The 143,161-nt window shown below is 34.2% G+C and overlaps 7 protein-coding genes across 17 annotated transcripts; 3 read left to right on the top strand and 4 right to left on the bottom strand.

The window, feature by feature from the left end:
* Positions 1 to 25,214: 25,214 nt before the first annotated feature.
* On the bottom strand, positions 25,215 to 41,678 carry LOC105322203 (epidermal growth factor receptor substrate 15-like 1). Of its 2 annotated transcripts, none has more exons than XM_034458408.2 (21): positions 41,607 to 41,678; positions 40,689 to 40,733; positions 40,426 to 40,515; positions 38,186 to 38,329; positions 37,690 to 37,755; positions 37,368 to 37,451; positions 36,922 to 37,023; positions 36,186 to 36,359; positions 35,782 to 35,939; positions 35,252 to 35,429; positions 34,904 to 34,998; positions 33,694 to 33,865; positions 32,705 to 32,815; positions 31,300 to 31,449; positions 30,336 to 30,473; positions 28,457 to 28,610; positions 28,051 to 28,154; positions 27,074 to 27,190; positions 26,375 to 26,573; positions 26,088 to 26,170; positions 25,215 to 25,792 (listed from the first exon to the last, which is right to left on the bottom strand). In XM_034458408.2, the coding sequence occupies exons 1-21, from the start codon at positions 41,631 to 41,633 to the stop codon at positions 25,766 to 25,768; spliced, it is 2,418 nt and encodes an 805-aa protein (XP_034314299.2). In that variant the 5' UTR covers positions 41,634 to 41,678; the 3' UTR covers positions 25,215 to 25,765. The 2 variants fall into 2 exon arrangements, with proteins under 2 accessions (XP_034314299.2, XP_034314300.2); XM_034458409.2 differs by having other exon boundaries at positions 26,088 to 26,167.
* Positions 41,679 to 41,783: 105 nt separating this feature from the next.
* LOC105322196 (DEP domain-containing protein 1B) lies at positions 41,784 to 52,830 on the bottom strand. The gene is made up of 12 exons (XM_034458407.2): positions 52,687 to 52,830; positions 52,138 to 52,295; positions 50,381 to 50,491; positions 49,472 to 49,687; positions 48,999 to 49,129; positions 48,082 to 48,129; positions 47,755 to 47,892; positions 46,730 to 47,581; positions 45,733 to 45,902; positions 45,321 to 45,497; positions 44,740 to 44,910; positions 41,784 to 44,578 (listed from the first exon to the last, which is right to left on the bottom strand). Exons 1-12 carry the CDS (start codon positions 52,744 to 52,746, stop codon positions 44,345 to 44,347), a joined length of 2,466 nt encoding a protein of 821 aa, XP_034314298.2. The 5' UTR covers positions 52,747 to 52,830; the 3' UTR covers positions 41,784 to 44,344.
* A 212-nt stretch (positions 52,831 to 53,042) lies between these two features.
* Positions 53,043 to 76,586, top strand: LOC105322197 (oxysterol-binding protein-related protein 9). 7 transcript variants are annotated; one of them, XM_034458417.2, is made up of 22 exons: positions 53,043 to 53,202; positions 53,781 to 53,831; positions 55,955 to 56,033; positions 56,127 to 56,203; positions 56,445 to 56,540; positions 57,023 to 57,100; positions 58,809 to 58,859; positions 59,681 to 59,768; positions 60,404 to 60,487; positions 61,790 to 61,828; positions 63,369 to 63,492; positions 64,078 to 64,205; positions 65,863 to 65,892; positions 66,059 to 66,221; positions 66,500 to 66,668; positions 67,088 to 67,172; positions 68,681 to 68,855; positions 70,651 to 70,747; positions 70,971 to 71,093; positions 71,437 to 71,528; positions 71,618 to 71,753; positions 72,944 to 76,586. In XM_034458417.2, exons 1-22 carry the CDS (start codon positions 53,095 to 53,097, stop codon positions 73,046 to 73,048), a joined length of 2,178 nt encoding a protein of 725 aa, XP_034314308.2. In that variant the 5' UTR covers positions 53,043 to 53,094; the 3' UTR covers positions 73,049 to 76,586. The 7 variants fall into 7 exon arrangements, with proteins under 7 accessions (XP_034314308.2, XP_034314307.2, XP_034314310.2 ...); XM_034458416.2 differs by having other exon boundaries at positions 59,681 to 59,780; XM_034458419.2 differs by lacking the exon at positions 61,790 to 61,828.
* LOC105322198 (receptor-type tyrosine-protein phosphatase epsilon) lies at positions 75,229 to 102,545 on the bottom strand. The gene is made up of 26 exons (XM_034458433.2): positions 102,421 to 102,545; positions 100,274 to 100,411; positions 99,245 to 99,526; positions 96,633 to 96,764; positions 96,222 to 96,356; positions 95,793 to 95,927; positions 94,762 to 94,896; positions 92,559 to 92,693; positions 91,988 to 92,102; positions 91,688 to 91,797; positions 91,045 to 91,214; positions 90,040 to 90,127; positions 88,755 to 88,831; positions 88,541 to 88,577; positions 88,184 to 88,281; positions 87,547 to 87,666; positions 85,786 to 85,934; positions 85,309 to 85,444; positions 84,834 to 84,983; positions 84,414 to 84,513; positions 80,393 to 80,466; positions 79,872 to 80,006; positions 78,911 to 79,042; positions 78,580 to 78,731; positions 78,235 to 78,370; positions 75,229 to 77,172 (listed from the first exon to the last, which is right to left on the bottom strand). Exons 1-26 carry the CDS (start codon positions 102,485 to 102,487, stop codon positions 77,113 to 77,115), a joined length of 3,198 nt encoding a protein of 1,065 aa, XP_034314324.2. The 5' UTR covers positions 102,488 to 102,545; the 3' UTR covers positions 75,229 to 77,112.
* A 2,185-nt stretch (positions 102,546 to 104,730) lies between these two features.
* On the top strand, positions 104,731 to 119,382 carry LOC105322199 (D-aspartate oxidase). Of its 4 annotated transcripts, none has more exons than XM_020064823.3 (11): positions 104,731 to 104,790; positions 111,680 to 111,893; positions 112,092 to 112,203; positions 112,434 to 112,513; positions 113,256 to 113,321; positions 113,705 to 113,759; positions 114,166 to 114,267; positions 114,345 to 114,421; positions 116,120 to 116,237; positions 118,431 to 118,523; positions 118,993 to 119,382. In XM_020064823.3, the coding sequence occupies exons 2-11, from the start codon at positions 111,694 to 111,696 to the stop codon at positions 119,104 to 119,106; spliced, it is 1,017 nt and encodes a 338-aa protein (XP_019920382.3). In that variant the 5' UTR covers positions 104,731 to 104,790; positions 111,680 to 111,693; the 3' UTR covers positions 119,107 to 119,382. The 4 variants fall into 4 exon arrangements, with proteins under 4 accessions (XP_019920382.3, XP_065923206.1, XP_011419076.3 ...); XM_066067134.1 differs by lacking the exon at positions 104,731 to 104,790 and adding an exon at positions 111,298 to 111,433 and having other exon boundaries at positions 114,166 to 114,258; XM_011420774.4 differs by lacking the exon at positions 104,731 to 104,790 and adding an exon at positions 111,298 to 111,433.
* Positions 119,383 to 128,518: 9,136 nt separating this feature from the next.
* LOC105346357 (counting factor associated protein D-like) lies at positions 128,519 to 142,404 on the top strand. Its single transcript, XM_066066147.1, has 5 exons — positions 128,519 to 128,624; positions 136,815 to 136,967; positions 137,086 to 137,237; positions 137,646 to 137,886; positions 140,198 to 142,404. The coding sequence occupies exons 1-5, from the start codon at positions 128,579 to 128,581 to the stop codon at positions 140,281 to 140,283; spliced, it is 678 nt and encodes a 225-aa protein (XP_065922219.1). The 5' UTR covers positions 128,519 to 128,578; the 3' UTR covers positions 140,284 to 142,404.
* LOC117684805 (uncharacterized) lies at positions 129,787 to 136,339 on the bottom strand. The gene is made up of 2 exons (XM_066066137.1): positions 136,102 to 136,339; positions 129,787 to 133,791 (listed from the first exon to the last, which is right to left on the bottom strand). The coding sequence occupies exons 1-2, from the start codon at positions 136,134 to 136,136 to the stop codon at positions 131,757 to 131,759; spliced, it is 2,070 nt and encodes a 689-aa protein (XP_065922209.1). The 5' UTR covers positions 136,137 to 136,339; the 3' UTR covers positions 129,787 to 131,756.
* Positions 142,405 to 143,161: the final 757 nt, after the last annotated feature.

Genomic DNA, 143,161 nt, shown 5'->3' with positions numbered 1-143,161 from the left:
AAGAAATTCATGAAATATTTACACAGTCAAACAAATCATAATAATCTATGTGTTATTAAGATTTTTATGCATAGCAAATAAAGTGGTGCAAGCCCCAAAGCGTGCGCAAATAGTGAAATTCCTGCAGTTACGTGGACTAGTAATAAAATTTACTTTTGACAAGTCGAATGTACCAGAGAAGACCCCTTCTTAAAAAACTGACCTTTCTTCTTTGATTAATTACTAGTAAGTAATCTTACTGTTGTTGTCGTGAGGGGACCAGAAAGGTACCCCTTCTGGAAACCATTTTGGGGCCAGGCTTGCAATCCCCCAAAAGCCCCACCTTATCTTATACCTACTATACACTAAAACAAGAAATACTATACAATTATTTAATCCATGAGCATTCAATAGACCAGAATATTACTAGACTTCGTCATAATCGATACTGAATAGCAATCTGTTTCGTTTTAATATTATTAATAATAATAATGGTAAGCTCGAAGACACCATTATTTTTTCACTTGTAACAAATATAAAGACGCCAGAAAAGGTCTGCTTAAAATATTATCTGATTGAATTATTTATAGCGAACAAAACAATCATTTTTTTTGGAACATATAGTTCTTAATTGGTCATCAAAATATATGAATAAATTAATTACCATGGCTACTGATGATTTCCACTACATATCTTCTGAACTCGGACACTTCCACTGGTTTGTTTTTCACATCCAAACCTTCTTGTAAAATTCTCCATTGGAAAGCATTTGAGTAATTTTGTTTGCGTAGTAGTTGGCGTCCATTATTACCTTATCCGGTTCTTTGATAACAATTGTACAGTCATCTGATAAGGATTTCATACTTGTTTTTCCTTTGTCAAATTACTTTTTTGTTTTCCTTTTCCGTTATTTTCAAGAGGAATATATATATATATATATATATATATATATATATATATATATATATATATATATATATATATATATTCCTATGCCAATTTTCCGCCAAAAAAGGTATAATACAGATAGATAGATAAATATATAGAAACTTTTAGCTCAGGTAAGCTAGAAGTGGAAAAAAATAACTTTTTTTTTATAATACCTCAAGTATGCATAGTAGGCATTGATGATCTCAATGCAGTCGTCCCTTCGAATGCGATTTTCCTCTAAAATATAAGTTCATCAAATTTACAGCGAACAGCTGAGTAAATATTATGTTATAAAACGGTGACCTTAAAAAGAAAAAAGAATCATTGAAAGACAGTCGTAATCTTTAAGGAAGAAGTCTTCTCGTAATCAGACATACTTCTAAGTTCTTATGTTAAGAAATTCATGAAATATTTACACAGTCAAACAAATCATAATAATCTATGTGTTATTAAGATTTTTATGCATAGCAAATAAAGTGGTGCAAGCCCCAAAGCGTGCGCAAATAGTGAAATTCCTGCAGTTACGTGGACTAGTAATAAAATTTACTCTTGAGAAGTCGAATGTACCAGAGAAGACTCCTTCTTAAAAAACTGACCTTTCTTCTTTGATTAATTACTAGTAAGTAATCTTACTGTTGTTGTCGTGTGGGGATAGAAAAGGCACTCCTTCTGGAAACCATTTTGGGGCCAGGCTTGCAATCCCCCAAAAGCCCCTCCTTATCTTATACCTACTATACACTAAAACAAGAAATACTATACAATTATTTAATCCATGAGCATTCAATAGACCAGAATATTACTAGACTTCGTCATAATCGGTACTGAATAGCAATCTGTTTCGTTTTAATATTATTAATAATAATAATGGTAAGCTCGAAGACACCATTATTTTTTCACTTGTAACAAATATAAAGACGCCAGAAAAGGTCTGCTTAAAATATTATCTGATTGAATTATTTATAGCGAACAAAACAATCATTTTTTTGGAACATATAGTTCTAAATTGGTCATCAAAATATATGAATAAATTAATTACCATGGCTTCTGATAATATCAACAACACATCTTCTGAGCTCGGACACTTCCACTGGTTTGTTTTTCACATCCAAACCTTCTTGTAAAATTCTCCATTGGAAAGCATTTGAGTAAATTTGTTTGCGTAGTAGTTGGCGTCCATTATTACTACAGCGCCTCCCTTATCCGGTTCTTTGATAACAATTGTACAGTCATCTGATATGGATTTCATACTTGTTCTTCTTCTTTTTACAAGTCGAATGTACCAGAGAAGACTCCTTCTTAAAAAAACTGACCTTTTTTCTTTGATTAATTACTAGTAAGTAATCTTACTGTTGTTGTCGTGAGTGGACAAGAAAGGCACCCCTTCTCGAAACCATTTTGGGGCCAGGCTTGCAATCCCCCAAAAGCCCCTCCTTTCCTTATTTTATACTTATTATACACTACAACAAGAAATAATATACAATTATTTAATCCATGAGCATTCAATAGACCAGAATATTACTAGACTTCGTCATAATCGGTACTGAATAGCAATCTGTTTCGTTTTAATATTATTAATAATAATAATGGTAAGCTCGAAGACACCATTATTTTTTCACTTGTAACAAATATAAAGACGCCAGAAAAGGTCTGCTTAAAATATTATCTGATTGAATTATTTATAGCGAACAAAACAATCATTTTCTTGGAACATATAGTTCTAAATTGGTCATCAAAATATGTTAATAAATTAATTACCATGGCTTCTGATAATCCTAGCGACACATCTCCTTAGCTCGAAAACTTCAACTTTTTTCTTTGTCACATCCAAACCTTCTAAAATAATTCAATAGAAATTATATTACATACATAAACATTTTACACATTTCAAGAATTTGTCTAGACACTTGACCCAGTGGCAGCTTCAATGAGTTCGGCCACAACAGTGTCAGTCTTGGAAAATGTTTTCAGTTTAGGGGCAGAGTACCCACACACAATTACTTTGCACGAGTTCTATCTCTCATTTATAATTTGAATCATTTATTAATAGGTCACTCAGGTGACCTATTGCAATTGGTCTTCGTTAGTCGTCGTGCGTCAACAATTTTACATTTTTAACTTCTTCTTGAAAACTACCAGGCCAATCGTTACCATTTTTGGTCTGAAGCATGTCTATGGTAAGAAGAATCTAAATTGTGAAATGCATGGCTCTACCACTCCTGGGACGCCACGGGTGGGGCCAAATATGCAAAAAAAGCCAAATTTTCAAAATCTTCTTCTCTACTCCCACGCATGTGAGAAAAAACTGGTTGCATGGTTATGATGTCCATGAAGCCCTCTACCATAATTGTGAAATTTATTGCCACTGGGTCAGGGGTTCTGGCTCTAGGGTGGGGCCAATATGGCCATATAGTAAACATGTATTAAATCTTAGAAAATCTTCTTCTCTACTATCATATATATTTGTTAAAAACTAAGTGCATGATAATGATGTCCATGAAGCCCTCAACCTAAATTGTGAAATTCATGACCCCTACGTCAGAGGTTCAGGCTCTAGGGTGGGGCCAATATGGCCATATAGTAAAAATGTATTAAATCTCAGAAAATCTTTTTCTCTACTCCCATATATATTTATTAAAAACTAAATGCATGATAATGATGTCCATGAGGCCCTCTATCAAAATTGTGAAATTCATGACCTCTGGATCAGGGGTTCAGACTCTAGGGTGGGGCAATATGGCCAAGTAGTAAAAATGTATTAATTCTTAGAAAATCTTCTTCTCTACTCCCATATATATTTATTAAAAATTAAATGCATGACTATGATGTCCATGAGGCCCTCTACCAAAAATGTGAAATTAATGACCCCTTTGTTAGGTGTTTAGGCTCTAGGGTGGGGCCAATATGGCCAAATAGTAAAAATGTTTTAAATCTCAAAAAATCTTCTCTTCTCCCACACACGTGGGCAAAAAACTGAATACATGGTTATGATATCCACAATCTCCTTTACCTAAATTGTGAAATTCATGGCCCCTGGGTCAGGTGTTCAGGACATGAACGGGGGTGGGGGGGGGGCGCAATATGGTAATATAGTGTTAATGCAAATAATGTTTAAAAATCTTCTCATCTGTATAAAAAGAACTGACTAATAATTATGTTTACCAGGAAGTCCTCTACTGAAATTTTAATTTTCATCGCAATATGGCAATATAGTGTTAATGCATATAATGTTTAAAAATCTTCTCATCTGTATAAAAAAAACCTGACTAATAATTATGTTTACCAGGAAGACCTCTACTGAAATTTTAATTTTCATGTCCCCTCAAGGATGGGTTTTGACTCTAGGGCAGGGCCAAAATGGATGTATAGATGTTAATGCATATAACGTTAAAAAATTATCTTCTTTACTCCCCTACACCTGAAAGGAAAACTGAATTCATAATTTTATGAACCAGATCTTTTAGTTTTTCACCAAAATTATAGGTTTCACAGTTCTTTTTGAAATGTGGTCGTCATTACAAATTTATAATTTTTCTACCCAGTATGAAACCTAATGTACATATGAGACTCCATGACAAGTTCGTGTATGGGATATATGCTACTCAGGTGACCGTTAAGGCCAATTGGCCTCTTGTTAATTTTAACTTGTAGATGAATATTAGTAATTGATCCCAAAATAGAAATATTACTTCTGATCATATCTCAATAGATCATTTATCAATTATGCAATAAACATCATATATCACACCCTTAGGGTTTACATCACACCTCTTAGTAGACGTTATCTCGTAATCGTATGTGAATATGTAACAAAACTTTAATTTGCACGGAATTTCTTGCAAAGTGTAACACGTTACAATGCGCAGCATTAAATCTTACCTTAAGCTTGACACTTGTTGAAAATGTTAAAATGTTTTCACTGACGTTGACCAAATCTAGTTATACTAGTACACATTCCCTTGTTATTCGAATTTGAAATTGTCAAATTTTCAATTCTGCATCGTCATAACCTACGTGATAGATGACGTCATATTTATCGATTTATCAAAGAGTTGTGCCCCTTGCCCCCCCCCCCCCCCCCCCCACACACACACACAATTATCGTGCACCAGACGCACGTTCGCCTTGGGAACAACAGTAATAACATTTGCGTCATAGGTCACCTGCATGTCAATCGGACCAACGTGTTACTGTGCCCACGACAGCTGCACGAACTGACGAACAATTACTAGTTTTCACATTTTTTAGACATGTACTGAAATATATCTACTGTACTGAAAAAAAATTAAGTATTCAAATGTAAAAAGAACTTGTAGAAAAAAAAAAATATTATTCTGTTTTTGCTGGTTTGGTGATTAGACTAGCGACACAAATAAAGAATGTTTTTAAAACATATTTTATCTTCGAATTTAAAACCATAGGATATTGAAAAATTCTCTGAAATCTAGAAGAATTTTTTGCGCAAAACTCCGATATCAGTCATCTAATTATCAACTGACAATTTTTCTGGCCATTGTAATATTTTTTTCTTAATTTAAAAACAACAAATTTCTTTATAAGGATGTGTTTTGTGCAGTTGATGTAAGTTGAAATAGCGCAAAAATATCATTTTTCTTCTCCTTACACCAAAAAGGTATATTTCTGTTCTAGCGCGCTTGCAAGTAAAAGTGAATTGTTTATGGTATCAACGTATTATTATAATAAAGCGCCGCTCCCGTAGCGATCTCCATAGACGTGTACGTGTACGAATGGACAACGTGTACGAACGGAGGAAATTCGAGTTGAAATCTGCACATATTGCCTCCATATTGTTCAAAGAAAAGATCCGCGTGAAAAAGTTCTACATATCCCAAATATCCTCTGCGGTGCATAAATAGCAACTTGATGGAAAAGGAAGCGTTTCTACGGAAAATTCTTACCCGTAAATCGCATACATCATTTTCATTTAACAATAAAAATCCTTTTAAAAACATTAAAGTAATCAACACATATGCTTACGTAAAAAACTGTACCTATCTGAACGTTTGCTGACATATGACGTCATTTCCTTCCCCGAATTTGTCGACATTTTACGAAAACTGTCGAGCGCAAAAGTTAAGTATGACGTCACAGTGATCTCGGGCTATAATTTCCAGCGATTATTTAGAGGTAGATCAAGCATCTGTACTGGATGTAACTTGTAGGAAGTACTCAGTATCAGTGTTAACGGTGACTCTTTAGCTGGTTAGTTTTGTTTTGATAATTTTTTTCTTAGTAAATACACATGCAAGTTCCATGCTAAATTTACTGTCATATTGATCCAAACAACTATGCATACGTTAGGTAGGTGACAAAAAATTATTAAAAAAGAAAAGAAAAAAGACAAGTCCAATCATTATTAGATCTACAAGCAGCCACGTCATTTTGTAATGAATAAATAAAAGAAAAAAATTAAACTTAAAATATCTACATGCATTTGTAATAGTTGCATATGTGGTCAAACCTTTCAAAAATATTAGATAACACACACTAAAAAAGGGTGAAGGCACATGTCTACAACGCCTTTAAAGCGTACAAAAATTAAAAAGATTAAAAACAAAATTGATGTCACAGAGGAAAATAATTAAAACACAGATAACAACAAGGAACAAAATGAGAAATAACACAGACACACAATTTATTGTTTACTGCATGATTTTAATGATCATTATTAAAAGGTAAAGGAATGATAAAACATAATTGTATTCAGGCGCGGATCCAGACATTTTCCCAGTCCGACAGAGCCTACCAACATATTGATGCATTGTAAAAAAAAAAAAAACAAAAAAAAAAAAACAACCTTATTTCAAGGAAATGTGGATGTCAGCCGCTAATTAAATATCAGCGTTTCCAGTTCTAGCCACGTGGAGGCCTCCACAATAAGAACCTTTTTATTTATTTTTTTTATTTAGTACATGTTTGATTGTGTTCACGTATAAAGGTGCCTCTCATAAAGAGCATATGTAACTTCAGTGCACCCCAGCCATTTTAGCTGCATTTGCAAAGGCATTTCGTACCAACTCCCACTTGGACGTCCCACTTTGTGGATCCATGATTTTTGCAGCCCCAATCCGAATCAAAAATGGACTTTTCAGCTTACAGTAGATCTAGATCTATACAGATCTAAGTAGAACTATAATCTTGATCCGTCAATATTCAAATGATTGGTAGATCTAGATTTAATAAAGCCTCGTACAGAATATATTTTAATCAGCGCCAGTCTGTGTGAATGTGTGTTTGCTGCATGTTTGTGTACGGTAAGTAAATATCGGCAAATGTGCAGAACCTTTCTCAAAGCTATACATAAAACTGATGTCCGTGTAGTTTCCCCTAAACTGCCAGGTTAGCAAGATGACGTCAATATTCAATATAAATTTTACACTCCAAATATTTTTTGCTTGTAAAGTGTGTGAAAAGATATTGCAACTATAAGACTGTAACAAACACAGGGTACTCAAAGGTTAGAATGATTAGTTTTATAAGACGTCACAAACGTTGAACGCTGTAAAATGCAACGTCACAAGCGAGAATCAAAGTTCACGCTTGTGGCTGTTACAGTGGCTCTTCCATTAATTTGAACTTACCCATAGGATAAAACAGAAATTTTGACGTAAAAATCACATTTGCAGACAAGGAAAGAAGTAAAAAATATGTAAATATAAGCATTAAATCATTATTTTTTGAAAGATATAGTCTCATAACTGCAGCGGTGTGTGCATACAAATTAAAGAGGTTCGATCCTCTTATTTTGGGTAGCCATTTTGGGTCACCTCTAGTCTGGAAATTCTGTGTCATATATGAATTCTACTTGTAAATTCCTTTTTTACAATGCCAAATAAACTATATTGAATAAAATAGTGAAGGAAAAATTCCATATTTAGAGAGTGTAGCAAGGGACTATATTTTGTGGCGGAAGGTTTTTAAGAAGAAAATGAACATTTTTAATAACTCAGTTGTTTTAGAGTACCGTAATTTTAGCTTTCTTATTTTCCATGCAGACCAAATTTTCAGATAGTTTATGCATTGGGATATCTTCGTGTTGTTTCAAAAAACATATTTCAACAATATTTCAATATTTCTATCGACACATATTGGCATGTTTAAGTGATATTTCATAAAAGTAAAGAAAAAATCAACTCCAATTTCCCCCTAAAATTAGCTTATTTTATGCCATATCTCAAAATTTACATTATAGACACATACTTTTGGTTTTAGTTTCTGAATATTTAAGTTTCTTTTGACAAGTCTGTCATAATTTCAGAAAAAGTTTGAGACTTTTCAATTATTTAATTGCATGTTGAATCGTTTATGAATAAAAATAGTATTTTTTCAGTGCAAAAAGGTCAAAATATCAATAAGGCGAAGAAATTGCAAACTTTTTCATTATGATAATTTTAATTTTATTAATTCTAAATAATGTAAATTTGTATTTGAAACCATGGTTCATTTCGATAAAAAATTATAGAGGGAAAAGCGATTTATGTGCAATTTGCACTTTCAGTGCAGAAAGGTCATATTAAATATACAGTAGCACCGAAAGGAGCATATAGACCCCAAAATTTTGTTTTGAATTTTGGTTTAGATATGTGTGTAGATGTTAAAAACATACTTTAGAAAAAAAACTTAGAGACTTTTGATCGCAGGATCCAACGTCCTTAAGATATAGTCTCATAACTGCAGCGGTGTGTGCATACAAATTTTTATGCACACACCGCTGCAGTTATGAGACTATATCTTTCAAAAAATAATGATTCAGTGCTTAAGTGTCACTAATCAATTTTGACAGCTTCTATGACATCTCGATCGTGGATCGTGACGTCATATTTTTCCGACTTGTTCAAATAATTACGTCGCATTTATAACTGAATTGGCATTAAAGAATGACAAGACTATAAAATAGGCATCTTGTCAGATCTATACCTGATAGTGATGATTTTTCAATTTTGTTTATACAATCGAATCTGATAACCCCCTTTTTGCAAAATTCGAGGTGGGTCCGGACCCCCTGACCCCCTCTGGATCCGCGCATGGTATTTACATAAAAAAACAAACGGCTTTGTGTTTATCTAAGTATTATAACGTGTAGGGGGTAGACTATCTGTCTGACGTTACTATGGGAGAATCAGACCTCGGAGAACAAAACAGATTGACACGACATATTTCTGGACCAGGCTATGGATGAAACCGAGCACTGTCTCAATTAGAGGTCTTAAACCTGTGACCCAAACCAATGTCTCAAACCAAGTGCCCAAGCACAAGGCCTTCGTGTTACCTGGTGAGTCTTTACCAGGTTACTTCTCAGTAGCAAGGGTATCTGCACTACTACTGGATCTATACAACAGAGAGTCAAACGCCTCGTATACCCCATGCAGTTCCCTATAGAGGATACCAACACCCATTGTAGCCAAGATGCTCAACCGAGGATACCAACACCTCGAAGAGCCCGATACCTACAGATGCCAACACTTCTCTTACCTGAATTCACTATGTGTCTAGCGTTCTCTGCCGTGCTGAAGCTATCGATAGAGGATGCCAACACCCTATCTCCGTGGAGAACGTAACCGCGAACAAAAGTGTTCAACACTGTAACTCGCAGAGTACTCACAGACAAGAGTTTCAAAGAGACATACACATGTCTTAACCACGTAGTCAATCTCTACCATCTCAATATTTTTTGATAAGCTCCAGATAAAACAATGTGACTTCAATATTCTAAGGGCAACTACTCTAATTTTAAAGAATATTTTAAAGGGCAACTACTTCAAATACTATAAGAACTTACGGCATGCGGTTTATGTGTTAAATACTATGAAATGTCGAAGTGAGTAAGCGAAGCGTTGGCCAATGACGGCCATATTGCCTAATATTATTTCTCACCGAACAAATATTATCTGTTACATGGTTTGTATATATTCTGTCCCGAGTTTTTGCTTCCACCACTTTTTAACCGGGTTTTCCAACGGAAAAATCCGGTTATTAAAATGGTGAAAATGGCGGGCGGCTGCCAAAAGGGTACCCTCATTGTACGGATAACTCCTCCTACAGTTTTCAAGATAGGAATTTGTTCTTTTGCAGATCAATTGTACATATATCAGAGGTGTGCATATTGCTAGGATTTTGATTTCCTATAATTTATCGAAAAAATACCAGCTTTTGAACTTAGTCATTTTTTGGCAAAATATTGCATATAGGGTACCCTCATTGTACGGATAACTCCTCCTACAGTTTTCAAGATAGGAAGTTGTTCTTTTGCAGATCAATTGTACATATATCAGAGGTGTGCATATTGCTAGGATTTTGATTTCCGATAATTTATCGAAAAAATACCAGCTTTTGAACTTAGTCATTTTTTGGCAAAATATTGCATATAGGGTACCCTCATTGTACGGATAACTCCTCCTACAGTTTTCAAGATAGGAAGTTGTTCTTTTGCAGATCAATTGTACATATATCAGAGGTGTGCATATTGCTAGGATTTTGATTTCCGATAATTTATCGAAAAAATACCAGCTTTTGAACTTAGTCATTTTTTGGCAAAATATTGCATATAGGGTACCCTCATTGTACGGATAACTTCTCCTACAGTTTTCAAGATAGGAAGTTGTTCTTTTGCAGATCAATTGTACATATATCAGAGGTGTGCATATTGCTAGGATTTTGATTTCCGATAATTTATCGAAAAAATACCAGCTTTTGAACTTAGTCATTTTTTGGCAAAATATTGCATATAGGGTACCCTCATTGTACGGATAACTCCTCCTACAGTTCTCAAGATAGGAAGTTGTTCTTTTGCAGATCAATTGTACATATATCAGAGGTGTGCATATTGCTAGGATTTTGATTTCTGATAATTTATCGAAAAAATACCAGCTTTTGAACTTAGTCATTTTTTGGCAAAATATTGCATATAGGGTACCCTCATTGTACGGATAACTCCTCCTACAGTTCTCAAGATAGGAAGTTGTTCTTTTGCAGATCAATTGTACATATATCAGAGGTGTGCATATTGCTAGGATTTTGATTTCCGATAATTTATGAAAAAAATACTAGCTTTTGAACTTAGTCATTTTTTGGCAAAATGTTGCATATACATGTAGGGTACTCCATTTCACTGGATAAGGGTTGACATGGATTATGGATACAGTTTACATAAAAGAAAACCCGGTTTGCTGTCACATTGACAGCTTTTCACTTGTTGCTTGATGTTTCAATAATAGTTAAAACCTTTGTGCTCAAACTACGTTCATCCACTAATATGAAAAATGTCCAGATTATCTGTTTTGAAACGCCCCCTCTAACGCCTTAGGTTTCAATACACAACCAAAAATTAAAAGTCTACGGAGATTTTGCATTGCATCAGCCATTAATAAGCCTGGATGATAACGTTAAAAAATTGCGCGATGTGTTCCGAGTGTATTCCGAATGGAGAAAAGATGTAAACATTTCCCATTACAAATCCCCGTAAGAAAATTGTTTTCGTTCCTGTCAAATTTTATGAGTGAAAAGGGATAATCTGTCAATGAAGATATCTTGGATATATTCCTTTTCATCGATTTCAGTTGTATTTCTTTCACAGGTATGTGTATTTTTATTAAAAATCATCATAAAGTGATGGAAGCAATAACTTGGGACAGACTATAGTTGACCTAATATGATTTATACATGGTCAGTAAATTCCATAATATGGACTTTTTCTGACCATGTATAAACCATATTAGGTCAACTTTAAACCATGTAACGATTATACCTTCCCGACTGCCTTTGTTTTAATGATAAAAAGTAAATAAAACAATGAAAATCAAGTTTTTATACATAAAACAAATATTTAAAGTCCTCCGCAAATTTAGATTGTTTCATTCTATTGTAATTATATTACAAGTTTCAATATATGAGTACACATGACGTAATAATGCTCTAAAATGACGTCATAATGCTCAAAAGGGGTAATTTCTACTGACTATGTATGGAATATACATAGTCTCCACGTGACTGCTGTAAGCCAATTATTTTCTTACAATTTAGCAGGAGGTGAGATATGGAGAAAGATGAGGCTATCACGTGCAATGTTTAAACCGATGAAAGTGAATTTCAGTCCGAGGGAAAACAAAGTTTTTTAGTGTTTGGCATATAATAGAATTTCATTTAATTGAGAGAGAGAGAGAGAGAGAGAGAGAGAGAGAGAGAGAGAGAGAGATGTTTTATGCAATTTAGAATACATGCGAACGAGGATTTTTAAAGTATAGCCTTTAAGGGGCATGGTCACGATTTTGGTCAAATATTATTTTTCCGATTTTAAGGTAACTCTATTTTCGTAAAATTCTTTGATGAAAGATGAAAAACCGAACTGATTTCAACTTAACGAGGCCGGGTCTAATTTTTTCTGCCCTAGATTTTTTGAATGAAATTTTTTACATTAATTTCTACTGTTATAATTATTATTTGAAGGTAAGGTTTGCGGTTACAGGGAGATAACTCAAACATTTTCATTGTGACGTAACACCAACTACCATTTATTTCAGTTATGACGTCAAAATTTATATGACGTCATAATTGATTACATTTTTTTTATTTCGCGGGTTTTTTTAGTTTCAATGAAAAAATAAGAGGACACAAGCATTTTATCAATTTCCACGAAAACGAAATCCGCATCATATGGTTTTGAATAGTGTTTTTGAAACATCAGATTACACATATTCTAAGATACGTTTTTCCTGAAATCGGTGGACTTGGAAAGGTTTCAAATAAGATGTTTTCGTTTACATAATAGTAGTCCAAAATTAAGACTTTTGTTGCATTTTATTCTATTTTTAGATAGTTTATCAGAAATTAATAAAAGTGAATCATGATATTAATAGTGATATTATTTTCGAAAATTTTAAGCATAAATAACCCCCATAATAGTCACATATAAAATGTACATATTTTCACGAAATTGTTTACATTTCATCAAAATGAAAATTGGAAATCATGAAGTTTGGCCTTTTGTAGTTATAAAACGGAATGGACAAAATTCATTTGAATTTCATGAGAAAAAAGACTTTAGTATAGTAAACAAAATGGTATGTAACTTTGGTACAACCTCTAAAAAATGCAAGCCGCAAACCTTACCTTAAGATAAAAAATAAGACATTTACCACACCGTTTGTTTAAGGGGTCACCTCAAAGTTTGTTAATTTTTAACATAGGACCCAATGGGATTTTGCTTGAAATGTATCAATTTTGCACATTTTTTTAAACTTCTGCCCTAGGGATTTCTTTTTCTGTTCTACATATTAAAGTTATTGCTAAAAGGCATTAAATGGTCAAATAAAAAAAACCTTTTACCTCCTGGTTTGTTCCAGGGGTCTTATGAAAGTTGTTTTTGTATGCCCAATTTGTCAGATAATGGCTATTTTTTATTTGACAAAGACGGAAATGATCATCTTTATAGTAGTATTAAAACATTCAGACATATTTAAGTAATAAATAAATATATAACATCACATATTAAGGGTCATTAATATAAAATACATGGTTACTGTCTTGAAATATATGAATTGAGCTATATTTAGGCGGGTTAAGAAAGCGTGAGAGGGCTAGGCTTGCTGAACCCTCTTCACGTTTTCGACACGAGCCCAAATATAGCATATACTTTGAGATACTTATGTTTATTCTACAATATAAAATCAATTTTACGCCTCAAACGAGCTATTTTCAACAAATTTCGCTGAATATCTGCAGTTAAAACTATCACGCATGGCGTCAACACAGCAACAAGATGACGTCACAATACAAATGAAACGCTGCGCGAAAGCGTGCGTACTCGTTCTGTACTCGGCCCACAGGGGCTTGTGTAGAAAAAAAAACATCGTTAAAAAAGTGGGTACCTCGGAGGAAAAATAACAAGGGAGGACGCCATCTTGGATACCGCCTCACTTCATCAGCTAATTTCTCATTTAAATTGTTAAACTAGAAATATGCGCCCATTCGTATTCCTTCGTAAATGATTTTTCTTTGAGATATAACCTTCACTTTAGTTCTTTTTTACACTAACATTGACAAACTTGTTGATTTCTCGCGTAAACATTCAAAATCGACAACTCACTGGCTTCTGCAAAAGCGAAAGTATGGCACGTGAGATCTTTGTCATACGATTGGTTATGGAAAAAGCCAGGGAGTTGTCGATTTTGGATGTTTACGCGAGAAAAAGATAAAATTTGTTGATGTAGACGTAAATAGAATTAAACTGGAGGTGAGATCTTAAAGAAGAATCATTTATGAAGGAATACGAATCGGCGCATGTGTCTAGTTTAACAATTTAAATGAGAAATTAGCTGATGAAGCGAGGCGGTATCCAAGATGGCGTCCTCCCTTGTTATTTTTCCTCCGAGGTACCCACTTTTATAATGATGTTTCTTTATCTACACAAGCCCCTGTGCTCGGTCTCGTTAATAGACTTAAATTTTATCAATTGTTAGAAAAAAATATACATGTTATCACTCTTTTTTAGATGCCAGATAAATATAAACTAAAGCATATTTTAGCATCAGAAAACCGTATTTTTGTTTGGTTAAAAGTAAAGTTTTTGTAGGCAGAAATTTGTTTATCTTTTTTGATTTTATTGTCAACTTTATCAGAAAACTAAAACTACAAAAATAATTTAAAATTAATTGTTTGGATAAGAAAAACTATATCATTTAGACACGCAGCTGAAAGAAAAGTCAGAAAAAGATTTATTTCCCCTTAGCATCGATAAAATGTATAAAAAATTGGAAATTTAGGATAAAATCAAGCTGCGAAAATATTTAATTTAAACATATTTTATTGAGTAATCAAATGGATTGGGCAACAGGCAAAGCCTATATAAACCCTCTCCAAAATACAAAGTCAAGAAGTGGTGTTATAAAATAATCATAGAATATAGTATGTAGTATAATTTACCAGTTTACAGAGTGATATATTATTGATATATTTGTATACAAGACAAAGGATAATTGGATAATAAATAATAAGCTTGACTTTTGTCATATGATGATAAATTAATTAACTTGTTGTTTAACATATACACAACTGTACACGAACACATTCATTCCTACATTTATAAACCCATCACCTCATTCATTCATACCGACAGACAGACATAGAATATTGGAGTCATGATCCAGCCCATTTGAAAAAAAAAAAAAAAAAAAAAAAAAAAATCAAAAACGCTTAGAAGCTATAATATAACTATGAACATAAGAAACAATTTTACAATTTAAGTTGTATGAAAATTCAGAACTACCATAAAGAATATAGTTAATATGAAAAGGGACACTAATATCATTAAATTGATTAAAAAGTTTAACTCTTTGTTGAGTGTATCTTGGACACTCAAGAAAAAAATGTATATTACCTTCAGATTCAGACCCACAGTTTGTACATTGACTATCAGCAATTAAAAAATCCTTAAATAAATGAGCATTTAAATTGCTAGCTTTATTCCGTAATTGACATAAAATAATATTTTCTTTCCTATTGCCAAAGCTGTAGTGTTTGCATGTTTTGGGTATATTTTGGTTTTTGAGTTTTGACTTAAAAATAGACAAAGATGATGAATGTTTTATTTCTGCATCAAGATTATTCCATAATTTGATTGTAGACGGAATAAAGCTATTGTAATAAGAAGTAGTCCGACATAGTGGCAGAGAGTAAAAATTGCCATTAGACCTAAGATTATATGCATGTTCAGTTGGAAAGTATGGTTGAATTAAGTCTAACAAGTACTGCGGTGCTAAACCATGAATTATTTTGTAGAAAAGAATAAGCTTATGGTTATCCCTTCGAGATTGAAGGGTTTCCCAACCAAGTTCGCTATATAAAATACTTCTAGATGAGTTAACTCTCAACCCTGTTATTATTCTGGCTGCTTCTATTTGCACTTTTTCAAGCAATTCAGAGTTTTCTTTGGTACAGTTTCCCCACACAACATCACCATATTCCAGTATAGGTCTGATAAAAGCCATGTATATTTTAACCAGTGTTTCTCTATCAATTGTATGCTTGAGCAATCTTAATATATTCAACCTTTTGCATGCTTTTTCATAAATACCATTAATATGATTGGACCAACCACCATCGGACTGTAGATGCAAGCCTAAGTGTACATGACTTTTTTTATTGTTTATGATTTCACCATTATATCCAAACAGAATTGCAGGATAGTTTATATTTTTTCTCGTAAAGTCAACATTTACAGTTTTATTTGCATTAAAATCTACAGCCCATGTGTTGGACCAAATTTTTATTATGTCAAGGTCATTAGTAATTGATAAAGTTTGTTGTATGACATCATCATCAATAATAGCAAATAGAGAAGTATCATCTGCAAATAATCTAATATTGTTTGAAATGCCATTAGTAATGTCATTAATGTAAAGTAGGAATAGGAAAGGACCAAGTACTGAACCCTGAGGAACCCCAGCATCTAACATCTGAAATGTAGATGTAAATCCTTCTAATGTTACTCTTTGTTGTCTAAGAGTCAAATAATCTTCTATCCAGCCTAATATGTTACCCCCAAAACCTAGCCCCTTAAGTTTATGGATAAGACCAAGATGCCAAACTCTATCGAATGCTTTAGAAATGTCACAGAAAATAAAACGAATATCTTTTCCTCTATCTAAACTTGATATAATTTTATCATAAATTTCTACTAGTTGGTTTACAGTTGAATCTCCAGGCTGGAACCCTGACTGGAATTTTGTAAGTAGCTCATTGTCTTTAATGTAATTAAACATATATTTGAACAATACTTTTTCCATAATCTTACACAATGAGCTTGTTAAGGAAATAGGTCTATAATTATTAAGACTATCAGCACTACCCTTGTTCTTAAACACAGGTGTAACATTAGCTTGTTTCCAAATATATGGTAGACATTTTTTAGTAAGAGATAGATTGAATAGTTTGGTTAGAGGTTTATATATAGAAGAAGAAGTTGCTTTGAGAATTCTTGGAGAAATACCATCTGGTCCTGGAGGTTTAGTTACATTAAGTATTTTTAATTGGTCAATAACATCTTGCTCAGTTATTATTATATCATTAAATTCAAAATCAGGGGGTCCAGGTCCATGCTCAGGAAGCTCTGGGACATTATTAAGACTTGAAATGCTTGAGAAAAAAGAGTTAAATTCATTGGCCTTGTCAATGGGATGAACAAGTATTCTACCATCCTGACATACAATTGAAGGAGGAGAAGGATTTTGTTTCTTTAGCCGAGTCACAGATTTAGCAATGCGCCACCATTTACCAGGCGGAATAGATTTGTCAACAAGTTGGTTAGCAAGTTTAATTTTATAATTTCTTTGGGCATTGCGGAGTAAGCTTATTATTTCATTACGAATGGATCTAAACTGTTGCCAATGTTGTGGGTTATTGGTGCGTACAGCTTTTTTATGTATTCTTTTTCTTTGTCGCATTCGTTTGCGGATGGCAGTAGTTATATAAGGCTTATCAGAAGGTCGAATAGTAACAGTTTTGGTTGGTACATGCTTTTCAATAAGTTTTGAGTATTTTTCAGTAAAATTATTATATATATCATTAATGTTTTCTGTATTGAATACTTCTTCATCCCAATTGACAAGCGTCAAATCAGCATTTAAGCCCTGGTAGTTAGCAAGGTTATAATTTTTTATCACACGTTTATAAGCTTTTTGTTTTGGGGTCTTAAATGATAAATGAATAGTAACAGGGGAATGTGAACTACATATGGGTTCATCTACAATAACATTTTCAATACAATGCACATCATTAGTAAGGGCAAGATCTATACAAGAATATGAACCACTGTTTACTATAAAGTTAGTTGGTTTGTCAACAACATTGTAAATATTTAAACACTGTAAGAGTGTTTTAAAAGTATTATTACCTGATGCAAGCATATTAACATTAAAATCACCAACCAAAAATAGCTGCGAAAATATCTTGAACCTACCAATAACTCTAATTACTTCCATGTGATTATATTCACATAAAATACATGTAGATAAAACAATCTTACACAAATTTTAAAGAATTCAAAGTTTTACAATAAAGTATGACATCACAGAACACTGGATCTACTTTAATATTTACAATGCTTCAGAAAGGCATTTTTAATTGGCAACCGAAGTTTGAGTGTCATTTGTTGAGTTATAAGCAAGTTACAGAGCTTGAAATTCTTCGCTATGTAAACAAAGCGTTTGTTTACATTTTAAACGTTGAAGTAAAAATTACAATTTTAAACCTAAAACGAATGTATGAAACGTTAAGAATCTATGCTTAAAATAAATATAAAAAGATGGACAAATAAGCTAAAAAAAGATTTTTTACTGGTAAATTGAACCTATTTAAACAAAAACAGGGCAAAAGCCTTGTTTACATGTTAAAGAATTGTGAGCCCTGTATCTTGCTTATAATTCTACGAATGACTCTCAAATTAAATTTGATCATTAGAATTGCATTTCTAAAGCATTGTAAATAATAAAAAATTGAAAATAAAATTTGACCAAAATCGAGACGTTGTTTACTCAGGGTTTGAGTTCTCAAATCCGGATTGTTAAAAAGTTAAATTTAATGAGTAAAATTTAATTGTTTTAAATACAAAATGTATTTATGAAATGAACTATTATTGACATTACAATCGATATTTTTTTTTACTAAATTATGGAATTAGGCTCTGACAAAGTTTGACTTTTAGCAAAGCAGAGGACATTCGGATTAAATTTTTCAGATTTTGTTTTCCACTGAAATATTTTTGATAGTACTATAATATTTAAAGTTAAGATTTTATTTGTTAGTCAACATAATTTTGCATATTTTTCTGTTGGTTTTATCTTGCTTTTTCGTTTAGATAATCGTATGGCTCACACTACAAAAATATTTAAAAATGCTTTAAAATATAAAACACACAACATCTCAAAATTTTGATCATTGACCTCATATAAATTTTATGCCAGGAGAGAAAGGTCATTATACTTAGTTTAATACTATAAACGTTTTAGCATTATCATCATTCAGTTGTTTTGTTATATTGAACAAAAATGGATAGTACTTTGAAAACTGATAGAGGAAATTCGGACTAGAATACCCTAAAAAATTGTGAATGGAAACTTAATTCTTTGTATCTATTTAATGTCACTACCATTCATAAACTGTATTTCATTTGTCAAAGAATTAAGCAATTTGTATCATTTTCACAATTAATTAGAAAATCTCAATCACAGAGTAATTTTTTTATGGATTTTTCTTAAATTTTCAAAAAATATTCAATGGCCATTAACTCAAAAAGTAGGTCATTGACCTACTTATTTGAAAGTGAAGAATAACACTACCATATAAGGTCTATAACACACAGTAGTTGGTTTTTCATTATCATCAGTAAATTTTTTTTTTAATTCTGAGTAAACGTCATCCTTAACGCCTCTACCCGTATTGTACTTACCTTCTAAAGATTAGTTAAGGGGGAAGCCTATAGACGGCATCAAGATGGCTGATTTCTGTTTGAAATTCCATTGTTTTTTTTTTTATTATATCGACTTCATCATTTTAACTAACTCAAAATGGTTAAGGTATCGGACATCCCCAATCCCATCGCAATTCAGTTTTTATTTACTTGATTAATTTAATTAAGAATTGAATTTTTATCTACAAAAAGCAAAAATATCACTTATTCATGATTGATACATACCCAAACAAAAAGTTTTCCTAAGAAATCATATCAAAATCACTTAAAAATCATATCAAACTCACAAATTCATGATTTTGCTCTATGATTTAGACATGATCCATTTAATGAATCATACCCAAATCATAGGTGACAAATAAGGAAGTATGATCCTATTGTGGTTTGTTTCTTGGTTTTGAATCTGCTATGATTTTCTTGTGATTCTGGTATGTGCTATTATCTTAGAAGGCAACAGAGCATGCGTTTGAAATGATTCGTTAACTGCCAGATAAACTGACCACTAAGAATTAAGATTTCTGCATAACAGGAAGTTGAGTTGCAAATTTTGAATGTTCATCTTGGAGCCTAAATGTGATGTACTTGTCAGGAAAATTTGTTATTGTTGGGCATCTAGCTCTATCTTGGCATATTTATAAAGTGAATTTATAGAAGTATTTTGGGGGGATATATTTTTATTCACTTGAGGTAAATAATATTTTATTAGGACTAATTTACAATACACTATCAAGTGATTTATTAAGTGAAGCAAACAACTAATTAAATGCATGGATGTACATGTATCATTAGTTCAGACCGGGAGCTACAGACCTGCAGATAGGTTTTGAAATGCATATGTAATATTTTAATTGTACAATTCATGTAATAATTGCTAGAAGAGTTTGAAATAACAGTATCATTATCATCTAAATAATGGAGGGCTTTAATCCTTTTTCTAATTCAGATTCTATTGGATTAACGATACAGTTCATGTGACTTATATGTATACTATTTTTCATATTTGGTAATTGACAATGTATTTCAAATATTAAAAGAATATAATAGTCTGTTGCAAATTATAAATGAAGTGTTCATTTTTTTCTGTAAGAAATTATTGTATAATAATTATTGGCTTTTAACAGGTCATACAAAGATCACGGTTTTGATACGAGTTGTTAGTTACACAAGATCATACTAGGATTATGGTTTTGATAGGAGTTGTTAGTTACAACAGATAATACCAGGACCATGGTTTTGATACGAGTTGTTAGTTACAACAGATCATACCAGGATCATGGTTTTGATACGAGTTGTTTGGTACAACAGATCATACCAGGATTATGGTTTTGATACGAGTTGTTAGTCACACCGATCATACCAAGATCATGGTTTTGATACGAGTTGTTAGTTACACCAGATCATACCAGGATCATGGTTTTGATACGAGTTGTTAGTTACAACAGATCATACCAGGATCATGGTTTTGATACGAGTTGTTAGTTACAACAGATCATACCAGGATCATGGTTTTGATACGAGTTGTTAGTTACACAAGATCATACCAGGATCATGGTTTTGATACGAGTTGTTAGTTACAACAGATCATACCAGGATCATGGTTTTGATACGAGTTGTTTGGTACAACAGATCATACCAGGATTATGGTTTTGATACGAGTTGTTAGTCACACCGATCATACCAGAATCATGGTTTTGATATGAGTTGTTAGTTACAACAGATCATACCAGGATCATGGTTTTGATACGAGTTGTTAGTTACAACAGATCATACCAGGACCATGGTTTTGATACGAGTTGTTAGTTACAACAGATCATACCAGGATCATGGTTTTGATACGAGTTGTTAGTTACAACAGGTCATACAAAGATCACGAGTTGTTAGTTACACAAGATCATACCAGGATCATGGTTTTGATACGAGTTGTTTGGTACAACAGATCATACCAGGATTATGGTTTTGATACGAGTTGTTAGTCACACCGATCATACCAGGATCATGGTTTTGATACGAGTTGTTAGTTACACCAGATCATACTAGGACCATGGTTTTGATACGAGTTGTTTGTTACAACAGATCATACCAGGACCATGGTTCTGATATGAGTTGTTAGTTACAACAGATCATACCAGGATCATGATTTTGAAACGAGTTGTTAGTTACAACAGATCATACCAGGACCATGGTTTTGATATGAGTTGTTAGTTACACCAGGTCATACCAGGATTATGGTTTTGATATGAGTTGTTTGTTACAACAGATCATACCAGGACCATAGTTTTGATATGAGTTGTTAGTTACAACAGATCATACCAGGATTATGGTTTTGATATGAGTTGTTTGTTACAACAGATCATACCAGGATCATGGTTTTGATATGAGTTGTTAGTTACACCAGGTCATACCAGGACCATGGTTTTGATATGAGTTGTTAGTTACAACAGATCATACCAGGATCATGATTTTGAAACGAGTTGTTAGTTACAACAGATCATACCAGGACCATGGTTTTGATACGAGTTGTTAGTCACAACAGATCATACCAGGATCATGGTTTTGATATGAGTTGTTTGTTACAACAGATCATACTAGGACCATGGTTTTGATATAAGTTGTTATATAGTTACAACAGATCATACCAGGGTCATGGTTTTGATACGAGTTGTTAGTCACAACAGATCATACTAGGACCATGGTTTTCTTGCAATTTGTTTAGTTTAACAGATCATCCGAGAATCATGATCCATTAACTCATTTGCATGTGAAATTTTCCTATACCGAAATCATCTCAAAACCATGATTTACACACAAGTCATTGATATGACCCAGTAGGCTATTTTTTCTGTTTGGGTATATCTTTCATACGGTTTAAGAAAAAAATATGTGTTTAGTGTAACAGATAAAAAATTAGGTTAGGTAGGTAGGGATTTTTTTAAAAACAAAATTATTACAAAATCCTAAGAATGTTTGTTTGTGTTATGTTTAAAAACAGCTAAGTTTTATTGGAATTATATGAAAATCACAATCGGATAAAAACAGACATCTAAAAATGGTAGGATCGGGGCATTTTTGTAGGTTAGGTCGGTTCACCCGAAATACACAATTTTTTTTTAGGCCTAATCAATTTTCTGCTGATTTGAGAGACTTTTTCCTGGTGTAAACATCCATCTTAACTTAAAACTCTCAACTAGAAATAAAACCAGAGGACAAGGGGCCACATCACTCACCTGAGCAAACAAAACCAACGACTCTGACATTTATAAACAACTTAATTTATGAACTTTTTTTAAATTTGGGAATATTTTTGTTCAATTTTGGGAAGTTTACACATACACACAATTTATCGTTTATCCGGTATTTTTCGCAATAACCCTAAATATATTAATCAAAGGCCGGAACGGCCACAAAGGCGTCGAGCTGACATTTTCTTTTAATATATAGAATGATATCAATAATTTGAATTTCTGTACTAATATAATATACCGGTATATAGTCGTTTATCAAATAATATTAGAATAAAAAAGGAAATAAATTACGTTTTGTGCTGTTTCAAAAACAATAATCAGTATATTTCGTTATAAAATAGGTAGTGATGAGTTTATAATACAATAACTCATCGTGGTTACAAAAATCGAAGAAATTTCAAAGTTCATAAAAAATTATTATTTTCTTTCTGCTTTAAAAAGTCTTAGCACATTTCACAGGCTCATAATTTGAATACATTAACAGTGTGTCCCTAATTATAATAATAAAACATACTTTTATTTATTTCAATTCCCGTTTGAAACAAGATTACCTATGCTATGGTTGTTTACAAACAAATCCACAACACGTGCTATCTAAAATGCTCGACCAAACCAACTGCATTATCGTGTTTAAAAAAATTATTATTTTCTTTCTGCTTTAAAAAGTCTTAGCACATTTCACAGGCTCATAATTTGAATACATTAACAGTGTGTCCCTAATTATAATAATAAAACATACTTTTATTTATTTCAATTCCCGTTTGAAACAAGATTACCTATGCTATGGTTGTTTACAAACAAATCCACAACACGTGCTATCTAAAATGCTCGACCAAACCAACTGCATTATCGTGCTTAAAAAAATTATTATTTTCTTTCTGCTTTAAAAAGTCTTAGCACATTTCACAGGCTCATAATTTGAATACATTAACAGTGTGTCCCTAATTATAATAATAAAACATACTTTTATTTATTTCAATTCCCGTTTGAAACAAGATTACCTATGCTATGGTTGTTTACAAACAAATCCACAACACGTGCTATCTAAAAGACTGCATTATCGTGTTTATTAATTGCAACAAAATCTCTAGATAAGTTTATCGCTTACAATTATTTTGGAGACCATGCCCGATAACAAATACATTTACATATCAAATTTTATTTCTATCGGGCACAGTCTCCAATCAAAATGTAAGCGATAAACTTAAATATTATTTTAGAGAATGTTTACATTGCACCTTATTGTATTCATCCGCCATTTCTTGATTAAGCAAATTTATACTAATGCAATGAGTTGTCAATAACCAGGGAGGCAAAGTTGGTTTTTTTGTACATAATTTAGTTGAATAAAAGGAATACAAATCTTGTAATACGTTTAATACTTCAAGGAACTTATTTTTTATGCGCATTAAAAAGGCGGTGCAGTGCATGAATTTTTGGACGATTGCCAATCCAGACGATCGCTAGAAGGCTGCCGAGCATTAGCTCGACGCCTTAAAAATCAAACAAGAAGCTAATGGGCAACATCGCTCACTTTAGTAACAATGGTAAATCTAGACCCTTTGAATCCACCTTCTGCTACTTGCCCATCAGTTTCAGCTTTCTGGCCAAATAATAATTGAGAGGGTTTTTGAAGATTTTTACTATCTATCACTATGTAAAGTTTCGACTACAAGTTATGGACCTATCCAACCCCAGAGATCATGATTAGAAAAAAAATGAATCTACCTTACGATGCTTCCAATATAGTTCCTGAGATAAAGATTACTCCCCCCAAATTTCGATCTTCCCTCATTATATCCTCTTGAATTACACAAATTTGAATCCCCTTGGCCCAAAGATGCTTGTTCCAAGTGTAGGTTCAAATTGGCTCATCGGTTCTTGAGAAGAAGTCAAAACTGTGAAATGTTTATGGACAGACGATCGACTGACAAAATGCATATGCATCCGTATACAAAACAAGAGATGGAAACATCTGCGAAGAAAAAGAACGGACGCTGTAAATAATTGGAATATTTCAACGTCTAAGGGGCAACCTCTGCAAAGAAAATGAACGACTGACCGACAGACAGACCAACAGAGAGAGGCAGATGGACAGCAACAAAGCAATATTTCCTCTCTTCTTCGAAGGGGGCATATACATGTATATTACTATAAAATAATTGAAAACCAATACTGGTCTCTGTTTAGTGAATCAGATTTTAAAATATTTTGAAACTTTAGAATTCCCTTCCGACAAGATACTAGAGAAGTAGATGACGAAGGTAAAATGGAGATTATTAGGTTATAAAAACCTGAAAGAAACCATCAATAGTGGGTATTATTAAATAGTGCCATGAATAAAGGTAGCTTAATATTCAAAGACTCTATTCTATTGAATAAAGGCTATGAATAGAGGTTACATTTAAATGTACTAAGATAAATAAATCCAATGTACACATATAAACCTAATGTGTGAAGTTGTTGGTAAGTGTATCATATAAAAATGTTCTGCATTGACTGCTACTTTCATAGCTTGTATAAGACACAAAAAAATCATTTCAATTTTTATATTTACAGCTTCTCTGAATCAAAGATATAGACCATTAAAAGTTCTGTTGGCACAATCTATTGACATAGATGATTTATATAATATATATACAATAAACAAATACATAAATATATTGAACTAAAAATTTCTAGAGTTATATAATAGATGTATACAAATTGCACAAAGTAAGGAAACACAAGTTGTGTAAAACTGCACCTATCCACTCTCACATTGTCGTGTAACACGTCTTACTTCACTGTATCAACAGAACACTTGTCACAACACTTCAATCGCTAAAATATTGCACTTCATGATGCCTTTAGATGAAATTAAAGTTGATTTGCCCTACAAGCTGTGAGTACCATTGTACGAGCATTATGGAATGTTTGGTTATCCCGCCCACACTAATTGATATAAATTAAATCAGTTGATTGTACCCGTGAATGAATGAATCTCTATTTCAAGGAGACTGTGAAACACATCTACACAGTGACACAAGATCTACACATGAACAGCTGATCCTAAAGGTGATGGTTCCCCTTGGTTGGAGGGAGTTATGTCCCTTCCCTTGGGGTATCCAATGGTGATTAATATTCTGTAGATTCCTCAACTCCAAGCCCCTTTATCATCAAACTATAAGTAAATATTGAAATTTCAACAGGACTACTAAAAACACAAATAAATCTAATCTATTATTGTTTCAACTTCAAAATTCAGATATTGAACGGATAAAAATCATTCGACTCATTATCAGACCTGTAAGCAGTAATATATATAACTATAAAATGAATATGAAATTTTATCATAACAATCAGACAGAAAATAGATAAATCAAATCACAGCCTCTTTCAAACCCTTTCAAATTGTTAAACAAGAACAAAAAATATGGTATTTTGATTTCAGTATGGCTAGTTGAATGAAATGATACCTTGCTAGGACTAAAGTCAGCAAAGTTGGCAAAAGCATCATCTGAGGATGTGGTAGCAGAGCTGGCAAATGGATCATTTCCTGCTAGAAAGAATGGCTTTTTGTATTCAATATTGATTGACAAAACTGTCATTCAATGGAAAAGTAGCATTCAATAATTATTTTCAGAAACCCATACAAGTGGCTCAATAGGTTTTACACTTTGCAAAATTAGAATTACAAACAAGATTATATACCAGTACTTATAGTTTAGTTTACAGACTTGAAAACAAAAATTTAAACACAAACCTGCAAAAGGGTCACTGTCGAACTCTCCCAGCTGTTGGCTAGGACTAGGGGTGGGTCGGTTTTTGGGAGGGGCGGGTCTGGGAGGGGGTTGTTTTTTCTGTTTTGGGGGCAGGGCAGGAACTGGAGATTTTGGTCCAATAGATGGTCTTGAAGGCGACTTTGGTGCAAATGGGTCGCCTCCAAATAAACTGTCTGGTTTCTGGAAAGGCAAGATTTCAGCAAGATGTTTCATATGGTTAAAAAATAGAGAGATTATCTAGTGTAGTTTAAATTACGCCAAAAATAATGGATGTTTGTTCAGACGTAAAAAAATTAAAGTTTAATGTTAATACACTGCATGATACAATATAAACAATTTGTATTAACCTAAAGATATTTTTTTGCAATATAGTCTGAATCTCCTGTTCTATTTTAAATCATTATTTTGTGTGAAAATATCAATTTTTCGAATTACTGGTATTAAGATATCATAATAATTAGTTTTTGTTATTAAATTTCAATTGATCATAATCTTTATTTTTGCCAAGATATTACAATTTTACATATCTATTCTCTCTATTAAAGTTGGAATTAAATTATTGTGTAGAAGATTTACAATGTTTTCTTTTACTCAAAAGAAAGTCAGAAACTACAGTTTAATGAAGATACTAGTATACAGAAGGCAATTTATAGAAAAAAAATGGTGAATATCAATCCTACACTGGGTTTTGAGGAACCGCTTGGTCCACTTTTCCCAAACGGGTCGAAGGCATCCAGCTTGGTGTTATCAGTTCCTCCAAAGGAAGCAAAGGGATCCACACTCCCGAAAGGATCGCCCTGTCAGGAATGGGTTTGATCATGTTTAGAAACAAGTCAACCTCAATTCATTAGGTCACATAAAATTAATATTTAAGTTAGATTCTCATTCTGATTTGCAAAAAATATGGGGCAGGTGGGCGGATTCTATTTATTATTTTTTATTTTAAGTCACCTTTTTCACCGTTCTCGTTCTGGAAATAACAACTGCTCTATTCTTTTAAATGAGTACAGAAACCCAATTTAATCCTTTAATTCCATTTTTTTTCAACTAAACTGTTAATGCACGAATACATTTGTATCCTTATGATAACAATCATGACAGGAATCACCCAAGCGGTAATCCACATGTTTAGGCAGCCATTAAAATGTGTTGAAATTTTTGTTTACCAAGCCCGATTTTTTTATCCAAAATTTTTTTCATCTGTTTTTTTCAAAATGAAATAAAATTCAATGGGGCGGGCCATTATCAGAGGGGCGGGTGGGGATGAGAATTTAAAAATTAATTTTATGTGGCCTTAGTATGATGTGCAATAAGTTTTCCAAACTTGGCTAATGTACAGCTGAGGTCTAATAATGCTACATACATGTTAAAAAATTTATAATAAATTGTTCTGGTTCTGAGTTTTATGGATACATATGTACATGTTTATTTAGGATACATTATAGGAATGCATAAAAGCAATTCCTTTCCCAAACGGTTTTCAATTCCCAGCCTGAAAAACACCTACTAATACTGCTTGTTCAAATAATTTTTTTCTTTTCTTAAAAGCTGAAGAACATGTAATATATAAAAATTTTTAAGGGTATATCATTTTTTTAAAACAACAGAAACATATTAATGCTTCAGGATTATAGAAATATACTGCACTTTTTCTTACTTTTTCAGATTTAGTTGTACCCTCAAAGGCGTCAGATGATTTGAAGGGATCATCTGAAGCAAAGGGATCGCTTCCAAACGACGATGACTTGAATGGATCGCCACCTGGAGGAAAACAGCCACACATTATACAACAGAGAATAATTTGCTTGGACCATAAATGTCAACCTTAATTTTATACTACATGTTTGAATAGATTCTTAAACTTTTAGTTTTAAATGTCAACTTTCTTAAAGATTTGATGGGAGGTAATTGTTTAGATTTGCTTGTACAAAGAATAAATAAAAAATATGTTTTGTTAATTGTTGGAATGCTCATGAGTAAGGATTACTTGTGAAATCTTATAACATTGAGTGGCAATGAAATCTAGAGACTATGCAGCAATGTTGAGAGTTTAAATAACCTACCCTCCTTAAATGGGTCCTCGTTCTGGAATGGATCGGATCCTCCCCCACTGGAGTCTCCTCCAAACGCGTCCTTACTCTTGAAGGGGTCGTCCTTGAAATCATCCAGAGTGGAGCCGACACTGAAGTTACTGATGGTGCTGACTGGGCTTCCATACTGTCAACGTAATGTAAACTTACAGTAAATGTAATTGTAACGCATACTGTAATGTATGTAAATGTAAACTTGCAGTAAATGTAAATTGTAACGCAAGGTAGATTTACAGTAACCTTACACTGTCAATGTCAAGCCCTCATGTAGTGAACATATACTGTTAATGTAAGGTTATCATATAGGGATATCATCTGGCAATGTAAGGTTATCATAAAGGGATATCATCTGGCAATGTAAGGTTATCATAAAGGGATATCATCTGGCAATGTAAGGTTATCATAAAGGGATATCATCTGGCAATGTAAGGTTATCATAAAGGGATATCATCTGGCAATGTAAGGTTATCATAAAGATATCATCTGGCAATGTATGGTTATCATAAAGGGATATCATCTGGCAATGTATGGTTATCATAAAGAGATATCATCTAGCAATGTAAGGTTATCATAAAGGGATATCATCTGGCAATGTAAGGTTATCATAAAGGGATATCATCTAGCAATGTAAGGTTATCATAAAGGGATATCATCTGACAATGTAAGGTTATCATAAAGGGATATCATCTGGCAATGAAAGGTTATCATAAAGGAATATCATCTGGCAATGTAAGGTTATCATAAAGGGATATCATCTGGCAATGTAAGGTTATCATAAAGGGATATCATCTGGCAATGTAAGGTTATCATAAAGGGATATCATCTGGCAATGTAAGGTTATCATAAAAGGATATCATCTGACAGTGTAAGGTTATCATAAAGGGATATCATCTGGCAATGTATGGTTATCATAGAGATATCATCTGGCAATGTAAGGTTATCATAAAGGGATATCATCTGGCAATGTAAGGTTATCATAAAGGGATATCATCTGGCAATGTAAGGTTATCATAAAGGGATATCATCTGGCAATGTATGGTTATCATAGAGATATCATCTGGCAATGTATGGTTATCATAAAGGGATATCATCTGGCAATGTAAGGTTATCATAAAGGGATACTATCTGGCAATGTAAGGTTATCATAAAGGGATATCATCTGGCAATGTAAGGTTATCATAAAGGGATATCATCTGGCAATGTAAGGTTATCATAAGGGGATATCATCTGGTAATGTAAGGTTATCATAAAGGGATATCATCTGGCAATGTAAGGTTATCATAAAGATATCATCTGGCAATGTAAGGTTATCATAAAGGGATATCATCTGGCAATGTAAGGTTATCATAAAGGGATATCATCTGGCAATGTAAGGTTATCATAAAGGGATATCATCTGGCAATGTAAGGTTATCATAAAGGGATGTCATCTGGCAATGTAAGGTTATCATAAAGGGATATCATCTGGCAATGTAAGGTTATCATAAAGGGATATCATCTGGCAATGTAAGGTTATCATAAAGGGATATCATCTGGCAATGTAAGGTTATCATAAAGGGATATCATCTGGCAATGTAAGGTTATCATAAAGGGATACTATCTGGCAATGTAAGGTCATCATATAGATAAACTAAACTGTAATTTTAAGGTCATCATGTAAATGTAAACTGTCAATGAAAAGTAAACTTATTGCAAACATAAACTGTCAAGATAAGTTCATCAATAAAGGATATTAGCTGGCAGTCAATAAAATAACAATGTAAATCCCATGGAATATCATTGTAAGAATAAGTACAGGCAATAAACTCTGTCATGTAGTGTTTTGGGGGTGGGATGGGGCGTGTGAACCTCACCGTGGCCCTGGTACTGATGTCGTCCTGGACCTGACTGGAGAAGATGTTGGACACCTCGCTGTTCATGCTGCTATAACTGGCAATACTGTGCTTCAGGCCTCGCTCCTGGTCGTTCAAATGCTGTACTCTTTGTCGGGACTGGAAAAACATAAAAACAAATACTCACCTCAAACAAATAAACAGCTTAAATTCAAATTTGGTTTAATTTGACTTAAATTTTTTGCCAAGGATGAAGCTAGGCATCTTACCTGGAATATCTTAAGCTCATATTTGAGATATCTGAAGCTTTATCTTGAGATTTCTGAAGCTTTATCCTTAGATAACTAAAGCTCATACCTGTAATATCTTAAGCTCTTATTCAACTTATCGTCAGCACTTACCTGAAATATCTGAAGCTCTTACCTGAGATATCTGAGGCTCTTACCTGGGATATCTGAAGCTCTTACCTGAGATATCTGAGGCTCTTACCTGAGATATCTGAGGCTCTTACCTGAGATATCTGAGGCTCTTACCTGAGATATCTGAGGCTCTTACCTAAGATTCTGAAGTTCTTACCTGAGATATCTGAAGCTCTTACCTAAGATAGCTGAAGCTCATATTTGAGATATCTGAAGCTCTTACCTAAGATAGCTGAGGCTCTAACCTGAGATATCTGAAGCTCTTACCTGAGGCTCTTACCTGAGATATCTGAAGCTCTTATCTGAGATAGCTGAGGCTCTTACCTGAGATATCTAAAGCTCTTACCTGAGATAGCTGAAGCTCTTACCTGAGATATCTGAAGCTCTTACCTGAGATAGCTAAGGTTCTTACCTGAGATATCTGAAGCTCTTACCTAAGATAGCTGAGGCTCTTACCTGAGATATCTGAAGCTCTTACCTAAGATATCTGAGGCTCTTTCCTGAGATATCTGAAGCTCTTACATGAGATAGCCGAGGCTCTTACCTGAGATATCTGAAGCTCTTACCTGGGATATCTGAAGCTGCAGGTCATTCTGAGATTTGATCAGCAGTTCCAACTGTTGTTTCCCACCCTCCACTTGCTGTTCCATCTTGGATTCTTCCTCCCTCAGGGAACTTAGTTCTACTCTTAATTTCTCTAGTTCTTTCTCTTGGTTCTAAAAGAAAAAAAACACTAATAATTTGAAACACATCTGCTGCTTAGCATTAATCTTGTATTATTATTATACTTGTTATTTTATGTGATTTTAAACATACATGTACACATGACTGTTGAAAAAAAATCCAGTATACCTTCTATGACCAAAAACACATATAATTTCAACCATAGAGTACTGTGGCTATCATCTCATTGTTTATTTATTTCAAAGTATTTGAGAAGGTGTCATAACAGTATTTCACTGAAGGTTCACGTCAAAACATGGCTGAGGCAAAATAATTCCCAAATTTCCCTTTGAATTTGGGGCGTTTCCGCTGATTTTTTATGAGATGAAAAACAATGTGTAAGAGGTCTAACTATCCCAGTTTTGTAATTATGCGAGGTCATTTGAATTTTTTATGCGTGTTGTTTTCAGAGGGGGGTGAAAAGGCCCAGGCTTGATTTTTAGGCACATGTGTAGCTTCAAGGTAAACAAAGTCTCACGCCTTGCTGGATGCACATGTGTATTTTAAGAGAAAATTGTAAATGAAGCGTTGTTTAAAAAGATGTCAAAAGGATTTTTTTCCAAAAGTTCGTTTTGAATTTTTAATCTGTATCTAAAGTTGTGCAATTTGGGTAAGAATATATAGTAAATTTAATACTGTTACAGTAGTGCAACCAGAAGCCTGATGAAATGGTTGTGAAAAATCAAACAGACTAATTCAAAACAAAATTTATGTTTAGATTTTCAGGCACCACCGTATGCTAATGCATACATTGATTCCAAATTCAGTAAAAAGGGAAAACCTCCATTTTTTAAGTCCAAAATAATAAAACTAATTTATTTTTGCTTTTAACTTTGGCTACAAAAATAATTAACCCTGTCTCCTGCATGACTTTTTAAAAATCTTGGTTTAAGAAACAAAGACTTTTTCAAGGTCCTAACAACGATGTCTAATCTACATATTACTGTATATTGGGAAATATTTGCCCCGTTTCATTGTGCCTCTTTTGCCCTCGTTTTCAGCAAGCGAATTAAAGACTGGGCAAATTCCACTGTCTCAAATTATCTCTCTTCAAACAAAACTGTGTCTTGGTAAATTCAAGACAGGGCGAAACTGTTTTCAAGTGTAGAAGGACACAAACTACACGGGGTGAAAATAACCCTGTATACAGTATAGAATATATGTATATGAATGATAAGAGTTTGTTCTAGGTTTAGGCATTGTAAATATTCATGAGACACCTCTCCGTGATGAATATTAATGAGGTACCTGTACAGACATTTCCCGGTTTGTTATCTGAGCCTTTAACTCCTCAATGCTCCTCTGCTCCGCCTCACATTTCTCCCGTATATCTCGTACATTGCTCTCCAGGTCCGATTTCTAAATCACAATAATCACAGACAATAAAAGAATGTCTAAAGTGTTATCGCATCTAAACCAATGTCAGATAAACTCATTGATCAATTTCATAATAAAATATTTAAGGAAATCCATATAAGAAAGCTTTAAAGGGGCATGGTCACGATTTTGGTCAAATTCTATTTTTCTGCTTTTATTATTTACAATGCTTTAGAAATACATTTCAAATGATTAAATGAAATTTGAGAGTCAGTCATTAAGTTATAAGCAAGCTACAGGGCTCAAAATTCTTTGTAATGTAAACAATACTCGGTCAATCAAGGGATGAACTATATTGGAAGAAGAAGAAGGTTCGTGCCCTGTTTTTGCTTACATAGGTTCAACATACCAGTAAAAATTCTTTTTCAAGCTAACTTGTCTATCTTCTTATTCATTTTGAGCATGAATAAACAGTTCTTAACGTTAAACACATTTATTTAAAGTCTAAAATTGGGACTTTTCACTTCAACATTTAAAATATAAAGAAAATCTTTGTTTACATAGTAAAGAATTGTAAGCTCTGCAACTCTCTTATAACTCAACAAATGACACTCAAATTTTGGTTGCATATTAGAAACGTCTTACTTGAGCATTAAACATTAAAATCGGAAAAATATTTTTTGACCAAAATCGTGACCATGCCCCTTTAACTTCAAAACATAATAAAATCCCAAAGGGGACTGAGATGATTAGTTGATTTCTAAGGGAAAGATATGATATTTGGTGGATTTCCCCCTGGAAGACTGAGTTGATTGATTGATAGGTGAATTGTCCCCCAGGCACTGTAATAATTGGTTGATTTCCTTGGGGCTGAGTTGAATGTTGGCCTCCCTCCAAGGATAGAAATGAGAGGGTAATACCTTTTCGTCGAGCTCATCCAGACACTTCTGAGCCTGTTCCTTCTGGTTCTCCAGTTGTTGGAGTGTGGCAGTGATGGCGTCCAACTCCTTCTGTAGCATGGTGACCTCCCCATTACAGATCTTGATGTCTGCCTCAGTCTGAGAGCTATCTCTCTCCAGCTGTAACTTCTCTCTGTCAACACAACAACTTCATAGTAAAAATACTATACTTAGAGTACCTAGTATACATACTACTAAGAAGCATTATAGTATAATACAACTAGATACTATTGTTACACAATTTCACAGATCTATAGAAGCTGTAACTCTAGCTGAACCTTCTCTCTGTCAAGGCAACATTTTCATTGTAAATGATAAACACCCAAAACTTAAAACGGTTCTAAAGATCAGTGAAGTTGTCTCTATAAGCTGTAACTTCTCTCTATTCAAATACTGTAAAAGTGGTTATTTACTCTGGTCGTTAAGTACACGTTTTCTATGGTCAAACAATATGTGTGGTATTAAATTTCCAGATGCCTGATATACCATTCTAAAATGATCAGTTTTTTACCATACGCGTGGGGGTATTTTATGCGGTTTTAAGCCTACCACGTAACTATTGTAAAAATTTCCCCCACGCGGAAATAACCACTTTTACAGTAATGTCTTTATAGTAAATAACAATCCACAACATGATAGTAGACAATATACAACTAGGTACTATTGTAAGACAGTTTCACAGATCTATAGAAGGTGTCTCTCTAGCTGTAACTTTTCTCTGTTATGGCATACATTAAACTACATACTACTTCATCACAGTAAACAATATACAACAAAGTAATATTTTTACACTGTTTAACAGATCTAAAGAACTAACTCTCTCTCTCTCTCTCTCTCTCTCTCTCTCTCTCTCTGCACATTCTCTGTGTATATATCGTAGTAAACAATTTTCCCAATGAATCACAAAAACAGCCATTTTTTACTCCACATAAAAGTAAGTTCACATAAATATATCCAATCAAACCTAAAAAATTTTAAAACTTAAAATTTAATTAGCCCACACTATTAAAATGATTATTTAGTTCATTTAATTATAACACAATCATTCCCGATAAGAGTATAACCATTTCTTTGTATTGATGTATCAGCTTTGTTATTTTTCAACAACCCACGCTTCTGATTTTTCTTGTTGTCTAAGTTTAAGTGGGAACAAGGCTGTACAGTAGCTTACCTCTTCATGCCCTCGATTTCCTTGGAGATGATGTCGAGCTCTTTAATGGCCGAGGAATCGGCGACGTGTCCGTACGGTCCGGCATTCACTCCATCCTGTAACACACCAAACTAATCAGTTCAGAAAGGGAGGTAATCACTGAACAAAAGGGACACATTGACTGATACAAGACAGGAGAAATGTGATTACTAAAACTAAAGACACAATTGATCAGAAATCCACATTTCTCTCTCTCTCCTCTCTCTCTCTCTCTCTCTCTCTCTCTCTCTCTCTCTCTCTCTCTCTCTCATAATTATCACATATAAAGGGAACAAAGCCCTGCCTTATATAAAACAACAAATGACTTACTGTAACTCCAAACTGTGTGGTGTCCGTACTCCCCTTAGGTCGCATAGACGGGGGAATCATCTCCGGGGTGAGGGTAGCGGGGGGATCCACCCCCTTCAGCTTCTGTTGGACCAGGTACATTGCAAGGGCAAACTGTTCATTGTTGATCTTCCCTACTCCATTCGTGTCGCATAGGGTCCTGAGGGAGAAAGAAGTTTTATTCAAATATTGATAGCCTGATTGTGTATTTTGTGTAGTTATGATGATAATGGTTTCATGATGTTAATGAAATTTAACCATGAAATAAAACCAAAACTGCAAGTAAGAAAAAATCGGTGAAAGGAAAATAAGAGTGACATTAAGCGAAGTATTCACATTCTCATCCAATATCTCTCTGTATAATAAATTAACAAAAATCCAGTCATTAGTTTTCAAAAGCCATATTTATCAGTTCCATTGACACAGAGGTTATAAACAAAGGATTAGACCTTGCCAGAATTAACATGGGGGGGGGGGGGGCTAACTTCCAATTGTTTTGTGTAGTGACTCACCAGATGTGAGCCAGGGTCGTGTTGGGGAGACCACTCTGTAGGAAAATGCTGCGTATCTCGTCCCCCGACACAAAGCCATCCATGTCGGTGTCCGCGATCTTGAACATCTGGTCAAACTTCATCTTGTCTACCGGGTTCACAACCCACTGGATGGCCATCTGTAAAAACCAAGCCACACAGGTCATAGCTAGTAGTCACACCATCATATTCAAACAGTATAATTTAAGGTCACAAGCAAAATGTTGTTTGACTCGTTTTTTTCTGTGAGGTAAAACCTTTGTGTTTCAAACAACAGGTGTTTACAAAAGTTAATTTGTACAACATTGTTCACACAGAGTCAGTATTGAATCATTGCAACTGTTTTCCCTGGACTCAGACAAGTAGCCTGAAGTTTCTCTACTCACAGCTGGAGAGTCTGCCCGCTGGACTGGGGAATCCCTGGCGGCTACTGTTGGTAGCACGGGTACACCCCCTACTACAGGGGCCCCCTTACCCCGCTTAGAGGGCGGTACTAGCTGAGGGGGCAGTGACTGGGGCACGGGGGTCTTTTCCAGGGCCTTGTACACCAAATGCATGCACTGAAATCAATGAAATTAAATTGTACTACAATGTATAACATATGTAGTGCCACTTCATATACATTTTTATGAATATGTTGATATCTGATGTATCCTCAAATACATGTACATGAAATTTCAAATTAATAACTGTCAGATTCTTCCATACATGCAAGTCTTTTGTCTCTTTCTTTGTTTCAAGTACTTAGTAGTTAAAACTTAGAATTTTTTTTTCAATCAGGGACATGAAATTGAGTAAATTCTAGCAACAATCTAAGCCACTTTCATAATGATATTAATTTATAAAATTCTGTAATATATGTCCAGTATGTATAAGACAATTTTTGGTTTCATTTCAAGAACAGAAAATAACCACCATTAGCTGACAAGAAAAACATTAAACATTAATTTTAGATACATAATATTACATTCATGGAAATTTTAATACATGTGCTGCAAAAACTATGTTAAATCTGTTCAAAATCCAAGAACACCAGGCATTTACTCCATAGAAAATATAGCCTTAATATCATTGATGTTCTCAAGCACCCTAGGAAATGACCGATATCTGTACTACACTGACCACATAGAACTCGTCCTTGTCCAGGAAGCCGTCCTTGTCAATGTCACTGAGCTCCCAGATCTTACCCAGAACCTCAATGGGAAGCTGCGAGTTAATCAGCATCTAAAAATAGATCAAGGGACGCCTGTTTATTTCAGCAGACAACATGGTCAGTATTACATGATAACAGGAATGATGCAACAGCATACTTAAGCTATCTGAACATTTCTCTGTTTAATACTTCAAAATAATTGATGCAAATTTTCACAAGTCTAAGTGAGACACTTGATACAGATCAGAGAAATGACCTCATAAATTTACACACAGGGTCAATATCATGAAAATGACAGAGAGAGGTCAATGTGACACATTATACAGAAGTTAAAGTTACATATGGGGTGAATGTCACAAAGATGACAGAGAGAGGTCAATGTAATACTTGAGTTTATAACCTCCGCCATACTCACTGGTTTGACCTTGTCTCCCGACACACGGTTATTGATGGGACTCAGACCATTATACACAGGGTCATATTTCGCCTTCTCTGCATCCTTGTCAAAAACAAAAATATTTTTAAGATTTATATCTCAACAACTATGAAAATTCATTAAAAACATGTCCAAGATGAAAAAAATGACATTATAAACGTAGGTAGTTATATCTTGAGCGCTTTGTCTGATTCTGGTTCTTCCACCTCTGGATAACCCTAACTAAAGCTAAGAATGCCAACTTTTCCCTTGTGATGGACTGCAAATTCTAAGCATTACATTGTATACACAATTCACTCACTGTGATTATCCACGGGACATTAGACGATGCCGGGGTAGGAGACTCAGACTTTATCTCCACAGGACCCTATAAAATCAAAGTATTAATATAAACGTAATATTAAAATCAATTGAATTTCTTATATAAAGAGCTACAGGTAATGTTCTTTTGTATATATCAGGTAAGTGTTAGCTAACTGACCATACCTTACTTGGAGACATGAAACAAGTTTAATATAATGTGTAGACTAAAAGATGAAAATACTGGTATGCCTAACAATATTATCAGTCTAACCTTTTATATAAAACAATTATTTGTAGATAATGAAAACAAAAAAATTGGTTAATGGACACTAGGTAGCTATTATGATATAGAAAATTTCCAAAACTAATAACAACAGAATTGATGATACATGACAGTATGAAGTTAAAATATGGATCCAAGAGAAAATTCAGTCTATTTTAAAGGTTTTGAGACCCAGCATCTTGTCTGTTTGTGTTGTGGGGTTCTTCCTTACCAGGTTAGGGGCGGGTGTCATCTCGGTCAGCTTGGAGATGTTGAGCTCAACATTGTTCTGGGCCAGGGCCACCAGTTTGAGGGCCACATAGAACCCTGTCTTCTCCAGGTACCCCTTACCTGAGGGGTCAGACAGGTCCCATATCTACAACAACCGAGGGACAAAGGTTACCTCCCCTTGCTATTGCTCTTATGGATATTCAAAGATATATATAATCAAAGATAATCATTGTAAAAAATATAACCAACAAAATGCTTTCTTTGGTGGTTAATAAGGGCTATTAGGTAGGTTTTGTCTTTAAAAAAGTCTTGTATAATCCCGTTGTATAATTGTAGAGATTATGGTCCGTAATATTTTTACTGTTATGCTGGCTTACTTTTCTACCTACACAAACCACAATTAAGAATACCTAATATTGTTATATTGCTCTTACTGATATGACCCTCTAGTTAAAGTTTTACTCAAGAACTCTGCTTTATAATTCATTTCCTTTTCATAAAAATTCTTATACTAGGCTTTAAAGCTATTTTTCATGATCAGGGATGGGGTAATGGTAATTTGTAATGGTAATTGAGTGTAATTAATTACAAATTTTGATGTAATTGTAAGTAATGTGTAATTGGGAAAATTTTCAATTACATGTAATGGTAATTTAATTAATTACTTTCAAAAAAGGCATGTAATTCCAATTACTTTTCAATTACTTTCAATTACACACTGATGTACCTATAAATATGAAACTGTTCACTACCCATTGTTTCCCACACTATTGATGGTACAAGGTCAAGTTAGGAAAAGAAGTAAAAATCATTGAACTATTAATTTATCATATTTATTTTACTAATTTTTTCAGTGATTCAATATTTAATCATATAAAGTTTTCCCAAATTTCATAAGGTACATGTATTTGATGATTTGCTTGAGCTATTTTCTTTTTGAAAAAAAACCCAACTTATTTTCATTCTTAATAGAATAATTAGTGTGTCAATCATCATTGAATTAGTTAAACAAAAATAACTGTTTAATTAACAAACAAAATCAGTGTTACCTAAATTATATAAAATATCAAGTCCTGCTTTGTAATTGAGAGCCTAAAATACAAAGAGCTAAAATGTATGGCTTCAAATGGGTTTTTGAGTTTTAGATGCCAAACATGTCCACAGGGTGTACTGTTCCCTTATTGTAAACATTTGATAATTAGGTATAAAACAACAGGCGTGAATTGTGTTTTGATAACAATTATAGTCTGCCCTATACCTGATATTAACCTGTATTTTTGGCATTGTATTTATAAAGAAAAATATAACTGCAAAGGAGAAAATTTTCAGACAAAAGTTTTGCATGCAGGAAATACTTTAGTTGACATGATAGGTGTATGTTAGGGGATATGACTTTTAAATGTTTATTGAATATCAAGGTGGTACATGTATTTTGACACTTCCACATTGTGACTACCTGCATTTTGAAATAAACATTAAAACCACATTTATTTTTTTCTTTACAAAAATTGTTACCTATCAGAGTAGTTAGCAAATTCTAAAAGAGTGAAAGTATTTTGATAGTGACGAAATTTTATTCACATTATAGACATACCTCCTTCAATGTATATACATGTATGTTGTAGCTACGGATACAACATGATTTTAGTAAATTTTGATGAAAATGTAATTTGTAATTTAATTAATTACATCTGCAAAGTAATTGTAATTTAATTAATTACATTTGAAAACTCTTGTAATGGTAATTTAATTGAAGGATTTAAGCAAGTAATTGTAATTTAATTAATTACTTTCTATTGTAATTGACCCCATCCCTGTTCATGATATGCATTCAGGATTACTATAAACAATCATGACTGTTGAAGAGTATACTCAAATATTGTATGAACATTTCCTTATCATTTCAATTAAGATCCTGAAACTTGTGTGGCATCAATATGTAAGTGGATCAAAGGGTCTTCATCTAATTAGATATATTTCCCTATGAAATAAAATGTGATACAGGAAATCAACAATTGTGCCAATAGCCAGTGTTTATAGCTTATTTGCCTCTATTCAAGCAATATTTCTTTAGGTATGTAATTCAAAACAAAATAATTATTGACTTACCTGTGTTATTGGTAGAAGAGTCATCGACTTACCTTGTTTATACTTTTTACTTAACGTGTCAAAAAGAGAATTATTGACTTACATGTTTATACTTTATACTTAAAGGTGTCAAAAAAGAGATTATTGACTCACCTGTGACAATACTGTGTCTGGTAAGGAGGATTTTTTCAGGAAGCTGGCAGCATCTAGAGCACCAATGCTCCCTGTATTGTTAGGATCGGCCTAAAACCACAGATCATTCAAGGAGGTTTCAACAAGTCTAATTCTACACATATGTAAATCATGACATCTTCTTTGCTTTTTCTCAAAAGTTAAAACTTTTTATAAATCAATATGTTAACTCAATAAAATATCAAACACCATAGCGCATGCAACAAGCACCAGCAAAATCTCACCTGTTTGTAGTAAGCTTCATATGTGCCAATATGACTGCCAGCAATCTACAAATGATGACAATAAAGTAGTTTAGGCTATGTGGACTTTGGACTTTACATGTATACCGACTAAAAAAACTCTAAGTTGTAAAGAGCAGAGCACCTATTTAATGGATATACACGTATACTGACTAGAAAAACTCTTTTTATTGAAGATAGCAGAACACCTAATTAATGGATGTCTTTGAGAGGTTTGATTTTTGTATGGATCTGTAACAACATTTCCCTTTCATTTGACATGCAAAATTATGCTGCATATATTGATGTATATATACTAATAACCAACTTTATATCTGAATAAACAGTGACCAGTAAACAACCAATTAATGATGATTAATTTTTCATTTCATGTCGTTTGCAATGCAAAATCCCGGGAGATTTTTTTTTTACATTTGGTTGCATGTGTACTGCAACCTGAATCAATGAAGGAAGTGTTTAAAAAAAATTAAAAGGACTTTTTTTCTTTCTAGTGCATAAAAATGTAGCTTGGGTACAAATGTATTGATGATTATCAAGGTGTCAATCAAAGAGTAGTGGAAGCAGAAACGTTGCTCAGAGTATAGATAATCAGATACACCATGCACAGTGGTAATGCAAAACATGTGTTAAATATGCAAGAACACTATACGCATAAACATATAACACACTGCAACGGTTTGTAAAATACCAAAGTTTGAAATTACTGCGAATTATTAAGTTAGTATATCCATGACGTTTCAAGTTTAGCCGTTGCGTCCATAACGTGCATTAACAAGTTTCCAGACGTATGTTTACCTAATCTGTGTCTAAATCAATTAAACATTGAATTAAGATTCATTTCCTTGAATTATTCTATACTCTAGATTATTAATTCGTCCAAAAACACATAAATACACCTACTTGTCCGAGTGGAGGAACCGATGCCATTTTTCCGGTGCATCGGAATCAAGTAAGTCGTACGTAAAGTGATTCTTACTCCATGCGCATCCCAACAAAAATAAATAAGCCTTCGTTTTCCTTTTTAAAAAAACTCCCAAAATATTAGCCCTTTAATTTTATGTAATAATGACAAGAAAAGGATGTTTAATTGTTTAATAATAATTAGCAACAACAGAGTCTTATATTTGTAGAACATTGGAAGTTATAAACATAAAAAAAACCCAGCATTAACAGCTATATAATGCATCACTGACAAGAAGAGACTGGTATATACACCATAGTACCATGATTAGATTACACATTGACGGATCACCACGTTAGTGATACAGAAATAACTCGGTATTATTGCACACATGAAAGAATAGAAGGGGCAACTTTTATATCATAGCTAGTTCCTTTAATATTCCCTCCCATCATCAATATCCTATTGCTTCATTAGCACAATCATTTATAAAAGTATAACAAGTTTGTAAATATCTCGCTGACAAAGCATATCCAGATATAAATCAAATATCTAATTAACCAAGAGGCTCATGGAACACACCGCTCACGTGAACAGTTCATTGTATCTTTTTATTTTATCCCAATATATTTCAAGGTTAAACATTGAAACCCTCTTGGGCTCCCAGTATTAGTTCTAGGCTCACAATTTTAAAAGTAATTAAGAATCTTTCCTTTCTTAGAATGCTTGCATACTAATTCAAGCATTGTAGCTCTTGAAAATAAGATTTTAAAACATTTTCCCCTGTATATCTATGTAAAAATTTACCCCCCCCCCTTGGGAGCCCAGTTTTAGTCCTGCGGTCATGATTTTAACAATAACAATTTAGAATCTTCACTATTAATACAAGCTTTTGTATTGATATTGGCATTTCTGCTGCAGTGAATCTTGAGAAGAAGATTTTCAAAGATATGCCCCTATTTTTACAATTATCTTCCCTTCAATAGGGTTGTGTCCTTTGTCTGTCCTTTTTATTAACATTTTAGAGTCCCCTTTCCATAAGGATGCAAATTTGGCCCAGTGGTTTTAGAAAAGATGTCAAAAATGTGAAAAGTTTACAGATGGACGCATGGACTTCAGACAAAGTGTGATCATAAAAGCTTACTTAAACCTTCAGTTCAGGCGAGCTAAAAACAATAAGAAATTTCAAGATGATAAACAGAAGTTGAAATTGTTTGTATGTACCTTGTATACATGTAGATCATTGCTTGATCTACTATAAGGCTTGAAATTAGCAAGATTTAGATAATCTGATGACAAATAGATATAAAATGGAATGCGGGACTGAGATTAAGTGTATATTAATTAACAGCAAACAATATATGTAGCCCAATGAAATGAAACAACCTATTTCTACAAGAATTGAACAAATGGATCTGGGATACATTGGACCTGCTAGTTTAATTCTTTCCTCTCTCTTTTTAAAATAGGTTCAATTTTATTCTTAGCAAATGTTATAAAAATATTTCATGTAATATTATTTTTTTTTTAAGATATGTAAGTTTAGTTCTCTAGTTTACGTTCCCTTAGGCAAATCCGGTAAACATATGTATTTTTTTTTGCGGTCTAATGTAACTGCAGAAATTGAAAACGCAGAATATAATTTGATACGTTTTAGAGGTTAAACCGCAAAAATTTCAAGCCGCAGAAAATACCCGTTATACGGTATGCTTTTTTAACCAAAGGACAACTCATTTACTTTCTCTTGATCTAATATTACTTATTCTCAATTTCACCAAGGGGTAAGCAAAATTTCGATAGTTTTGTAGGGTTGTAAAGAAATATAGAGTTTTAAAAACCAGCAGTTTAATATTTCTGAGTATGTGTAAGCATTCACTTGAGGAAAAAAGATTTCCTGTCTAAGGGCGTTAAAGAGCTAATCATAATGGGGCTTCAATTTTTCAGAAACCATGAAAAGGTCAATGCTCAATCGGGATTATACTGAAAATGGTTTCCAGTAATGCTGATAAGCTGAAACAATTCATACTTGCTTATTGACTATATAAATAGACAAGACATATGTACATGTAAAATTGATTTGTACACAAAATAAGTAAAGTTTGTGTTACATAGATTAAAACCAAGTAAAAGTCAGAATGATATTTACAAAGTTTACACAGCAAACTTCGAATTATCGCACTCTTCACAAAATATTGTATTAGGTCATTCATAAGACATCATAACATCTAAAAAAAAAAAGGGGGTAATCTTTGCCTTTGTTCTCGGAATCACTGACATACATATATACCAGTATGTACATGTACATGCAATACTATTAAGATTAAGAAAATTTAAATTCTTGAAAAAGAAAAGTTAAAAAAAAACTTCCTGAGTAAAACTATTCCATCCAATATGTATTTACTTTGTAAAGACAGCTGATTTTGGCAAAAGTTATCAAATTTTCTTTGGAAAGAGTATCTATACAGGCAGTTGTTCAAATCTTTGTTGAGGGGAAAGCTCAAATTCTATACACCTAGCTTAATCCGACTGTATTGTGAGACAGCAGGACTTTGAATCAATCTATAGCTACTGAGTCCCAGTCATTATTCAAATTTTCCATAACGGGAATTTCAGCAGTTGCATAGACTGTTTTGAAGTTTGGCTCTAATCTGTTGTGTGCACCATTCAGATCTTGTTCTGATCTGCACCAATCAAAATCTGTTCTGATCTGCACCAATCAAAATCTGTTCTGAACCAATCAAATTCTGAGTCCCTTCAGTTTCAGCAGTGGTTTCACCAGCAGGGGTTGCTTGAGTTTGGGTTTGGGGGGCAGGGCGGCCTTGGGATCCTGTGACATTACTGATTTGGACTGAGTGTTCTTCTGGTTTTTGTGTAGCTTGGATTGTTCTGTTTTCTGATTTAATGGCTCTGTTGATTTTGAGTCATGTGGAGGAAATCTTTCTGCATAGATATCAGGATAGGTTTTCTGGAACTAAAGGATGAACAATTATGTTTAAAAAATCTCAACCTTTCTCATTTTGGGTTTTTAAGTAAAAAATGTCAATCCTGCAAATTTTGTTGAAACTGCACAATATGGGTTTTAGTCTCTTATTGACTGACTTACTATTTTGAGTCTCTTTTTGACTGACTTACTATTTTGAGTCTCTTTTTCTTGTCCTTGTATGACATGGTTCTGTCATTGATGATCTCCTCCAGCAGATCTCGGATAGCTCGCTGCGAGTTGCTGAGACGCTGAGTCTCGTACTCGGACTTGGACACTTGATGACAGTAGGTCAGACCCACTGTATCATTGGAGAACACCACCTAGAATCAATTTAAAACAACATATAACAAGTTAATCAATCCAGTGATAATGTTAAAAATAACTCATGATGGTGAGAACTCTATGTTTCTTTAAAGATTACTTGTTTAATCTGATTTAGCAACATGCATTCATGTATTTAAATTGGTATATGAGATTTTATTTATGATTAGACAACACTAATTCTATCTCTTGTTTTTATGATGCTAAAAAAAAGACAGTAAATTGTTAATGTTTAGTGTGATAATATAAAAGTTTAATTGACATTAAAGATTTTTTTTACAGATAGATGTACAAGAAAAAAAAATTAAGCAGGATCTTTGTGGCTCAAATTTCTGAAACATTAAATGCATGTGTTCTCTGAGCTTCACCTTTTTCTAGATAACACATGGGATGTGGTAAATTGTATTACCTGAGTTCTTGTGGCAGCAGTGAGTCGCTCATGAACTGCGGTCGTGAGTTCGCCAGGGACGGACAGGATGTGGTTGTAATGATCTATCAGAAAGGAAACGATCTGCATCACAAGACGATCCTCTCGGTCTGAGTCGTCATGGCAACTCAGAATACAGGAAGCAAATGTCTCCAACACCTACAGGTACAAACATTGTATGTACAGTTATGTGTTCTATCAAACAATAGTGTAGATAAGTTTGAAGGTCTAAGATACTATCTATAACTGTGTTTTACCAAACAACTTGCAACAAAGTTGTAAATCGTCAAAGTCTCCATGGATTTGGAAGAGCAAAGTTTATTCATAACCATTTTAATTCATGTTTTACTGGTATCATGTAACAACAAAACACTGATCTGTGTGTTAGACTCACTAAGGTCCGGGTGGTCTGATTAACATCCAGTTCAATCTGTGGATTATCCGACATCCGACCCATCAGCTTCAACAGTAGGTGGAGCTTGCGGCGATTGGCGGGCGGCAGCAGGAGACAGACCAGCTGTAGGGCGTCCTTGATCCGCTCCTCCCTGTCCATCTCACACAGCTCTACAGGTACGACAATGAAATCACATAAACAATGAAATCACACAAACATTCAATCCATGCGTCTTAATAAACTTATCTAATAAATATACAACTATAATATTAAATTCTATTTTCCTATCAATGCCATTGGATGGTAGATTTTCAGTCTGGCAATTAATTCATCTACAAATCTATCTTTTATCTATACGGTATTTAATGCTGAGATTGCTCTAAAATAAAATACATGCAGTAGTATATACATGTACATATACTTTTACTCTTAGATGGTAAAGTTATCTTATAATTTTCTTTTCAGTTCTGCACAATCTGATTAAAATCAGCTGTTCTGATATGCTGCTGCTCAGACACACCTGAAACATCATGCTTAGAGGTCACAAGTATCGGACTGACTCGAGAATATAAATACACGTACATGTATTTAAAAAAAAAAAAGGTCAGGTTTTTTTAACAATCAAAAATTGCATTTCTTAAATAATGTTCATAGAGGTAACAATAACAACAAGATGCCTGTGTCATTGTTTGACTTCTAAGCCTTTTCAGTGGAGTTTTTTTAATGTCTGCAGATACTAAAATCCCATATACTATGCACAAGTTACGATACTACCTAGACGTTAGTACTTTTCTGTATGAAGCAGCCATCTTGAATGAGTGTTAACATCAGTTTAAAATTTTGCTGACAGAGTTTTGTCAGTCATAATTTGATTGGTTGATCAAATAGTTGTTTAGACATGACCAATAAAGCAAGCTGATGCTTAAGAGCTGAAGCATATCAGAACAGCTGATTTTCACCAGATCAAGTTTTGCACAAAACTTGAATTCAAACCTACCAGTAGCAGTGTTACACTTCTTCAGTTTTGATTTTAGAACTGTCCCAGCTTGCAATAGGTCAGACAAACTAAGGCTCCTCCCTGGTAACGACTCACAACTCTCATATATCTGATGCTTCTGTCTCTCTTTCTGGCATTCTGCCAATAGCTGAGATTGGAAGTCGTGGTGAGCACATGTATGTAGAGAAACACTGGACTTGGACCTGGGAAATCCTGACCTAGTGGGGACTGCGGTGACCCCATCCTCTCCTTGTGACGAGGACCGGCTGGATATGTAGCCATTGTATGACCTAGATGACTGTTGAACCGTGCACTCTCCACAGCTTGGCGACGACACAAGCCCTACAGACGAGGGGCCATAACTCCGTCTCCTATAGGCTTCACTCTTTTTGTCTCCATTTTTTCTGCTGTCACTTTTTCTGCGAGTGACGGGCCTCACATGAGCAAAGTTAACCTGATAAGTCTGACACTCTGGCACTTGTAATGGCTCTGAACTCTCGAAATGAGTTTCAATCGGAGCAAACACTTCTGCTTCCTCCTCTTTGCTGTAGTCCATGGCAACTCCATTAGTGTAGTAAACACGAGTCACTGTGCGGTTGTCAGGACCAAAAGCTGTTTCATAGTTGGTGATTTTCTCCTGATCAGTGACTGGGTGGATGGGGGAGAGGTCTATGGAGGGGGCGCTTCTCCTGCGACAGAGGGGCGTGTGATCTAGGTCGTTCGGGCCACCGATCGATCCACTCCCAGTGTTTGTTAGATCCAGCAACAGATTTTCCACTGACTCAAACGAAGTCATGGCGTCAGGAGATGTGGGCCCAGCTGCAAGCAGCTGATACGAGCCATCAGCCACAACTACAACAAGACAACAACAATATCATTATCATAATGATGTAGAGGTTAAAAAAATCCCAATAAATAATGGCAAGGTACAGCGTGTAAGAAACGTCTAGATAGGAGAACAGACCATGCAGTGTTGGAGAATTTCTGGCTTGATTACATGAACAGACATTAAATGCAACACTTACTGAAAACATTCAGAATGACCTCGTACATCTCGTAGGTCATCAGAGGTTCATCAAGGCCACAGAAGTACTCCTTCACCACCCTGAACACATCCCGCTCAAACCCAGGGTAGCTGGGAAGGTCGTCTACCTTTTGTGGCCCTTAATACATAATTAATCAATTTGATACAGATCTATATAACAAAACTATCATTCTCTATTAATCCTCCAGATGTACATGACTGTATGAAAATTCAAAGATTGATTGACATATTCTGGATTACTAGTCTGTAAGCGTTAAAAACATCAAGACTGACCAAAAAAACAAGTTTACATACAGCTTATACTTACAGTGAGCTAGACACTTCATGGCAGACAGGGCCCAGTGTGGTAGCTGATCTGTATAGAACAAACACAGAGTTGATTCAACAGCAAGCTGATTGAAGATTATTCATATATAATATATACCTCTCTGAGGCATGTTTACTTTTCTGAGGTACATGTATGATTAACTTTCTAAGGTATTTTTACCTTTCTGAGATATTTAAATGTTAACCTTTATGAGATGTGTCATTGTTTACCTTTCTGGGATATGTTAAGGTTTACCTTTCTGAGATATGTTAAGGTTTACCTTCTCATATAATAATGTTTACCTTTCTTAGATATGTTAAGGTTTACCTACTGGCTACTGAAATGTGTTATTCTTAACCTTTATGGGATGTTAAGGTTTACCTTTCTTAGATATGTTAAGGTTTACCTTTCCGAGATGTGTAATTGTTTACCTTTTTCAGATGTTAAGGATTACCTTTTTCAGATGTTAATGTTTACATTTTTGAGGTATGTTAAGGTTTACCTTTCTGAGATGTGTTATAGTTTACCTTCACAGTTTATGAGATGTTAATGTTTACCTTTATGAGCTATGTTAAGGTTTACATTTCTGAAATGTGATATTGTTTACCTTTATGAGATGTTTATGTTTACCTTAATGAGGTATGTTAAGGTTTACCTTTATGAGATGTTAATGTTTACCTTAATGAGGTATGTTAAGGTTTACCTTTCTGAGATGTTAATGTTTACCTTTATTAGGTATGTTAAGGTTTACCTTTCTGAGATGTTAATGTTTACCTTTATGAGATATGTTAAGGTTTACCTATCTGAGATGTTAATGTTTACCTGTCTTTGATACATTAAGGTTTACCTTCTCAGATAATAATGTTTACCTTTAAGAGATGTTAATGTTTACCTTTCTGAGGTATGTTAAGGTTTACCTTTTTGGGGTATGTTGGTGACGATGCCACTCTTGTTGACATATACACAGTTGTGGAGGATGTTCCGCCCCACCACCAGACTGCTGTCCAATATGTCCGCCAGGTTCTCCATGTGTAACACCTGCTGTAATCTGTCAAAACAAGGGAAACTCAAAACTTGACAGGTGTAACAGGAAACACAACAGATGCAGCATGTAATGCATCAGAAGTTATATATGTATCTGGTCAGGTGTTCCACTTAATAAACTCACGGACCAAACATTTTAATGGCAATTTTATTTTTTACATCACAATCATCAAAGAAAAAAAAAATATGCATTAAAACAATATGAAGAGAAAAACAGCCATGCAAAATCTTATATTAGAAATTCAATTGATGGACCTCCCTTACATGTTCAAAGCTTGATGAATTTATGACAGATATCTTTTGAAAACTAATTGTTTGAACAAAGTTGATAAATTACAGCACATACTTATCCAGGGCCACGTTTTTCCACATGTTTTCAGTGTCAGCAGAGGACAGTTCCTTGGCTACGATGTGGCATTCTGGAATATCTGGTCTGGGTTCTAACTGAAGATCAAGATCTAACTTAATTGGCCCTGCTGGTTGGCCCGAGTTTGTATTGATGATGTCGTTCCTGTTCCTAAGAGGGGTACGCAGGGTCTTCACAGGGGAAGGAATTTTGCATCTAAAAAATAAAATATTTATTCTTTTAGTTTATTACATGAATCAATAATAGTTTTTAGACTCTTATTTTTAGATTCTGAAAAACTAAACAAACTTCTATTAAAACAAATGTTAAACAAAAGACTTACAAGGACCAACAGGTCCTTACTTTGTATCATTTGTTCAGTAATTAGAATCATAAATGTCAGTGTAAACAAAGCACAGGATTGTAATGTGGAACACGTGGCTCAAGGGTCCTAGACATAAGGCCAGTAACCAAGAGGTTGCTGGTTCAAGCCCTGCCATGGTCAATTTATATTATGTGTTGTGTCTGGTGTCCCATTCCTATGCATCTTCATGGCTCAGAGAAGGATTCAACTTAAGAAGATTGTTAAGACTCCCATAGAAAATCAGAAATATTCTCATCTAATGGCACCTGATAGTTTCTCTGTTATCTGAATAGTTTCCCATTGTCATAGTATTACTGTTACCTGAGTAGTCTCCCATTGTCATAGTATTACTGTTACCTGAGTAGTCTCCCATTGTCACAGGACTACTGGTACCTGAATAGTCTCCCATTAATTACTGTTACCTGAATAGTCTCCCATTAATTACTGGTACCTGAGTAGTCTCCCATTAATTACTGGTACCTGAGTAGGCTCCCATTGTCACAGGACTACTGTTACCTGAATAGTCTCCCATTAATTACTGGTACCTGAGTAGTCTCCCATTGTCACAGACATCTTGATGGTTGTGTTTTACTCCTCTCACATCTTCTATAACTCGAGCACGGTGAAGTTTATGAAGAAGCTGCAATGTCTGATTCCTAAAATAAAACAGTTGTCATACATAATTCACTGATATAACAATTTATTCTCATTTATAATTGCAACTAGACATCATTGAGATAGTAACCGTATCAAAGGGCCAACCTAAAATAAAAGACATTTGGATTAAAAGCATTTTAGAAGACTTCCTTTGTTCTTTACCTATGAATTAGACATTTTCTAGTTGGCATAGAACTTTAATTCAAACTGATTGCAAACCTCTTGGATATTCTTTTGATTTGAGCAAAATTGAACCAATGGGAACAAATTTATGGTCCAAAACTGGTATTACAGCGAATTACAGAATACCGGTAGAGTTTTCAATAGCTTGCTAGATTGATCAATAGGGTATTCAATTTGGTCAGCAAGGTATCACATTAGGTTTAAATCTAGGTCATGTGATTACTCAGGTATGACAGCAATAGAGTGAGTTAATCTGGTTAACATTTGCACGTTTTGGGCCGTTTTGTTTCTCTCTGTTATCCTACATTACTGCTATAAAAGTCTGAACTAATTAAGCAGTCAGCAAAAAAAAAACTACTAGTGCTGTAAGATGCACCAGGAATCAGGGAACCAAAAAGTTTAATGATTTTTTGCAGGAAAAAAATATCTCCTTTTAAAGTTATGCTTTTCTCTTTTGTTTGTTTCTTCAGAATTTTGAATTCTTCTTTTGAATTACATTTTTTGAAAAACAAAATTCAAATTACTCCAAGCAGAATTGATGCTCTATTGAGTCCAGTGCTGTCCAGGTGAACATTCTTTTTAAAAGTCTATGAATAGAATAGCTAACAATAGGAGAGAGTGTTCTAGAGGTTTTCTTTGTGCCAAATGAATTGGTTGAGTACAAAATAACAATCTACACTTGAGTAACCACAGGACCTAGATTTAAACCTGATGTGATACCTTGCTGACCAAATTGAATACCCTATTGAGCAATCCAACAAGCTATTGAAAACTCTACCGGTATTCTGTAATTCGCTGTAAAAGATATCTACTATAACATTGAAGGCTTTGCATTTTACCTCGGCATTTTACCTGATTCAAGGTCACCACAAACTATTTACCTGAAAGCTCTTTTTATGTAAAGGATGAGACAGATAGGGCTATGGGGAGAGAAAATATGATCATGATGTCATGATCTGGGATTTTTTTTAATGTAGTCTAATGTGACCTTGACCCTCGACTTAGAAACTTTGTTCAAGATCACTGCATACCCCTTGACCAAAGGCACTCTGTTGGTGAAGTATGAACCATATTGGACCTAGGGGAGAGATTATATTATCTAGACAAGTATTTTTAACATAATTCTTCTATGACCTTAACCTAAGACTTAAAAACTTGGTCAAGGTCACTGTTAAACCTATATCCAAAGGCACTTTGTGGGTGAGGTATGAGCCAAATTGAGCCAAGGAGAAAGAAAATATGCTCTGGATAAGTGATCTCAACCAGACAGTTTGATGGACAAAGGGACAGACAGATAGATGCACAAACTGATCACCACAGGGTGCCCGCTGAACAGGGCCCTAGTTATTTATCAACAGGCCTAAATCAATGAGGCAAAACAACACATGTATTATTCAAAGACCCTTGCAATTAAAAGTATGTATATTCTTCAATGACAAACATTTTATGACTATTATAGTACCTTGTGACTTCTGATGCAAAATTACAGTTGGATCTGAGATAAGCGTGCAACCAGTCCACTGCCTCAGCCGCTGTGAAACAGTTATCGTATGTCTTCATATACCTTCGGTGGCGGGTCGCCGGTACTCCTTGGCGAAATGCGCATATAACCTCGTTCCACTGAAAGACCAATAATTTATACATTTCCTTATATCTTATATTACACTTTTACAATTATATCTTTTTCAAAGATCAAGTTGATGATTTTCAGAAAAATGAACCATAGAGGCCATAATTTAAAAAAAAAAAACATAATGTATATTTTTTTTATCTAAACAAAATTCAAGTACTAATATTCATTATTTTAAACATGAATAAATTTCTTTGGAGAATTAAAATCGATTAACGTTATGCTTCACAAATACTCCGTAGACTTAAATAGAAATGTAATCCCTGGTATCAAAGTAAACATGGTAAATGTAAACAAAGCAAAGCGTGCCTGTCCATTTTAAAAATTGCAGTGAAACATTCAATATTGCAAGATCTCAAACATGATGATGAACGTAATTACCAGCTTTGTTGCTCTGTAAGGTCCCGTAATGGGATTGTCTTTGGTGCCAGCTTGGGCCATATTTGTTCTCTGTTACTTTCTACAATATATCAACATTTTTGGCATTTCAAAAATTCTGCCTTCCGGACACAAACTATTTGATTGGATGATTACTTTCAGAAAAAAAAGATAGGCTATACGTTGACATATTCGTATGAACATAAAAATGCAAAACGGTCAAACTGTTATACCAATTTAACTGGATATAAAGTACAGTATTGCATTTTACAAAAGTTACAAATTAAATTCTCTACCAACAATTCATTTAAAAGTATAGTCCTAACTCGACTAAAAATTGTCTGACTTATTTTGACCTTGTAAAGGCACCTGCCCACTTCCGGTTATTTTCCGAACTGTCAGACGGCCAGGATGGCAGTGGTTGAGGGACCCCTGAGTAAATGGACAAATGTGATGAAAGGATGGCAGTATCGTTGGTTTGTCTTGGACGAAGCTGCAGGCCTCTTGTCTTATTTTACTGTAAGTTTTTTGGACATAAAACCAATATCACGCAAGTCTGTTGCGGCACCTGCACATTGATCAGGTTGGGCACCAGCTCCCGTTTCATGGATTGACTCCCATTAGGTGGTCAAATGCCTGAATGGTTACCTATTTTACCTACCAAATGGAACTCTTTTTCGTTTATCTCATATTATGCTTTTTCTACAGAAAAGGCGCATCATGTTTAGCACCGGGGCAAGTACCCGCGGTATTCCGACATGTTTACTTCAAAGTAACACATTCGTTTAAAAAATTCTATGTGTTGGACTTTCCATTCGGGTGTTTAAAAGAAGGTCTATGGAAAAATGCACCCGGAAGTCGCATGTAAAGTGGTTTTGTTTTCAAAAAGATCCATTTTATTCAAAGTATGATATAACCTCAAACTATTTACTTTTAATTCCTGTCATCCGAGCAAGTGGAAAACAATTGCAGCCATAATGCTTTACACCACAAAATGCTTTGAAGTAAATCAAATGATCTTGACAAAAAGGCAAGAAAAAAGAATTGTATATATATTAAACTTTGCACTAATCTATGCATGTGACATCTACTTGCAGTCAAAAGAGAAAATGATGCGAGGAACCAGAAGGGGATGTGTAAGACTCGTGGTAAGTATGAGACGGTTTACCCATACATTGAGAGGCATGAACAATATCTATGTATGACTCATGGTAAGTTTGAGACGGTTAACCCACATATTGAGAGGCATAAACATTATCTACATTACCGATCAGACCCAACCTAAGAGAAAGTAAACCCCAACTAAACCCTGAGTTTACTTTCTGGGTTTACTTTGGGTTTACTAAAGTGGACCCAGAGTAAACCCAAAGTAAACCCAGAGTGGACACAGAGTAAACCCCGATCAGAAGTACACCTCTGAAAGCAGACGCTAACTGTGTATTCGGAATACACAAGGGGCAGGAATTACAGGCAGTAGGATTGTAAGATACTGGTAAATTACGGGTCTGTTTCACACTTCAGTGTGTACAGTTGACCATAATATCAATTTCCAAATAAACCCAAAGTAAACCCCGAGTAAACCCAAAGTAAACCCTGAGTGGACCCAAATTTTCAAAAAGTAAACCCAGAGTAAACCCAAAGTAAACCCCAAAAGTAAACCCAGGGTTTAGTTGGGGTTTACTCGTGGTAAGTTTGAGACAGTTTACTCATATATTGAGAGGCATAAACATTATTTATCTCTGTATAAGACTTGTGGTAGGTTTGAGACAGTTAACCCACATATTGAGAGGCATAAACATTATCTATGTATAAGATTTGTGGTAGGTTTGAGACAGTTTACACAGTTAACCCACATATTGAGAGGCATAAACATTATCTTATTTGTATAAGACTTGTGGTAAGTTTTAAACAGTTTACTCATATATTGAGAGGCATGAACATTATCTCTGTATAAGATTTGTGGTAAGTTTGAGACAGTTTACTCATATATTGAGAGCCATGAACATTATCTATCATGTATAAGACTGGTAAGTTTGAGACTGTATACCATACATTGAGAGGCATGAAATTTTTATATATGTATAAGACTCAAGGTTGGCATTTTATTATAAACAGTATACATATGAAAGACTTGTTGTAAGTTTGAGAGTGTATCAATCCCTATATTGAGAGGTAGGCATCAACATTATCTAAGTGTAAGACTTGATGTGGTCAGTTTGAGACTGTATACTTATACAAGGACTGAGGAGAAATCTTTAACCTATTAAGGAATACATCATCAACTTTGCATACCCCTCAATTCTACAAGAAAGAAGAAGGTACAGTTTCTTTTAATATTTGCCCTAAAATTCAAAAGTTGTTTAAATCTCATAAAAATACACAAGTACCATTTTGAACATGTGTGTATATAAAGTACCAAGTTATACATTTTTATCTTGTTTCAATAAATAGTTATGACCTAAACATTTTGGCATATTTCTAAGATCTGGTAAAAACTGATGAAAAATGGCACATTTTCAATAGTTTTTGAAGAGGAAAATGTGTCCGCAGCTGTCGCCCACAACGAATTTAATATATATTATGTGACATCACATAATAAAGTTATTATGTGAGTTTCATCGTGGGCGACAGCTGCGGACATATTTTTCTATTAAAAAACCACTTAGGAATTGGTGTCTTCTGCTCAGTTTTTTGAAAATTACGGGAAAATGCACTGTTTGTGTCATCACAATTAAACTTGTGGAAGTCTAATCGGGTAACTATATATAGATTCTTAGTTTATGGGTATCCTTGTGTAAAGAAACGTTACATTTCAATTTCTTGTGATATCTTTAAAAATCACTCTAAAACAGGGCAAAATATGATTGAAACTGTACCTAGTTCTTTATTGTAGTTGTGAAAAGTGTGTAGAATTTAAAAAAAACCCACTGAAGTTAATCCTTTTAGTTGTAGCTTCTAAAACTTAGAATATAGAATTTTTATGTGATGAAGAGATTTAAATACTTATGACTGCACATTTAAAAGAATGATTTGATTAACAGCAATTGTAATGTGCCAGTAGACAATATTTGATAATATGTCATAATTTGCTTCACACCAATGTTTACATGTGCACCTTATCAAAAGAAGCTTAGCGCTTGCCCAAAAATACTTCTAGCTTCATACCTGTAGGTGTTGATTCTCTGTTAACTCGGTGAAGGATCTTTTAGCTTTAGCTTAACACTCTGTGTCTGTACCGTTTCTTTACCTCTGTTGTTGGATCGTTCCACAGGGAGCCGTGATTGGGATAGATGATGAAGACGACAGTACTTTTACAATCACTGTTGATCAAAAGACCTTCCATTTCCAAGGTATAAAACAAAATTTGTAAACCATTAATGCACCAATCAAAATTTAGCAATGTATAAAAGAAGCTTCTTTTAAATAAAAAAATTGTTTTTCAGCGCGTGATGCTGAAGAAAGAGAGAAGTGGGTTAATGCCCTTGAGATCACCATAATGCGGCATTCTACTTCAAGCAAGGTAGACACATTGTGTCCTCAATGGACCAAGTTTCTTGTACAGCATGTCCTACACACAAAAGTAGACGTATTAGAAATACAAATGCAAATACAAACAGATGATTGTATGAAGTTATTGACTTGTTTTTTACAATGTACTGTTTTGTTGTGAATTAACATGTAATTTTACTAATAAGGCTAAATTTTCTTGCACCAAGTCAGCAGTTACATAGAGTTATCCCCCTTCCTTTCTTCATTTTCAGCGAGTGGAACCGCGGGGCACGGTGACTGCAGCAGACTTTGACAGGAAGCTGACAGAGACAGACTCATACCTACAGATCATGTTGGAGCAGGTCCAGGTAAGTGAGGTCAAAGGTTAAAGTTACAGGTGAGTGGAGTCAAAGGTTAAAGCTATAGGTGAGTGGAGTCAAAGTTAAAACTACATGTGAGTGGAGTCAAAGGTCAAACCTACAGGTGTTCTCTTGTGCTGTGAATGATGACTAAGGATTTTTTGTGAGTTAGTATAGAAGTTACACATGAATCATCATGTGCTTTAACACTCTATATAGAATGCTGTACAATAGCATGAAGCTTCATCAACATTTGTTGTGTAATTTGTGTAAGTGTAATTTCTAGTAACATATTAATTATTTTATTGATAGGATCATTGGCCATGAATTATCTTTTGAAATTGGGATTATCACTTAATCCTCCAAAAATGATGCCCATGAACATTATTGAAACCATGGAACATGAAGTTGAAGTTTAACTTGTGTATTATGAAGAACATGAATTGTGTTTGTATATAGAGAGAAAGCTTTATTACAATGGTTGTTTGCAGGCTCTGGAGACACGGATTGAAGCATGTGAAGATTTAGCTGCCAAGGAGAAATACAACGTTATCAAAGTGACTGCTGAGGTACAGATTTCTGTCAATAGTTCACAACGCTCATATACATACCTGTAGGATTAAGGTACTGAGCAATTATCGCACAAAAACATGAACTGTTAAACTATCTACTTCATAGAAACCTGTAAGAGCCGTGTATTTCAGTGGATTGGGACAGTGAATTGCTATACGAGGGTCAATCAAAAAATACGAAGACTTTTGTCATAGCTATGTTACTTAATGTCATATCATTACTAAATTTGGTAGACATAATTTAACAACAGTTTCAAACAATGTGCAAAAAAAAAGTTATTCAATTCCTTTATTTCTAAGAATTATTTAGAATCTAATCCTGCAAAAATGAGGTCACGGCGCATGGTCAAAATTTGTGTTATGTCAACAATAAACCATATAATGTTCAAAGTAATATCTCTATAAATTGGGCTTAAAAGCAAATAATATTGAAACCTCAAATTAAGTTTTGTCTTGGTATTATATGCTCCAAATAAAGACGGGATATATTGTTTTGTCGAACAGATATTAGTAACTAAAGACAGATAGTCCTCTTTAGAATTGACTTAAAACATCGACGTCGCCGGACGTCACGGCGCAACGAGAGGTACAAACAAAATGGATTTAACCCAGGAAAAAGCCGACACAAGCTGTGAAAATGCTCAGTGGTGCAAAAAATAAGTCAACAATTATTTGCAAGTTTGTGTTTAACTGTAAAATATTTTGTGTGAGTGGTGGTAATTGTATTTTGAATATAAAACAGTCCGAAAGAGAGTAGAATATCTGTAAATATTTGGTAAAAAAATAAGTAACGTCAACCGACGTTCAGGGTTATCGTTACAGTAAACCAAGAGACAGACGGTTAGAAAATGAAAACTTTGAAGAACTAACTTATGATTCTCGAACAAATGTGTGCAAATAAGATGTTAAGTGGTTCAGTGATTTTAAATTGTAAGGTTAAAGACACAAGAGACTTAGCGTGATATAAAGATGGGGTATATCTATAAACTGTGCGTATTTAATATTGACGTCATGTTTTGAACGTTACCGTGCGCCGTGGTGACAAAACATGTTGTTTTTAAAAAGGGGTAACAAAAATACCGTTTCATCAAATGGACTAAAACTTCGTATATCAATAACATAAGTGTTTGTGCACAGATTAATCTGTTAGATATGACTTTCATGAAAAATATATGATAGACAGCCACATTGTCTTCGTATTTTTTGATTGACCCTCGTATATTCTATAAAACATTAGATTCTTCTTCTTTTTTAAATTAATATCATTAATCAATATTTTTAGGCTATTTTTTCATTAAGACTTTAGGTGCTACTTGAATTGGGGTCTAGTCTAACATCCATCAATATTTACTTTAATTTATTATGTTTGAAAGCTACAGTTTAATTCAATTCAATTGATTGACCAATAAAGGGTGCAACAATGATTGTACAAATATGTAAATAAACATTAGACACAATATACAAGAGAGAATGTGTTATATGATCAAAACTTACCTGTACATTATTACATTTATTATTACTTAAATTACCCCATCATTGACCAAGCTGAAGAGTCATAAATAGATAAAAATATACAAGCAGTCCCCCCCCCTTCCAATCAAAGCCCCCCAGTTTGTAAGACTTGTTCATAGCTGTATCTTCTGAGTACATCTAAGTAGTAGTCCTTTATCATCTTTGTACTTATACGCTCCATTTATCTTTACAGGCCATGATAGAAGCCATTAAACACTCTATTGTCATGCTGCAGATCTCAAAGGTAAGCTACCCCCATAAAGTACCGAATAAGAACTATATCACTGGTAGCCTACTGTTGTAAGGACTATATCACTGGTAGTCCATTGTCAGCGCAAGAAAGAAGTAGAAATGCAGTCTCCTTTCAAATCAGTGAAATTCATTGGCCAGGGGAAAATTGTTCATGCATTGTCAATTTTTTGCAGGTTCATGAGGACAAAGTTTTGTGGATTACTCGTAAAATTGATCAATTAAGGTGGTATGGGACACCTGCTGATATTAAAGTGGATAAGGAAAACAATAATCAAAATACTCTCACCGTTTTAGAATTGTCAAATTTCACAATATTTAACTAAAAAATAAGTTTTAAAAAATTTTGGAAAGGTAAAAATTATAAAAGCCCCAGCAGGATTCGAACTTATGACCTTTAGATTTGTAGTTAACACTCTAACCAATTGTACCATGCTGTTTGGTGACAATTTTGTAAAGAAAAGATTTATAGAATTATACTTGATTTTATGGTTTATTTTGACTGGAAGTATGTCACAATATGGAGGTGTCCCATGCCACCTTAATGCTATGCTTCTGTATTCATTGTCAGAACGGATTATCTTTGTGGGGAAGGGACATCTGAGAAAGCAATGAACATTGTGCCACCACAAATTCTAATGATTCCATCAAGTATACACACTACTCTTTTGGTTATAAATTGTAAAAAGAAATTGGGAATAATCTGCAGACAGTGTTCATTTCATTGTTGTAATTTTGATCTTATGGTGATGATCTGCGTGGGTGGTCAGACGTTTGGATTTGTTTCGGGTGGTGATGCTGTGTTCACTATTGTAGGAGAGCCTGAACGGGCCGGTGATGAATGGGTCGGTGCACGAAGCCATCCTGACCTCTGGGGCTGACTTCAACCATTTTGGAGGCACGGGTGAGATCCCAGGTAAAGCTCGTTACAGGTGTATTATTTGTGTAGGTGAAGTTATCACAGGTCTGATTGTGCTGGCGGTTTTAGGTGTGACTTAACAATTTAACTTGCCTTTGTCATGAATTAGAAATTACTCACCAATTGTGTCCCTCATCTAATGTTTTAAAGTACGGCACCAGTGGTAATAAGTTTACAGAAAGACACATTGTAGCAGTTGTCAATTACTGAATTCAGTCTCGTCTGCTTGCTGATGAGGGATGTGCTATTAAGTTTATGACATGAAGATCTTGATAAAAACATGGTTCATGTTTCATTGAAGTGCATGTACATTGTACATGTATAGTACATTGTACATGTATACAGCCATTTCCCACTGAAATGGTGGTTGTTAAAGAGCTGGTGGAATAACATCTCAAAGGAAATGCAATTTATTTGCTGAAACAAGCTTATACAGAAATGAAGAAAAAGTGAATCTATTTACTTAAAGTTGACTTAACTTTAAAAAATCCTTTTACCAACTGAAAGATTGTTATGTAAATAATGATTCAAAGAACAAAACCCACATTCTTTTGAGTGGATAGATAACACTTTGATTCACTAGTTTAACAGAGTAGAAAATAGTTAAGAACAAATTTCAGGTAAAAGCAGACGGCCAACAGAGCTTCGTGTGCCAGATGTTGTCATGGTAACACCGCCATTTTTGGATACGCCCGCCTCAGTCGGTACGCAGAGGTCATTGTGTCGTCTGCATGCAATGCTTGTTGTATATTGCCATAAATATACTCAGACTCGCATGATGGCTTGTCAATCTGTTTTTGTTCACTATGTTAACTATGTATAGCAATATGCTAGCATTATAGACTTAGTTAATTTCATATTTAGTAATTGTATTCAGTAGTTGCTTCCTTGCAGTATATGTAAGGGACATTGAGCTATAGTGATAAGGACGTAACCTAAAAATATTATGCAGATAAGAGAAATTGTTGATGATGAAGATAAGGTTTGTTTATCAGTGTTGGGATTTAGTTGGCTAGATTTTTCTTTTTGTCTTTGTTGTTCTTGTATTTAAATTTAATGACATACATGTACACGCCTGTGTGTTCAGTTAATGTATACAGGTGTACTGTACTGTATACCATTATGCCTCCTGTGAGTTTATCTCTATATATCCACTACTATTCAGCATTCATCTATTTTCACAAAGGGTTTATATACTAGAGTAAGCATACTATGCCGAAGTAGAGCACGGCTGATGTTTTCAACAAAAATCTAAAGTGCATCAACCCTAAAATCGTTTCAGAGCCGTTGTGCCACAGAAGCCTATGATGTAATTGGCTGTTTTCAAATTATATATATTAAATGTAGATACACTTGTACATACAATCGACATCAGTCAAATAAAAAAAGGTATAATCTTTCCAAAAATGACTCATTATTGATGAGGATTTTATAGTAAAGTTTCTAATATACTTTTAAACAAATCTTTTTTTAAGAAATTGTGCATTAAAGAATCATGAAAATGCTTTTTTAAATGACGCTTGATATCAAAGAATGTACAAAAAAAATTCATTGAGATTTCGTCTGCAAAAAAACTGCAGTTGTCTTGGTAAGGTCAATCGTCTCATTTCTTGGAATCTTCATGTTTATTGTTTTTTGTGATTGTGCAGCAACTTGCTGATAGAATAATCAATCAAATCAATTGAATAATTGAAAGGGTAAATGCTTGCTTTTCTGATAACTATTTTTAGGGACTATAGACAACACTCAAACATCACAGCTAATTATAGCATAGCACATCTGATCAGTATATAACAGTCAGCATAATACACAGATAGGTTGTTTACATTTCATGATTTCCTTTATATCTGATATTCGGTTAATCTGATAATTTTTGCCTGACAAACAGACTATCAGATTAAGCGGAACAATAACAACCGGCTTGTGCACTATGCATCAAACCCTGACTACTATTTACATGCACAACACACCACTATTGTATTATCAACATTCGTCATTGTATAAAGACGTAAAGCGAGGTACAAAGATGACTCAGAGGTCAACAGGTAACAGAGAAGCATACAGAGGTGCATGTATATGGTGGTCGACCTTTCATTGAGCGGTGCACCCCAATACACAGATAATTCGCTACTTATTATGATTGGCAAATAACATTGAATTGATCTCAAGCCAGCAAAACTTTAGAAATAATTACGTCTGTTGGTTTAATAATGTAAAGAAACTTATTCCCTCTAACAATGTATAATTATTATACTTTTATGTCAAATACTGAAATCTGATTGCGTTAGCAACACACTTGGCAACGGGTAACACAACAAATTTTTACATGCGCGTAAATTATGCGCGTACAGTTGGCCATACAATTCCCGTCATTTCTATATAAAAGCAGTTATAATTTCTCTAAAATTAAGACACTCAGTATAATAAAATAAATAGTGCCTCTTTTGGAGGGTAACAGTTGAAATTGACACCCCTCGAAAACCATTGTCAACATCCTCTTTGCATCGGTTGACTTTGGTTTTCCTGGGGTGTCAATTTCAACAGTTACCCTCCCAAACAGGCACTATTTATATATTGACATGTGTTTCTTTTCTTCTTTTCTAATTAAAGGGGCATAGTCACAATTTTGGTCAAATTCTAATTTTCTGTTCTGATTATTTACAATGCTTTAGGAATGCATTTCCAATGATCAAATGAAATTTGAGTGTCAGTCATAGAGTTATAAGCAAGATACAAAACTCACAACTCTTTGTCATGTAAACAAGCCTTGTGCCCTGTTTTTGTATACATAGGTTCAATATACCAGTAAAAAATCTTTTTCAAGCTGATTTGTCTATCTTCTTATTCTTTTTTAAGCATAAATAAACAGTTCCTAATGTTTAACATACCGGTATTCATTTTAGGTCTAAAACTGGACTTTTCATTTCACCATTCAAAATGTATACAAAAGCTTTGTTTACATAGCAAAAGAATTGCAAGCTCAGTAACTTGCTTAAAACTCAACGAATGAAACTCAAATTTAAAATTTGCCTATTTAAAATGCCTTTAAGTTACTGAAGCATTGTAAACATTAAAATCAGAAAAATGATTTTTGACCAAAATTGTGACCATGCCCCTTAAATCCAACAGACAGGCTTTTAATTAGCTTTTTAATGCATTATATGGCCCAAGTATATAGTACCGGTACTTGTGTACCATTACAATATCAACACATCTGAGTACAGGCCAGAACAATGCCTGCATTCTCAATTATTTTGCCTTGACTCTTTGTAAAAAAAATTCTGTTGTTCATGTTTAAATATGTAATGTTCAAACATGTACAGATACTAAATTTATTAACATTTTCTTCATATTTTTTGAACTACCTATAGCTTTGCCTAAAATGAATTCACATATTAATCTTAATTTTTTTTTTTCATGAAGATTAAATTTTTTAAATGAATTGACAAATTATATTGTTTTTCACAATCTAGAATCTTTTAATTGATTTTAAAGCGTAGTTGTAATTACAGAGTATCAATTATATATTACATACATGTTAGACAGATGTTGATAGAAGGGACTGATGATTTGTTTGATTGCCAGATGGTGACCCCTCGACCAGTGTCTCGCCCGTGTCCCCTCGCGTCCCCGAGACCTCGTACTCCAGCAGTGAAGAGGAGGACTTCTTTGACGCGGAGGAATTCAAGAACGCCCCCCACAGTCCACTGTAAGAGACTCAATAAGATAGAAACAAATCATTTAACAAAATCAAGAACACTCCTCACAGTCCACTGTAAGAGACTCAATTAGATAGAAACAAATCATTTAACAAAATCAGGTTTACGGTCAAAATATTTGTGGTATTTTGTGTTTTACACAACAACACAGATTATTTCACACATCTTTTTCTAAAATACATGTATAGAAATGATGTTGGATGTTCTATGATAGAAAAAAGTGATTATCAGATTGAAGTAGATATCCATGGTTTCATCAATATTTGTTGTATACAAATTTCATGGATATTGTTGTTGAGTTGATCCACAAAATTAAGTGTGCATTGAAGTGAAATATCTTACAACTAAAGGCATTGTATTGATAGGATTATTGTCCACTAATTTACATATCTCTGAAATGGTGATTTGCATTAAAACCACAAAAATTGATGCCACCCTATGGATGAAAATTCAGTACATGTTACATGTACTAGCACTCACTGATCAGATTAATATGAAGATAGGGGGACATATTGTGTATACAGCCATCTGGTTATGAATTCATCAGCTAACAAAACTTCCTCATTTTCCGGTAGAAGACAACATGGCAGTGCATTGGAAAATCCAGTTAAATCAAAAGAGGAGGAAGAAACAGAGGCATCGCCGGAAGGCAGCGAGGGGATATGTCAGCAGGTGATCACAGCAGAGGACGATTACTATGACGGTAGGTAGAGTATATAGGTCAATATATAGGTCAATAGGTTATTATTAATAATGACCTTTAACTACAGACCAATCCTTAACGTAGCTCGCGGGTTTGCTGACGTCACAATAGGAATCGACGTAAAGAGTTGACCGTCATAGTAAACTCATAATTTTATTAAATGAGATGTTTAGAAGTATAAAAGAAAATATTTTAAAAAGCTTATATGCGGTTTATGACTGTTTATACAAAGATTTATAATATCAAGTGCTGAAAATTTAAAGATGTCACATACATTGTCACATTTTGTTCTATAAAGATAAAGAATGAGTGTGCGTTAGAACTCTTCCATTTAAAGTCATGTTTTAAAATAGAATGTATGCATTAACTTCGCTTTTTTTTTTTACAATTATAACTTCCGTAATCTGTACTACCGATTAAATTCTTAAATTTCTTTTGGCTTGAGACAACTGTTTTATTCGATTACTTACTAATAATGTCAGAAGTTGCCTGGCATTTTTTTTTTTGCATTGATTGACTCAGAGTTTCATAAAAACAAAAATAGCAATTTTCTGTATCTTTACAGCCTTACATTAATTGCATTTGATAACATTCACAATAATGTCTAATAAGCATTTACATGTTCTAAAATGTGTTAAACAGCTAGTCTTTTCAATAAATGCATTTCAATTTTGGTGTTCTAAGAAGTAAGGAAATGATGACGTCAGGCTAACGTCGTAATGGAAATATAAGGTTTTGAGAAATCTTTTAAATCTTTAAAGTTTTTTTGCCAAAAATTGGCCGAGAACACATACTGATATTTTTTTATGAATTGATTCATAATTATCTCCTCTGTTTTTGTGTTGAGTATGATTAATTTCGTCTGAATCGTTTAAAAGTTTGGAGCATAGTTTTGTAATGCGTTTCTCGGTTAAAATGTGCATTTTACTATATATTTCATTGAAATGGCGTTGCTTGATTTTATTAATGACACTGTATTTGAAACACGATAACATTATTACCGCGCAGACGAATCTTAAACAAATTTTAGAAATAAAACTATAAAACCTATGGATCACGTGGACAAATTTTCAAGGTAGGTTTTCTCACAAGCAGGTAAACCCGCGAGCTACCTTAAGACTATAGAGGGTAGAATTATTCTTTAGACTGAAGGTTGAAATTTTGATATCAATTTAAAATATTGTTTGATTTAATAACCTTTGACTATAGGCATATATTTCAGACTATATAGCAATCCTTTAGGCTGTAGTGTGGCTGTTCTTTTTTAAAAATATAAAGATTGGTCAATTAGAGTTCAGCCATAAAAATCTTAAAACAATATCAGCTGTGTACTGTTTATTTTAAGACTAAAGGGTGCTAGAACTAGCATATTTTTTGTATTTATTGAAAAAACTTTCTGGAAGTTATTAGAGCTAAGTCTTTTAAGCTTGTTTCTTACACAATTTTCTGGTTTTTGAACCAATGAAAGTGAGACACTCTGTCCACTATAAGTCAGATTATCATACTGATTACTTTACAGAAACTACAACAGAGATACATGTAGAATCTCTACACATGTATAACCAATGAAACTCCTCACCTTTCTATGAAGTGTTGTATTGTTGAGATATTTATTGTATGACAGCTAGAGTAATTTTCTATTGTTCTTTTTTCTCAGAGCTGTATGATGAACAGGACAAAGAAGACTGTAAGTACGCGTTACGGTAGTAAATTTGTAATGAATAACGGTATATCCCTAACTGTCAGATCATTAGAGAAACTTTGAAACAGTTTCCCTTTTTATCCGTGTATTACTAATTGTACAATTATGCAGACAGTTACACTATAGATTGTGTGTTGTATTACAATTACAGTGGGATCATTAGAGAAGCACGGCAGTATCATCGCACACCTGTTGTCCCAGGTGAGGATTGGCATGGACCTGACCAAGGTCGTCCTTCCTACTTTTATTCTGGAGCGACGGTCCCTGTTGGAAATGTATGCCGACTTCTTTGCTCACCCAGACCTGTTTGTAAGGTATGGACTTTTCATGTCTAATATTATTATATAGGCAGTGAATTTACACAGGAAATTTGAATTCACTTTGCCAAATAATTATTGTGAAAAACAATTGGAACACGATTTGGGGACAAAATGACTGACAAACCATTATAAAGACTATACATAGTCCCCCGGTCTCACCGGCAGGGGACTAAAAAATGATAAAGATGAGATGTTGTGTAGAATTATGTATAAATAACACTGTGTATTTTAGGGTTTCTGTTACTGAAGTAATGTTGGTAGTTTTGATGTAGAATTGTAGACATGAAGACCCCACAGGACAGGATGATACAGCTGGTGCGATGGTACCTGTCCGCCTTCCACGCCGCCAGAAACAGCGACATCGCCAAGAAAGCCTACAACCCGATCCTGGGCGAGACGTTTGTCTGTCACTGGAAGATCCCAGGGATGGATGACAGTGGGGTGGGTACATGTACTGTGTTTCTAAAGCTGGTCCTATAAAGAAAAACTGACTGTCATTGTTTCAACCAATATGAGATTCGTAGGCAATACATTTATGGATAATTGAAAGGGTGATGTTCCATTTGACATTATACATACACAACACATTAAAGCAACACGTTTTTCGGGAATTAGAATGGTCATGAGTGTTTAACACAAAGAAATGTAGCAAACTAACAATGCTACACTCGTCCAACAAAATACATGTATGTTCAATAGATACAAAAGGAATGTAGTCATAAATAATACTACACTCACCAAACAAAAATTTCAGTTATTCAAATGGTTATTACAAAGAAAAAAGGGGTAAAAATGAGCCCCAGCAATAGATTATGATATATAATCCTAAAACTGTTGAAATGATACATTCTCTGTAACAGGAGAAAGCAGTGGATGGTCCATGTGAAGAAGCCACGAGAGAAAATCTGTCATTTGTCGCCGAGCAGGTCTCCCACCACCCTCCCAGTAAGTCTACTTGTGGAAAGCTGTTACTTGTACAGGTTTACTGGTTACAAACAAACAATTTTTTTTTAAGTTGCCTTACCTTTTGGCAACATTTTTAAAAATCCTTATTCTTATAACAGTTTTAATGTTCGAAGTTGATCAGTTCAAAACTTGCAACTGGTTTGTGAAAATTTTCCTGATTTACCCAATAAGTGTATTTACAAGGGCATGTCATGTACTGTACATGCATGCAGATGTTCAGCGAAGGGAATTATTGGGTCATGACATGAGGTCACTGATTTAACTGGTAGTTGTAGTTTGAAAGTTCATTTCAACAGATATTCATTGGCAGTGCCTTAAAAGTTAGCAACCTTGATGTATTATATATTTAGTTGAGTATCATTTATATCATAAATGAATTGTTTTAGGTTATTTTTTAGACTGAAGGTATTGATCAGATGACAAATTTGTCATAAAATTATTATTTAATATAAATGTAAAAAGGAGTAAAGACTTCGGGATGGGATGGCCCTCTTCTCAAGCACCTGTGCTTTTTTCATAATGATTTACCCAATTTTTCTTCACATTACATGCATTTTAAACTTCGTGTAATGAATCATTGTTGAAAGAAATTTAAATGATACTATGCAGATACTTTTAAATAACTTGGAAGGGTAACAACGATTTAATATCATGTCTCTCTCTGTTAGTTTGTTCATTTGTCTGTCTGTCTGTCTGTCCGTCTGTCTGTCTGTCTTTCCTTTTTGTCCATCTGTCTGTGTGAATATCTGTCTTTCTTTTCTATTTTTCTTTTCCTCTTTCCATCTAATTGTTCTGTCTGTTTATCCTTCTGCCATTCCATCCATCTGTCTTGCCACTTTCATGTCTATTAAGGTCATTACTTTCTGGAGAAAGATCGCTACAAGGTTGCTTGTGATCTCATGGTCAATTGTTAAAGTCAATGTCAAATCCTTAATCCATCAACAAAACAGTACCTATTAAAAATAGACACTTCAAATATATTAGAATTTATTGCAAAATTACTTTGAATTTGTATGGTTCACAACTTGACAACATAAGTGAAAAGGACAGATGGTCATTGAGCTGGAATTTTTCAAATTCAGTTTTTTACATTTAAATTTGTTTATGTTTACAACTAGAGTGTTTTTAATGGTCATGCAAAATTTGAATCATAACATATGGGGATGGCATTATTATAAGTTTTGAACTTGTTCCCAATCCCATTGTGTTTATACAGTAAAATATATTCAAATCAATTATGGTCAAGATACAGAACTCAAAATTCACAAACTTGGGTCATATTTCGGTTTGAATTTTGTGTGGTGACTAGAAAACAAAATAAAATGTGACAAACACTTTATGTAAAATCTGTTTGAAAGCCTAAAATTGTTGACATAAACAAATTGGAGCTCTTAGAAGGTTGACTTCCAGAAGCTATATAGCTTTTGATAGTACTTTGAAAACTTTAATCAGAATGCATTTCATTGATTTCTTTGATCTTTTTGTAGTATCAGCCTTCTATGCAGAGCATCAGACCAAGAGAATCACCTTGGATGGCTACATCTGGACCAAGTCCAAGTTCCTGGGCCTGTCTATCGGGGTCCACATGATCGGGCAGGGCGTGGTCTCTGTGATAGACCACGATGAAGAATACGTCATCACATTTCCTAATGGCTATGGCCGGTCAGTATTGATCTACCACTGTGACAACGTTCAGCTAGTTCATAGAGTTTAATACCTTGTTTTCTTTGATCATCATTATTTTCTACAAAAAAATCTAAAATAATTTTTAAGTTAATAAGCCAAAATCTTAAGTTTACATTTTTTTTAAATCAAATTTTTTAATAAGTTTTTTTCAGTATAGATCTACCACAACATTATTGCTCAAGCACTTAGATATTCATCTTGTGTTTCTTTGATCATCATTATTTTCTACACAAAAATCTTATATAATACTTAAGTCAATAAGCCAAAATCTTAAGTTTACATTTTTTTTTAAATCAAATTTTTTTTTATAAGTTTTTTCATGAAGAAATTTTATAATAAAAATGGATAATCACTTTTAATTATACAAATACATGTATTTAAAAGGATGGGTTATTTTACAAATGGACAATAGAAATACTTGTAGTTTAAGATGTTATCTCATACTCAACATAATCCATCTTTCTGAAGAGACAGTGTACCTAAGTTTAGCCAGCCATTTAATATCACACTTTGGAGATATCTGTAACAGTGTTTGTTAACCTAATGTACAGCTAGTTATTGATATCACAGGTACTAAGATATCCCAGATATTGAGATATCAGTTACAGTATTTGTCCTGTGTTAACCATAGCCATTTATTTGATATCACATATACATGTATTTAAAAGATATCACAGATATTTAGATATCAGTAACAGTATTTGTCCTGTGTTCACCTTATGTATAGCCAGTCATTGATATCACATATGTTGGAATATCAGGTTTTAGCATATCAGTAATAATATTTTTCCTGTGTTCACTTAATGTAAAGCCAGACATTGATATCAGATATTGAGATATCAGTCACAGTAATTTTCCTGTGTACACAGTTATACATATAGCCAGCAATTTGCTATGAAAATCACAGTTATTTTCTCCTTTAAAACCCATTCATTTCTAATGCGAGATCAGTAATATAACAACAACACAATAAATGGACAAGCAATGACACCCAGTGTATATACTGATACATACACTATTAGATATCAACATGAAGTTATCAGTTGGACTCACAAAACAGCTCTACATGTCGTTCTTAACTGGCTTTAACATACTAATATAAAGAAATCGGTTCTATTGAACCGCATGACTGAACATACCTGTAAAGGTATTAAAATTGAAAACTTTATATTTCTGGAATACATTCATTAAAATTACCAAATAGAAATTGATTTCTGTCCAATTCGTTCCTCAAATGAAAGAAATCACATTTGATATTAGTTATTGAGAAATAAGTAACAGTATTTGTCCCATGTTCACATTATCACTCAGTAACTGTACTTTTCCTATGTTCACCTTATATATAGCCAGTCATTGATATCGCAGATATTGAGATATCACAGATATTTAGATATCAGAAACATTATTTGTCTTGTGTTCACATTAAGTATAGCAAGTCATTGATATCACAGATATTGAGATATCACAGATATTGAGATATCACTCAGTAACTGTACTTTTTCTGTGTTCACCTTATATATAGCCATTCATGATATCGCAGATATTGAGATATCACAGATATTTAGATATCAGAAACATTATTTGTCCTGTGTTCACATTATGTATAGCCAGACATTGATATCACAGATATTGAGATATCACAGATATTTAAATATCAGTAACATTATTTGTCCTGTGTTCACATTATGTATAAGCCAGTCATTGATATAATAGATATTGAGATATCATTTTTGAGATATCACTCAGTAGCAGTACTTTTCCTGTGTTCCAGGTCTATTCTGACTACCCCATGGGTGGAGATGGGGGGTAAGGTCTCCATGTCTTGTGCCAAAACAGGTTACAATGCCACAGTAACTTTCCACACAAAGGTTGGTATTCATGTCAGTCTAGAGAATGACTTGCAGAACGAGTGGAAATGGTCCATGTCTTATTGTCGATAATTACTTGTACTAAAATCAAGATAAAATGGATTATGACAGAAAAATTTAATGCCAAAAAATTGCAGCTTGAGAAAGACAAGAATGTGTTGAATTTCTGTGATTTGCTATTGACAGGGAAGCATCAGGTCAATTAGTTTCTTCTTCTTTACAGCCTTTTTATGGAGGAAAGAAGCATCGAGTGACCAGTGAAATTTTTGCTCCAAATGAGAAGAAACCGATAGTGACAATTGACGGTGAATGGAATGGGGTCATGTACGCAAAATACGCCACAGGTGTACGTAGCTTCTTGCATACAAGTACATGTTAAGAATATAGTGTATGACTATAGGTACATTTGAAGACCTAGTACAAGACAGATTTTAATATTGTAATTTGGTATTGATTGTTCACTGCACTACTTTTAATTTTATTGTCATTTAAACACAGAAAATAGAGTTTTAGCAGAATTAAACTGATTTTACGTTCATCTACTGATAAAAAATGCATGTACAAGACATTGTAACTGATGACAAAACTTCAACACCCTAAACATCAGTATAACGAAAATTGTATGTGTTTTCTCACCAAACTAGCTTGCTGTTTATTGATCTGACTGTTTTGTTTCTTCCTTAATCAAGATGAATGAAGTATTTGTGGACACAAAGAAAATGCCTGTGGTGAAAAAACTAGTCAAGCCCCGAGAAAAACAGGCAGAATTTGAGTCAAGAAGGTAAGCTTTCTTTAAGCAGAGCACACATGAATGCGGATAATGTCATCTCTTGAATAACTCTGAATTATTGATGCTTTTATTTTACTCAGACTCTGGCAGGAAGTAACACATAACTTGAAAATCAATGAGGTGGATAAAGCCACCGACCATAAACAGAGACTGGAGCAGAGGCAGAGAGAGGAGGCCAGGGACAGGAAGGAGAGGGGCGTGGCATGGGAAACTAAGGTAGGAAGGGCTTGTTATCAAGGTAACTAAGGTAGGAAGGGCTTGTTATCAAGGTAACGAAGGAAGGAGGGGCTTGTTATCAAGGTAACGAAGGTAGGCGGGGCTTGTTATCAAGGTAACGAAGGTAGGAGGGGCATGTTATCAAGGTAACGAAGGTAGGAGGGGCTTGTTATCAAGGTAACTAAGGTAGATTGGGCTTGCTATCAAGGTAACTAAGGTAGCTAGAGGGGGCTTGTTATCAAGGTAACTAAGGTAGGTTGGGCTTGCTACCAAGGTATCTAAATAAGGCAGGGCTTGCTATCGAGATAATTAAGGTAAGTAGGAGGGGGTTGTTTTCAAGGTAACTTAGGTAGGTGGGGCTAGTTAAAAGGTAACTTAGGTAGGTGGGGCTAGTTAAAAGGTAAGTAAGATAGGTGGGGCTAGTTAAAAGGTAACTTAGGTAGGTGGGGCTAGTTATAAGGTACCTTAGTTATGTGGGGCTTGTTAACAAAGTAACTTAGGTAGCTGTGGCTAGTAAAAAGGTAACTAAGATAGGTGGGGCTAGTTAAAAGGTAACTTAGGTAGGTTGGGCTTGTTATCAAGGTAACTAAGGTAGGTAGGACTTGTCATCAAGGTAACTTAGGTAGCTGGGGCTTGCTATCAAGGTAACTAAGGTAGGTAGGGCTTGTTATCAAGGTAACTAAGATAAGGAGGGCATGGCGTTTGAAAGTTATGGTAGGTGGGGCTTGTTACATAGGAAGTAGGGTAAACTGTTCTATTACCTTGTTTAATAAGGAAACTTAGGTATGTATTGTTGTCTTAGAAACTTAGATAGGCAGGGTTTGTTACCTATGAAGCTAAGGGAAATGCCTGTATTCAATTAACAAGAAAGCAATCAAACATTATTTTCATGAAGCTAAGAGAAGTGGTAACTGGTAAACTACATAGACTGTAAATAACAAAAGATTGGGCGTAGTACCTTCAAATTGGTAAATTAAGAACGCAAGGTTATTTACATAAGAACTGTATGTAGTCATTATAAATTACTACCATGAATAGGTTATTTTTTTCAAACAAGTTTTTAATGCATAATAAGGAGTGATACTACATCAATACACTATAACCTCATGGATTGATCTTAATCAGTTGTTGGTACAGGTGTAAAAAGGAAGAAGAATAATTAGATGATATTTCATTTTGTTTGTTTGTAGAATTTCCATGAGGTAGGAGAACACTGGGTGTATGACCGACCTTTACAAAAGAGGCTGAGGAATCCATCCCCAGTCTCCAGCGGCTCTCACACACCCAGCAGTTAGAGTCGGACCCAGCGGTTCTCACACACCCAGCAGTTAGAGTCGGACCCAGTGATTTCTGTGTCCATCTCATCAACACTTCATGAAGAGTTACCCCCAGTGATTTTAGATTACAATTACATGTATTTACTGCATAAATCAAAGCATCAGTGTGTGGAGGATGGAATAACCAGAGATCTGAGAGAGGGGAGCTAGCGTGGCTGTGATATTCACTGTAATGTGGATTTTCATTTCATTTCCTTCAATGTTACCACCAGAATGTTCAACAAAGAATGCTATGGTGATAGCTGTATAAACAAAACAAAAAAATAGCACCTGTTGAAAAGACTGTCTGTTCAAATCTTATCTGAAGTTTTAAGGACCAATTTGATACAATGTATGACAGATACATGTATAAATCTTTGTTCCTCTTTTGAATTTGATTTTTTTAAAGGAAAGTATCTTATAAATTTAAAGCGAATAACTAGTTTAATTTGATTTGTAACAAAATCTGCTTCTGCAATATTTACTTATCTACAAGTCATAGAATGAATGGACTATACATGCATATAGCTTCCAATGCAACAATTAATGATTGTACATTTTTGTTTTTATTATATAAAAATATATTTGTAAATAAAAGAATGATGTCCTGTTGTCTTTTAATAAGCTTTATATTAAAACATGCTTACACACAGAGTAAGAAAATGTAGCCAATGGGACAACTGGTAATTCAGTCCAGTACAAAGGTGATCTATCTTATTGCATTCAAGGTCTTGCCTGATTCTGTGAATGTTAAATTCTGTGCTTATTTTGGGTTTTTGTCAATGGATAGATTTGTTCTGTAAAATAAATGACAAAATATGTCAGGCTTAGTACAATGACAACAAATGTCAGGCTTAGTACAATGACAACATATGTCAGGCTTAGTACAATGACAACATGTGTCAGGCTTAGTACAATGACAACATGTGTCAGGCTTAGTACAATGACAACATGTGTCAGGCTTAGTACAATGACAACATGTGTCAGGCTTAGTACAATGACAACGTGTCAGGCTTAGTACAATGACAGCATGTGTCAGGCTTAGTACAATGACAACATGTGTCAGGCTTAGTACAATGACAACTGACAACATGTGTCAGGCTTAGTACAATGACAACATGTGTCAGGCTTAGTACAATGACAACATGTGTCAGGCTTAGTACAATGTATTTGGGGTCAGTTTGCATGGATCAGGAAAATTTACTTTGTTTTAAAATGACAATGGCTCTAAAAATAATGTACTTATGTTTTTTAATTGATTTATTTGAGCAGTTGGCATTAAGGCTAAAAAATATCTTACGATACTTTACATTTTTATACTGCCAACAAAATTGCTAAGAGGCAATTAAAAGATCATCTAAAGTTACATGTTTAAACAAACTAAAATGTGTTGATTGTGGTCACTGTTTATTAATAGTAACATGTTTGAAGGACAAAGTAAGGAAAGAAAGAGAACTTAAGGTACTACACTACACCAAGACTTATACTTTTTTAAGACACTACGTCACAAGATGACGATTTAAATGTTTTGTTAAACTGTTTGTTTCAATCGATTTAGGTGTATATCGTCATAGCTCAGTGGTTAAAGTATCAGGCTTGTGAACCGCAGGTCATCAATTCGAATCCGCCTGGGCTTTTGTTTATGTTTACTGAATGAAATTCTTAAAAATATTTTTTATCCAAAATTGCACATTTTTTCGCCTACCGGTATTTGACATAATTATATACTTCATATCCATCATGCTTTCTATCATAATCCAGTAATTTTCTGCTACTTTGAGCAACTTTTTCAAGGTGTAGTGAGCTACCTTAAAATAATTTGACAATTAAAGTCAAATTTATGATTAAAGTCGAGTGTGTCTTCATATTTGACAGACTACTTCCCATGCATTATGCTGAACTATAAAATAACAGAACCCAGCTGTACAAGGACGTCATGTATTATAATAGTACTATCTTTTTCAAGACAATGTTATTCCCACAATAATTTCCACTACATTATATCTATATCTCTTATAATTGCATATATTTTCAATGAAATTTGTAATGGAAAAAATTTGTTATATACTAGTAAATGATAATTGCCAACTTTAAATAGTTGTGTATATTGAAATACATGTAAGTAACCAAACAATATAAAAAAAGCAAAATTCAAAAACCATGTTGTTGACTTTTTGTTCACTTTATTATCTACCTGTAAATGTATACAATTTTGGCAAATACATGTATTACAATTGTTTCACATAAACATACCAGTACATTAATTTGTATTCAAGATTGAAATTTTTTTTTGAAGACAGACAATGAGACATGAAAATAATTAAATTATTTCTAACTTCATGTAGAGACATTCAAAAGTTTGGAAATCACAAAAATAATAATTCATGAGACCATATGTTTTGCAATAAGCCACTCCTTCCCTATAACAGCCCAATTTTAAAGTAATATCTTGAATTAAAAGGAAAAAAAACACCTTTTTTCAGTATGTTTACCAAGTCATCATTTTAACAAAATGTGATCAATGATGTATCACTGGATATAAGTCATTTCAGCAGTTGTTACACAACCATTAAACACAGTAAAAAGTTAACAATTGCAGGTAGTTTTCTTTTCCAATACATGATACACACACAATAAAGCTTTGGTTGTAGAAACATACATTTTGCACAATAAAGCTTTGTTTATTGATCCACATTCTTGTAACTTACAATGAGACTGCCTGCAATTCTTCAGCAGTAAATCTAGGTACAATGGAGTTAGGCAAACAAACAGAGCTATATGATTGGTTCACAGACATCACATGCTATATTGGGGCCAGCACACTTACAAGTTATTTCATTGAGTATTTATCATGTTAACAAAGCTTTATATATTTAAAAGTACACACATTTTAACTAACATTACCAGGTTATATGAAATGTACATAAAACAATGAAACAAGATAATATAAAAAATATTGGAATTTGAAAAGCAAGCATCTATATTTGAATGTATTTGTATGTGTATAAGTAACTTTGGAATGAAATAAGTATGCCCAAATAATTTGAGTGAATAACTCTGAAAAAAATGACATGTAAAAAAGTATGCATGACTTTGATAAAAAAAAAACCAAAATAAACCTCGAACATTAGGCTATTCTGGAATCATTGATTTCTTGATTGAGCTACACCAAGAGAAGAATTTTATGCAAATTTTAAATTATATAACAGTACTAGCTTTTCATTTCAAACTCTAAAGTAAACGTGCATGTATGTACGGAAGCATACAATGTATAGAAATTTGAATAAATATGTTGCAAAGGTCAGATAATTTTGGCAAAAATATTTTTGGTTCATTTGATACCAAGGTACATGAATGAAAAACTGCCAAGATCTGACATGGTTTACAAAAGGCATCGCCTGGTTTTTGCCAAGACATTCCACATCACTCTGAGCTTCCACAGATCCGAAAATAACATAGGCCTCAGAAACCAGGTTTTGTTGTCAGATCCACAATGTCTTGGTGTAAGGTTACAATGCTTGTGTGTTAAAAATATAAAATCTGATAAATTTATTACATACAGAAAAGTACTCATCACAACCTTAGTAGAATGCTAAAGTCTCAGAAAATAGGAATGTTAAAAACAACTTGACAATGTATAACTGTAATGTACATGTGTATAAAAATAGGTCTTTGTTGTAATACTTCTTTCACGTTAAATGAGAAACAAAAATATGCACTACAAATTCTAATATAAGACAAAGTACATGTAACAATAGATCACATTCATGGCATATTACACAACCTGTATGTATAAAACAGTAAGAACATGACAACCTTTCTAACAATAGAATCACAACCGAGTTTTACCACATTAGTCCTTACAGAGAGAATACTGAATAGCACCTGTCATACAGACACACAGACAGACTTGTAGGACACACAGACAGACACGTGTAGGACACACAGACAGACACGTGTAGGACACACAGACAGACAGTGTGTAGATATACATCTATGAATACACTTTGTGGAGGGTTGCTGTACAGAGATCTTCTGTCCTTCTACAGATCATTATAATCCAGGTACTTCAGCGCCATCTGGTAGCAGAACTGGTATTGCTCCTGAAATAGTTAACAGTCTACCGGTTACTAAGGTTTACAGAAAAACGAGAAACAGAGGATAATCTGTTTTAAAAATGTGAATATTGTATTTATATATGGAAGTAAATGTATAGTACAAGTACTATATAATATACAGTATTGTTATACCCATGTAAAACAGTTACTATATAACTCTATGCGAAAAAAAGTCCAGCAGTTTGACTGTTGGACTGGAACTGTTAAATTGGAACTGTTAAAATCGACTGTTAAAAAAGACTGTTGACCGGTGACGTCACATTCCGCGAAAACGTGTTATTGATTAGAAGAGGTATAACAAAACAGTTGTTGACTGTGTCTCGGGCAACAGTTGATCTGTCGGACCGGCTCGCAAACTGTTGCCCGCGGCCTTCGGCCTTGGGCAACAGTTTGCGAGCCGGTCCGACAGATCAACTGTTGCCCTCGACCCCAGTCAACAACTGTATACTTGTAAACTATGAAATTCAATAATGCAAATCTCTGCTTAAACCAGATTTAATGAATGTAAGGAAAAAGCACTCATTTACTATTATTTAAGTATTGAATCCTTATTTTTTGAAAGATATAGTCTCATAACTGCAACGGTGTGTGCATACAAATTGAATACAACCCGTTAGCGCGTTATGAAAATTTGTTTGCACACACCGTTGCAGTTATGAGACTATATCTTTCAAAAAATAAGGATTTAATGCTTATATTTACATTTTTTTACATTCTTGCCTTGTACGCAAATGCGAATTATACCTCAAAATTACTGTACTATCCTATGGGTAAGTTTAAATTAATGGAAGAGCCACTGTAACAGCCACAAGCGTGATCTTTGATTTTCGCTTGTGACGTTGTATTTATCAGCGTTCAACGTTTGTGACGTCACAATTAAAACTCGTCAATTAACCTTTTAGTACCCTTTCTGTGTTATGGTGCTATATCTGCAGTAGCTTTACATGCAAAATATACGTGGAATGTAAATATATACATATAATGAATTATCACATAAATTTATCCTCTGAAGCCATGAGAATGGTGCTGGATCAGCCCAGGACTTACACTGTCCTCAATGAACTGAGGGCGGTTGACCCGGATGGTTTTGAGGGTCTGGAAGACGTCCACTTCGTGGTCTCTCTGCATTCTCTCAAACATCAGGTTAATGCCGCAGAATAGTCCACTCTTCTTAGCTCCGTTCCTGTCAAACAATCACACAATTCAAACAGTCACACAATTCAAACAGTCACACAATCCAAATACATGTAGATCACAGAGTTCAAATAAAGAATCAGTCACTGTACAAGACAAAGAGCAAGCTTTAATTTATCACTGAAAATGTGAAACTGCTATGAAATTTATTGTACATAGATTGAAGTTGCAATCTAATTCTTAAATAACTGTACTGACATGCAATGGACTGTGATTGGTCCTTTGCCATTCTGCTTCATCCAATCATAAACCATCTCTATGACATGCATCAAGGCATCAGGATTACTTGGCACAATTTGATTCTCCGTCCAGGTTTTCAGCTGGAACTGTTTGATTGCACGCTCTTCTTTCTATTCACAAAAAATTATTCAACTATTTAATTCTTACAATTGGTTTTAAAACCTTATCAAATAAAATTTTCCTTTTGATAGAAAAATGGGTGTGTATCATTACTACACTTCCTATAAATACATATGCAATAATCTTTTGACATAAAATCTCTGAGACTGGAGTGTGAGGGTAGATGTACCTTGATGCGGTTGCTGAGTTTGAAGATCCGGATGGAGACATTGTTGTCCTCGGTGGAAGACAGGAGTTCTATACTGAGAGGGTCGTACTCCACTGTGTAACCATACTCCTCCGGCCAATACAACGCACAGCTCTGAACAGAAAGAAATCAATTAGTGTGTGTCAAAAATCATAGCTCTGTACAGTAACAAATTCATACTCCTTTAGCCAATGCATCGCACAGTTCTGAACAGAAACAAAGACATCAGCGTTCATCACAGATCAATTAAATCTCCCACAAATACCAGTAGCTTACTGTAGTTGGTTTAATTATCTTACAGCCATGCCATCAGTCTGTCCCTTCCATAGATTATTTATTCCTTTACCTTATGTTCCCTTATTTTGACCTCATACATTGTCTTATCCTATCCCTTGTCTAACATGATATTTCTCTTCCCTAAGATATGGCCTTGCCCTACCCGTTCCCTAACCCTATATGGGATATTCCTCTAACTAACTCTAGATTCAACAGAACAAAGTAATGCCTTTTAACAATAAAGTTCCTTATACTTGCAGAGTGTATATACATGTACTTTTACTGTAACATTTTACATCAGAAAGCTTCACACTTGTCTGGAATGGGAACTTGCAATTTGAATAGCAAGTGTCAAATTTGAATTATCATTCGAAGGAAAAAAATGAAATTGTTTGATATACACCCTTTCCAAAATTAGGGAATTCCAAACTTTTACTTTTTTCAGAGTTTTTCAATTCAGATGCATTTTGCTGCAAAATAAGTTTCTCCAACCACTAATTTTTAACAGGAGAGAGCCAATTTGATGAGATTTCATTCAAGTGGTCCATTGTTACTTAACAAATACTAAGGCCAGAGCTATGAACCTTAATGTTAACATTACCCCCTAAAGAAAATACATTATTTGTGGACTATACCCATTTATTCCCTTGCCCTATTTTTCCCTTACCTTGTCATTTCTGTCAAACTCATTCAACATCACCACTGTGTGCGAGTTGTAGTCATACAGCATCCTCCAAAAGTCGGCTACAGTGTTGGGTAGCGGCATCTGTGTAACAATGAAGGAGTCCCGATGGATGTAACCCTGTGTACAAAAGTTGTGTAAATTCAATGAAAACATTCTACATAAATAACATGAAGGCCTAAAACATTATCTATAGTGAAACAGTTATGCATCTTATTGAAAGATATCAATAGGGCAATTTTTTACTACATAGTAAAATTGTCCATTCAACTTTTCACTGTGGCATTAAACACATTAATCAATGCAATATCACTTTAACAAAACAATGGGTAAACACGATTACATGGTGTTTTTTTGTGGGGGAGGAGGGCATTTTTTCAAAACACTAGCATATATGGTGTAAAAACAATTTCAAAGTGATACGTGCATGTACAAGTTAACAGTCGTACAACACAATATATGTACAAGTTGATAGATTTCAATTTCACATGTTGCTGTAAACTCACCGGGAGAAACATGGCGTTGATGTAGTTATTGCAGCCCTCTACCTGGGTATACAGATTGGGTCGACAGCGCCTCGCTACAACACAAAACATACTTCTGTCATTTATGACCATAAATCATTCCCTCACACTCTACATGAACTACATGTCATTGAAAAAGTAATACCATCTTGAGGTGCTTCTTTTCCACCATCATTTGAGTAAAGTTTATCAATGTGGATGTTTGTTAAAATAAAGATGTACCAAAAAAAAGCTGATTGAATTTTGCAAGAAATAGTTAGTGTCATATTTGTACTAAAGTATGATAAACACACCTGTCTGTCATTTAAAAGGTAAAATATTAAAATTTTCTTTGCGTTTTTTTCCCTCGAGTTACAATTTATATGATTGCGCCCATGAGAAAAGGGTGCTTATGACATTTTTCGCACATTTTTAGATTTTTATATAATTGAATTAAACACATCTTAATTTTGTTAAATCCAAAATTTTATGGCTATACGCTGATTCTAAGTAGAGTTTTTGCCCATATACATTGATGCTATTTCAATACAAAATCACGACGTCGTGTTTCACATACGCAACGTCAAGTAAAAGTGATCACACAGTACTGTGAATTAGCCGTTTAGTAAACGTAAAATACACCTTTTTGTTATCAGTATCTTATCACATTGTTGAATATAGTTGTATGCTTGCATCTATGCTATTCATTTATTTCAAAAACAAAGGTTTGTTGTTATTGGGCTTTTTTAAATCATAATAAAAGTGTTTCCAATGACAGCGCAGTTCTCTGCCAGTGTAAGGTTATTATTCAAAAAATAAAATGGTGGTTGTTTAGTTTCGGTTTATTTTGGGATATCCATGAGTAACCAGTTATGGAGTATTCTATGTGAACTTAATTGATTTACATAAACACTGTCTTTCCATATAAACAATCAATAGCTAAAATATATTAGTAGCTTTTGTTCTTAAACAACATAATTTATTATGCGAATTTCGTGACATTATCAAATATGTCATATTTAAGTCTTGAACTTTGAAAACAATATCAGAAGTTACCGGTACGTACTTTACAATTTTGTTTCTTCATGATCACTTGTACAACTTATTGATACAATTATAGTAGCAGCACTGAACTATTCTTTTGAAGTTTTAAGAATAATTTCAGTATTAACCTGTGCACTCACAAACACAGTAAGAAAAACGTAGTTAATTCTACCACTGCGGGGATCATGCCCTTTCTGTTCAAAAATTTTTCCATTCGACTTTATGCAGAATTTATGGAAAAGAGTGCCCCTTCCCTGGATCGAATGATATTCACTCCCTTCCAATGCTGATAAATTTCACCTTTTTAAAATAGTATTTTTAGTGTATGTGGGATATTTTAACTTTCCGATCGCTTGTAGGCACATTGAAAATCAAACTACTGTGATTGTTTTTCTACAATGCTTAAGCCCCCCCCCCCCAGCCTTTGCTTACACATTTTGGGCGTGCCCACACCTGAAAAACAACATCCAGACGATTATTATCTCTGTGTGACTATCTTGCAGCAAATATGTTGGTTTAGTATTATTGATTCCGTGTTTTGAATGTATATTTCACTATCGGTTTAAGTCAACTATCAACCGTCCATTGCCCATAATCCAAAGCTTATGCATGCATTTAAAAACAACGTCAGTGCGCTGTCTTCTAGCTGTATAATTAGTCTTTATGTATCCTACATTCCAAAATCATTTGTACATTAAAGCCTTATATAATTTTATGAATCCGCTCCATCGACTAAAATAAATGCGAAAATAAAACTCAGGTTTGGACGGGATCATGAAGCTGTCTGAATTCCTTAGTTCTTCCGTAATAGTCAAAATAAAATGAACTAGTATTAAGATTGGTCTTGACGATTACAAAGTTATTGATTAATTATTGCTAATCGAATTCAAAATAATTTCGGATATAAAACACGAGGTAGGTTCAACGCTTATAATATTAGCCATGTTTTTTTTTTATCCCTATTAAAGCAGAAAATAGCGAGTATATGTGGTATTAAAAATATGAGCTGTAATTATGATGTCAAACATTTTTTAGCAATAAATTATCACTAACTACTCATGTTTTAAAAAATATTCCGAATTCTTGTGTTGTGTCACCGTAAGTACTGGCACAATAACAGTTCCTCATTTTTTAAGCATACTGCGTGCGCCTAAAGAATCTTGTATTTAAAAAAAATCATGCAAAAACATAATGTACAAATGTTTATCGTCTACGTTTTTGTTTGTAACGTACATTTAGAAGTCAGGTCAATGTATAATTAGGTTGGATTAAACCTGTAATAGGATTCACATTTTTCTTTTATCTCGTTGTCACTACTTCATGACCATTTTGTTGTTCTGGCTCTTTGTTTAAATAAATAACTTGAAATAGGACGATTTAATTTTTAGAACAGGATAAGAGTATGATTACATCATTTTCTAAGACTCGGCATAATAGAATAAAAACAAGAAATTGTGGGTTTTTTTAATGGCATATCAGATTAATTTTGTACATGTAAATGCAGCGTTTTACTTAACATTAAGATTGTGTGAGGAAACACAAGCACATACTATCTAACTTAAGACAAATTAAACAATACAAGTATTTACCGGATCGGTGAGATATGTGCAGAACTGCAGACATTTCATCGGTCTTTTTTTTTTTTTTAAATAGATTGTTTACTGTGTTCTTTTCAGCTTGTTCAACCAGACATGTCTCTAGTTACTGCATTTTAAATAATATATCAAAAAATGATTTAGGAAAAAAAAGTTTATAGAACATGTACATATGCATCATAAATTTAAAAGTCGTACATCGTTAAAACAATTCTGGCAACGGTACTTGCTGAATAAAGACGATACATGTACATGTATTTTTTAGGGTTTTTTGCTTTTTTTTGCTTTCTTAATGAACACACTATTGGCGTAGATTCCTATTTAAACGCGAAGAATAAATATCGGGAGAAACGCATCTCGCGAATTTTAAAATCTGGCTTTTTTTGACAATTGTAACCTACATTCAACTATAATATTTGCATTATCCAGTGTCTTTGTCTGTGATAACACTACGTATCGATTTTGTACTATATAACCCATAATACAAATGATGCCAAACTGAGGTGCCGGCGGGGTTTGCTTATTTATATTTAAAGATTTAATCGTACGATGGCCTAAAATTATATAAATATTAGTAATAAGGAATCATTCTTTGAATGTTATGAGGTGATAATTTCCGTCGGGGCGTGATCAAATCTATCATAAAGCCCTTCGGGCTTTATTGGATTTGATCACGCCTCTACCAAAATAATCTCCTCATAATACTCAAAGAATGATTCCTTATTCCTTATATAAAAATTCGGCATTCGCGATTCGGTGGAAACTGCTGAATCGCGGAATTAAGTACTCGCGTAAAATGAGGAATCTACAGTATGTCGTCTGAATAATTATTTCCTATCTTTAAAATAAGATTATTTTTTTTATTTGTGATGTAAATATGTTAATATCAATGCACTGTTAAAAAAAAGGGTGAAACAGACACCTAAAATTAATTGCAAATTAATAGCAAAAAAACATAGCCAATTTGGATCATTGAGCTAATATCGGGAAAAATAGAAATACATGTAGTTAATCAAATTTGTGTGCAAATAAAGTATAATAAGAGATGATTCGAAAAAAAGTGAAAATAAATTTTAAAAAAGGTATAAAAACTATACGTGATGAAAATGACGCTTCATAAATTTTACGCTTTTCAGACGACGTTATGACGCACCGTCATATGTTTGTGACGTTATTACTCTGTTTTGTCAAAAATGTCTTAAGCACCCTTTTCTCATGGGCGCAATCATATATCTATTGTACACACAGGTACACATCATTTGATATGTGGTTTATTTCAATAAGAAAAGCTGAGAGAGAGAGAGAGATGACATAATTTTACCTGTGAACAACCTGTTATAAATATGCACCTACATGTATGTATTTATTTATGGTTCACCACTTACCCGGTAAGATGTTCTTGACCCGGTTTTTGCTGACATTTTCTGGCTCTAACGCTTCTTTAAATTGGGCACTATCAATGCTAGTGGTTAGTTTCTGTAGAACCTGAAGTAACAAGACATAAATCATATCAAATAGTTGCATACTGAAACTTCAGAAAACAATGTCAAACAAGAAATCCTAATTATTTTTTTACAAGAACACTATAGATTCCTAATTAAACATGAGGCATAAATATCAGGCTGAGCGTAAAATCGCAAGAAGTTCACCTCGCGAATTTGAAATTCTCGCTTTTATTTTTTGGAGGTATGTAAACTACATGATTCTATGATAAAATTTCATTCATGATTTTAGTTTCTCGCAATTTGATGGAAAAACAGTTGAATGAAGTACCCGCGTAAAATAAGGAATTTACAGTAGAGCACCTGAAACTGCTTCTCCATCTGAGTGGGTCCCTCGTCCTCCGCCGGCCTACATAGCTCCTCATACTGGGCTCGGAACGCTGAGTGTGGAATGGTCGTCTCCCCTGCCAGGCTAGCCTCTAGTAGGGTCTCGTAAACAAACACATACTGCTCCTGTCAATGTAAATCAACACACAACACTGATACACCACATATAGCAACTGTAAATAATAAACAGAAAATGCCCATTGACTACTACTTTATAAAGGGAAATATTTGCTCGTTTAAGGCCAATTTAAGATTGGGGAATTCCAATGTCTTAAATTCTAGACATAGCAAAATCTGCGCAAGTGTAGAAGGGCGAAAATTACATCGGGCAAAAATAACCCCGTATACAGTAACACTACATGTTGACTCTGCCGATTCTCATCAGCCTGGTCTACTTTCACTTTCATTCTGTTTGCTCTCCCTATCTGAGGAAACATATCCTTTCACCTACCCAGGTTTGAATCATGTTGATTCTATTGGCTCGCATCAGCTGGGCACACTTCAAGATATCTACAATGCTCTCATTCTTGGCCTGGTCCAGAAGGTAGTCTAAGGCAATGTACGTCCCTGACCGCCCAATTCCAGCACTGCAATTCACAAAGCACACTTAAACATAATACTTACATGTACAAGCCATCAGCTACTGACTTTGTTTTCATAGAAATAATCAATACTGGGCAGACATGGATTCTATGATTTGGAGCTGGTATGACTTCAATGCTAATTAGTGCTTACAGTGGCTGTGCTGTCTTAGAGCATCAAAACATAAATTGGCACTGCCTGAAAAATTATTTTAAGCTTTAGTGTGAAGGTTGGAGCTTTGAAACATGATAAACCCCTTTACATCATGTAAACAGACTACTACAAAGATGCCAGGAGTGAGGCTGAGTGTTAATAAATGAACCAACCAATCAGAGGACTCACACACCTGCAGTGAACAACCACTGGAGCAGTGCTGTCCGGACTGTACATTCGGACTTTCCGTCGGAAGGTCAGCAGAGGCGTGGGATAAATCAGGGCTCCGTGGTCAGACCAGCTGGTGAAGTGGAACTGTTTCACAATCCGACTACTTCCGTTCTGAAAGCAGAGTGATGACCAGGGCTAAAAGTAGACTTTTGAACAAAGTTGCCAAATGGCAACCTACTTTGAATTTAACTCGCCATTTTTAAATTTAGGTCGCCAGTAGTAAATCTTTATGTAGCATTACGACATCTGCATATTTTCTCTCATTAAATATACTGTAGAAAATATTAAAGAAATTGCACATTTCACGTCTGGCAAAATAATAATAATTTCCATCCATTCAATCATATCAGTCAAAAATGACACATCATACTCATCATTATAATATTTTCTGGCAGTGGAAGTTTTCTTTTACATTGATTATTGGGAGACAAGTCTACTATATCTCAAAAATTGTACATTGTTTTGAGTGGATATGTGAATGCGGTGAAAGGAATATCTCGTACGAAGTTATTTCACTTGGTGTAACAAAATAAGTTTACCACAAAAATTACTAAACATAATTATTTATCTCATGCAGTTTTGCATATAAAATCTCCATTGCGTGAAGTCCCTTCTTTGTATTACATGTATGTATTAATATAAAACTGGAACATGCCACGTTGTTTAAATAGTCCGCCATTATGTTTATTTTGAAAGATTTTTGAATCCGATGTAAATATTTTGATAATGAAACGGGCGGATATTTTTGGTCACCAAATGGCCACTGGGTTTTAATTTAAGTCGCAAAACATGAATTAAAGTTGCATATGCAACTTATTAAGTCGCAACTTAGAGCCCTGGTGACTATCATGGAGTACTTATTATGTATGACATCCATATACATGTACATCTAGGTAGCAAAATGGTGTTTGTTTAAGAATAACATTCTTTGAAGAAAAAATCGACCCAGAGGTTTCCTTTCAAGTCAAAAGGTGTCACATATTGAGATACTACAATATTTCACCATTATTTGTAGATCACAGATTTTGTTATTGAATTAAATTAAAACATGACACCAGTTGTCAAGTACTGCATCATTTTAAACGTGCTGATTGTAAAGTCGTTGACGAGTATAAACGTGCTGATGGTGAAATCTTTGAAGAGTGTAACTTACCGATACTCTTTTAAACGTGCTGTTGGTGAAGTTGCTAAAGAGTATAACTTACCACGGCGATTTTAAACGTGCTGATGGTGAAATCGTTGAAGGGTACAACTTACCCCAGCAATTTTAAATGCCCCGATGGTTAAATCGTTGAAGAGTAAAACTTACAGCGGCAATTTTAAACATCGTAATGGTGAAGTCGTTGAAGAGTACAATTTTCTGCAGCAATTTTAAACATCCTGATGATTAAGTCGTTGAAGAGTTTGACTTACCGCAGCAATTTACACATCCTGATGGTGAAGTCGTTGAAGAGTAAAACTTACCGCGGCAATTTTAAACATCCTATTGGTGAAGTCGTTGAATAGTATAACTTACCGCAGCGATTTTAAACGTCCTGATGATTAAGTCGTTGAAGAGTTTAACTTACCGCAGCAATTTATACATCCTGATGGTGAAGTCGTTGAATAGTATAACTTACCGAAGCAATTCTAAACATCCTATTGGTGAAGTCGTTGAAGAGTATAACTTACCGCAGCAATTTTAAACATCCTGATGATTAAGTCATTGAAGAGTTTAACTTACCGCAGCGATTTTAAACGTCCTGATGGTGAAGTCGTTGAAGAGAGCGGTGTCCAACATCTCCACACTGATGTCGCCGTACTTAGCTGCCCCCTCCTCTGACCAGTACTGCTCACACTTTTTCTGTCCCCCAATAAAAAAAACACCGTGAAAAAAATAATGAAACATCTCCACCCAAAAAATAAAATAACGTGAAAAAACAAACGAAATATCAATATCTCCACCTCAAAAAATAAAATAAAGTAAAACAACCTAACAATCTCTCTTAGTCTCTTGATCATCATTTTCCACCCAAAAATTGAAAAAAAAAATCAGTTCAATTGTTGTCTCTTAGTCTCTTAAAAACATCAATACCTCCAGCATAAATATACATGTAAAACCTCAACCATCTCTGAAACATTAAAATCTTCACCCCTTTTAAATGAAAATACTGTTAAACTTTAGTCTATAGAACATTCTTTTCCATAATACCATAAATATGTTGAAATGAGTTTATGGCAGTCCTAACCAGTTTCTTTTTGCATTAAGTTATCTCAAATCAATGAGCTTTCAGCCCCATAAAATTTGAGATAATAAGTTTGACTGTACTTGTAAATTTAACATACTGCTGAGACACTAGAATATACTTTCAGAAATGTACCTTGCAGGCTTCCATTAGGTTGGTCAGCATAACTATCTTACAGACTCGCTTCTGCCAAACCATCCTCCAGAAATCTCGGATCATAACTTTGGTGGGGCCTACAGACACAAAGAAATAGATGTATCAGATTGTTATTGTCCACAGAAACACAGTGTTTATCAGACTGGTCATTGTGGTAGAGTGTCGGAAACCTAATGTATAATTTGCCAAGGAATAGGACCTTTTGTGTGTATGGTATGAAAAGCACAAAACATGACATTTATCCTAAAAATATTGAATTGGAATGTTTTCAAGCATTATTAACAGAAAGGTGTTTCATATTACACCAATTGATGTAGCTTGAGTTTATTGTCTCACCTTGTGATGCAATGTACGCCTCTTTCCTGTTGTAACCCTTCAAATTAATGAATAAAAATACTGAAACGTTCAGGCAGTCAACCGAGAAATCTCAAAGAATAATGAAGAACGAGGAACTGAATTACTCAGCATATAACTCATCTTTCCACTATAAATTTCAAAATAACAAAGTGATGCTGAAACATAGGAATGTGGATTGTATCTCAATACTTACGTCTACGAAGTTAGCATTAATGTAATCTGAGTTTGGATCGTTGGGAAGTGGCTCCAACACAACTCGGGAGTGGTCATCTGTAACGAAATACAGGTAAAAATTATAAATACATACAAGTAAATACAAACATACAGGTGTACAAACACCATACATTATCATAATTCATAGAATTGTTTTATTCCTTGATAACCATATATCTACATGTATAACTTACAGGCAGTGATATTTACATCTAACATCTAACTTACAGGCAGTGACAGACATCTAACTTACAAGCAGTGATATTTACACAGACATCTAACTTACAGGCAGTGATATTTACACAGACATCTAACTTACAGGCAGTGATATTTACATCTAACATCTAACTTACAGGCAGTGATATTTACATCTAACATCTAACTTACAGGCAGTGACAGACATCTAACTTACAGGCAGTGATATTTACACAGACATCTAACTTACAGGCAGTGATATTTACAATGACATCTAACTTACAGGCAGTGATATTTACACAGACATCTAACTTACAGGCAGTGATAATTACACAGACATCTAACTTACAGGCAGTAATAATTACACTGACATCAAACTTACAGGAAGATAAATTAACACAGACATCAAACTTACAGGCAGTGATAATTACACAGACATCAAACTTACAGGCAATGATAATTACACAGACATCAAACTTACAGGCAGTGATAATTACACAGGCATCTAACTTACAGGCAGTGATAATTACACTGACATCAAACTTACAGGCAGTGATAATTACACAGGCATCTAACTTACAGGCAGTGATAATTACACTGACATCAAACTTACAGGAAGATAAATTTACACAGACATCTAACTTACAGGCAGTGTTAATAACACAGACATCAAACTTACAGGCAATGATAATTACACAGACATCAAACTTACAGGCAGTGTTAATTACACAGACATCAAACTTACAGGCAGTGATAATTACACAGACATCTAACTTACAGGCAGTGACAGACATCTAACTTACAAGCAGTGATATTTACACAGACATCTAACTTACAGGCAGTGATATTTACACAGACATCTAACTTACAGGCAGTGATATTTACATCTAACATCTAACTTACAGGCAGTGATATTTACATCTAACATCTAACTTACAGGCAGTGATATTTACACAGACATCTAACTTACAGGCAGTGATATTTACACAGACATCTAACTTACAGGCAGTGATATTTACATCTAACATCTAACTTACAGGCAGTGATAATTACACAGACATCAAACTTACAGGCAGTGATATTTCCGTATCTATTCTTGGGTTTGTTGGCAGGTTTCCTGGCCTCATCACACAAAGCCATCAGTCCATGAGGAAGTTCCTGTAAAAAAAAAGGTCCACATTAACACCAGCCGATCTCTATCCATCATCATATGTAAATGTAGTATAGATTACAAACTTTACAGATTACTCTGAAAACCAATTATCATCGTGTTAACTTTAATGTGTGCATCACTTTGTGAATTTCTTTCATTAAATCTTATCTTAACTATGACATGTAGAACAAAACAATGAATTTTTCCAATAGCTCTCTACAATCTATTGAATTTTTATGATTGCATATTTGAGTTTTCACAACTTATTTAAGGTCAACAGACCTAATTTGATTTGGGCAGATATATCGTGCACCTAAAATAAGTGATTTTTACGAACATCAAATTCTCAATATTAGGTCACAATCACTAAATCTCTATGAAAAATGGCTTATAATGCAATATACAGCTGTTCTACGTCATTAATACACACTTTACATAGTGTAAGTAGCAGCTGACCTTGCTATAATTTACATGTTAAAATACGCTTTTCAACATTATCTAACCAGCACAAATTGATTTAGGGGATGTCACTGTGCCGTAGTGAAATTTTTATAATGGTCCCTACTAAAAATCCAATTCGATTTCCATGTTATTTTTTCACTGGTTTCATACATCTTTAGTAACTCTAACTCGTATAAATTTTTCAGGAAAATCACTATTGTAGAAGTGAATTAGCTCTGTCGTCCTTAAAAAGTTCTACAGCATTAAAAACCACATGTAGTCAGGCTACACTTCACTATAAAGATTTCCTTCAGCTATTCAGTAAGCTGAGATTTTACTTGTATTTTTTAAATAAACATGTATGCACTATGAAAATGTTTTAAAAGTTACAATTATACTAATTAATCTAACCTTCATTGACAAACATGAAATGTTCTAAATATTTCAAGCTGATTAGGAACTTCTGCTGCATTTATCTTACATTGAATTCCTTTTTGAATCCTTCGCACTCATTTTTCTTGTTTTCGCGGATGTATTCAAACAGGTCCGGCAGTTGGACTGGACTGCTCTGTTTCTTGGAGTTCACATTGGCGTAGATTGGTTCGTTCAGGTTAGGGTCCGTATCGTCAAGGTGATCAGACATGGAAGACTCTGAACAACCAATCAAAAATCTCTTAAAAATTTGACTATCATCTTTTTTCCATGGATGTTTTAAATGTAGAACCATAACAAAAGATTTCTACTACTACAATCAGCTTACAGCTTATGTTAGCTGACAAAAAATCAATCTAAATTGGCCCCCATCCCCTCCCCACTTTCTAATATTACTGTAAACCAACTTTTATTTGTGAGCAAAAATTTTCGTGAGGTTCGCAAGATCCTTGTCCTTGTGAAAATTTATCGCCATGAACCAGCTTTTTTGTATGGTTGTTATAACAACATGAAATTAACTCGCAAATGTTAGTCATCGCAAACCAGTTTATTGCAAGTAAATCGCAAGATAATGTCGTCGCGAATAAAATTTAGTTTACAGTACTTTTACAAGACCTGGTCCAGTGTTAATAATATGTTACATGTACACAGCAACACCTCAATAAGTCTTATCAACTTTACATACACCCTACCATTAGCGATCAGCCCATCTGTCTCCTTGCTTGGGGGAAAGTCTGTTGATTTCCGTTCTTCATCTGTTTTAAGCTTCATACTCAATGGGTCTTTTCTCTTCCTTCTACGCCTGTCAAAAACACACAAAAAACATATTTCAGCAAGATATCTTATTCAAAACATCCAAAGAATCAAAACTAAAAAGTTTTCAAAAATGAATGAAGCGATCAACCAGTAAGCTTTGGAAGAATGAGTTACCAACTGTGATCCATTAGATTCTATTGTCCCCATTATCCTACCCTCAATTCACTAGAACTAACCTGATCAGAATGAACACAACAAAAGCGATCGCTATGACAATGAGCACTGCTGCCACTCCTCCCAACGCGCTTCCCAGTGAGGAGTTCTGTGGTAACTTGATAGGTGGGGCTAAGTCTACATTAAAAGACAAAAAAGTCAATAATAAACACTAGAAAAAAAACGGCAGTAAATTGTGATGCATCAGATGTGAACCCAATAACTTGAGAACTGCTCTGTAGAAATATGTCAAAGCATACAAACAAATTGACTGGTCTATCATGTAGTAAGTTTACTTGATTAAACCTGGAGATTTACCCAGACACAGGTCTTCCACAAACTCGACCCAGAAATACATGTAGGTGGCTCACAAACTTGACTTACCCAGACAAAGGTCACCCACAAACTCGACTTACCCTGACATACATGTAGGTCACTCACAAACTTGACTTACCCAGACAAAGGTCACCCACAAACTCGACTTACCCTGACATACATGTAGGTCACTCACAAACTTGACTTACCCAAACAAAGGTCGCCCGCAAACTCGACTTACCCTGACATACATGTAGGTCACTCACAAACTTGACTTACCCAAACAAAGGTTGCCCACAAACTCGGGCTCACAGCCCTCTGTACACAGTCCGGTCTCCTTGTGACAGGGAGTCAGGCCTCGACAGGCCCCACACTTAGAGGAGCAGTTCTCTCCATAGGAAAAGTCATCACATGCTGTCAAAGAAAGGAACCCTTTATCAATGTTAAGTAAAGAAACCAATGGTAAAAAAGCATCAATATACATGTCAAGATACCATTATTATTTCAGGTTGTATGTCACAGTATGTAATCATTATCTTATCTGCATTTGAAGTTTCGTACATTAAACATTTTCTTTATTTGACACATTCTATTTTTGACACATCAGTTATCAGTTATGTAACAGTTTCTGAATTTGACACATTATGTATTTGATGCATTCTGTATTGACACATTACGTATTTGATGCATTCTGTATTGACACATTATGTTTTTGATGCATTCTGTATTGACACATAATGTATTTGATGCATTCTGTATTGACACATAATGTATTTGATGCATTTTGTATTGACACATAATGTATTTGATGCATTCTGTATTGACACATAATGTATTTGATGCATTCTGTATTGACACATAATGTATTTGATGCATTCTGTATTGACACATAATGTATTTGATGCATTCTGTATTGACACATAATGTATTTGATGCATTCTGTATTGACACATAATGTATTTGATGCATTCTGTATTGACACATAATGTATTTGATGCATTCTGTATTGACACATTACATATTTGATGCATTCTGTATTGACACATTATGTTTTTGATGCATTCTGTATTGACACATAATGTATTTGATGCATTCTGTATTGACACATTACATATTTGATGCATTCTGTATTGACACATTATGTTTTTGATGCATTCTGTATTGACACATTATGTTTTTGATGCATTCTGTATTGACACATTACGTATTTGATGCATTCTGTATTGACACATTACGTTTTTGATGCATTCTGTATTGACACATTATGTTTTTGATGCATTCTGTATTGACACATTATGTTTTTGATGCATTCTGTATTGACACATTATGTTTTTGATGCATTCTGTATTGACACATTATGTTTTTGATGCATTCTGTATTGACACATAATGTATTTGATGCATTCTGTATTGACACATTATGTTTTTGATGCATTCTGTATTGACACATAATGTATTTGATGCATTCTGTATTGACACATAATGTTTTTGATGCATTCTGTATTAACACATAATGTATTTGATGCATTCTGTATTCTAAATACATTATGTATTTGACATGTTCTATATGTGTCATGTTCTTTTATTATCACATTATGTATTTGATGGTTCCTGTCAAATGGTCAATATTGATTTTAAATGATACAATATGTACAAGTATTTGTGTTTTTTAATGATACAATATGTACATGTATTTGTGTTTTTTAATGATACAATATGTACATGTATTTGTGTTTTTTAATGATACAATATGTACATGTATTTGTGTTTTTTAATGATACAATATGTACATGTATTTGACACCTCATCTATTTGTCATATTCTGCATTTGACACATTTTGTATTTGATGGTTTGTGTATTTGACCCCATTATCTAGTTGATGGTTTTTGTATTTGACCCCAAGTTGTCATATTCTGCATTTGACACATTTTGTATTTGAAGGTTTGTGTATTTGACCCCATTATCTAGTTGTCATATTCTGCATTTGGCACATTTTGTATTTGATGGTTTGTGTATTTGACCCCAACTTGTCATATTCTGCATTTGACACATTTTGTATTTGATGGTTTGTGTATTTGACCCCATTATCTAGTTGATGGTTTGGGTATTTGACCCCATTATCTTTGATGGTTTGTGTATTTGACCCCATTTGATGGTTTGTGTATTTGACCCCATTATCATTGATGGTTTGAGTATTTGACCCCATTATCATTGATGGTTTGTGTATTTGACCCCATTATCATTGATGGTTTGAGTATTTGACCCCATTATCATTGATGGTTTGTGTATTTGACCCCATTATCTTTGATGGTTTGTGTATTTCACCCCCATTATCTAGTTGATGGTTTGTGCATTTAACCCCATTATCTAGTTGATGGTTTGTGTATTTGATGGTTTGTGTATTTGACCCCATTATCTAGTTGATGGTTTGTGTATTTGACCCCATTATCTAGTTGACTTGTTGAGGGTCTCTGACACCTACCCTCCTGACACTTCTCTCCCTGCCAGCCTGGGGAGCATCCTCCCATACACGCCCCCGACACAAAATGGCAGTTCCCTGATAAACAATGTCCACACGTCCCGCTGCAGTTCGTTCCGTACCGGCCAGCATCACACTCTGTAACAGAATTAACAGAATCATTGCAGTACATCATATTATCTTAACAAAAAACAATGTAACAGAATGGTTTTCAACTGTTATGTTAAGAATAATTATCCTATTGAATCATTGTTCACTTGTACGTGTGGAGATTTCACATGGTCTTTGAACAAAAATAATTTGTCAAACCAAAAAAAAAATTTTTAAAGCTGGCATATCATAAAACATGCCAGTTTTTTGGGGGTTTACTTTTGGCTTGAAATTGAAATTGAGTTCTGGTTGTAACAGGCTCTCTGATTGGCTAAAAAAAATATTTTATATTGTAAAAACAGAATGTTGCCTTTTCAGAGCAAGACAAACATAAAAAAAAATATCGATCCGCCTGACATTACAAATAAAATTTGTACAATTTGATGTCATTTTAAAGGTCAAATGACTGTTTTTATCTACAATTAATATCATAAAATTAAATTGTAAGCAATGAGTTCAATATTTATTGTTTTTATACGTTATAAAATGGCTTGGAACAGTTTACGCTTTTTTATGCTAATGCTACGCGATTTATAAAGCGTTAACTGCCCCAAACCATTTTATATCATATAACACTGTCTAATAAATATTGAATAAGTATATTTTAAAAATCCTCAAATTGACGGAACAGTAAAATACTGTTACAGATAAGCACCTGGGACCATCAATTTTGATTTGTGTTAGCAGCAATTTATTCTATCCCATAAGTTAATAAACAATACAATCTTAAGAATAGGGGAGTGAACTTGAACTCAAGTGGGCTATAACCATGTTTTACTGTAATCAGTGTTTGTGGACACAGTGGGGTCTGTGTTTGTACGGGGGGGAGGGGGAGGGGGAGGGGGACGGGGAGGGGGACGGGGACGGGGAGGGGGTGTGGTCACCTGTTTTACAGAGGGCGCCTGTGTAGCCATCCTGACACCCACGGACACACTGACCAGTGCCGCTGTCACATGTCCCCTCAATACACGCCCCACAAGCTTCCTGACAGTTCTCTCCATATTCTCCTGCGTCACAACCTACAGAATAAAATGTCACAGTTTACATCAGGGTTTCATACCATTGAGAAAATGACAGAATATATTTCAAGTGATGTATAAAATTGATTGGATCCAGTCTCCAAAATTCAGTGACTTTAAATGCCCGATTTTGAAAATTCACAGAATCTAGACCAATCATATGGAGATAACGCCTTCTATTTAAGACATGAACTTAACAAGACTTCATAATTTATTCAATCAAATACAAACCTACATGTATATACTGAATAAACACCCTGCAGTGTATTCACCTTCATAATCCCCGTCACTCACCTGTTTTACAGAGCGATCCTTTCCACCCTGCAGAGCATCCATCCTCACAATCTCCCATCTCAAAGTCACACGGGGCTGACTTGCAATGTCCACAAGTTGACTTACAGCCATCGCCATAGTAACCAGACTCACATCCTACAATTCACAAAATCAAGTCAATTGTTACATACAGTGCCCATTCCAGAAAATCTGCAGATCTGGTTAACTTAGTTGCACATTGTTGTAACTTTCATTTTTACTGCCTATCTGTTCATCTTTTTAAAATAATTTTTATTGATACATAAAACTTACGATAAGTATAGAATTTAGCATTTCAAATCAAATATCCTATGAATTATGTTTATATAATATATTAAACAGAGCAATAGAGATTGAGTTAAAAGAAGTTAAGTTTGAGTAGCTGAGCCTTACGAGTCTGGCACGTGGTGTTCATCCAGCCCGGGTGACACCCGTGGGGACAGCTGCCGAGTTGAGAGCATGGTTCCTCATTCTTACAGTGGCACTCAAACTCGCACATCTCACCGAATCTTCCCGGGTCACAACCTGACAAACACAGAGAACTGATGATCATATTCCTCTATTTATACCTTAAATTGTAATCCATTTGCTCATTGAACATCACATTTTGTTGATTTGACTTTTAATGATTCATAAAAGAAATATGACAAAAGAATCTATTGAACAAAATCATAATATCATTAATTTACAAAGCATCTGCCTAGTGTGTAACTGTGGATTTAACAAAATCCGATATAATAGCATACATGCCAACCTTCCCGATATAGTCTGGATTTTTCTTGATTTGAAGCAAAGATCCCAATTTTTCAATCAAAGTTTGAAAATTGTACAGAAATTAAGATTCAGTAATTATATTGTCCTCCGAATTATGACAAGAACCCCGGATTTTCAACTGAATTTTATATTTTGCACTGTTTTTTCGTGGCCAACCAATCAGAAATCAGGATTGAGGGTCGCCATTACTGTTTACCTGTGCTACATGTGTGAATCTGCTCGTCTACCTGTGCTGGGTGTTAATTGAAGTTAATCAGGAGCATGCTTTGATCCTAATTAATTGGAATGTGTCGTATACACAAAAAACAAACTTAGTAATTTTATATAAAGAATGATTGAAACAGCTGACAGCACCAAATCACTGGTAAATGTCTCCCACTGATGGTATGTAATCAAGAACCAACCTACGGAGCGACATGGGCGAAAAAGTCACTTTTTGATCGGTAACTTTGCCGGAATTTCCTCCGAAAGAGAAGTTGAAGTTGCCCTGTATTCTGAGTTTACAATTGTGTAAATTAACCCCAAAGGCAATAAAATGATGAATATCTTATTGAAAAGACATTTTCGCAGCCTCATTTAACCCCTGTTGTGATTAATAACCCTCAGCTGTCTTATCCTTAAGGGTTATAAATACGGGTGATGCAACCACATACTGTGCATTGAAAATTACAAACGATGTTTATTACTTTTAGTGCTGATATTACAATTCGTTTGTAGCTTCTAATTAGTTAATATTATTAACTAATTAGAAGTTTCAAACTAATTGTAATCTGTCAAATTAATGCTAAAATAACCATAAAAATGTTTCTTTACAGTTATCTTTAAAAATTAAGAACCTCTACATAAAGGTTTGTAAATGGATCAAAGGGTTGGACTAATACCTCCAAAATACACAGAAATACAGAGAATGATTTGGACTAATACCTCCAAAATACACAGAAATACAGAGAATGGTTTGGACTAATACCTCCAAAATACACAGAAATACAGAGAATGGTTTGGACTAATACCTCCAAAATACACAGAAATACAGAGAATGGTTTTATTTGTCATTTAGCTAACACAATTACAAAATAATTCATGTATAAAATGTATGAATGCATCAAATAAATTAAATTTCATAAATTGGATAAGTTTTTTTTTTTAATTTTTAGAAGTTATTTAATTTTTTATTGGCTTGCTTCTAATCTAATTTAAATTATCAATGGTTGAATCTGTTCATATCATCATTAGCATTGTGCGGTTGTCAAGTAATAAGAGTCTCCCTGATTTCGCAACTTCTCCCTATTTTTCTGTTAGGGAGAAGTGAAGTCTCCCTAAAATTTGCTCTAGATTGGTCGCTGAGCATACAATGCACAGAAAATTAAAGTAGAAACTATACTGACATATTTGTCATTCCCAACCCTCTCAAAATAAGAAGTCTTAACTTCTGCCCCATGGGCAGTGGATTTTCTAATTTAAGGACAGGAGTGATTATAAACAAAATAACAATAATGTGATAGTACAGAAGAAAATATTAAACCAATACATTTTCACTATGTGGCCATATTGGACCCCTCCCCATGGCCTGAACCCTTGTCCATAGGGTCAAAAATTTCATAATCTAGGTAGAGGGCTTCATGAACATCATAACCTAAATTCAGTTTATCACTCACAATTGTGGAAGTGGAAAAGAAGATTTTCTAAGAGTTAATAAATGTTCACTATATGGACATAATAGCCTCACCCTAAGGCCTGAACCCTTGACCCAGAGGCCACTAATTTTGCCATGTACATGTAGGTAGAGGGCTTCATGGACATCAGAATACATATGTATTGCATTTAGTCTTTCTCAATTATATTTTGGAGGAAAGAAGAAGAAGGGCCTGAACCCCTTTCCCCGTGGCTACATATTTCACAACTATGGTAGATGGGCTCCATGGGCATTAGAACCAATTAGTTTTTCTCAAATGTAAATATGGGAGTAGATGAAAAATAAACCTTTTTGATTCATATTTGTTGGTTTGTTTGGATATATTAAATAAATTCTTATAACACACACACAAAAAAATTCTATTTTCACAACTAGATGTCGCAAATCTGTTGGTTAAAAAAAAGTTATTCGCAAAAAATCCCGCATGAAGATTTTCAATTTTGCATGTATGTTATAGATACCCACAAATATTGATTAAATATGAGTACTTGACGTACATATTTTCCAGATTCAACCTTCTGGGAGGACTTTAACTGACCTCGAAGTGGAAGGTCACACGTGTCCATGTAGGTGGAATCCTCTATATAGTTAGTGAAGCACCAAGGCCCTTTGTCTGTCAGTCCCAATTTATTCAAGCTTTGGTCCTGTGGGTTTCGACAGACAGCCCCAGGAATCTCTTTGTCAGGAAAATTCGATGCCTTCAGCCCGTAAAACTCCACAAAGACTGTGTTGTTCCACAGCACGCATTGTTTGCCTGATTCGGTTCTGTCAGCGTTTCCAAGGTAACCGTGTGCTAGCTTGGAGTATCGATACACCGACACTGGAATAAAAATATGGTACAGATGCTAAGGATTAAAGTAAACACAATGCATTTCTACATTTAAGCACAATACTTACGCATATTTTAAGCTATGGATACCGAACACTGCAAAAGGTGGACAAAGCAGTGAAAATCAGTGAAATTGAAAGTTGATTCAGGGGTTCTAACAGCTAAATTATTTTCTTCTACCTCATAGGTGCTAGCAATTTGTTCAACAAAGTTAACTCAATTATTAAATGACTGGCGCTTTTCGATGCATATTGTTTCTAAACTCTATTTAAAACTTTCCAATAATTCAATCTTCAGTAATTAAAATAAAAATACATGTAATAAAAAATGCTATCAATATACGAAAGTGCTTTAATCCGGACATATGACTTGTTTTACATATTCAAAGAAAACAAAAACAAAAACATCATGGAACCAATCTTGTTCATACTGAATACAGTAAATAACAATTCGCAATTCATAAAGTAAATTTAATTTGAAATTTATAAGGATTAAAACAATGGAAAAAAAAACTAAACTATTTCTGAATACAAACTTGACTTTTGAAATAAAACATCATAATTGTAGACTGAGCATGCAATGTTTAATTTAATTTGTTCTATTTTACAAAATTAAACTGTAATGTCTCTGTTAAGACAAATTCTGTGCTTGGCCCAAAGGTTGCACCGTTTACATTTTAATGTTTTGAAAGTTCATATTAAAATAAATGTGAAACTGTTTCCACTCCCTGGAACTTACGAAGCTGACATCCTGGTCCGTAGCGATTCTTTTTACAGCCTGAAGGACAGTAACCAGCGTCTGAATCACAGTCTCCTTCCGCACAAAAACATGAAAACTTACAATGCCATCCAAATTTGCCTAATGGACACACACGGGCTGAAAAGGAAATGTTTCATTTTTTTAAAGTATTCTTACATTACCGGGGTACCTTCTCTGATGTCTCACAGTATGTCTATGTTAAACAGGTTGGGACCAATTGCCAGAATGATTTTTAATTGCTCTCTGGGACACAAATTTAATGAAACACTTACAGTCCTATCTTCAAACCCAACAATAGAAGGGGTATTTCAAAACAGAATTTGTGGATTTTTTATCTACATTGTATCTATGTAGTTTGGACACAAAGGTACAGAATTTATTATCAGACTGGGTACCAACCCCCAACCCCTTTTGGTGGTTTGACTCCCATTTGGTGGCTAAATGCGTGGATGGTATACATATTGATGCAAGTTCTCTGATGTGTTTACTTCATTATAATACACTTGTTAATAAATTCTATATGTCGATTTTTCTGCTCAGGTGGTTGAAAAAAGGTAGAAAAGAAATGCATCCAAGAAGTCGCAGAGAAACCATGTGATTCTGTCTTCAAAAAGATCAATTTTATTTAAAATACGACATGGCTTTATTCCTCGAACTCTTTACTTTCGATTCCTACCATCTGGGGAAGTGGACAACATTAGCGGTACATCAAATTACCGAAATGACAGAATTTACAGAAATGACACCTGAAATTACCAGAATGACACAAATGTTGAAATGGCAAGCCTCGCGATTATATACACCATTTCAACTCGTTGGATAAAGCAAATATAAAATCACACAATATAGATATCCTCTATATATTATATTATATATTCATATCTTTCAGGTAAATGCTTCATAACCAAACAGAAATAAAAATCTCCGTTAAATATCGTATTTATTAAAATCCAAGAACGATAACTCTTACAACAACATTATGATTTATTGCTTATATAAAATAAACTAAGAAGAAGAAAAAACAATATAAATTAGTAAATTTTAATTATCAATATATATAACAATCAATGAGGAATTTTAATTGCATGCTTTTACAATATCAGAGGGTCCAATTACATGCATGCCCATCTCATATTTGTTTAACTATCCAACCATTTTCCGTCTTGCAAGTATACTATTACCAACTTTTTTCAATAATAAAGACATTAATTGATATAATTTAATATATTTGTGATGAAAAACATTTTTCAATAAACATTAAGTGTCATTTCAGTAGATTTTAGTGTCATTCCTATAATTTCAGGTGTCATTTTGGTAAATACTGTTATTTTGGTAATTCGGGTTACCCCAACATTATACTGAGTACTCTGTCCCGAGTTTTTGCTTCCACCACTTTTTGCTTGATATTTCAATACTAGTAAATACCTTTGTGCTCAAACTACGTTCACCCACTAATATAAAAAAATGTCCAGATTATCTGTTTTGAAACGCCCCCTCTACTGCTTCAGGTTTCAATACACATCCAAAAATTGAAAGTCTACAGAGATTTTGCATTGCATCGGCCATTAATAAGCCCGGAAGATAATGTTAAAAAATTGCGCGATGTATTCCGAGTGTATTCCGAATGGAGAGAAGATGTAAACATTTCCCATTACAAATCTCCGTAAGAAAATTGTTTTCGTTCCTGCGAAATTTTATGAGTGAAAAGGGATAATTGTTTGATGAAGATATCTTGGATATATTCCCTTTCATCGATTTCAATTGTATTTCTTTCACAGGTATGTGTATTTTTATTAAAAATAATCAAAAATTGATGGAAGCAATAACTTGGGACAGACTATAGTGCTAAACCTGTTCAGGAATAAAAATGACGAACCATGAACTCGGTTGACACATATCGCCATCACAACCAAAATCACCCAAAAAAGAACACCGAGTCGGTTCTTTTACCATTCAATCATAAATGCAATTATCAAGAAAAACAAATTTAACTTTTTATTCTACTTTAAACATTCTAAGATTGTGATTTTTTTTTCTCTGCATGACATTCAAGTTAATCCTGATAAACTATTTCAAGCAAGAATATAAAAAAATATTTGACAATATTAATTAACTAGAAAACTTACCAGATGATATACTGATTAAGAGGAACAGAAAGAGTAAAATAAAGATTATAAACCACTTGTTGCTCATCTTTCCTCAGTTTCCATTCTCGTCTCAATTTACGGAAGTACAATAGCGCCACCTGGTGGATATTAGGTAAATCGTTCCATAAAATATTCATATCCACGACACTGCATTAGCTTACTGTTAGTGTCGTCTACCAAATAAACTTGAAAAATAATTATATTGTTTGAAATCTGAATTTCTCCTTTTGTATTTATAGCAAAATGAAATGATGATGTGTTGTTGAATGCATTTTCCTATTTCCCAGTACACTGTAGCATTGACTGATCATCATAGTGATTTTTTGAAGTATACAGTCTCATAACTGCAGCGCATACAAATTAAATAGCGTAAGCTTGTAAGAAACAAAAAATTCTGATCGAGAAACTGTTTAACAAGTTAGCTGAGAATATGAGTCTTTTTTAAAAATATAAATGTATCCCATTGCACGAGCTAAACAAGGTTAAAACTATATAATTACTTGTATGTGTATATAAAAGTATCAAATATTTCGACTAAACCCTGAACATTTTATTTTTTAAACTGTGTTAGTATCGACGACACATATCAAAGCACTTTGCAAAAAAAAAAAAATTCAAAGTGCGTTGACTTGGTCCCAAAATTAACGCAATTTGAAAAAATAATTTTCACAAAGCGCGTAAATTTTCATGGTGCGTTGTAACACTGCCTCCTTAGTTTTCTTCACGAAAATAGATGGATATCATTCTTCGATTGATAATTTATTCACCGATGAATATTGCTTATATTATTACAACAGTTATTACTTTCATGATTATTTTTCGATAATTATCACATTTCATCTGAGAGAGAATTTAATTATTCATGGTGTTTGAATGTGCTTTTTTTTTAAATTTAATTACGAAATGGCAATGCAACACCTGCACAGATTTCTGATCGCACTCGTGTAAATAATGATAATAGTTTATTTTTATACAAGATTACAGATATTAGAGAGAAATATCTAAAAGAGAGATTCTACAAACAAACAAAAAAATCCATACACATACATGAACATGTAACAGCCGGGCAAATCTACATCAGTATGTCATAACATATTAACAATCAATTCAATCAATTCAATTTATTATCCTTGAGCTTTACAACTCATCGGAATACAAATTATTATACATATAAAATTATATACAAATGTGCAATGTGCAGTAAGTGAGTGGACATATTAAGACAATATAATCATGTACATATCTTAAGATATGAATGGACATAAATGTATGATAAGTAGCTTAAACTGCAGTATTATTACAATGCTGCGCTCTCATTTTGGAATCGCTAGACAAATATTTTCCTAAATTATTGAGTTCCTTTGTATTGTTCACACTTAAAAGTTTAGCTAGCTTAAGAACACTTGGTTTTTTGTAATAAAAACTCTTTATATATTTCTTTCGTAATTCAGCGTAAAAAGGACATATGAGCTAGTATAAAGTGGAACTCATCTTCTAAATCTTTTTTATTACAATGATTGCAAAATCTTTCATTTCTTGGCACCTAGTTGTGTCGACCTTTTTCAATATTTAAAGAGTGTGACGAAGTTCGAAAAATACTTATAAATTTTTTTGAAGTATAATTAATCGGTACGTATAATATGTACATGTAGTCATAAAAGTAGTTAATACAAATATAAAGATAGTATAATGATTTGTATAAGTTAATTTCACCGGTTCATTTAGATCTGTCTTTTTTGTTTGTTTTGAAAGCATAAATTAGAAATTCACTTAACTTTGCATTTAAGTATTGTTTTGTCTTCATTGGGCATTAACCAGATAAATTTCTTTCTTTGTTAAAAGTATAAAGTTTTTGTTAAGTATTGAGACATAATGGAAAAATAAATTTCTTTGTTCTTTATATAATGGACATTCAGTAAGAAAGTGACATTCGTTTTCTACACAATTTTGTTTACATAACAAACATGTCCTTCTGTTTCTTTCTAAAGGAATTCTTTGACCAGTATTATTTTTTACAAATTCATATCTACCACTTTCAACTCGTAAGTCGTGTGCACTTATTCTGAATCTACAACGTGTTTTTCTTATTTTTATGAGATTGGATAAACATATATGATTCTACTGTAAAATTTTCTTATCGCGATAAAATATAGTTTCGCAAGCAGTGCATAACTTTTGTAAATCAAATATCGTTTTTAAATAATAAAACTATATAAAATGTCATTTAGAATTATTCATGGTAAAGTATCAAGTACAATTCAGCGGATTTCTACACAGGTGCAGCGTCATGTTCCTGCCATACGTCGACGAGAGAAGAGACCTAACTGATAACAATCATTTTGTGGCAATGTGAGTATGTTTGTGTGTGCTTGCTACGGTTATGACAAACTATGTACAGCGATTTTTTTTAACAAGTTCGGTGTTAAAATGTGAAAATTCAAGTCATTTCAAAGTCAGATATCTTGGATACGGGGTAACCCTTTTCTATTCTTGTTTACAGCGGCGGTCATTTTTTCTATGGGGGTCATTTTTCTTCATGTTTAACGTGAAAAAAAAATAACCCCTTAGTCATTTTCCTTCAAAAAAATCCAATTATTCTACAGCTAAGGGGGTCATTATTTTACGGGGGTCATTATTCTTCTTTACACCGGTAACAAATCCCCCAAACAACACAACCTCTACCCCCAATTTTCTATATCCGCGCATGGATGACATCAGTATGACCACGCCAATTTGATGATTTTTGCAATTTGCTGATGTGCGAATCAAGAGTAGATTGCAGGTGTGTATAAATACGTCCCTGATTTAAGGAAACACATTTCTATTGGTTTTTTCCTTGTTTAAAATAAAAAAAAATGTTTCTTTAAAGGGGCATTGTCACGATTTTGTTCAAATTTTATTTTTATGTTTTTATCATTTGCAATGCTTAAGGAATGCATTTCTAATGACCAAATGAAGTTTTGGTCCAGTCGTTGAGTTTTAAGAAAGATACAGGGCTCACAATTCTTCGTCATGTAAACAAGGCTCGTGCCCTGTTTTTGTTTACCTAGGTCGAATATACCGGTAAAAAATCTTTTTCAAGCTGGTTTGTCTATCTTATTATTCATTTTAAGCATAAATAAAAGGTGCGTTCAGAGTTGTACCGTTGGTAAAATTGAGATTAACCGCTAGCAGTGTTTGGTTGCCATCGGTGAACTATGGTAGCCAATTGTCACCAAGAGCTGCCATTTGTAGCAATTTGTATAGGTAGTACCATGAACGATTTTTTTGTCAAATTCAAACAAATGGTAGCCTTTGGTTACACTTGGTGACCAATTATAACCATCTGAAATTATAAAACAGTTGAAAACAAAATAAAATACCTTTCCTCTGTGAAGTGTGACTGTTTCCCTTTAAAACAGCTTCATTGAGTGATTTATTGTATGCTTATTCCCAATTATATAAATAAGTCTACAAAATGACTACCAATCTAGCTATCATTAATACAAAGAAAGGAAAGATTAATTGCAAATTGACAATAAATATTTAACGCAGCAAAAAGTATATTAATTAGAATAAATTTTAACAGGAGCTTGGACTTCGTGTAGTTGTCTCAAACAGCAATGTGAAAAGCCTGTCAATAATATCTTTGTTGGCCACGGCACTCAGCCATGGATTTTTGAAATCAAAAAGATTTGTCTAGCTTATATATAGAGCCATTTCTACGCAATCTGTGCATATTTCACTCGATATCAGCATCATTTTAACTTGATTTGATGCAAGAAATAGTAACGTCCTACCAAAAGTCCAAGCTCGAATATCAAAATGGTTCTCTATCACATACTTTCTATTATAATAACATGTTTCTGGGTATAGAAGCGGTTTTAGAAGACCTCAGTGGTCTTAGATTGTCTTCAAAATATTAAAACAATAAGATATGCATATATTTTATTCTAAAGTCCTTATTTACATCAGTATCTAGAGACATCTTATAACCCGCCATGTTGAATTAGCATAATGACGTCACCTACCAAACTTGCCTAAGCTTTAGGCTGCTGGTAGCATTGGTGACCTCATTTGAAATTGAAAGTACACAAATGGTCCAAACCAATTGCTACCATTGGGAACCATTTGTAGACAGTGGTAACCGAACTTGCCGTTGGTAACAATCTGGTGAACTCTGAACGCATCTAAACAGTTCCTAACGATCAATACATTCGATTTTGGTCTAAAGCTTGAATTTTCAATTCAACATTCAAAATGTAAACAAACGCTTTGTTTACATAGCGAAGAATTGCAAACTCTGTAACTCGTTTATAACTCATTAAATAACACTCAAATTTTGGTTGCCTAATAAAAATGCCTCACTGAAGCATTGTAAACATTAAAATCGAAAAAATAATTTTTGACCAAAATCGTGACCATGTCCCTTTAAACGGGGTTAATAGGTATATATTTTCCTGGAATGCTACATCCACTAAAGGAATAAATAATCAATCTAGCTTTGAGTATCACTTAAGGACTTTGATTTTTATGGGATAATCATTACAATCGATCGGGCACGTGATCAAATGCAATAAAGCCCAAAGGGCTTAATATACACAAGTTTGATCCCCTACCGACTATAATGGTCACGCCATAAACCAGAGAATGACTCCTGTTCAATTAATACTTATGACTTGTACTGTAATTTCCATCTGTAATCTTGGAATTTTGGAAAAGCCAACTTTGAAGTTGGAAATGATAGATTAAAAAAAGTGATAATAATCGTAATGGTTTTAAATTACCAGTGTAACAATATTGATACATTTAACAAAAATGTGAGACATAAGACAAAGTGCACTGGTATGCTGAGATATAATGTGGGGTGATATTATTCAAAATGTGTCTCAAAAACATTCAATTTGGTATATGAGAATCTTTTGTTGGGTTGATATAGAGTTGAACTGCTTGAAAAATTTAGTAGTTACTTTTATAAGGAAGTTGCCTTTGGGAAGTTGTACATCACTAAATAGTAAAATATGTAAAACTTAACCAAAAGTGAAGTTGCTTAATTTATAATCTTTTGAATTATGTTCTCCCTCGTTTCACTTATCCGAACATAACGCATTTCTATTCTAAGTATTTCATAAATAATAACAACAACACAGGTGTTAGAGTGAGTGAGCTATCAACCAGTTTATTCGCCGTAATATACATGCAATCAGCACGCGACTTTAATAGCGATGAACTGGAATTAGCCCCGATAATTGTACATTTCCAAATATATCTACAAAATACAATGTAAATTTTAAATATTAATATATATTAAGTATACTTCACCGTACGCACATGTACACATAAACAAACACAAAAAAAATCGTGTTCGAAAGGGTTGATTGCTCTTCGATGACCTGTCTATACCTGATCGATTCTATATATACTACAGCCAGATGTAGTCCGTAAAAAATACAACTTACAGAAAATAAATGACTGTTGAAGAGCATTAGTCTTTGATAACTGTATGCCGGACAGGTATGGAGAAAATGGAAGTTATCTTCAGGCGTGTGTCCACAAATAATACAAACGAAGTGTCACTTAAATGATGAATCTATTGAAAAATAAAACGATATCTGACATAAAATGTAGGAATATGGGCGAATAAGGCGTGTAGAAGGCTTCTATGAGGACGGATAAGATACTAACAAAATAAAATACCAACAAATCTGATAAGTGTTTTTCAAATCATTCAAAACAATGAATATTTAAAGAAACGTAGCATCGACCCTTAAATATGTTCAATACTTGGAATATGCTGATTTTTAAAGACTGGGTGTGCGTATCAAAACCTCCGAACATGGAGTATTTTTAGAACTTTAATAAAGCATTTTCTTTATAGAGTGGGTATGTGCTCCCATATTTTTGTCATAGTATGAATAAGGTCTAATGGAAAAAAAAACAAATTTCAATCAACAAAAACTTGGAAAGATGACCCACTTAAAAATATCATTTTGTATCCCAATAATTGAACGTTTTAGAAAAATAATACAAGTCTGTAAATTCGTGCCCAAAGTCGCATTTAGCATTCAAACAGCACATATTATTTATCACTGTGGTCAGAGCACGTGCACCATACATTAAACTTATATATAATTAATATACATGTATATAACTAGGCTTTTTAGGTTGGGCTTAACTTAGAATAACATTATTTTTTTTATTATATCGTTTGTTATAATATCTAAAAAAAATTTGAAATTGTATTTGTCACCTAAACTAAATGGGCATTTGTGCAATCTTATTCATATCCTTTCTCACAAAGACAGTTGAACACGAAAAGCACAACACAAAGCCTTTTTTCTGAACCGCTCACCTGTAGGAGGCTAAGGGATCAAATCGCTCACATGTAGGAGGCTAAGTGACCATAAAGCTCACCTGTAGGAGGCTAAGGGACTGATCCGCTCACATGTAGGAGGCTACGGGACCATATTGTTCACCTGTAGGAGGATGCTACGGGACCATATTGTTCTCCTGTAGGAGGCTAAGGGACCAAATCACTCACCTATAGGATAAGGGTCCAAATAGCTCACATGTACGAGGCTAAGGGACCATATCGCTCACCTGTAGGAGGCTAAGGGACTACACCGCTCACCTGTAGAAGGCTAACGGACCATATCGCTCACCTGTAGGAGGCTAAGGGACCTATCACTCACCTGTAGGAGGCTAAGGGACCAAATCACTCACCTGTAGGAGGCTAAGAGACCATATCACTCTCCTGTAGGAGGCTACGGGACCATATCACTCTCCTTTAAGAGGCTAGGGGACCATATCACTCACCTGTAGGAGGCTACGGGACCATATTGTTCACCTGTAGGAGGCTAAGGGACCATATCCCTCGCCTGTAGGAGGCTAAGGGACCATATCGCTCACCTGTAGGAGGCTAAGGGACTACACCGCTCACCTGTAGGAGGCTAAGGGACCACACTGCTCACCTGTAGGAGGCTAAGGGACCATATCGCTCACCTGTAGGAGGCTAAGGGACTAAATCGCTCACCTGTAGGAGGCTACGGGACCATATCGCTCACCTGTATGAGGCTAAGAGACCATATCACTCTCCTGTAGGAGGATAGGGGACCATATCACTCACCTGTAGGAGGCTAAGGGACCATATCACTCACATGTAGGAGGCTAGGGGACCATATCACTCACCTGTTAGAGGCTAAGGGACCATATCGCTCCCCTGTAGGAGGCTAAGGGACCATATCACTCTCCTTTAGGAGGCTAGGGGACCATATCACTCACCTGTAGGAGGCTACGGGACCATATTGTTCACCTGTAGGAGGCTAAGGGACTACACCGATCACCTGTAGGAGGCTAAGGGATCATATCGCTCACTTGAAGGAGGCTAAGGGACCATATCGCTCACCTGTAGGAGGCCAAGGGACAATATTGTTCACCTGTAGGAGGCTATGGGACTACATCGCTAACCTATAGGAGGCTAAGTGACCACACTGCTCACCTGTAGGAGGCTAAGGGACAATATTGTTCAACTGTAGGAGGCTAGGGGACCACATCGCTCATCTGCAGCGTTGCAGAAGGCGTTTTTTTCGCAAAGCACCATAACACACAAACGGCTTTTTAACGCCTTTCTAAAAATGGTTACAACGTTCTTTTACACCTTTTACGCCTTTTAGAGAGATGTTATATTTAACGTGTTGCACCATCCTGGTATTGTGTGTGCTTGGTCACAATAAGAGATTGAATATTTGCACAGGAAGAAAAAGGGAGAAGATAACACTTTTTGGGACGTTATGGCGCTCTTTAGAAAGGCGTAATACAAATGTTAGACGTTCGTCTTCTTAATCATCTGGAGACCAATCATAGAGACTACTAAGTCCAATAGTAGTTTCACAAGCAGTTAGTTAAACAGCGTGATCGAAGAGATTTGTTAAAGTTACAACATCGAATATCAAAATCCAAAATCAAAATTATAAGCCAAAAAATGAAAGATCTCAAATTCAAAATCTTAATCAAATCTCTAATTTCACATCCAAATAAAATTCTGTCTAACATCATTTTACAGGGGATTATATAACATTATACTTATGATTGACAGTTCCGACTAGTTCGGCCCATCTACGATGATCATGACTGAAAATTTAGCGATTTAATTCCATGGTTATATTTTAAATATATCATAATTCATTATGTTCTAAATAAAGCAACAAAACTGTCAGAACCGTCAATCAAAGAATATTGGGATGAGGTTTTGAGTCTCCGAGTCTCCGAGCCCCCCGCCTGAGTATGATGCATCGCGTATGGTCAATATTAAAAGGTCATAGTCATAGACATTCATTCATACATGGCCTAAAGGTCACAAAGGTTAAACAGAGATAGAACAAGCATTACATTATAAACTTGCAGTATCAAGGATGCTTACGTACCATATTAAAAGGTCATTTATAGAAGTATACGAGTACATGGTTTTAAAGATTACACGGGTTATATGAAATATGCAAAACATGACTCAGTATAGAGTACCAGAGCTATCGATGCAGACACAGAATCGCCAAATATGACAACTTGTTTATAAACTCTCAATTTGAATTTGGATATAATTATGCACTCAAGTTTATTCTGTTAGTCATCATTACAACAATGAATAGCGCAGTATCTAGTTATACATTATCACAGTGACCAGTTTGTAATACTAGCAATTCAAGGTCATAGCATGGCTATCTTACCTATTTTATTCGCGTACGTTATTAGGAGTTTTCTGCATTACAACATCTTTTTCTGCATTATATAATGCCTTTTAAAAGGAGGAGCGGGTCCTAGACCACAATACGATATAACTTTTTTTGTCAGACTTATTGAACTTTTGTTCTCACTCCTTTACAACCAACGTATACACATTACTGTGTATTTTCTTTCACAACCCGGACCTCTTTTGCTTTTAACACGAACTTTGCCCCTTATAGCAATTGATAACCGTATGAAGGACTTAACGCACTCATCTGCAAAGAATTGACAGGTAATTAAACTATGCATTTATTTGATTGAGCCCAGGAACTCACCACTGATTTCAAATCTAGTAAACAAACTGATCACGTTATGATGAAGTACATTTTATGTTAGAATTAACCGGAATATTTATTATTTGGTTACTGACTATAATCATTTTGAAGTACGGCGTGCTGTTTGAACCTTCTTGTTATAGTATTATAGATTTAAAGACCTCAAGTTTTTAGATATCGTATCATTCATTTTTTATGAACAGCCAATAATATCTTGATGGCGGCGAGGGAACCCAGTATATGTGTGTTAGGAGCTGGGGTTATTGGACTTTCCAGTGCGGTGCGGATCCAGGACGAATTCCCTCGTTGTGATGTCACTCTTTTGGCCGACAGATTTAGTCCGGATACAACGTCCGACGGATCCGGGGGATTCTGGCTTCCCCATCTAGTGGGCGGAACCAACCAGGATTCAATCTCGTGAGCTCTAAAATCATCTTTAACCATGCAAGACAAAGTTATCATTTAATGTAATAATTAACAGTCATGTAATGTGCCCTACATGACCAGAGATACGAACATTCTTGCCCCGGTTTTTTTCGGTGTGGGGGTGGGGGTGTGTGCCTTTTTAATCAATATATTCTTATAATTGATTTGACACATATTATTCCATTACAGTAAATGGAGTGCAAGCACCTTGGATTATATGATATCTTTAACAAAATCCCCGCTGGCCAATCAGATCGGAGTACACCTGGTGTCGGGCTATTCCTTCTTCTCCGAACCACAGGTAAATACACGGACGATTAATGCCACAGGTAAATATACGGACAATTAATGCCACAGGTAAATACACGGACAATTAATGCCACAGGTAAATACACGGACAATTAATGCCACAGGTAAATACACGGATAATGCCTTCAGATCAAGTATCATTCAGAAAGATCATACAATATAACGTACCACATTCCGTAATACAACCAGACTGTTGGCTTTTCTTGGTGATTGTCTTTACAGTGTCCAGAATGGCGGAAATTAGTGCTGGGATACCGGGAGGTGACCGACAAAGAGTTGAAGCTGCTTCTTCCAAACGCGAAGTAAATATTAGTAATGATAAAGAGATCTTTCTTTGAATATCTAGAGGTGATAAATATGGTCGGAGTGTGTTCTGATCTATCTAAGCCCGTCTAGCTTTTTTGGATTTGACCACGCCCCGACCAAAATTATAAACTCATAATACTTACAGAATGATTCCTTATTCCTTAATTCTTAGCAATCAACAATTATGAATGTTCAGATGATTACAAATTCTAAAAGATTATATTTTCAAATATAACAGAGCAAAAATGATATTTGCAATATGTAGATGCAGGCAGAGTTACATGTTGACATGATTCACTGTCAACTAAGATTGCCCATATTGTAGTTTGTTTTGCCTCGGCCTAGATATATGCAATGTGATAAGATGTAACGCATTACGTGATTGCCTTCCATATGTCTATAGTCGTAAACCTTAAACATGGCGGTCGTAACATCCTTTTCTTTACATTTCTTTTTTATGATAGCGTTCAAACGTTTTCGGACTCCGACAAAACAAAACACTTAAGGGACAATACAAAATACTAAAAAGGTTGTTACTGAGTGACTGTCTAGGGAAATATGACGGGGAATTTAAGCCCATAGAAAGCTCGGATTCGCTACTTCAACAACCCGATATTTTTTATAGACAGTCGGTAACAAACCTAATAAATAACAGTGTAAGGTATTGACACTTCAAACTGTGTATGTCTCTTCAGTCTTTATTTTACTGATCCCACTTTTATCTTATTTTATTGGAAGGTTTGGCGTATTTTATACCACGGTCATGATCAATGTGAAGGCTTACCTCCCTTGGTTAATTTCAAGGTCAGTCAAATATTATATATAACCACGTATTATTTAAGTGTTTTCTATAACTACACACCCTTTTATTAAAGAATAAATTTGTAACGATGTGTTATTGCATTACCATCTATATTTTACAATGATGTGTTGATTAAAGTTTTCTTATAACAACATATCCAATACAATACAAATGAGAAGTTCTTTCTAACACGGAAAGAGCACAGAATTAATATCTTAATCACCGTTTCTCTGTGCTCCCTGTCTAGCTATATAAGTAAATTGATAATCCTTGATAATGATACAAATTGCAATTATCTATAATGTTGTTTTGATAAAAAAAAAAACCCAAGATAATATTTCTATGTATGCCTATTTGAGTACAATGTAAGTCCACATATTTTTAGGTTTAAACAGAAAAACGGAAAAGTGATTCAATCCAGAGTTGACAAGATCGAAGACGTATGTACTAACTTTCAACAGACAAACGATAGTCTAAGTGAGAAGAAATTTTTAGAACTTTTTACAACTGTGGTCAGAATAAGGCGGGCTGTATCAAGACTAAAGATTACAAACTAATAAGGATTCATCATCCATTCAGACTGGGGGTTTCTCAGTTTTTTAATGCCAAAGTCTACGATAAAATGTCGAAAGGTTATAGTTGCAAAAAATTTAAATTTCGCAACTAACTTTCAAATCGATTTTAATTTATTTAAAATCAGCAACGTGTTTACTGATGGGCTAAACAGTGACACATTTACATATGCGTACATGCTTAATATTTTAATTTCCCATGTCAGTCATTTTCATATCGACACTTGATGGAAAAGGCATATTTAGTTTATCTTAGTCCTTTCCGACTTTCCAGCTGCTGCAGAAGTACGACATCGTTGTCAACTGTACTGGAATAGGAGCCAATAAACTGGCCAACGACAGTGACGTCATACCTATTCGTGGACAGGTCACTAGGGTAATGACATCATTTCTGTACATGTATCTCAAATAATTTAAACATTTAGCATTGACAATTATTTTTCTATTTTTAAGGTGAAAGCTCCTTGGATCAAACATTTCATGACATATGAAGGATCTGATGAACACTGTGAAAAATACATTCTGCCAGGGTAGGTTAGGCCCCTTCTGTTACACCCTGATAGCTGGTCAGATCTCTCCCATTACATCCTGCCAGGGTAGGTTGAATCTCTTCCATTACATCCTGCCAGAGTGGGTTAGATTCCTTCCATTACATCCTGCCAGGGTAGGTTAGGCCTCAGGATCATGAAGGAATTTCAGACTTAAAGGGACTTGGACATGATTTGAGATCAAAATTTTTTTTATTATTTTTAATGTATAGAATGGTTACCGGATTGACCAAAATATTGAATGTTAAAGTCAAGTTACAAGCGAGATACAGAGGTAAGAATTGATTGTTATGTAAACAAAGCTCGAGTCTTATAGTTGTTTACAAAAATGAAATGTACAGAATTATCATTTTTTAGACAAAATGACATGTAAAAAAACAATTCAAACTAACTCGATATCTTCATATATACTATTATCAACAAAAGAAAGAAACATTTGATTGAAAGTTACGCCAATACAACACATATGTCAAAAATGACAATATTTTAGCTTTGTTTGCAAAACAAAGAATTATGAACTCCATATCTTGCCAAAAACTTGATATTTGACTTTCAAATTTTGACATAACATTATAGACTTCTATATTTAACATTATAAACATTGAAAATGGAAAAATAAAATTTAAAAATTTTCAGTCAAATCGTGTCCAAATCCCTTTAAAGTCAAAAATTCAGTCGTTCATAAAATGATTGTTTATCAGAATATGACGATTGAAATTTGTAATTAACAGCTTTATATTAAGACACTTTTGATAGCCTATGAATTATGTCTGTAATTGTATTCAAGAGACATTGTGACAGTGTACAATTTGTGACAATTTTAGACTTAAGTCTAAGATTCTTTCATGATCCTGGAGCCAGATCTCTTTCATTACATCCTGCCAGGGTAGGTAAGATCCCTTCCACTACATCCTACCAGGGTAGGTTAGATATCTTCCATTACATTCAGACGAGGTAGGTTAGATCCCTTCCATTACACCCTGCCATGGTAGGCGAGATCCCTTCCAGGGTAAGTTAGATTTCTCTCATAACATTCAGACGAGGTAGGTTAGATCTCTTCCATTACATCCTGTAAGGGTAGGTTAGATCCCGACCAAAGAGCCGAAGATTCCCGGAGTACGTCCTTGCATGGATTTTGTTCAAGATAACTAGCTGCAGAACTGTAGCTCTCCGGGAAAAAAAATATTGACAGACCGGTCTGTCAATATTTTTTTCCCGGAGAGCTACAGTTCTGCAGCTACAAGATAACTAAAGTTGGTGGATAAACGCAACGCTGTTGTATTTTCAAGACTGTTTTCCCTGTTTGACAGCTTTTGTCTATCTGAGGGGTCCTAGTTATCGAGCTGTAGTAAAGATATGTTTCAAAACCGTGATGAATTGTAAAAGGAAAAGATCTTTTGAAATAAAACATTTCGATTCTAGACGTTAAATTAAAAACATTGAGTGAACTACTGGTATGTTCATAAACTGCTTTCTTTGAAATACTAGATATGAAAACTATTTGGAAAGAAAATTGACCCAAAAAAATTTAAAAGCCCTTCTTGTTGAAAGTTTACTTGCAATGATTCATACTGACCCAACATGTATATATCAATATTCTAGATACCACATATGACATGTTATTTAGTGTAGTGAATTGTGACTACAGAGATTTCTGAGTTCTATCTTCCGTCTATGTAGAACTGATACAGTCGTTCTAGGAGGCACGGGTCAACGAGGAGACTGGAATACACAAATCGACGACAGAGACCAACTGATGATCTGGGACGGGTGTCTGGAAATGATACCTAGTCTGAAGGTATGTCTCCAAAACCACTGTAATGAAGGTACCTCACTACACTCCTACTTTTTAAGACACTACATCACAAGATGGCGATAGAAATATTTTGTTAAACTGTTTATATCGTTCAATTCGGTTGTATATCGTCGTAGCTCAGTGGCCCGCAGGTCATGAGTTCGAATTCGCCTGGAGCTTTTGTTCATTTTCGAAAATTTTCGAAAATGTAACTTTTCATCCAAAATTGCACATTTTTGCCTATTTGGCTTAAATAATTCTTATTCATTATGATATTTATCATAATCAAGTAATTTTCTGCTGATTTGAGAAAATATTTCAAGGTGTAGTGAGCCACCTTAATTTACAACCAGAGGGACGTTCTTGTGAAGTGTTCTGTTTAGACGTGGAATATGGTCACTACTTCTTTAGATAGAATAATTCCGATTATGGTGTTCCGTCCTTTGAAAACTATTGCAGACGTGAATTTAATTCGCGCATATCCTTGGTTTCTCACCTTGTGTCTCGTCATTGTAAAGTCTGTCTCATTACAAAATCGTATAAAGCATTGGTTTAACGTTTGGAGTATACATACTCTGGGTATAACAGATAAGGTTTTGTTATAGATAAATCAATTTTTTTAAAAAGAATTCGTCGTATAATTTTGACAAAAAGAAAATAATAAATGAAAATTTTGTGCAAATAACACGCAGAAACGGAATACCTGCTTATTCATTTTAGGATTGTCCGATCAGTTCTAAAAGATGAAAATTAGATTCATAAATTATGTTTGAATTAAATAACATTATTTAGATTCTTATCCTCTACTAAATAAATACTACGTCTGCATTCCTAACATTTCATCTTTTATATATTTTTATCTGGGCAATAAAATAAGGAAAGAAAAGAAATTTGATTTATTAAAAAATCGTCAGTTTATAATCGTCCATTTATAAAACAAGCACTCAATAAAACTGCAATATACAGTAGATAGAAAAATATCTTTAAGTTTTATGCCAAACCTTTCCATAGAAGTTTATTCATAATCACGCCCGTCTTTAGTCTTCCAATATGTGTTCATGCATTGTTTAATTTAAATTTTTAATTATAATTCAGCTATAATTTGAAGACCTTGAATTTTAAATGACTTTGACTTAAATGTTCCTTTTGAATTTTTTCGTTTATTTTTATTATATAGGCACTCTTAAGATTTTTTTAAAACTCGAAAAATACATGTCGGGAAGAGCAAACATGTGTTACTAGTACACATGTGTACGTTTCTTACTTAAATCTTACAAGGTACAAACACGTAATTACAACCATCCCTACGTTCTTTTTTTATTTTGTGTTTAGCAAGTTTCAATGACACTTCAAGATGTTTTCATCAAAATTCATTAAAGAAATAATCATCATGTTAAAAAGTTTACCGGAATATGAATTTGGTTGGTAATTTATCAAATCCTGTGAGACTCGAAGGGCTTCTGAACATTGAGAAAGTTTACAAATAATGCAACAGTGAAACGATAAGCGCGGGCAGTAATCATTGTGACGTCATTAAGGAAGCTTGCGGGTTTACTTCTTGTGAGACAACCAACCCTTAAAAAATTGTCCGTCAATTCAGTTACTTTCAAAGGTTTATTCCTATAAATTTTCAGGTCCATATAAGGAAACATTATTATTTTGCAAATGTAAATATACAAATATAAACGTGGGTATTAACGGTTATAATTTTCTGATCTTTCCTATTTTTTTTTGGTCACTAAACGTTTGCTTTTTACAATTGCGTATGTACATATACTTTTATTTTAATGCTGCAATACAAATGTATTGTTGGGGGCATCATGACCTATTTTTTTCTACAAATTCTTCTTAATATGTAAATAACAATGCAGATGAAAAATGTCCGCATGTTTACAATCTGATATATGTTTTCATAATTATTCCCTACTGGCATTAATGTTTAATAATTCTAAAATAACAAACTCTATTAGTTTCAAATAATAAAGATATGTAGCTGCTCGTATCCAGTATTCCCATTAATACAGTAGAAAAACTCATTTCTATAACATTGTCTTTCATTTTTCACATCTTTGCTTCAGATTCAAAATGTTTATTTTTTTTATTTTCAAAAAAAAATGTTTGTGTGAGTGGGAAGGGGGAGGTAACTTGATGAATTTTGTTACAAGGAATTTTTAAATTTTTGTATTATTTTTTAAGCACGCGGAAATGATAAGACATTGGGCGGGTCTCCGTCCCCACAGATCGTCTGGTGTTCGAATTGAAACTGAGAAGTTTTCTGGTGGAAAAATGGTAAGCTTTCTTATATCAGAGTCACGTGTTTTGTATCTGAACTGCGTCAAAGGTTTTGGAAACTAAGATAGTGGATAGTTTTCAGGTATTTACTAGGCCTTTTGACTTGCAAACTCGTTTTAGGTAATAGTTGTGTCATGTTGTAAATTTTGAATTTACTGGGTGGGTGTAAATACAAAATTTACAACATGACAACTTGTCATGTTGTAAATTTTGTATTTACACCCACCCAGTAAATTCAAAATTTACAACATGACAGCTGTACAATTTAAACGTTTGAATGGCTTGATGGTTTACTGGATTTTGATATTTATTAAAGCTAATTTTTAAAATTATGTCGTCAAATTGAACTGCCAACTAAAGATCACCGGAAATGTTGTACGTTATGGATAAAGGGCAATAGCCTTGACAGTTTTAGCATCCTCTGTTTTGATTTATTTTGAGTTCATTGTCAATATTTTCTTGTTAGGTGGTACATAATTACGGACATGGGGGTGCAGGAGTCACATTACACTGGGGGTGTGCTGGACAAGTCGTAGAGGAAATTCGGGCAGCGATCAAGTCAACAGTTTCAAGACTGTGATACATGTAAAACACGACAGTATACTAGTATATCAATCATACTTGTATGCTTCATACATATTTTAATATGCTAAGATAGTTTGAGGTCACAATGAACAGTGTTTATTTTAAAATAATCAGACTCTTTTATTCAAGGTAAAACGAGTAATTAAAATAACTAGACATGATGTAAAAATCACTTTAAATGATGTTTCTTGTTACTAAGTACAAATTCTATATATTTTTTTAATGAATAGAAATGTAATATATGATTAAACTTTAATAAAAGAAACATACCAAAATCAATTGCATTAATTATGCACATTGTTTAAGGAATTGTTAATGATATTCATTATTTTCCTTTTATTAAGAAATAAGTACAGTTGATAATGTCCCAAGCCTGCTGACGTTCATAAAATTATTAATGATAATTAGGCGCATCTCAGCTGCTGTGCTCTTTCAGAGTATCTCACTTGACACTGTTGTTGTATAAATTCTATATTACCATACATTACTAAACATCTTGATTCACGTGATGCTTTTAAACACACCCATTTTAGGCTATGTCACAATTGTCTTTAAAAAAAAAAACTACGAAATTTGATTTGTAATTAGTCAATGATTTGATACAAGGTATAGCATGTAAATGATCTTTTCATAAAATTCATTTAGAAATTTAGCTAACATTTGATCCATTCTGAGTGAATTAGAGAAATGAAAACTATAAAAACTGTGTTTTGTACATTGTTTGTTATTTGATATTTTATTTTAATTTGAATTTTATATTCATATTAATCTTCAAAAATGTAACACCAACAACATAGATTAACGAGGCCGAGTACTGATCGAGTACGCACGCCTTCGCGAAATGTTCCATTTGTATTTGTGACGTCATCTTTTTGCTTGGTAGACGCCATGGCGTGATAGTTTCAACTGCAGATATTGAGCGAAATCTGTCGAAAATAGCTCGTTTGATGCGTAAAATTGATATTATTTTGTGGAATAAACATAAATGTCTAGAAGTATAAGCTATATTTGGGCTCGGGTCGAAAACGTGAAGAGGGTTCAGCGAGCCTAGCCCTCTGTCACGTTTTCTTAACCCGCCTAAATATAGCTTAATTCATATATTTCAAGACAGTAACCATGAATTTTTTTTATTAATGACCCTTAATATGTGATGTTATATATTTATTTATTATTATTTATTATCAAATAGGTCTGAATGTTTTGATAATATTATAAAGATCACCATTTCCGCCTTTGTCAAAATAAATTATAGCCATTATCTTACAAAACAACTTTGATAAGACCCCTGGAACAAACCAGGAGGTAAATGTGTTATTTTTTATATTAAAATAATAATAATATCAGTAGAAATTCATGTAAAATATTTCATTCAAAAATCTAGGGGAGAACAAATTAGACCTCGGCCTCGTTAAACCATAAAAACATCAATGGGGGAAAAACTTTAACTTACTATCTTTGTTTAGTTTTGATGTTACTGGACACTCGATTCCTCCAATAATGGACATTTAAAACAGTTACTTTAACATCAGTTAAGTTGTATCAATGATTAGAACCCTATTTGTACTTTCTGTAACTTAATTTGTTTTATTTCAATACTAGTACACTTTTTTATTCACTTTGTGACGGAACACAACTTTATTTCTATCTAAACCTTTTTTTTAACATAAAGAAAGATGCAGCCATTTGTGACCGGTCTGGAGAGGATGCTTACTCCTCCGTTGTACCTGATCCTTTTACATGTCAGTATTAGCAAATAGGATCCATCTATCAGTTTTGTTAAATTAAAAAAAAAAATCTAAGATTAAGTCCATTTGTGAAATAAACATAGCAGGAAAATATCGACTTCGCATCATATAATATTATCTTCCAATTTTTGTCTAGCTAGTTAGGATTGTTTGATTCTCTGAAATTTAATTTTTGATTTTAGGAACGATTAAATGTAATCCTCTGTAATCAATTAATCTTGCTCTTGCGATTATTCCAATCGGATTTTTTATTTATAGAGTATTATTGTGTATATATGTTAGTGTCATTAAAAAAAGGGAAATGCTCCCCGGATAAAGTCTATCTTTGGATGGATGAGACGTCACCTTTCCTCCGTATATGTTACCATTATCCACTGCCTCAATATCCTCCCACCCCCGCCCCCGCACAGTAACCACAAAACCAGACTTCATTGGTGCCTTATACTAAGTACAATGACCAAAGTCATCTTTCCTCTATTCAAAACGGAAACGGAGATGCAGCAGTGACTATCTAACCAGTTTGACGGAGCCTACGATCGATGTCTCTCCTCTATTGTCCTCTTACCCCCAAAAGGGGAGAATCCCACAGTTTGAATACAGTAAGCTTACATACATTTTCTAAACACAAACAGATGCACACGCACACAATTAATGCAGATCTAGACTAAAATTACAGGTAATGGGGAATTTACGATTTTTAATTTAAGGGCAATACACCCCCTTGACGATTTGAGACAGAGGAATATCAGTCCTGAGAGCGATACAGCCCTAGCTTCAGGTTGCTGTCCCACTTAGTCTATTAGGTATATGGTACAGGATCATATTGTAATGATAAAATTATAATTCATTGAAATGAAATCAATAAACAGTTCTATATAATTATATGTTTTTCGTATTTGTGACCAAAGTTGTCAATATAAACAATTTTAATACAACTTAACAATATGTAAATAGCTACAATAGTTTTTTATAGCATGACTTATAAAATAAATTGATTTTCTTGAATTATTAACAAATTACCCATCTGATTTACTTTAGAATGTTAAGTATGATATTTTAAAGCCAAAAGTATTATTAAATAAAGAAAAAATCTAAATATTCTAGCTTAAAAATTTGAACATTTTCCTTTATCTCTATACAGAGCGCTCTTTAATGGAAGCCTTAATGATCTACAACCATCGAGGACTCGTAATCTCATTTTTCGTAAAAACGAAAAACAAGGAATAAAGCCTGATTCTGGATATCCGAATCATAATAATCTACTTTGAAATAATTTGAATAAAGTTAAATTCATTAAAAATTGAAAATCCCTATTGCATAACTAATCTTCGTCGTAATACTTATTACAACCCCACCCCAACCCACACCGTTGGTTTTACGTGTACATCACGTGATCAGGTTCTTTTCCTAGAATACGAAACGTTGTATGATATAGAAAATACCGTCATAATTCTGTGTTATATCAATCTTTTATCAATCACGTGTTCGGGTCCTCTTTCTAATCTAAAATGTTGAGATGGTCAAAAATTGATAAAAAAAATGTCTTGGTCATATACTCATAATAATGAATATAAGTATTTGATTTTTATTAAATTGACGCGATAAATCTGAAGTATTTATAGAAGTGTAATCTAACTAAAATTTTGTCATTAATTAAGATATGATTAAGATATCATTCTTTGAGTATTATGAGGTGATCACGTTAATTCGGGAGTAATTAAATCTAATAAATCCCGAAGGACTCTTTGGTAGATTTTATCACCCGACCGTATTTGATCACAATATAATATCAAAAGATTGATTCCTAATTCCTTATATTTATATAATTTTCATCAATAATACAATCAAATATTAAACTAGTCATAAATGAAATGTATTTGCCTATATAAATTCAGAAATTGATTTGTAGTGTAATAATAGACAAAGACACTGGACAATGTCAATATTTGAGCTTGTTCACCCTGGATCTAGAGACAATATTGTATTACATTACTTTCACACGACATGGTTATCATATGGTCATGTAAGCTTATAACAGGACGTCACTAATCACTTATATCAACTATTTCTGAATTCAAGGAAATGTCCCGTAACTAAACACGATATCCCCATCTCTCATGTACAATCTCCAATGAGTATTAATAATTAAATTTATTGCAATAATCTGATTGTCATGTCAGAGTGTTAATCTGATTTGTACTTTCTAATTTGCTTCAATCTCTCCAAATGAAAGGAATAAAACATACTCATAATGACAATTTAGAAAAAATGCCTGTGACTTGCTATTTATGATCTGACTCTAAAAAATATCATGGCCTTACAATAAAAAAAAATCAATATCAACTGTTATAATGATAAAGTTATATGTTATTTTTACTGTAAAGAAATGCAATTTTTCAAAATATTTTGAGTAAAACTTGATAGTCTCAGAAATTCTGAAGTGAATTGTGTACCCATTCCTTCCGATGTTTTGAATATAAACAGATATTTTCAACCCCCTCAAAAAGATAGAATGTTTATGCAAAAGACCAATGATTTGTAAAATTGAAAGTGTTGCTGACATTTCAAGTTTGCTTTAAATGATGGTTTTTAGGTTTTTACTGCTGCCAACGTATCTTAGACTAATCAATTTACATAATTCACATAACTCAAATCTGTATTATAACTAGGCTATTGAAGGGCTACAGCTGTTCTTATCCACAATCGTACAATGTAGACAATATAAATGAAGAAAATTTAGAGTCTGTTGAGAATTGTAAGACACAGTGCTAATTGTTGAGTGTAATGGTGGAATGAACATTGAGTTCTAAAAATCAAACGTTAGTTGGTGCCTGTCGACCATCTTGTGGTATAACGTGATGTAACGTAACCATTTTAATGATCACGTCAATACCAAAAACATGGCGCTATTGAAGAGCTGTTATTCACAATCGTACAATGTAGACAATATAAATGAAGAAAGTTTGGAGTCTGTTGAGAATTATAAGCCATGAGTTGTGTATAAAGGTGGAATGAACATTGAGGTTTTAGAAATCAAACATTACATGTAGTTGTTGCCTGTCGACTGTCTTGTGATGTAACGTAACCATTCTAACGATCAAGGTAATACCAAAGTCATTTTTGGATCTTGAAAAACTAAAGGTTTCAAATGTTTATAATGACGATCAAATACAAGAAATGAATTGTCTAATGCAAATTATCTGTTACATGTATTAATTTAATTAATAAATTTGCAATTCAAAAATGATAAGTTTTATAAGCAGATTTCCAATGAAATTGCATTTTCTTTCAATCTGATTTCAAAACCTGCATGCTCCTTTCTCTCATTGATCTCTTGATCAGCTATGTTTACATTAGTAGTGGGTTGATCAAATGGTCTGGTTTAATCAAATTTATTGTAAATCGGGGTCAATCTTTCGAAGTCTTCTGTCTATAAACAAAATTCTATTTAGAAAATAAACAAAAAGTTTTATTGATCAAAATATTCTTGCTCGGGTTCAAATGTGGAATGAGTTACGTGCACATGCACAGTACAGCGCTGTTGACGATTCAGTTGGTGTACGAGCTCATTAATCAATAGAAGAGATTGATGGTGGAATCGAAATTAAAGTTCCCAAACGCAATGTGCCAGTTTTGAAAAGTTGTGAATTTTATTTTGACAATCTTTCACCTTAATACTACCAAACTTCATGCGCAAGCCGAAGTTAAAATCGGGACGGGTTATACACAGATGTTTAACAAATTAAATAGGTGTTTCATTGGCTTCCAGTCTATTTGGGGCATGACTGCTGTTTGTCTCTAAGGGAATTTTGTACAAAGAAAATAAAAACAAGTCTGAATTTGCCTTCTCGTTCGTTGGCTCTTAAGTTGATTAAACTGAATTTAAATTTTAAACAATGCATTGTAAGCAAAATCTATAATAGATTATACATTTTGGAAGACTTATACATCATATAATATATACAACCTTATCGATTGAAGAACCAAGTTAAATGTTAATGTTCATGTTTTCCGGCTTAGTTGGAATCAGGCTTGGGGTGAATTACATTGTAAAATAATGCATTACATTACCATTACTTCATGAATTAGGGCATTAAATTACCATTACTTAATTGTCTTGAAGTAATGCATTACATTACCATTATATGAGTAAAGTAATGCATTACCATTACTTTGTGTAAAGTCAATAAGTTTTAAAAAAGTAATTTAAAAACTAAATAAAGAGTTTTTGTAAATATTTCATAAATAAAACATGCTTGAAATATTTACAGGTTCATGTTCATGTTCACTATCAGGTTCAAATTAAATGACTTATACAAGATTGCTGTTGCACTTGTAGTTCTGATCAAAGTAAGGTTGGTCCCGTAACATGTACACGCTAATGGCGGAGTTGACAATCTCTGTTATTTATGTCTCTGATTTTCGAAGTATGATTTTAAATGAAAGGGACGGTTGTATCGTAATTCGTGTAGGTGATGCACGAGTTTACACAAAAAATAGTAAGTGGCGAACGGATTTATTTTTACCTATGAATTTTGCATGAATCACAAATGAAGAAAATCGTGTCAGATATGTTGGTCTTAAAAAATCAAAATGGCGACCGTGACAATCTTTTTATTGTCAAAGTTCATGGAATCTTATTGTATATAAAAAAAATATCTCTAACTCAGATGTCTGTGTTTTTTATCGGTTTACAAATGTTCACTTTGTTTGTTATTTCAGCAGTTTTAGAGTTTTCGGGGTTTTCATAAAACGTTTATTACGGATGCCGTCCGACTTGTAGATTTTCCCTTGGATCACAAAATTGAATAAATCTAATGATTAAAATATCTACTTTGATATAGTTGTTTGATTTTCCCGGTTAGCTGAAATTTTAAAAAATGTTCCTTGGGGTCTTATTTTACATAATATACCGCTGTGTCAATTTTCTACAATTATGAAAGCCGGGATTAAGTAAAATTTAGACAAAGTATCAGACACTTGCAAAAAAGCCGAATTAACATAGATTGTAACAACTAATTCAAACTCATAAATTTTTTGAAAGCATATTCGAGAAAATCCAGGACAATTTCAAGACCCCGTCTTTCAGTGTTCTCAGTACTTTGATTAATCTTTTAATTGTTGCCTGACGTCATGACGTCAGGCATATCTAAGGTTTAAAAGTTGCATTCTCCGAAACAGTGCAGACAATGGGACAAGCAATATCATGATATTTCACAAAAAAGATCAACCGATTTATGTTTAGGATGTCAGCATTTACATTCACAATTGATGAAAATGTTATATGGCATGTAATAACAACAGCGAGCAAGAGTTTTCAAGTAAAAGGGACGTTCACCATGCAGTGCACGGGCCCTGGAAGTTATTGTAAATATATTGCATGTGCATGTATAAAAAAGTAAGGGTAGGACACTCTTTTTGGGGCGAAATCGGGTTTGACGAAGTCTGGGCGTTCCTCAAACGAAATTTCGCGATAAATCGTTCAAGTATACTTTACTTACGACATATGTATACATTCGTTCCGCTCCAATGCTGTTACGTCGAAGAAAAAGGTGTTTTTATACATCCAAGTGCCTAAGAATTTCGCTAGACTGGTTTACATCCGGTTTAATCGCAGTGAATCGAAACGTAAATTGAAAGGTAAGTTCTGATTGGTCAATAATGAAATAAATTCTTTAATTTCTTATCGATATTTGTCAATCTTCTTCATTATTCTCGCATTTCATTGTTGAAAGGCCAAACTACCCAGTATCTATATGCATAACTCCTTTCAAACATTTGATACATACTCACCATAAATTGTTATCAGTTTCGCCACCTTATTGACGAGCAGATTTATTTTATTATTAACCAATCAGAACTTATCTTTCGATTCACTTCCGATTAAACCGGATGTAAACCAGTCTAGCGAAATTCTTAGGCACTTGGATGTATAAAAACACCTTTTTCTTCGACGTAACAGCATTGGAGCGGAACGAATGTATACATATGTCGTAAGTAAAGTATACTTGAACGATTTATCGCGAAATTTCGTTTGAGGAACGCCCAGACTTCGTCAAACCCGATTTCGCCCCAAAAAGAGTGTCCTACCCTTACTTTTTTATACATGCACATGCAATATATTTACAATAACTTCCAGGGCCCGTGATGCAGTGCACGTGTGTAATCCTGATTTAAAAATAGATCAGCATTCCACTATATTTAAACGGTGAAAAAGGGGGAGGGGTCATCGCAACAAGTTGTAACATATTGTCTATAACGGTACAATGTAAATTATAATTGGTGTTGGATTATCACTATTACAAGAGAGTCATCAGTTTGGATTAAAATTAAGATAAATTTATACAGCTGGAATGTTTATAGGAGGAACTAAATCGCCGAAGCGGGGTGTGACCCGATTTTCGTTCAGTTGGGCGATTTCATTAATCTTGAAAAGGGGTCATACTTAAATGTACATTACTACATTTAACAATTACTAATCAAGTGTGAGTCTTTATTCGTTAAATTTCTTCCAAAACATCCAATCCAAAGTATAATATACATGTATTTAGATGTTACAAAACAAATGTCAAAAAATTCATCTGACCCCCTCCCCATGGATCTTCTGCCAATGGATGAGTCCATTCGTTGCGTGAACGGTAATAGTAGGATTTCGCGCCATAATTTTGCGCACCGATTAGTTGACGAGTGCGCTGGGATCATCAGGGGTTGGAGTGAGGGGGGGCTGCTTCCCCCTCCCCAATTTTTTGGCAGCTGGCACTTTTCTTAACTTTATATGATAAATGGAAATATCATGGATTTGCCCCCCCCCCTTCCACTTTTGTAGGAGCATGCAATAAATAAAAGTGCAAATAAGGAATTCTAATTGAATTGAAGTTACAGTAAGGGTTTTTTTTTTCATGAATTTAAGAATTCACCCTTTTTAAATTGCTTGTCAAGATGATTTTGATGAAGCTGCCCACACACAATAAAAAACAATACGTGTTTGTATACCCTTTTATATTTCATGTGGTTGGAAATTTTTTTAAAAATGCCTTTCAGTTGATTTTACATCTTAGTATAACAAATATAATTTTAAAAAAAAAACCCGACTATTTACTCTCCAGCTTTCAAGCTTACATGCACTTATATGATATGTGTACATTCCTAAAAATAATTGAATTTATAAAATAAGTGAATTTCAAGTGATATATATGTACATGTTCTAGATCGAAGAAAAGACTGACATTTCGTCTTAAATTTGCACGTTCTGTTTATAAATTTATGATCAGCAGCGAAAATAAAAATTCATTTCTAATGATAAGATAGCCTAATTGATACATGGATGCTTCCATTGAATAATTTTGTTTAGTCAGGCAAGCTTTTTGGAAAGCTATTACTTGTCTTTAGAATTATAATAGAGTGCCCCCTCCACTATATTTGTTCGAGCATGTAAACAATTGAAGATAGAATAAGGAAATTAACAGTGAAATTGAAGTTATATGTATACAGTGTATACATTTTTTTTTTTGCTTTTTAAAAGATTTTTGGAATGAGTCTGCTACACCGACCCTCTAATTTTAAACAAAACCGGTACCTACTTGTCTGTTGCCTGCAAGTGGTGGTTAGAAATCATGTCGTTGAAGACGAGATGTCTGTTGAACGATTTGTCTAATATAATTCTAAAATTAGAAAGTCATGTTACCTTATCACGTGATTATAATCACATGCTGAATCAAGAAGATGGCGGTTGGAAAAATATTGTTAACAATAATTTTGGTGAAATCAGGTTTGTCTAATTTGCAAAACTCTACTTTAATTTTTTTCGAATGTCAAAGGGCCTCATTGTCAATAACGACATTTTTATTTGCCGCATGTCCGTTAATTTCAGCGAGAATTGTCGAGACTGAAAAAAATTCAGTTTCAATTATTTTTCAAAGTGCGTTAATTTTGGAACCAAGTCAGCGCATTTTGAACAGCTGATAAATAGGACTAACAGAAAAAATTAAGTTTTTTAGCTGTAAAATTGATACAGTTGTTTGACCTGTCCAGAATTTTGACCTGTTCCATAGAGTAACTCTTTATAAATTAAATGGCAAATACTTAGTAAAGGTAATTCAAAATATGGAGAAATAAATTAATACATATAAAATAAACACTTACAATTGCTAGTTTCAATTCTGTAATATTATTTATGCGGTTATCTTGTGTTTGATATCACCCAGTCTTAGTCTACCTACTTTCGCGATGCAATAAATCCAGATAATTGCAATGCTATTAACATCTGTAAGACCATTTAATTTTCACTCACAACTTAACTTCATTAATTAATCAAGTAGGTTTGATATTTATTTTAATATACCAAAAAACTTGCAAGATATAAGATTTAAAAAAAGGCAACTAGATTTTATAATTTATTAGAGCCATAATTGTGCCAGATCCAAATATCTAATTTGTTTTCCTTTTTTAGCTGAAAGCTCAAGTGAGCTATTCTGATCACATTTTTTAGGTCTAAATTTAGTGATAGAATTAATACATCTACTGCTGGAATTCATTAAATGTCTCACTTAGTCTTAATTATTAGTATTGTACCACAATGGGATAGATGAAGGCGCTACGACTGTATTCCAAAACGTTATACCCGGTAGAGACTAGTGTATATGATATAGTAACTATGATAACGGTGATTTTGTCCCTTGTTTTTGTGCTGATCAAACTGTATAGGCTATGAAAATACCAATAATTGGGTGGCATACATTAAAACTAATACTCTGTAGGTTCAATTGATGGTGTTCAGGGCCAAAACGTTTTATCGACATTCGATTTGTATTGAAATAGCTATGGTGATTCGTAACTGGTGAAACTGCTGCCCACATATGTTGTTAGAATAAGATTTTATAAGGAAAAAAATTAATTGATCAATTGATTAATATCTGCAGGTATATGGTGTACTTCTGCAAAAAAGAATAGATCTCAAAATATCATCTGGGTCTATTTTCAGTTCGCTGAATCTTGATCCTATTTGGAACAGGTCACATGACTACATCGATTCATATTCCTATGGGGAGATCTGTTGATAGACCAAAGTGCTATACAACAAAACAAGACCCAACAAGTCAATACAAATTTACTGCGATAATTTCATTCTAATAATCCAGCTTTCTTTGCACTGCTTCTGAAATGTGTGACACCAGTTATGCTGAAGACATTTTAAATTACAATACTTTAATGTGTCTACTTATTTGCCTCACAACACACTTGCACTCGTGCATCATTCTTAAGCATTAATTAAAAGTCTCCTTCATAAAAAGTTTCAAAATTTCATTGTGTAAAGTTATTAGAAAAATGAAGGCAGATTAAACCTTGATTTGAACAGGGGCCCCTTAATCTCTAAACAGGTGATACAAAATTATGGATTGTTACTGATAAATGATTTTTAAGCAGAATATCAGTAGTTTAATGATACAGTAAACTAATCAAAAGAAATTAAACACCAAATCTGAGTAACAGAGATGCAACAAAATGATCGCAATGGTTTGATAGTGACTCTATATCAGGCTTGGGGTAATGCTAAATGTAATGGTAATGTATTGCAATGCATTACATGTTTTCATAGTAATTTGTAATTCCATGAATGTAGCATTACAAGTAATGGTAATGTAATGCATTACTTTCCAAAATCTAGTTTAATGCCTGCATTGCATGGCATTACTTTGCATTACTATGCTTTTTGATGCATGTTCATTTTCATAAAATTGTGATGAATTGAATAACTGAAATTGTATTTGATAAAAAAATGTTTTAAAAAAGAAAAATAATACTTATGATAAAAATATTTTAGTAGTATTATTTAAAAAAAATTAAAAATCTATTCTTAAATTGTCAATATAACTAGCTATAACAACACAATTTCATAACATTTTTAGAGTTGTTATTAAATCATTTGATAAGTTAACTCCAATTAGTTGTCAATAGTTCACTGGCTTATAGCATAGAGGGAACATAGCTTTGGGTGTGTGGTAGTCATATGAAATAGATCAATGCCATTAGTTCACTGGCCTAGTTATGGCATAGCATAGAGGGAACATAGGATTGGGTGTGTGGGTGGGTGAATGCCTCAACTCCTCCAGCCTTATTTTATAAACTACATATGTACTAGCTTTTTCTCATATTTACATACATGTATATAATTCATGTTCAACACATTTAAACCATGCCTCTTCACTCTGTATAGGCTCTTGGATAATTTACTGTCTCAGAGTCAGCAAGTGCCATACATGAAATCATTATATCTCTTGCAATTCCCTACTTGATGATTCGGACCCAGCTCAAGCCAGTGTTAGCCATAAACTCGTCTTACACATCATTTTTACAGAGACATAAATAACAGAGATTGGCAACTCCGCCATTAGCATGTTTTGTTGTTGAAAAATGGTACCGGACCAACCTTACTTTTAAAACTACATTTTAGTGAACTGAGATAATGATCTTAAATCAAAAGTATATTGTTTTAATGAAAAGTGTGCATAGGTTTTAGACATTTTTGAAACAAAAAATTGAAGAAAAAAAATTAATATATAGAAAATATATTGGCCAGCTATAAAACATGGGCGAAATCTCGGGAGACGGGTAGCCAACTGACTCCTAAAACTCCTCTTTTAATATTGTTTATATGATATAAACTCATGAAAATATAATATTTTGAATGTTTTGGTAATAGGTTTTAGCTGTTTATATTTCGATATAATTGTTTATTAGAAAGATATACTGATTTAACCGGGAACACTTTACAAGAGGGATCGCGGGATAGTGATCAGCTGCCAATCTCTGTTATTTATGTCTCTGATTTTTAGTAAGGCTTTATGTAATTTCACTTAAGAAAAATGTATGAATTTTGTGTGTCAGTAATTGTAAATGTAATTTATTCATGTGGGACAGCTCCTGTTATATCTTGTATTCTACTCTGTGTAGCAGTTTGTGTGTTGTGAAATGGATACTGTGTGAGTGACTGTTGGTATGAGTATAGAGCAGCCTGGTGGTTCCCTGTGATCTGTTGACAGATCCCCAGGATCTCCCAGGAGATGTCTCTGTCTATATCAGATACATACAGTCCCTGATCAAGGTGGACTAGGACCTGTAGCTCATCTAGAGCTGCTTGTGATAACGTTGTATCAATGTATGTGTAACACAAGAACTCTAGAAAGTGTAACATTACAAACACTGGGATACATAATGTATGCCAACTGTTCTGTAGAGCAGACTGTTGTTCTGGTATTAGTTCATTGATATAACAGATTGTGTTGTAAAAATTTATATCCCATGCTACAGCCTGTCTCATCTTTGTAGACCAGGACTGTCCCCCTACAGCCTCAGTATACCTCTCTCTGTCTGCACGTACCCCATACATCAGATATGGCTGTGCTAACCTGACCTTTGTCATCTCTATAACAGATAAAGCTTCCCTGTATCTGAGTGTCTTGTAATAATACATGGCAATGTTCAACATGTCAGATATACACCCAAACTTGGCTGCTGATTTCAGCATTTGACAGGATATTTTGTCTGCAATATACATCTTTTTGTTGACACCTGTGTTAGTGTACATGTTGTGTAATACAAAAGCAGAGTGCTGAAGGAAAGAGGCTGTAAGTCTCTGTAACGTGATAACTTGGTACTGTGTCAGGGGTGAATCTACCAACTGTTCTACTGTATATAAGTATTTCACACAGCTGTGGAGATTTTCTGGGTGTATAAAAGCATTACGATGTATCTCAGAGAAGAATTCTACATCACAGTCAAATTCAGACTTCATGTTATTCTCATCTGTACAAACAAAAGCTCTAGGATTGTACAGGACATTAATGATGTAGGACCTGATAGAGGGACTCTGTAACAGACAGGCCAGACCTTTCTTGTACAATTCATGTAACTGTAGGAACAATCTGTTTTGTGCTGAGCCATGGACCTTTGTCAGAAACAGGTTGTTTTGTGGGATGAAAAAGTTAGGACAGATCCCTTCATACACCCATTTAAGGAGGAGTTTAAAGCAGACCCAGAAACCGACCAGGAGATTTTGTGGACACCAGTGAGGTAGTGTGTTTTGTTGAATTGCCCAGAAAACTGTTGTCTTCATGTGATAGGAACACAGCAGTTCATTGGTTTCTTCTGATTGTTGATTTATAACTTCTTTTAGGAAATGTTTTAACAATCCATAAGTCAAAAACTGACAGTGGTTCATTGCATACACACATTTCTGTTCTGCCTGAGAAAAAGAACATCTCCATTCTTCCTCTTCATGGGGTCCTAATGGGTGTCCTATTGCTACGAAGTGACATCCATTTCTGACAATGTCATCAACAACTTCAGGATCAGGCCATGCATGACATCTATTTATCCACGAGGAGGCAGACGGAGGCCAGAAGTCACAAACAAAACAGTAGGCATAATCATATTCTTGTCCTGCACGAACACCACTAGCACAGGGTCCATGTACAGTAGAATTATGACGAATTGATAAATAAGTTACATGTAACTGTCTGTAAATAGAACTATATATATAGACTCTGTCATTCATTCTGACACAAGCTGATTGGACTGATCTGGATGTTGTTGGTGTCAGTAACTGAAGTAAAGTGAATCCTGGTGGACTCTCAGAACTGTCGGAGAGAATCAAGGTTGTATTGGCCGTGTTGTAATACACCGACTGAGACATGGCCATGATCACTCGGTGGTTGTTTCGCCAGTACATAGAGTCCATATCTGATCCCTTCAGTCTAAACCCTTCTCTTTCACTTCCACTCATCATCCCAATGACCCCATGATCAGATGTCGCTCGTCTCTCCACCATCTCCTTGATGTCCACTGTCTCCCTCCTGATAGCCACCAGTTGCGAGGTCCCAACTATCTCACACAGTCCCGCAAACACCGACTCTGACAAGTGCTGTGTTCCTGTCTCACTGGTAAAATGATGTCAATAATCAGGAATTACAGTGTCCATATTTTGTAAGATATAGTGGAATTACTGTGTGTATTGATAGGAATTAGTCAATCTCATTTTGTCTATATGTTTTATGAGTCATTTGATTCTCAAACAAACATCAACAATCAGTTCCCTCCAAAAACATTTTGGTTTTTAAGAAAGAAAAATGCTGCATAATTTCTTAATATTGTAATTATTATATGATTTATAATGAAGTCATAATATTATCATTAGCATTACATGCATTTATCTTTCTTCACTAAAAATTGCCCTTTAACTATCTTTTAAAGTAAAAGGCTATAGAATGTCTTCAGATTAGCTGTAAGCATATCTTTTTGGGCTTTTCTGGCATAATTGAAGAACAAATAATATAAATGTTGAAAAATTTTAGAGCCATTTTTTATTGAATATGACAAATTTGCAAATAAGAGACAATTTAATATCTGCAATCCCTTCAAAAACTTAATACATGTACTTTGTATTTAAATGTATATTTGTGTTCGCGTGCATGCATGTGTGTATGTGTATCCCTCACTCCTTTGATTGATACATTCTTCTCTTTATTTATCAAAGGTAAAAATACAGAAATCAGTTTTCTTTGCTTGGTGATGAAAATATTGACACAGTTACAAAAATCATATACAGGGTTAAGGTGGAATAACACACCTGGGAAAAATCACTCAAATTAACAGTAAATTATTTAATTATGAAGGATATGATAATAAAACAAACTGTACAAATGTCAAATAAGGGAAAAATTTGCAGTTTGGGGATAAAAAATTAATATCAAAAAAATTCAATACAATAAGTAATAGCAAAAGCCCCTGCGGGATTCGAACTCGGGATGAAGGGATCACAAGCCTGACATGTTATCCATTCGGCTATGAAGTAAGTTACATGTCGCTTTCGATAAAATCCTTTTAATTAAATAAAATATCGTTTCGATTAGAGGTCTTCCCATTTTGTGACAATGTGTTATTCCACCGTAAAGGGACATAGTTAGATTTTAGCCAACAATTTTCCAATTTTACTTTTCATCTTTTAAACAAATTTTTTACTATGTTCCATGCCGTTTTTCTGATGGTCGGCTATAATCAAAATGTCGTTGTTTGAGTTATAAGTAAGAAATAGGGCTCACAATTCTTGATGTGTAAACAAGATTTGTTCATTACATATTTGTTAAATATACTACCTGTTATTACTATGCCTTCTGTCAGTTTGTCACTATATATTCAATACTCATCTATTTTCGCATAGTATTAAAGGATTTATATAGCGTAAGCATACTTTGCCGAAATAGAGCACGGCAAATGTTTTCAACGAAAATCTTTCGAGCGCCGACAGCGGGATTCGAACTGACGACGCTAAAATCATTCAATCTTGAAGCCCAACGCGTTACCGCTACGTTAAATTAACCGTTATCAAGTCTTACGGTGTTTATATATATAAAACGTAGATATATACGACTGACATCAAGCAATTAAGATTATTCATTTTTCCAAAAAACACTTCATTATTGACGGTAATTTTAAAGGTAAAGTTTCTTATAAACTTTTGAACAAATTGATTGAACATTTTTCAAAGAAATTCTACATGAGAATCACAAAAACGCTTTTTTAAATGACGCTTGATAAAGAATGTACAAGAAAAAAATTCATTGAGATTTCGTCTGCTAAACATTTCGAGTTTTCTCGGTAAGGCCAAACGAGACGTTTTCTTGAAAAGAACATAAACCTTTGTTGACTTTTTATTTTACAACAACTTGTTGATTAAATAAACAATCAAATCAGTTGATTAATTTGAAGAAAAAAACCAAAAGCTTGCTTTTCCAGTGATAATTTATAGGGACTTGTCAACACTCGAACGCCACAGCTACTTAAATATAGCAAAGCACGTCAGTATATTCAACAGTCGGCATAATAATAACAATAGTGTTGTGTTGTGCATGTACTATGCCTAAATAGTAGTCAGGGTTTGATACATAGTGCACTCGCCTCCGGCTCGTGCACTATGTATCAAACCCTGACTACTATTTAGGCATAGTACATGCACAACACAACACTATTATATAAATAGTTATGTATCAAACAAAAATTATCTGTTTGCTTGTTTATTATGAAATAAGTAAACATCCACTTTCTAGAATTTGTCACATTTATATTTCATGTAAGTTAGTATTTTTTAATTAGTACAAAATAAGCTTATTGAGAAAAGTTAAATGTTTCGATTATAGTAAAATGTTTGTTACTGGTAATTGATAGAGTAAAGATATCAAAATTGTACTCACACACGAGACGACCCGTAGAGAGAGGAAAAAGCCATTCCACCGTGGTTGGAGACTAAATGTCTAAATCACTGTAATTAGGTACAACGACTGTCCGTTTATGTTGTAATAAATGCAATATACACTAGTGATGCTTTTATATCCAAAATAAAAAGATTAATTTGAACCTACTCTATTATAGTGCCAAGTTCTGTTGGCTTTTATAGTCAGTAGAGAAGGAAATTTTTCTGTTAAATTTTCCATTTTATTCTAGGAAAGATGAATAATTTTTCTATTTCCTGTTGTGCTATATAGAGAGCCATTACAGGAAACATGTATGTATAAGTTGACACGTTCGTTTTATTAGTGGTGTTCCTGAGACATTTTATGATAAATGAATAGTCAACAATATTCAGATTTGTAAATAAGTGAAAACATTCAAAACAATAGCATAATTTGTTGAACAAAACTATATATAGCTCTTGTTCATGTTTATCCAATGAATGAAATTTATTTTGTTCAATGACGAAGCTTGTGTAGCACGACCTCTGGTGAGAGAATGCAATGACTTTCAATAAAATCCTATTTATAACATGGCATGGTCAAAACTAAAATTTGGAAATTGTTTTCAAAATTAAAAAAAAAAAAGAAATTATCTAAAGTTTAATGTTATATATCATACTGGCATTGTAGTTTTCTAATTTCATAAGATCATATCACCTTGGTTTTCTTTTCAGTGTGGTCCACCTCGCTGCGTGACAATGTTCCACTCTGGGGGAATTCCTATACAGTGGAGGGGGTACTACAGCTGCCGTACGCAGAACTAAAAGAACCGTTCACAGCGTACTATGACGCCACGACCAACCAGAGTCGCATAGATTATTACGGGGGTTAGGTCATCAGAGAAACCATCAGAACACTATATTGTGTACTCAGAATTCTGTCTGCTTTTAATCAAACTTATAGTTATTAAATTATATAATGCCCTTTTTGTGTGATATTTGACAGACTTGGTTGTCACCATGCAGTTACAAGCCAAAAACACCAGCATTAAGATCGCATACATGACCACAGAGTTGGTGCTTAACAAGAAGTCCTGTTTCCTTGTCAACGGAAGTTCTCCAATACAGTCCGTCCTACCAGACCTCACAGACTTTAAGGTCAGGGATATTAGTACACAATTAGTACATTGGTTACCATCAGTACACAGTAGGTAAATTAGTTACCATCAGTATACAATTAGTACATTAGGTACCATCAGTACACAATTAGTACATTGGTTACCATCAGTACATTATTTTTACATTGGTTACCATTAGTACACAGTTAGTACATTAGTGACCATCAATATACAATTAGTACATTGGTACCATTAGTCTAGCTTCTCTGAAGTTGATTGGATTATGAATATTATAGAAAGCGAATAAAAAAGGTTTACATGTATATACACACATTGATGTGTAATTACAAAATCTTTCAGTCTCTAATTAGTTTTCATGCATGTTTGTTATAAATGCTTATAAAGTAACTGTTACACAATGGATGATTTCTGATGATATTTTTTTTAGAAAGTTGGACAGGATTCAATAGGATCGACCATGACAGATAAATGGGTGAGGGTCATGACCCATGGGAAAAAGAAGAACACGTACACCATGTGGGTGGACTCTGAAACGTCTGCCCCGGTCCGCTACGAGATGATGGGTTACGATACACTGCTAGGCTCTCACTACGATAAGTACTACTTGGACTACTCCAACTTCCAGAATAAGACGCTCAATGCCTCGGTGTTTGATTATACTTCTTTTGGTAAGACTTCTAGACTTCAATACTTGGATCTTTTATAAATCCACGCTTTTGTTAAAGGTAGAGGGGGTGGGGGTTGGTGATCGGTGAGGTGGTAAGCTGTGTAGAGGGGGGTGGGGGTTGGTAATCGGTGTGGTGATAAGCCGTGTAGAGGGGGTGGGGGGTTGGTGATCGGTGTGGTGGTAAGCTGTGTAGAGGGGGTGGGGGGTTGGTGATCGGTGTGGTGGTGAGCCGTGTAGAGGGGGTGGGGGTTGGTGATCGGTGTGGTGGTAAGCCGTGTAGAGGGGGTGGGGGCTTGTGATCGGTGTGGTGGTGAGCCGTGTGGTGGGGGATTGGTGATCGGTGTGGTGGTAAGCAGTGTAGCGGGGGGGGGGGGTGTTGGTGATCGGTGTGGTGGTAAGCTGTGTAGATGTGCAATCAATTCAGAATAATTTAATTACACTCTTGCTAGAATAAATTTGTATAGCTTTGAAAAAAGGATTGAATTTCATGTTTCATTGTGTTTTTTCAAGTATCCACTTAAAAAAACTTCTCTATAGAATGCTCTTATGAATGTAGTATTGTTTTCACCTCACCTGAGCTGTAAGTACAAGTGAGCTTTGCTGATCACATTTTGTCTGTCATCTATGTGTCTCTGTCTGTCTGTCTGTCTGTCTGTCTGTCTGTAATTTTTTCACATTTTCAACATCTTCTCCAGAACTACTTGGCCAATTTCAACCAAACTTAGCACAAAGCATCTTTAGGCAAAGGGATTCAAAGTTGTTAAAGTTAAAGACCGCAATCATGTTCAAGGGGAGATAATAAGGAATTTATATTGAAAATTTTTGAGAAATTTTCAAAAATCTTCTCTAAACCCAATTTGCCAAGAAAGCTGAAACTTAAGTGGAAGCATCCTCAGGTAGTGTAGATTCAAGTTTGTTCAAATCATGACCCCCACAAGAAGGGTGGGGCCACAACAGGTGGGGCGAAGGTAGAATTTTTACATAGGAATATATACAGTAAATCTTCAAAATCTTCTTCTCATAAATTAATCAGCCAGGAAAGTTTAACCTTGTGTAGAAACATCCTCAGGTAGGGTAGAATTAATTTGTTAAAATCATGATCCTCAGAGGGTAGGGTTTGGCCACAAAGGGGGGTGGGGTCGATCTTTTACGTAGGAATATATTGAGTAAACCTTTAAAATATTTTTCTCAGAACTTAATCAGCCAGGAAAGCTTAATCTTGTGTGGAAGCATCCTTACGTAGGAATGATTCAAGTTTGCTCAAGTCATCATCCCCGTAGGGTAGGGTTGGGCCACAATGGGGGGTCAAATTTTTACATAGAAATTAATAGAGAAAAATCTTTAAAAATCTTCTTCTCAAAACACAATTGGCTAGAAAAGCTGAAACTTGTGTTGAAGGATCCTCAGGTAGGGAAGATTTAAGTTTTTTAAAATCATGATCTCTGGGGGTAGGATCGGGTCACAATATTGGGGGATGGGGGTGGGAGGGGGACAAAAATTTACATAGGAATGTATTGAGAAAAATCTTCACAAACTTTTCCTAAAAAACAATTTGCCTAGAAAAACTGACTTTAGTGAAAGCAACCTCAGTTATATAGATTCAAATTTGTTTAAATCAACATCTTGAGGAATAGGGTGCAGCCACATTTGGGATCCAATTTGATAAGTTTAGGAAAACAATTTATTTATTCACAAAAATGAAATGTTATAATAATTTTTTTTACTTATTTGCAAGTCTTTTGACATATTGCTCTTTCTTTAAAATTGTTTTGATTTTGGCATCTGGACGATTCTTGGGCATCACAAGGGGTTCAGAGTTTGATGTAGGTTTATATTCCATATATAAAACAATTGCTTAGGATCTTTTTGAGAACTGCAATGCTCAACATATGATATGACTATAAAATCATCCTGTTAGACCAGGGACTTGATTAAAAACAGAAGGATATCCAAGGGGAAATGGATCTTTATTTATACAAGATCTACAATTATTATATTTTGTATTATGACTCCATGAAGCTGATTTTATCATACCTATTGTTGCTCAGGTGAGCGATGTGGTCCATGGGCCTATTGTTTCTTAAACGGAAACATATGTATAATTGTCAGAGTTCAAGAACAAGAACTGGTTCCAGTAATTCAGTGCGCAAATAAATGCAGTTATTTTACCCTTTCAAAATCATTGATCGGTGTCTGTGTGATGAATTAGGGGCATAAAATATAAGTTCACGTCAGAGAGACATTTTTATGTTATGTTTAGGTTTCAAGCTTTTACACTGTATAAAGAAGAGCAATGGTGTTGTTATGTCTAGGTCTGACCTGTTCCGGATTTCCTGGCCCAGGTGTATCAGAAAGAAGAGTCCTGATTAACCCGATGGTGGAATATCTCAATGGCTAGGGTGATCATGTGGTCGAAATGTTTGCTGCACACAAAAACACAAACAGAAACATTCTCCGAAATACGACAGTAACATGGAGCACGCTCAGAGAGAGCACAACTTTAGCCAAACGTTGGGTATTTTATTTTCACAAAAAATAGAACTAAGATCAAAACAATTAGTTTCTGAGGCACCAAAGCATTGTGTCAAATGACTTTGCATTGATAAAATTTATTGTTTGTCTAAAAACGAGGAATAACTTAATTTTTCAATTGAAAGTTTACCATGTTTACAAAAGTCAAATACTAACTATTGGTTATAGAAAAATATACTAGCGAAAAAAAGAAACTGTGCATATTTAACATATGAAAAAACACTTAAAAATTACAATGAACAAATTTTAATTTTTGTAATACTGTTAACACATGTATTCGTAACAACATCTCATAACACTTTAATGTCAACGTCGAATAACGTCAATTATAGCACACTCGAAAGTCACTGTTATTTGAAATTGAATTAACAAAATTAATAACGCGTGTGACCACCATTTTTGTTCACGCATGCTTGACAGAGACGCCTCATTGATGCCACTAAAGTGTTCAGAAATGCTTTAGGGATGTTGTTCCAGATCATGGTTAAAGCCTGACCTATATCAGCCGATGTCACTGGCTGATTTGGTAAACGGCGTAAAGTCTTTTCATTTTATCCAAGACGTGTTCAATCGACGACAAATCGGGGGAAACAGCAGGCCAAGGCAAGACATCGACATTCTGTTGAACAAACAAGTCCCTATGACTACACGTGCGACGTGTAGCCTTGCGTTGTCTTGCAGCAGAGTGATGTGATTTTGATGTCTCTGTATGAAGGGTATCACATGACGTGAATAATTTCATCTCGATAGCGTACGCCGGTGTGATTTCCATTGACAATTTGTAGAGGGGTCCTTCCACATGCTGATATTTCACCCCACACCATAACGCTACCACCACCAAATTATCGACGTTGCACAACACAAGCTTCCTGGTAACACTCCCAAACGCGACGATACACCCTACAACGCCCGTCACTGCTATCTAAATAAAGACGATTACGCATAGTTCTTGGACTAATTAGTCGAAGCCATGAAATGCTACGGGCAGTCAAACTTGCTCTCTGGAAACGATTTCTCAGATGCACAAGTCTAATGTGGTTGTCCTGTTGACGTGACGTCACACGAGGTCTCACAGAGCGCGGTCGATCCTGAGTGTTGCCAGATTATTGAAAACGTCTCCAAAATGACTGAATTGTGTTCCGATGAACTCAAAAGTGTCTTGCTACAGTATTAAGCTCACCTGAGCTGAAAGTTCAAGTGAGCTATTTTAATCACCTTTTGTCCGTCGTCCGTCCGTCCGTCTGTCTGTAAACTTTTTACATTTTGAACTTCTTCTCTAAACCCGCTTAGCCAATTTCAACCAAATTTGGCACAAAGCATCCTTATGAAAAGGCAAATATAAATTGCAGAAATGAAAGACCTATCTGTGTTCAAAGCGGAGAAAACATCGAAAGTGTAGAAAAGGGGGTGCATTTTTAAAAATCTTCTTCTCCAGAACTACCGAGTCATATTCAACGTAATTTTGCATAAATAATCCTTATGGAAAGGAAAATATAAATTGCAAAAATTTTCGGCGAATTCTGTTTCAAATTCGAGTAATTTACGAAATAATCGCGGTCAGTTTGTAACTTTGGGTTCGGTATTCCATATCGAAAACGAAAATTCTATTGTTTGAATGTCTGAATGAAGACAAACGGGTCAAACTGACAAAGATAACTTTGCCTGTTGTGCAGTAGTTTATTACATACGAAGGGATATTTGAAACATGCTAATATATTTGTGCCGATTTCGAGAAGTGAATTGAGGTTAAATCTTTCAAAGCGTTGACATTTTCACTCGTGACCGTGTTTTTATGTTGTTTTGAATTTCGTTTTTGCATTATGGAAATATTGCCTGTATTTTGGAATGTTTACGTATCGAATGAAATAAAGACTTCGGTAAATCAGACAGTAAATTGTTTACCTGCGTAAAATGAGCAAAATCTGATGCAGTAACAACATATTATATTATAAATACTATACATTCTATTGGTAATTCGGTACGATCTCAACGTTATGGTTGATTATAATGAAACGTGTTTTGTAAAGATGCTCTGCATTTTCAGTCTAAATGTGAGGTTGTTTTTGCTGCTAGAAATATATAAGTATAAATATTGTGCTCTTTCTTTCTTTTTAATTTAGTTCATGTTTCTTTTATTTTAATTGTTTACAATTTTCTCTTTACTAAGCTGTGTCAAGTTTCGAATTATGAGCAAGATACAGGGTTGTGCTCACAGAACTGAGGCCATGCTTTTGTTCATTCTGAATAGGAAATACCAAGTTATGTACCCGGTATCTTGCTTATAATTATACGATTGACGCTGAAATTTTGATTGATAAATAGAAATGTCTTGCCAAAATGATGATATGCTGTAACTACTTTTTGGTGCATCTTCTTCAACGATGAATTTTATAATATCTACATTTCTGGTGCACCTTCTTCAACGATGAATTGCATAAAATCTACACAAAAAGATGGGTGAATAAGGCGTGCAAAATGTCCATATGAGGAATGATTAGATACTGCAAAATTAAAATATCATTTAATGTAGTAAATGGTTTTAAAAATAATTAAAAACAATGTATGTTTAACGTAACAACGGTTTGTAACCCTTCAGTATTTCAAATACTTGTAATAGGTTGATTTCAAACTGGGCATATGTGTCTCAGACCTTCCAAATAATGTCATTTTTATAACTTCAATGCCTTTTTTTATAGAGTGGGTCTGAGCTCCATATTTTTGGTATAGTCTCAACGCGGTTTAAT

This window comes from Magallana gigas, chromosome 7 (assembly GCF_963853765.1).
Source record: "Magallana gigas chromosome 7, xbMagGiga1.1, whole genome shotgun sequence".
NCBI classification, from domain to species: Eukaryota; Metazoa; Mollusca; class Bivalvia; order Ostreida; family Ostreidae; genus Magallana; species Magallana gigas.
This window is presented reverse-complemented; position numbering and strand designations above follow the sequence as displayed.

Excerpts from the sequence above, each read along its gene's own strand:
- LOC105322197 (XM_034458416.2), top strand. The coding sequence starts at position 53,095 with ATGGCAGTGGTTGAGGGACCCCTGAGTAAATGGACAAATGTGATGAAA. Across the intron at positions 56,204-56,444 it reads GGCATTCTACTTCAAGCAAG|CGAGTGGAACCGCGGGGCAC; the intron begins GTAGACACATTG and ends CTTCATTTTCAG. Across the intron at positions 61,829-63,368 it reads GATGACTCAGAGGTCAACAG|ATGGTGACCCCTCGACCAGT; the intron begins GTAACAGAGAAG and ends TTTGATTGCCAG.
- LOC105322198 (XM_034458433.2), bottom strand. The coding sequence starts at position 102,487 with ATGAGCAACAAGTGGTTTATAATCTTTATTTTACTCTTTCTGTTCCTC. Across the intron at positions 85,445-85,785 it reads CCAGTGGTTGTTCACTGCAG|TGCTGGAATTGGGCGGTCAG; the intron begins GTGTGTGAGTCC and ends TGTGAATTGCAG. Across the intron at positions 84,514-84,833 it reads AGATGGAGAAGCAGTTTCAG|GTTCTACAGAAACTAACCAC; the intron begins GTGCTCTACTGT and ends TTGTTACTTCAG.
- LOC117684805 (XM_066066137.1), bottom strand. The coding sequence starts at position 136,136 with ATGGCTTTTTCCTCTCTCTACGGGTCGTCTCGTGT. Across the intron at positions 133,792-136,101 it reads CTCTACGGGTCGTCTCGTGT|TGAGACAGGAACACAGCACT; the intron begins GTGAGTACAATT and ends TCATTTTACCAG.
- LOC105346357 (XM_066066147.1), top strand. The coding sequence starts at position 128,579 with ATGGCGGTTGGAAAAATATTGTTAACAATAATTTTGGTGAAATCAG. Across the intron at positions 136,968-137,085 it reads TCGCATAGATTATTACGGGG|ACTTGGTTGTCACCATGCAG; the intron begins GTTAGGTCATCA and ends GATATTTGACAG. Across the intron at positions 137,887-140,197 it reads GTTTGATTATACTTCTTTTG|GTCTGACCTGTTCCGGATTT; the intron begins GTAAGACTTCTA and ends TGTTATGTCTAG.
- LOC105322203 (XM_034458408.2), bottom strand. The coding sequence starts at position 41,633 with ATGGCATCGGTTCCTCCACTCGGACAA. Across the intron at positions 28,155-28,456 it reads CGAGGACCCATTTAAGGAGG|GTGGCGATCCATTCAAGTCA; the intron begins GTAGGTTATTTA and ends GTTTTCCTCCAG. Across the intron at positions 26,574-27,073 it reads GCGGTTCCTCAAAACCCAGT|AAACCAGACAGTTTATTTGG; the intron begins GTAGGATTGATA and ends TTGCCTTTCCAG.
- LOC105322199 (XM_020064823.3), top strand. The coding sequence starts at position 111,694 with ATGGCGGCGAGGGAACCCAGTATATGTGTGTTAGGAGCTGGGGTTATT. Across the intron at positions 112,204-112,433 it reads CCTTCTTCTCCGAACCACAG|TGTCCAGAATGGCGGAAATT; the intron begins GTAAATACACGG and ends TTGTCTTTACAG. Across the intron at positions 116,238-118,430 it reads AAATGATACCTAGTCTGAAG|CACGCGGAAATGATAAGACA; the intron begins GTATGTCTCCAA and ends TTATTTTTTAAG.
- LOC105322196 (XM_034458407.2), bottom strand. The coding sequence starts at position 52,746 with ATGGCCCAAGCTGGCACCAAAGACAATCCCATTACGGGACCTTACAGA. Across the intron at positions 47,582-47,754 it reads GGTCATTCTGAATGTTTTCA|TTGTGGCTGATGGCTCGTAT; the intron begins GTAAGTGTTGCA and ends GTCTTGTTGTAG. Across the intron at positions 44,911-45,320 it reads CTGCTGCCACAAGAACTCAG|GTGGTGTTCTCCAATGATAC; the intron begins GTAATACAATTT and ends AATTGATTCTAG.